The 144,179-nt window shown below is 46.5% G+C and overlaps 1 protein-coding gene and 1 non-coding gene across 2 annotated transcripts; both read left to right on the top strand.

Annotated features, from left to right (window-relative positions):
• Positions 1 to 44,877: 44,877 nt before the first annotated feature.
• On the top strand, positions 44,878 to 44,950 carry TRNAE-UUC. The gene has a single exon. It is a non-coding gene; the product is annotated as a tRNA-Glu (tRNA).
• A 47,672-nt stretch (positions 44,951 to 92,622) lies between these two features.
• RFX8 (regulatory factor X8) lies at positions 92,623 to 141,503 on the top strand. Its single transcript, XM_040267704.1, has 11 exons — positions 92,623 to 92,734; positions 113,904 to 114,014; positions 115,248 to 115,325; positions 119,263 to 119,376; positions 120,905 to 121,055; positions 123,248 to 123,306; positions 124,604 to 124,760; positions 126,102 to 126,196; positions 131,885 to 131,999; positions 136,006 to 136,322; positions 141,147 to 141,503. Exons 1-11 carry the CDS (start codon positions 92,663 to 92,665, stop codon positions 141,339 to 141,341), a joined length of 1,464 nt encoding a protein of 487 aa, XP_040123638.1. The 5' UTR covers positions 92,623 to 92,662; the 3' UTR covers positions 141,342 to 141,503.
• The last annotated feature ends 2,676 nt before the right edge of the window (positions 141,504 to 144,179 follow it).

The raw sequence follows: 144,179 nt of genomic DNA, 5'->3' as shown, positions 1-144,179 counted from the left end.
TGTTGCTGTTTAGTCTTTAAATCACGTTTGACTCTTCTGTGACCCCGTGGGCTGTAGCCTGCCAGGCTCCTTTGTCCATGAGCTGGTGGGCCTGAGTTAAGACCTGCATGCCTCTTTCTTTGGCGTGATTTTTTTTTTTTTAAGATTTCTTTCCTGTTGTTGTTGTTTTTTTTTTTAATGTGGATTATCAAGTCTTTAATGAATGTGTTACAATAGTTTTATCTCTTGTTTGTTTTGGCTTCAAGGCATGTGGGATCCCACCTCCTCAACCAGGGATCGAACTGGCACCCCCTGCATTGGAAGATTAAGTCTTAACCACTGGACCGACAGGGAAGTCCCTTTGTAGTGAGATGTTAACCCCTCAGAACATGTCCTTGACAAAGCCGTCACATTCACCATAAAAAGCCCATGGCCTCGGCCTCTGCCAGGCTCTCCTGTCAATCATGGGCTGCCTTTCAGAAGTAAGGACTTGATGAGGTAGCCACTGAATTGTTCATCAGAACTTCCTGATGAAGAAAGAAGAAAGAAGAAGAAGAAAGCTCAGATGCCCCAGGGCCTCAGCGAGACTTCCAGAGCCAGGACTAACCTGGAAACCTGATTATCAGCGTCAGGCCCAGAGGGGAGGAGATGTGGGAAGGAAGGGTGGGGAAAGTCAACACCTGGGCCTTCTGGAGGGCCTCACTTGCTGATAGGATCATCTACACCCTTTTTCTAGATTCCACAAGCACCAAAGGATTGATGGTTTCCAACTGCGGTGCTGGAGAAGACTCTTGAGAGTCCCTTGGACTGCAAGGAAATCAAACCAGTCAATCCTAAAGGACATCAGTCCTGAATATTCATTGGAAGGAATACTTTGGCCACCTGATGTGAAGAACTGACTCACTGGAAAACACCCTGATGCTGGGAAAGATTGAGGGCAGGAGGAGAAGGGGACGATAGAGGCAGAGATGGTTGGATGGCATCACGGACACAATGGACATGAGTTTGAGCACACTCCAAAGGATAGTGGAAGACAGGGGAGCCTGGCATGCTGTAGTCCAGGGGGTCACAAAAAGTCAGACATGACTTAGCAATTGAACAACAACAATACAATATTTGATTTTCTCTTTCTGACTTACTTCACTCTGTATGACGGTCTCTAGGCCCACCCATGTCTCGGCAAATGGCACAATTTCACTCCTTCATTTGAAATCAAGTTTTTTGTGTTTTTTTTTTTAAGGGAGAAAAACAGTGAAAGCATTGAAAAACTAAGTCACTTGTTCTGAAAACCCAGAAGGATGGTGGGGCTGCTTGAGGGGCCTGGTTCACCGGACACACCAACCACAGAGGCAGGAGGGCCGGGAGCTGGACAGCTTCCCTGACGACGCGGGTTCTGGAGCCGCGCTCATCTTTAATGCACGGCTGTGCTGTGTGCTCCTGACATCTCAAGCGGGGATGCGGGAGTCTGGGATGCTCTCCCAGCCACTCTTGGCTCCCTGTGAGCAATACCCTTCACATCTCATTAGACCTGCCTTCATCCATCTGGACCCTGTCAATCTTGATCCCGAGCAGGTGGGAAGGAGTAGGTGAGTGGAAGGAGCTGCGTGAGGCTCTGGAAAGAAGCAGGGCTGCCTGAGCCCCAAGACCAAAGTGGGTAAGGGTTTGGGCTTAAATGAAATGAAACTGGATCTGAGCTCCTCTACTAACTGTCATTTTTGGCAAGTTACTCAACCTCTCTGTATCCCAGTTTCCTCATTCATAAAATAGGGGCCACGAAAACTTACTGCACAATTGGCTTTTAGGGGACTTGCCTAGGGGTCCAGTGGTTAAGACTCCACGCTTTCACTATAGGGGCGCAGGTTCAATCCCTGGTTGGGGGAACTATTATCCCTCATGACCTCCAGCTTAAAAAAAAAAAAAAAGAGCAAACTCATTAAGATGTATGTGTTACATGTGTGCAATTTTGCATGTCAACTATATCTGAATAAAGCTTATAAAAGATTGGCTGTGAGGATGAAATGAGCATGAGGCATGCACGCCAGTACCTGGTACCCACTGAGGCGTCAGCAAGTGATAACTTAAAAAACATCCCAGGGCTTCCCTGGGGGCTCAGTGGTCAAGAATCCGCGTGCCAGTGCAGGAGACAAGGGCTCGATCCCTGATCCGGGAAGATCCCATATGCCATGCAGCCACTAAGCCCCTGTGCCACAACTACTGAGCCTGTGCTCTAGAGCCTGCTTCACAGGAGAGGCCACGATAACCAGAAGCCAGAGCACTGCAGCCAGAGTAGCCCGAAGCCACTGCAATTAGAGAAAAACCCTCGCAGCAAGGAAGATCCAGCACAGCCAAAAATAAATAAAGAAAATCATAAAAAAAAATCCGCAAACCCCAATGCCATCTGCTGTGGGCCCTCAGCTGCGCCTTCCCTGCTGCTTCAGTGTTTTCTTCTGTGGAAACAGCAAGTTTGGGCATCAGTGGGGCTTGAGGGTGGTCTGTAGCAGAAGGAAGAGACCCTCCTTCCACCACTGCCTCAGAGAGAGGAGTTTCACACTCTGATTCTGGCCGACAGACTTCCTGCTGAACTGAAACCTGCAAGACTTGCTCAGAAGAGCCGCATGGTTTTCTTAATTTTTATTTTGTAACAGGCAAAAAAATATTACAGCATGGCATGAAAACGATAACAAAGTTTCTATAAAAATCTAAGACACAAGTACTCCCTATATTACTTTGCTCCGACTGCCACAACAGAGTACCACAGACCACAGGGTTTAAACAATAGAAATGCCTTTTCTCATTGTTCTGGAGGTCAGAAGTGCGGCATCGTTAGTTGCACCTACCCACTTTAACCTGAAAGTCCCTGAATGCAGTCACATTCTGAGGTCCCAGGGGCTAGGACTTCAACATATGAATTGGGGAGGACAAGATTCAGCCCGTTACACTCACCAATGGTTAGTTCCGGATGCTCCCACCGTCCACAGCGCCATGTTTGGGAAATCCCCGACGCTTGATAGATTGCCCCGATTTCTTTAAGGAAGGAGATGAACAGGCAGGCTTTATCAACCATGCAGAACATCATGGCTTAATCAGAACAGATCAAAGCAAAGGAAGTTAATGAAACCCAGGCTGCAAAAGTTGCTCTAGGTGTGTTTGCTGAGAGATGGAGAGCAGACAATGATCCCAACAGTCAGGCTCACCTTGGCAGACACCTCAGTGGAAGCCTGGACCCCATGCTTTCCCAGTTTGGCATTCCTGCACCTCAGGGTAGGTGGGGGGAAGGGCGAGGACAAGGGTTTCTGGCAAGAATAGGTTTCACCCAGAGCACTTTCCTTCATAAATGTCCCTTTCCTGGTAGGTGAGCTCAGTTCTAGGCACATTTGTACTAGAAAAGCACTGAAGTGGAAGAGCAATGAAGGACTTCCCTGGTGGTCCAGTGGGTAAAACTCTGCTTCCAGTGCTGGGGACGCATGTTCAATCCCTAGTCAGGGAACGAAGTACCCACACGTTGTGTGGCATGGCCAAAAGAAAAAAAGAATGAGGAAAGAAAAGGTGTGGGTTGTTGCAACAACTGGCAGATTGGACAAATGGCCAGACTTTTAAAATATAAAGAAAATCAACCCTGAATATTCATTGGAAGGACTGATGCTGAAGTTTAAGTTCCAGTAGTTTGGTCCCCTGATGCGAAGAGCCAACTCATTAGAAAAGACCTTGTTGCTGGGAAAGATTGAGGGCAGGAGGAGAAGGGGACGACAGAGGATGAGATGGTCGGATGGCATCACCGACTTAAAGGACATGAGTTTGAGACAATCTAGGAGATAGTGATGGAGAGGGAAGCCAGTGGTGCTGCAATCCATGGGGTTGCAAAGAGTCAGACACAACTTAGCAACTGAACAACAACATTGAAAAGATATATAATGCCAGTGTACATTGCATCTTATATGGGAGCTTTATATTTTGAATTACCTAACTACCACTATTTTGTCAGTTAGAAATGGTCTGGTTTTTACATTAAAAAAACACAGCCCAGTGGAGCAGAAGAAGATAGGGCGCAGCTGGTCAGGTCTAAGCTGGCCCTTGCCTGTCTCTCTCCTTTCCCTGATTTAACTCCCTGCACATCTTGGTTTTGTTCCTTCAATGTCTGAGCTCATGAGGACTCTGCACATCCTGGACCCTCCGCTTGGAATCCTTCTTCCTCACGTCTCAGGGTGGCTTACTCATTTTCATCCATCACGTCTCGAATCAGAAGCATGCATCCCAGGAGAGGTTTCCCTCGCCCCAACTCCAGTATACACTATCCCAGTGATTCTCAAGTGTGGTTTCAGACCAGCGCTATCAGCCTCAGCTAAGAGCTTGTTAGACAAGCAAATCACCAAGCCTCACTGCCAACCTTGACCAGGAACTCTGAAAGGCTGGCCTAGCAATTTTCAATTTAGCAAGCTTCCCAAGGAGCTTCTCAGCTGGTTTCCCAAGTGATTCGGTGGTAAAGAACCTGCACACCAATGTAGGAGACACAGGTTTGATCCCTGGGTGGGGAAGGTCCCCTGAAGAAGGAAATAGCAATCCACTGCAGTATTCTTGCCTGGGAAATCCTATGGATGGAGGAGCCTGGTGGGCTACAGTCCATGGGGTCACAAGAATTGGACACAACTTAGTGACTAAAGACAAAGCCCCCTAGGGGAGCTCATGTCCATTCAGGGGGACAGCTCTGGCCCCCATTCCTTGATGTATTTCCTCTGTGGCTCCTATCACTCCAAAATTTCCCAATTCATTTGCTCATTTCTCATCCAATTCCCCTTACTAGAGTCAAAGAATCCTAATAAGGGTGGAAACCTCTTTTGCCTTGATCACTGCTATAAACCCTGATGAGCTGAGACCCCAGTGAGGTCTCAGTAAGTAACTGGTGCATCAGTGAATGAATGATTTGATGGAGAGATTACACGAGCGGAGACTTCAGAGTTGGACAGTGTGGGCTGAATCCCAACTCTGCTGCTGCCAACTATGTAGCCAAGGCGGTCATATTTCCTAAGACTATTTCCTCCTCTGTAAAATGGGGTCAAACTAGGATCTATCTTAAGACTGTTGGAAGATAAAATGAGGGAAAAATTGTAAAATCCATGGATAAAATCCCACATTAGGTGCTTCATAGGTGCTTAATTGATGCATATTATTATTGTTTTTTAATGATAATACTTTATTTTTATTTTTAAATTTTTGGCCGAATTGAATGGCATGCAGGATCTCAGTTTCCTGAGCAGGGCTTGAACCTGCTCCCCTGCAGTGGAATCACTGAGTCTTAACCACTGGACCGCCAGGGAAGTCCTTTGATATGTATGATTACGATTACAGTTGTCATTAGATTAGCTCATGAGGACTCTGTACATCCTGGACCCTCCGCTTAGGATTAGGACTAGATTAGCTAGTCCCCTCCTTCTTTATGGTGAACAGAACAAAGGAGGCCCCGGGGATGAGAGATCAGAGGGGAAATTTGAAGGAGAGGGAGAGGGTATAAGATGGGCAAAGAGAGTTATTAATATTGGCAAGCAGTAGGACAGGGTGGATTGTGTCCTCAGGACTCCCAGGACAACAGGTGGAAGAAGCAAAAGTTTTGGTAAATGCAGGCTGGTGAACATGGAGAGAACCAGCTTTTCACAAGCAAGCCTGTAGCCAGGGAACAGAGCCTGGATCCCGAGGCTGAGAGGGAGGCCCTGAGTTCTGACCAGTATGCTACCCCAGGAGCTTGCTTTGTCTTCCCCATGCGCTCCTCTTCTGAATGAAGCACAAAGCTGAGGCGTGTCTTCTGGGCTCATTTGTTGTTTGGAGCCCAAACACACTTATCTCCCCACTAATCCGCTTCATGTTCTCTCTCACTCAACAAGAGAGGCTTCACTCAGGGTTGCCTGTATCCAAAGGTGCCTTTAAAACTGTTATTCTCCATGGCAACTGGAAGAATAGAGTACAGAGCTTCACCCAGATCCCCAGGTTTCTCTCTCTTTCCAAATTTGTTTCAATTACTGAAGAAATGTGGCATGAACAACAACGTCGTGGTCTTCTTTCTAAATCTCAAAGCCTGACGGAATAGGTTTCTTAGCAAGTGCGGTGGTCATGTGTTCTGATTTCATAAAACTCTGCACACAAAAATATGGACATCCAAAGAGTGAATCTAATCACTGACAGTTTACACAATTAAAGATTTCTCTGTTTTTCCTTCCTAAACAAATCTGAAGCAGTGTCCGTTTAAATAGTTAGGTGTCCCTGGCCTGTGCTTTTAAAATGGATCTCACAAAATCTCAGCTTACTCAGAATTATTGGGAATGTGCTGCCTATAAAGCAAGGACGGGGCCCAGGGAGGTGCAATGGAAACAGCTTTGAATTCCCAGGGTCAGTGGTGGTGGTGGCGGGCGGGGTGGGGGTGGGGGTGGGTCTGCGTGTTTCCATGGCAACAGAAGAAGGGGCTCCCTTCTGCTCTGAGTTTGTCTCCAATCCTAGTGCTCTCTGGGGTTATGGGTTTTGGGGTAAGGAGGTCAGTCTAGACCAACGTCCCTGAATCCCACGAGGTTTGTTGTAGGGAGAGGTCTGCTAACATATGTAATAGAGTAAACTCTCCTGTTGATCATCTTTGACATTTTTCTGGGTGGCGGCTTCACTCTGTGGATTAATGGCCTGGTTAACATAAGGACAGAACCTGTTCCTGATCGGAGGCACCAGAGTGTCCCAGAGAAGATCCACACAGAGAGACGTGACTGTTAGAAGGCCAGCTTGTTACTGTAGCCGGTTCTTTCTGCGCCTGCCAGCCGAGGCTGTGATGGCCACCTTCTCCTGCTTTCTGCTTTTCAGCCTCCAAGCCTCTGCTCACATCCCACCCCAGTTCTGGGGACTCAGTACTGCTGAAGTCACCACAGGGCTCCTTCTGCCATAAGGCATGCTCGATTGAGTAACCTGTGACCTTTCTGGGACCCATGGCAATATTTCAAACCTGGAAAAAATGTATTGGCTCCTAAATATGAAAAAGAAAGTTGAAATGAAATAAATTTAATTAGGAGTCTGCGAAATGTAATGTGATCTCAATGAGTCAGCTGCTACTCAACTTAAACTTTGTGTGGTTACCTAAAAATAGAACCTCTTGAATCATGAGAAAACATTTATAGGGTATAAGAAAACTCCAAATTGGAATTATAAAAATTATACAGCAAAAATTTATATGTTCTGTGGAATGGGACTATGTTGTAATGTTTGCTCTCACGGGGGACAGAGTTGGACACAGGCCCTAACTCCACAACTCAGTAACTTGGCAGTTTTAATCAACCGATAAAACTTTTGCTTGTTGCTGTTTGGTTGCTAAGTCATGTACGACTCTTTGCAACCCCATGGACTGCAGCACGCCAGGCTTCCCTGTCCTTCACTATCTCCTCTGTTTGCTTAAATTCATGTCCATTGAGTTGGTGATGCCATCTAACCATCTCATCCTCTGCTGTCCCCTTCTCCTCTTGCCTTCAATCTTTCCCAGCATTAGGATCTTTCCCAGCTTCAGGGTCTTTTCCAATGAGTTGGCCCTGATTGCATCAGGTAGCCAAAGTATTGTAGCTGCAGCTTCAGCATCAGTCCTTCCAATGAATATTCAGGACTGATTAACTTTATGATTGACTGGTTTGATCTCCTTGCAATCCAAAGGACTCTCAAGAGTCTTCTCCAACATCACAGTTCAAAAGCATCAGTTCTTTGGCACTCAGCTTTCTTTATAGTCCAACTCTCACATCCATACATGACTACTGGAAAAATCATGGCTTTGACTAGATGGACATTTGTTGGCAAAGTAATGTCTCTGCTTTTTAACATGCTATCCAAGTTGGTCATAGCTTTTCTTCCAAGGAGGAAGTGTCTTTTAATTTCATGGTTGCAGTCACCATCCGCAGTGATTTTGGAGCCCAAGAGAAGAAAGTCTGTCACTGTTTCTGTCGTTTCCCCATCTATTTGCCATGAAGTGATGGGACCAGATGCCATGATCTTTGTTTTTTGAATGTTGAGTTTGAAGCCAACTTTTCCACTCTCCTTTTTCACTTTTATCAAGAGGCTCTTCAGTTCCTCTTTGCTTTCCGCCATAAGGGTGGTGTCATCTGCATATCTGAGGTTACTGAAACTTCTGTCAGCAATCTTGATTGCAGCTTGTGCTTCTCCCAGCCTGGCATTTCTCATGATTTACTCTGCATATAAGTTAAATAAGCAGGGTGACAATATACAGCCTTGACATACTCCTTTACCGATTTGGAACCAGTCTGTTGTTCCGTGTCCTGTTCCAGCTGTTGCTTCTTGACCTGCGTACAGGTTTCTCAGGAGGCAGGTAAGGTGGTCTGGTATTCCCATCTCTTTAAAAATTTAAGAATTGTATACCACATTGTCCAATTAAAAAATATGAAAAAAAAATCTAAATCTGATTAAACTGGAATCTGTCTTTCCTCCCTCCCAGGTCTCTTGTACTTATATGTATTCCAGTTTTTTTGGATTCACTTAAGGAGCAGAACCTTTTGAGAATTCCCAGAGTAGGTATTTTTATTTTTTTTAAGGCCCTGCCCTACAGCATGTGGGGTCTTAATTCCCCAATCAGGGATGGAGCCCATGCTCCCTACACTGGAAGCACAAAGTCTTTTTTTGTTTTTAAACTTTTTATTTTATGTACTGGGGTATAGCCCATTAATAAACAATGCTGTGATAGTTTCAGGTGAATATCGAAGGGACTCGGCCATACATATATATGTATCCATTCTCCCCCAAATGAATCCAGGCTGCCACATAATGCCGGGCAAAGTCCCATGGGGAGCATGAAGTCATAACCAGGGAAGTCCCCATTGGGGTAGATAGGCATTCGTACTGGAGTTGGATATGCTTGCTTCCCAAACCTCAATTGCATGGCCTGCAGCCTCCAATCTGGAGGATTTGAAGACTGAGATTTGAAGGCTAGATTTGAAGGAAGGATTTGAAGGCTAGAGACACTTGTGCACTGCAGCCTCCAGGCCTGTCCACCCACCTTTCCCACCTTGGCTACCCTCCATCATCCTCAGCCATGCATGTTTTTGCTCATCCCTGAAGGTTCAGAAACCTCCCCCCAGCTACTTAGACTACAAAAGCCTCCCTTTTTTCCAACTTTAATGACTGTCAATATTGACAACATTTCTTTAGGATTTACCTTCTTCTTTGGATCCAGTTCAGTGTTGCCAATGATCTCAGGTGTGACCAATCCTGGAGAAGACAGACAGACAAATGAGTCAACGTTTCTGCCTCCAGGGACTTCCAGGGACTTGTTAGGATAGGTGAAAGCCAGGAAACATCAAGGGCGAGCCTGGCCCTGAGGAGAAGGCCATGCAAGGCTCTGCAGAAGGCAGCCTTCAAGCTGGGTTTGGGGAGATGAATAGATTTGTCTCCATGGAGAAGCAGCCAGTAGGAAGCAATCCAAAGCCACAGCAAGATGAAAGGGTTTGAAGAGAAGGATGGCCATGGTTGTTGACAGCATGTCCACTGGAGCCAGACTCCCAGGATTGCAATCCTGGCTCCAGCACCTGCAAGCTGTGTGGCTATGAACAGGTTACTTAACCTCTCTGGGCCTGTTGCATCACTCAGACCATGAAGGGGCCACAGTACCTGCCTCTCAATGTGAGATGTGTCATGGGTTCAATCGTTCAGTCGTGTCTGAATCTTTGCGACCCCATGGACTATAAGCCGCCAGGCTCCTCGGTCCATGGGATTCCCCAGGTAAGAATACTGGAGTGGGTTGCCATTTCCTACTCTAGGGGATCTTTCCGACCCAGGGATCAAACCCGCATCTCTTCCATCTCCTTCACTGGCAAGCGGGTTCTTTACCACTAGCTGGGAAGCCCATGTTTTATCTTGGCTAAAACAAAAGAGAATTATCTTACAGCTTTTTTGTACTCTGTACAGCACCTGAAACCATTCCTGATGCCCAGTAAACACTTGTTGAATGAATGAGTGAATACTAGGCTAAAAGATGCCTGTTGCGTGCACATCGTATTATCAGCACACTGCATTTCACACCATGTGATATCACTCACAGGCAGAACCTAAGACACGGCGCAGATGAACCTGTCCACAGAGCAGGAACAGAATCACCGACACAGAGAGCAGATCTGTGGCTGCCAAGGGGGAGCGCGGGAGCGAGGCGGACGGACGGGGGTTTGGGGTCGGTGGACGCAAACTATTATTTAGACTGGATGACCAGCAAGGTCTTACTGTATAGTGCAGGGAACTATACTCAATCCCTGGGATAAACTATATTGGAGAATAATATTTTTTTAAAAAGAATGTATATATGTGTAAAACTGAGTCACTTTGCCGTACAGCAGAGATTGGCATAATCTTGTAAGTCAACAATACTTCAAAAATTAAAAAAAAAAAAAAAAAGATACTGCGCTGTACTGGAGTGTGCACTGGTGCTCTCCCTGATATGTAACACCCCCTACTTCTTTCAGACTCTCCCATCCATGAACCACACCCCCGGTTTTCCTCACTGTGGTCCTTGGTCCTTCAGCCTTCTATCTTCCCAGGGCATTTGACTAATTAAGTTCATGTCACCTTCTAACGCCTTGAGGCCCAAGACTTGGCTCAAGATGCCTCTGCAAGAATTAACAAACACCCTCGAGGGGAAAGGACACCAAATGCCAGGCTTACCTGTCCAGATCTGCTGAATCTAGCTGAGTAATTCTTACAGATCTTTACCTGCTCCCAATAGTTACTTCTATTTTTTTTGTTTTTCTAGTTTGTTTGCATTGCAGGATTTGTTTGTTTTTAAATTTTATCGGAGTATAGTTGATTTACATTGCCTGGAGAATCCCAGGGATGGGGGAGCCTGGTGGGCTTCTGTCTATGGGGTCGCACAGAGTCAGACACGACTGAAGGGACTTAGCAGCGGCAGCAGCTAATTTCTGCTGTATAGCAAACTGACTCAGTTACACATACATACATTCTTTTCCAGTGAGTTTTTTTTTAATTAAATTTTTTTTGATGTGGACCATTTTTAAAGTCTTTACTGAATTTGTTGCAATTCGCTTCTGTTTTGTGTTTTGGTTTTTAGACCTCACAGCATGTGAGCCCCGACCAGGAATCAAACCCACACTCTCCCTCGACCCTTGCCATATTGGAAGGTGAGGAACTAACCACTGGACTGCCAGGGAAGTTCCTCTAGTGGATTTTTGAATTCTGCCGTTTTTGTTCCTGCCTCTCAAGTTTCACACAGGAGCCACTGTGTCCTTCATCACAGCTTCCAAGCTTCCAAGACGATGTCTGTTCTTCTGTCTCAACACTAGCTTTTTGCCCCCTTGAGGAGGCATATCTTTCTCAATACCATTCTCTCTGCTTCGGAGTTGGTTTTTAAATAATTGTTTGGTTGTTTATTTGTTTTTGTATCTTCTGATATTATTGCCTCCTTTCTCCCTTTCGCAATATAAGATGACTGGAGGGACTTCCCTCGTGGTCCAGTGGCTAAGACTCCGAGCTCCCAGTGCAAGGGGCCCCAGGTTCCATCGCTTGTCAGACAACTAGATCCTACGTGTCACAACTAAGAGTTGTCATGCTGCAACTATAAAGACGCTCTGTGCTGCAACTATGACCCAGCGCAGACAAATAAATACTTTAAAATAAATAGAACGGCTTGATTATTATTAGTACGGCTCCAGCTCTCTTTAGCCTTTCTCCTCCAACCCCATCTCACCTTAGCTTCATCCTCTGAGGACAGACTGTCTTCAACCTCTCCTGTCCATCTATTACTAGCCGTCTCCCGGTGAAAAGTGAAAGTAAAAGTCTTAGTCACTTAGTCGTGCTCAACTCTTTGTGACCCTGTGGGCTGTAGCCCGCTGGATTCTTCTGTCCATAGGATTCTCCAGGCAAGAATACTGGAGTGGTTTGCCATCTCCAGGGACTCCACGCTAAATAAAACCTCACCCCAAATCTCCTCCCATCTCGGACTGTCGGCTCCTCTTTTACTTTCTTGACATGGATATTTTCTCCTGAGGATATCTGGTTTCCATTCCACCTTCACCCCATTCTATGGAAACTCCTTTGTAGACGGTCACCAATGACATCTAGGCTGGCAATGACTTTTGTCATTTTCTTTTGTGTTGATTTCTTTGGAGCACATGAAACTGTGGCCTACTTTTCCTTAAATTTCTTTTTCCCTTGACCTAAAGTGCAATTCTATTTCCCTTATCATTTTGCCTTCCTCACCATTATGTCTCTGCCGCCGGCTGCCTCTCTCACATTCCTTATGAGACAACTACAATTTAAGAGTTTGTGCAAGGCCTTTGGAGCGGATGAATGGTTCTGTTGTTGGAAAGTCAAGCGTCTCACAGGTGGGCCCCAGGCACATCCTAGAGCAGGAGAATGAAAAAAAGGAGAAAAAACCATTCTGCCTAACAGCTTAAAAGGCAATTTCAGTGATAGACTGGGGAAATTTTTATGGGTTATACTGCCTTTAGGAAAATGTTTCTCTTCCTTAATGTGTTTAGACTACAAGGTCTCTGGGAGTTATTGTTTGTCCTTGAAAAGAGGGTGTGAGATTGTGTTTTCATATTATCTGCAGAACAATTCAGAGGGCTCCGCACCTCCTCCTCATGATGTCTGAACAAGACTAAACTCGGAGGAGGAAAGCCCTCTGTGGACTGTTCTCTTGAAGCCACCTGCATTGTCATTCGCAACTGATACAGCTCACCTTCTGGGGAATGTCCCACCAGCTTCCTGTGCCCTGGACTGCGTGTCAGTGTGGAACAGGGTTAGGGAGTCCACTGGATCCAGAATAGAGATGCAGAGATTTGCACAGGAAAAACAGAGGGCTTTTCTTTTTCTTGATCACACCACGTGCCATGCAGGACCCCAGTTCCCCAAGCAAGGATTGAACCCATGCTCCTTGCATTGGAAGCTTGGAGTCCCAACCACTGGTGTGCGTGTGTCTTCAGTTGCTTAGTTTTGTCTGACTCTTTAGCGACCCCATGGACTGTAGCCCTCCAGGCTCCTCTGTCCGTGGGATTCTCCAGGCAAGAATACTGGAGTGGGTTGCCATTTCCTCCTCCAGGGGATCTTCCCGACCCAGGGGTCGAACCTGTATCTCTTGTGTCCCCGGCATTGGCTGGCAGGTTCTTTACCACTAGAGCCACCTGGGACAGCCCCTGGTCCTCCAGGGAAACCCCCAAATGGGCTTTTCTTTAAGGAGAGAGACAGAAGGGGTTGAAGTCATGAAGGCAAGACTAGGAAGCGAGTGGGCCCTGGGAAAGGGGTGACTTTTCTCCGGGATTCGGAGTTATAGTCATCTATTTAGCACCCAGACTTGAGTTTTCTTCTTTCCTACACTGCCACTTCCTGTAGTTATTCCCAAAGCTTTTTTTTTTTTTAAGATTTTTTGGATGGGGATCATTTTTAAAGACTTTATTGAACTGTTAAAAAATTGCCTCTGTTTCATTTTTTGGTTTTTTGGCCCCACGGCATGTAGGATCTTAGCTTCTCGACCAGCGATCGAAACTTCACCCCCTACATTGGAAGGCAAAGTCTTACTGGACCACCAGGGGAGTCCCTATTCCCAAACCTTTAATAAAGCTTTCAACATGCCTCTGAGCTTTGCTTGAGTGGTTTATGGATAAAGAAGGGGCGGCCCAGGGAGGAGACACTCTGACATCTCAGTACGGAGCCCATCCCACCCAGGTTCTTCTTTTAGGGAGAATAGGAGCCAGAGGTCCAAGTGAGGAGGGGCAGTGTGAGCAGCCCAAGGTGTGCCGAGAGGGGCTCAGGGGAGCACACAACGATGGAGGGTCAGCCACACCGCACGCAAGCTCTTCCCCAAATATATCAGAGGAACCTACATCTTCACGGCTGTGGGCGGCCAGGCTTCACAAAGATCTCCCTTGAATTCTCTTTTCTGTTCTCGCTCCCCACCCCTACTCCCCAGCACACCTGTCCTCTCTTCCCCACATTACCTACTTCCATGGGCTGATGTACACCTATGGATTCAACCTCTTCCTCCTTCTTTGAACTCCTAAGGTTTGATCACAAGCCTGGAAGTTCTCTCCTGGATTTTAGTCCCATATTTCCCACCAAAGGACTACTGTTCACCCCTCAAACTCCATGTGATCAAGGTTCAACTTCACCTCTTCACTTTTCCTCTACAGATGGCCCTGCCTTAAGATGGTCTGACTTACGAGTTTTTGACTTAACGATGGTGTGAAAGCTATATGCATTTGGTAGAAACTGTGCTTTGAATTTTGACTTCTTCCCAGGCCAGAGATAGGCAGAACAGAGCTTTCTCATGATGCTGGGCAGTGGGCTGCAGTTTCAAGTCAGACATGCAATCACGAGGGTACGTAATTGATTCACTTACATCCATGAAGCTACCAAACAATCATCCTATTTTTCATTTTTGATATAGTAGTTAACCAGTTATCAATGCATGAGCTATTCAACACTTCATCATAAAATAGGCTTTGTGTTAGAAGATTCTGCCTGTCTCTAGGCTAATATGTCTTCTGAGAATCTTTATGGTAGGCTGGGCTAAGCTATGATGTCCGGTAGGTTGGTGAATTAAATGAATTTCGACTTAATGATATTTTTAAGTTAAGATGAGTTTACTGGGATGCAATGAAATCATACTGAAGCCCATTCATACATCCTTTCTGTCCATAGCAGCATCTCTCTGTCTTCACTCTTTTTATCTTTGTTGGTTTGACAGCCATTTTCCATCACCCAGGCTTAGACTGGGGTCACCTTTGAGTTCACCTCTCTTGCCACCTTCGTCCCTTTTGAGGGGTCGTGTCCTGTCTGTCCTCCTCTATGGCCCTTCCTTCTGACCCCACTTTTCCATCCCCATCACCGCAATCTTAATCGGCCCCGCTTCATCACACTCTGACTCTTGGGTTACTTCCTGGTGCCCAGCCTCTTGTTTTTGCCTCTTCCAGGAATCTGCATATCACCCCTGGATTAATATTTTCCTAAACATTTCTTTATGCCACTCCTCTTTTAAAGCCATTAGTGGGGCTTCCCTGGTGGTCCAGAATCCATCTGCCAATGCAGGGCACGTGGCTTCAATCTCTAGTCCAGGAAGATCCCAGACGCCACATGGCAGCTAAGCCCATGTGCCACAATGACCGAAGCCTGCGCTCCCTGGAGCTCACAGTCTGCAACGAGGGAAGCCGCTGCAACAAGAAGCCCCCACACTGCCTGGAAGAGCAGCCCCGTTCGCTGCAACTCAAGAAAACATGCGTGCAGCAACCAAGACCCAGCACAGCCAAAAATCAGTAAGTGAATAAAAATTTAAAAACAACAAGTTTCATAGATTCAAATATCTGTAAAAGATAAAAATTAGAAAACTTAAGAGCCACTAAGAGTTCTCTGTTGCCTTCCAACTAAGAGCTAAACTCTTTAGCTGGACTTTAAAACACTCCACAGTCAGGCCCTGCCTGTCTTTCCAGTTCAGTGACTCATTGCTCCCCTAAATGGGCCTCACATTCAACAAAACTGATTGTGCTTTATGTTTTCTCTTCTTTTCCCATAGTTTTCTCATTGTCTGGTATGTTCTTTGTCTTCTTTCACCTCAGACACATCTTTCCAAATCTCTACTTCAAATACTACCCAAGAATTGGGTCAAAATTCCTGCTCTCAGCTTTAAACTGCCTTCACTGATTGCCTGTGGTCATATGTTGTAGGAATTTATGTACATGTCTTATTTCTCCAACTAAATTGAAAACTTTGCGATAGTATAGATGCATTCCATATATCTTATACCCTTCTGTTCAGTTCAGTTCAGTCGCTCAGTCGTGTCCGACCTTTGCCACCCCATGAATCGCAGCACACCAGGCCTCCCTGTCCATCACCAACTCCCGGAGTTCACTCAGACTCACGTCTATCGAGTCCGTGATGCCATCCAGCAATCTCATCTTCTGTCGTCCCCTTCTCCTCCTGCTCCCAATCCCTCCCAGCATCAGAGTCTTTTCCAATGAGTCAACTCTTTGCATGAGGTGGCCAAAGTACTGGAGCTTCAGCTTTAGCATCATTCCTTCCAAAGAAATCCCAGGGCTGATCTCCTTCAGAATGGACTGGTTGGATCTCTTTGCAGTCCAAGGGACTCTCAAGAGCCTTCTCCAACACCACAGTTCAAAAGCATCAATTCTTCGGTGCTCAGCCTTCTTCCCAGTCCAACTCTCACATCCATACATGATCACTGGAAAAACCATAGCCTTGACTAGACAGACCTTTGTTGGCAAAGTAATGTCTCTGCTTTTGAATATGCTATCTAGGTTGGTCATAACTTTTCTTCCAAGGAATAAGTGTCTTTTAATTTCATGGCTGCACTCACCATCTGTTAGACCTATAGAATGATAGACACAGGCTAGCCAACACATGTTGGAAGGAATAGCTGAATGAAAGAGTATTCAAGAACAGAACTTTCTTGGTGGTCCAGTGGTTGGGAATCCTCATTCCCAATGCAGGGGTCCCGAGTTCTATCTCTGGTCTGGGAACAAGATCCAACATGCTGTAACCAAGAGTTTGCATGCTGCACCTAAGACCTGCTGCTGCTAAGTTGCCTCAGTTGTGTCCGATTCTGTGCGACCCCATAGATGGCAGCCTACCAGGCTCCCCCATCCCTGGTATTCTCCAGGCAAGAACACTGGAGTGGGTTACCATTTCCTTCACCAATGCATGAAAATGAAAAGTGAAAGTGAAGTCGCTCAGTTGTGTCCGACTCTTGGCGACCCCATGGACTGCAGCCTACCAGGAGACCTAGGGCAACCAAATAAATAAATATAAATTTTTAAAAAAAGAATGTTCAAGAACAAAGTACATCATACAACTTGAGAGGAGGCAGTCCCATTTTCAATGAGACTTCTGAGCAAAAGGTCATTTTTAAAACCGATCCCAGCCAACTGTATAAATTTACCTCTGGCTTCCTATTGCCTTTTCATGCTTGGTCGCTGTCTTGCCTGGCCCTTTGCACCTCCAAGAACTGTAGCCTACCAGGCTCCTCTGACCTTGGGGATTCTCTAGGCAAGAACACTGCCTAGAGGGGCTGGCCATGCCCTCCTCCAGGGGATCTTCCCCATCCAGGGATCAAGTGATTCCTTGATCTTTTGTGTGGCTGCATTGGCAGGAGGGTTCGTTCTCACCAGTGCCACCTGGGAGGCCCTAGAATGTGCTGGCACGCGTGTGTGGTGAGTCGTGTCCAACTCTTTGTGACCCTTGGACTGTAGCTCACCAGGCTCCCCAGTCCATGGGATTTTCCAGGCAAGAACACTGGAGTGGGTTGCCGTTCCCTCCTCCAGGGCCTGTTGCCTTTGGTTTTGTTGAAATTAGACTTGAACATGAAATAGCCAAATGGCTTTTCCATGAACAAAATGTCTTTTTCTTGCTCTGGCTACATAGGACCATGAGACATGAACACAATACGAGTCTAAATTTCCAGTCAAAGTTTGGTCTTTTGCAAATATCATTAAACTTTTATTTCGAGACCCTCTGAAAGTCTGGTTTAATCTGCTAAGAACTACTAGAAACCATGATTCTAATGTGGTTAGATTTGTTCTTCCAGAGTAAGGTAAACAGTGTTTTCTAAAAACTGAAAGAAAATGACATCATCAAAGCAGGGGCAAGTTCTTAGCCTTTTAATTCTACAGAACTGACATTATTATGGTCTGCTCAAGTGGTTCTGTTGTGTGTAACCAACATACCCATGGGGGAGGAAAAAAAATGGCAAGTTTTGATCTATTATAATTATTGATTTTTTTTGCTCTGGTTGTTGGCAAGTAATTTTTAGTAGTCCCAGAAAGCAATGTTTTTCTTTGTAATGCTAACCTTGAGGGTGTTGTTATGTCAGTGAGTACTTGGCTAGTTGGTTTGCAATTTTGCCAAATTGCTTGGAATCTGAAAAGAAAAAAAAAATGTATGAAACAGATTTTTTAATTAATGACTTGATATTAAGTGGATCTGGCTACATTATCTCTGCTTTTTCATTTTAGTCAGAAGAGGGTAAGCACAGAAACATTTTGAGTCAAAGCTTAGTTGGAGCAAATTCTGAATAGGACAAGCGTCTGTAGTCTGTCACAAACGTGCTGTCTGTCTGTCTGTCACATATGTACACTCCTGTTGCACCCTTTATTTTTTGGAGACCAAATCTTGTGTTATTTCAGAGAAAAAAGATGTTCATCAGATGCGATCTGAACTGTCTGAGATTGAAAACAGTGTGTCAGCAGAGGCACGTTACTACACAGAAAGCAGACAAAAAGCGAGGACATCCTGTACGGCCCAGGGAGCTGAAGGGAACTAGACCCAACACATCGGAATAACTGATAGTGGGGCTTCCCAGGTGGCTCAGTGGTAAAGAGTCTGCTTGCCAGCGCAGAAGCCGCCGGAGACCCAGCTTCAATCCCTCAGTTGGGAAGATCCCTGGAGAAGGAAATGGCAGTCCACTCCAGCATTCTTGCCTGGAAAATCCCACGGACAGAGGAGCCTGGCGGGCTCCATGCGGGCAGAGGCTTTGACACAACTTAGCGACTGAACAACAATAATGGAAAAGACCCTGAAAAAGAATATATATATAAATATCTGTGTGCATATATATATATATATGGCTGAATCACTTTGCTGTACACCTGAAACATTGTACTTCAACTGTATTTCCATAAAAAATAAAAGAAGTAAGCATGGATCCTGTACACTTCCTCATGGGGATTTGCCCAGCATGTGAATGGCTGAGGCCGCTTTCACTCCGAGATCTGTAGCATCTTCTGTCACGGAGAGCACGGACATGCTAAGAAAAGCAGAAGGATGTGACTCTTTCAGGTAAAATCATCAATTCAATGAAGCAAAACTATGAACATCTGGGATGGCCATGCCTTACAGATTGCCGACTATGGGGGTGTGATTGATCAAGGACCCCCAGCTGCTCCACTCAAACCCATCATCTGTGTTTGCATCAGGACTGTGCGTCCCATGGGCTGCTCTCCATCAGTGTCCGAGCTGCACACAGTATGAAGACAGGTCTGGGCCTGGGAGCCACGGGACTCCTCTGGCTTCTTGGGAGCAGCCTCACAGCACAGCAATCCGGGAGACCCTCACCCAAATTTTCCTCCCACTCTACTTCACTCAGAGTCAAACTAGTATCAGTCTCCACCCTTCCTCAGCTTCTTTTCTGTGTTCTCTCACACAGGCATTCCCCATCCCCCAATATGTTCTTGCACATTTAATTCCATCTGTTTCTCTCCAATGACCTGGATTAATGTAGCATCTACTCTGTGCAAAGTATCCTTCTGTAACACATTTGATAAACCTCTGCCAATGGAAATACAAGAGTTGCCCACCCGTTTCCTTGCTCCTGGCTTGTGGAGAGCTGAGCTGTGGGTACACGGGCCGGGAAAGGGGTGCACTTTTTCTGATGTTCAGCATGAATTCCATGGATCCTTATCGGCATCATTCATTTATTAAATCTGTTGTCCCTTCAGTCACAAAATGGCATACACTTCTCTTAAGCATCTTGATGAAGTAAGAACATCTGTGAGCAATGCTCTGATTGGATGGTGAATGCAATTTAACCATGGGCTTTTCAAGAATAACTACCACATCCCAAAATGGGATGGATACAGTCAGGGTTCAGAACAGGCAGTATACGTTTCCAAACTTCACTCAAGAAGAATGGGCTTCCCAGGTGGTGCTAGGGGTAAAAAAACAGCCTGCCAATGTAGGAGACATAAACGACACAGGTTCGATCCCTGGGTCAGGAAGAACCCCTGGAGGAGGGCATGGGGACCCACTCAGATATTCTTGCCTGGAGAACCCCGTGGACAGAGGAGCCTGGCAGGTGAACACTGAAGCAACTTAGTATGCACGCACACTGGAAGAATATTTAATCTCATTAGGAAGCAACTGAGATTGGTTGTTGCTTCTGAACAAATATTCCTTCCTAGGCCCTCTTGGACTGGTCACTTATCTTCACAATGTTTTCATTTTTTCACCTACAAAGCAAGGAAATTTGCTCTGGGGGAAGTGAGATTCTGCCTTGTGTAAGTTGTAGAGAGCTGACTTACACAGTAGAAGACCTCGGTGGCCTCCAAGGGTAAGCAAAACCCTAGCTTCACCTTGGAGTCAGGTTCCAGGAAGATGCAAATCAGAGGTGCAACAGTATCTGGGCAAATTTCCTTACTTTGTAGGTGAAGAAATGAAAACATCATGAAGATAAGTGACCAGTCCAAGAGGGCCTAGGAAGGAGTATTTGATCAGAAGCAACAACCAATCTCAGTTGCTTCCAACAAACAAAGAAATTGAAATTTATTATCAGGTTTGGCCACCTGATACAAAGAGCTGACTCATTGGAAAAGACCCTGATGCTGGGAAAGATTGAAGGCAGGAGGAGGAGGGGGCGACAGAGGATGAGATGGTTGGATGGCATCACTGACTCGATGGACCTGAGTTTGAGCAAGCTCCAGGAGATAGTGAAGGACAGGGGAGTCTGGCATGGGGTCACAAAGAATGACACACAACTTAGCAACTGAACAACAATGAGGCTTTGAGGAGAGGGTGAGGTGGGAAGTGATTCCTTAATGGGTATGGGGTGTTTTAATGGGATAATTAAAAAACTTGACACCAACTGGAGCTGATGGTTGTGCAACTTTGGGAATATCCTAAATACCACTGAACTGTACGCTTTGACATGGTTAGTTGTATGTTATGTAAATTTTACCTCAATAAAAATACAAAAAGGTTAGTAGGAGAGTAGATGATTATGCTTGTTTTCAAAATACAAGCACATGATTGATATAGATGATCTGTAATTAAATAAAACGCTCAGTCAGTCATGAGTAGATTACTTCAGAGTTTGTCATTTAAGAAATACCAGCTTTCTTTCGTAGCTAAGCTGACTGATCCTTGGAGTGAAGACGGTCCTCGGTCATTCACATCCATCCTCATCGAGGGAGGCTGGTCTGTTGGGAGGACTGGCACTCGGGGCTCTCCGCCAGGCATGTTCCTGCCCCTCTGAGCACCGAAGGGCCTCTTGTTGGATTTTCTGTGGCACTGTTCCCCTAAGACCCCTTCTTCCTTTCAAAGCTGGGAGGCTTTGTTTTATAGATGCTCTGATGTTGTTCCTAAGATCAACAAGCTGAGTCTGCAACAGAAGTGCCAGCAAGAGCTGGATTCTCTGGGAAGAAGAAACATAGCTCCTCTGGACACCATCAAACTCAGCCAGCTGCTCCATTTCTTCCCAAGACGTTTTACCAGAGAACAGGCATGAGCTGGAGATGGCTTATCCAAGCAACACAAAATGTTCACATTCAAATCTGAAGCTGGCCTTTGCCCTCACAATGTAAAGCTTATGTGTCCACCAGCCTGCACTGAGTAATTATTCTCAAGAGCTGAGCTCTGCGGGTTAAAACAACTTCCTCGGTTGTTGAGACAGTTCCCCAGAGACGGTCATCTGGTGTGCATCCAGGATATCTGCCCAGAGTCCTATTTTCTTCTCAGGACCTTCTCCTCAATCAATCAGTCAACCAGCTATCATTCCTGCCTGCCCACGCACGCCCTCTCTCCCTTCCTTCCTGCCTTCTCTTCTTACTTATCATCTTTGTCTTCAGTAACTTTATAACAGAACAGGAAGTGCTACGCTCTTTACATTGATCACTGAATTATTGCATTTGGTAAAGAGTATTGCGTAGTTGTAACGTGCTTTATTTTGGTCTACTGTTCTAAGTATGTCATTCACAATTTTCTTTTATCAGGACATTCATTTGAGTAACTGGAGGGATATGAAAGGGCAGCTTTTCCCCCAACAACCACAAGGATATTAAAAGGAGTATTTGAGAAAATACTCAGCAGTGAACAAGTAAGTTTGGGAGACACTGAATTAAACCAAGTTAAACATGCTTCTTTACATAGGATTTCTTAGATAATCAGTAAGAGTTGTAAGTTTTAAAAATGGGGATTTGAAGCATTCCCCAAATATATTTGATTAAGGCCCTCTTTTGTGAGGCATTTCTAATAAGACTTCAAAAAACTATAGTTTGCAAAGATTTTTGTTACATCTTTTTAAAAGAATTTTGAAACTGTTCACTCCACTGCATATTTTAAGCTGATATTTTAAAACTTCATGTAAGTTTATTTGCACAGAAAAGGAAAACATCAAAAAAAGGGAAAGACAACTGATGGAATGGGAGAAAATATTTGCAAATAATGTGACTGACAAGGAATTAATTTCCAAAATAAACAAATAGCTTATACAGCTCAATAAGAAAAAATAAAAATGGGCAGAAGACCTATATAGACCTTTCTCCAAAGAGGACTTACAGATGACCAATAGGCACTTGAAAAGATGCTCAATATTGCTAATTATTAGCAAAATGCAAATCAAAACTACAATGAGGTATCACCTCACACCAATCAGAATTTCCATAAATAAAATGTCTACAAATAATAAATACTGGAGGTATGGAGAAAAAGGAATCTTCCTACACCATGAATATAAATTGACACGATCAGTATGGAAAACAGTATGGAGATTCCTTAAATGACCAAAAATAGTTACCATATGATCCCGCAATCTCACTCTTAGGCATATATCTGGAGAAAGCTGTTAATTCAAAAAATATAGGCATCCCAATATTCATAACAGCACTATTTACAACAGCCAAGACTTGGAAGCAACCTAAATGTCCATTGACAGATGAGTGGATAAAGAAGATGTGATACATATATACAATGGAATATTACTCAGTCATAAACAAGAATGAAGTAGTGGGCTTCCCTGGTGGCTCAGTGGTAAAGAATACACCTGTCAACGCAGGAAACATGGGTTCCGTCCCTGGTCCAAGAGGATCCCACATGCCATGGAGCAACTGAGCCCAGGCACCGAGAGCCAGGATCTGCAGCTCCTGCAGCCCATGTGCCCTAGAGCCGGTGCTCCACAAGCCGGTGCTTCTCACCACAGTGAGAAGTCTGCGAACTGCAAGAAGAGCAGCCCTTGCTCTCCACAGCGACAGGAAAGCCTGCACAGCAATGAAGACCCCGCACAGCCCAAACAATAAATAAATAAAAATTATTTTAAAAAAATAATGAAGTAATGTCATTGGCGGCAACCCGGATGGACCCAGAGATTATTATGCTAAGTGAAGTCAGACAGAGGCAAATATCATACAACATCAATTATATGTGCAACCTAAAAAATTACACACTTGGACTTATTCACAAAACAGAGACAGACTCACAGACTAGAAAGCAAGCTTATGGTTGCCAGAGGGAAAGGGTGGGATAAATTAGGAATTGAGGATTAACAGATACATACTACTGAAAACAGAATAGATAAAACAACAAGGACTTACTGTATAGCACAGGGAACTATATTCAATATCTTCTAACAACCTATAATGGAAAAGAGTCTGAAAAATACATATACACACATATGTGTGTACATAAAAATATATGTGTATATATGTGTGTAAAAATATACATGCATACATGCATGCATACATGTATGTATGGGGGCTTCCCTGGTGGCTCAGAGGTTAAAGTGTCTGCCTGCAATGCGGGAGACCTGGATTTGATCCCTGGGTCGGGAAGATCCCCTGGAGAAGGAAATGGCAATCCACTCCAGTATGCTTGCCTGGAGAATCCCATGGACGGTGGAGCCTGGTGGGCTACAGTCCACAGGGTCCCAAACAGTTGGACACCACTGAGCGACTTCACTTCACCTCATACATGCATGTATGTATACGTATACTATATATGCACGTATATATGTATAAAATATTATGTGTAAAATATATATGCATAAATATATATCCACAATGTTTCAGGTATACAGCAAAGTGAACCACTACTTGCTGTATATCTGAAACATTGGAAATCAACTACAATAAAAAAAGCTTTCCTTTTTTGCCAGAGTGCAGCTTGCAGGATCTTAGCTCCCAGACCAGGGTTTTAGAACCCACACCCCCTGCAGTGGAAGCACAGAGTCTTAACCACCGGACCACCAGGGAAGTCCCTGTATATAAATAATTTTATGTGGTCTAATTGCCAGGGGAGAGTATTGGGTTAGAAGTCACAAAACAAGTTTGTCACTATTATTATGCTTGCTGCAGCATTGCTGTCCAGAAAGATCAAACCGATGTCGAGTCTGACCAAACTTGATGTTTACATCCTTATTTATTTGTGAGCTATATACATACCTCATGCTACCATAAACTTGTATATTTACATTTCCAAAATTGCTTCTAGGCATTGATTCACTGTGTTCACTTGTGGGTAAACGGTCTGCTTTGATCCTGCATCAGATGGAACCTAGGTATTGATCTGCAGTATTTGCACTTGCTCTGGCCTTGGGGAGGAATTTTCTCAGGGATGTTTGCCCTCTGCTTCACACACAGATTGTTGGCTTGTCCTTGATGAGCCGGGGTGTGGGGTTCCACCATCAAAGGAGAGGCTGCCGGGGCACAGCCCAACTGTCCTTGAGCCTCTTTGAAGTTAGCACTGAACTGGTTCTTTCCGTACTATCTGTAAGCAAGGTTAACTCCTGCCCTTTGGGTTTTATCAGACCTCCTTCCGGGGATCTATTAGGCCATGTTCCAAGTGTGAGAGCTTCCTTTTTCTTTTTTTCGAGCAATTTTAAAATTTGATTTCAAAATGAGTCATAAAGCAGCAGAGACAACTCGCAACATCAACAGCTCATTTGGCCCAGAAACTGTTAACAAATCTTCAGTGTAGTGGTGGTTCAAGAAGTTTTATAAAGGAGACAAGAGCCCTGAAGATGTGGAGAGTAGTGGCCAGCCATCAGAAGTTGACAATGACCGCTGAATGTACGAATCAAAGCTGATGCTTTTACAACTGCATGAGAAATTGCTGAAGAACTCAGCATCAACCATTCTACGGTCATTCGGCATTTGAAGCAAATCAGAAAGGTGAAAAAGCTTGGTTAAGTGGGTGCCTCATGAGCTGGCTCAAAATCAAAATATCATCATTCTGAAGCATCCTCTTGTCTTATTCTATGCAACAACAACAAACCGTAACTCCATTGGGTTGTGACATGTGACCAAAAGTGGATTTTATACGACAACAGGTGACGACCACTTCAGTGGTTGGACAGAGAGCTTCCATTTTCATTAGAAAAAAAGAATCATGCACAAACACTCAACACCTGTGATTTCTAATCACCTGACTTCTGTTTTGGTGATGTTTTTCCTTTCATCCAATCAGCACACCTTGTCCAGAGGCAAAGCTAGAACATGCACAACCTCTAACCTCCATGCCAAAAACACCATCATCCCTTTAGCCTTATAAAGACCAAGTTCATGACTTTACTCATTTTATCTCATCTACTGCTGTCTTCCCAAGTGACTCAGTGGTAAAGAATCCACCTGCCATGCAGGAGTTGAGAGTTCAATCCCTGGGTCAGGAAGATCCCCTGGAGGAGGAAACAGTAACCCACACCAGTGTTCTTGCCTGGGAAATCCCAGGGACAGAGGAGCCTGGCGGGCAGCAGTCCATGGGGTCACAAAAATGTTGGATACAACTTAGGGACAACAACAAGCTTAGACGTGTTTTCTTTCCTCTCCAGCACAACTGCCAGAGGAAGGAGGGGTGAGGATGGGATGAGGCACGTGAGAAGGCAGATGGGCTCTGTGACACTGCAGAGCACAGGCTTTGGGGTCTCACTGCTTCCTCCTCCGCTCTGTCCTCTGGCTCCACCTCCAACTCCCCCCACCCGCTGTTGCTCCCATCCACCTGGCTGCGGGCTGAGCTTGTCCCCGTCTCCGTGAACTGGGAATAATATCACCACCACCGTTTACTGAGCTTCCAGGGACACCTCCATGGTATTTACTTGTCAATGAAAAGACGTTGCTGCCATATCAGTGAACAAAAGCTGTTACAGCCATCACATTACAGCCAGCCCAAGGGAATTGAGGATGGAATGGGATGTCCTGCCATCAAGCACGGCAGCTACCACCCCGCAGTGTGCCCTGAGGAGCGTCAGGATGAAAAAGCACAGGATGCTGGCCCCAGAGAGCTGAGGTGCACATTAAAGGGATGATTTCAGCAGCCCAGATGCTTGCGTCTTCCCACACATGCGTGTATGTGTTAGTCACTAGTCACTCACTCTTTGCGACCCCATGGACTGTAGCCCACCAGGTTCCTCTCTCCATAGAATTCTCCAGGCATTAATACTGGGGTGGGATGCCATTCCCTTCTCCAGTGGATCTTCCCAATCCAGGGATCGAACCCACATCTTCCACATTGCACGCAAATTCTTTACTGTCTGAGCCACATGGGAAGCCCTAAATTCCTTTACTGAGATGTCTAGTTTTCTTTAGGTAACAGTAATATCTGGGTGTTCTGAGTACCTGGTCTTTGGTGCAAAAACTCCTATATATCCTGGCTCCCCCCTCACATCCTCTGAGCAATCCCTTAGAGCTATCTGAGATGCTGTGTCTCAGGCTTAAGTCCTCATTTTTTTTTTTTTTCCCCGCCTAATGAAACACAATTCTCAACTTTGAGGTTGTGCTCTTTTTTTCAGTTGATGCTATCAGGTTAGAATGTAACCCTTTATAGCTTCTTCATGGAAGTCATCTCTGTCCCTTGATTCCTCTGCTTAAAAAATAAGAGAACACAATTGTGTTTTAAAAAAAAAAAAAAAAAAGGAATAAAGAAGAGAGAGAAAAGAGAGCCCCATACACACTCTCCTAAGAATCAAATAAAAGGCCAGGATGTTGAAAGTGAGGGTGTGTTGAGCATCAGGCCTGCTGCCTGATGGCCTTTGGGTGCAGGGCGCGTGGTAGCTTTTTCTCCCTGAACTCTGTATACAGTGAGTGGGTGAGATGGGCCTTTCCTCAGGGGGCCACCCCCTCACCATCTCTGGGGGCTTGGGAGAGCAGGCTGCTCCACTTTGCACTCCCTCTCTCTTCATATTTGTGGTTCCACCAGCTCTAAAGTCGCTGTTCTTTTAAAAGAGATTATTAGAGAGCTTCTCTGGTGGCTCAGTGATAAAGAATCTGCCTGCCAACGCAGGAGATGCAGGTTCGATCCCTGCGTTGGGAAAATCCCACCTGCCTGAGGAGCAACTAAGCCCACGAGCCACAACTACTGAGCCTGTGCTCTAGAGCCAGGGAGCCTCAACTACAGAGGCCTGAGCACCGTAGAGGCTGTCCTCCACAGCAAGAGAAACCACTGCAGTGAGAAGCGCCCCCAGCCACAGCTGGGGAGCAGCCTCCCCTTGCCACAAATAGAGGAAAGCCCTTGCAAAACAACGAAGGCCCAGCTCAGCCAAAACTAACTAAATAAAATTATTTTTAAAAAGAGATTGTTAGATGAAGTGGTTAATTTAGGAAAAAAAAAAAAAAAAGCTTTGCTTTAGTAGTCTGCATAGCTGCACTGTTCAAATAGGGAAGGCAATTCTATTGAAAAGATACCATGTCAGCGATGATTCTGCGTGTGTTTACAAACAAGTTACAGCCACGTTTTCAAGTCTTAATTGATCCTAGATTGAGAAGAGCTGCCAACTAACCTGGATATTTCCTGATGGCCAACGGAGGCAGGGATGTCTTACTTACATGACTGATGTTGACACTGGGACCAGATGTCAACAGCCTCTACCTCTCTCTCTTCCTTGCGAATATCCAAACTGCCCTGTGACTACAGCTTTCTTTTTATCTAACCACTTGCTGGTATTTTGCTGCTCTCACCAGCGCGTGAGGCATTTCACAAGATCTCCTCATAAAGTTTCACAGCTGAAGGCTGGAATTAGAGCACCTAGACAGCAAATGCAATTCAAACAAAATGAATTTGAAAATTTATTGCTTTGGCATTTCAAAAAGCATGTGTTTTTTGCCAGAGTAGTAAACATGGAAAAACTAAAAAAAAAAAATTTCCTTAATGGGGAGAAAAAGATTGGGAACATTTTACTGATTCAAGATACAAAGGGACATCATTTGAAGGGCAGAGTTTGAAAGCCATGAATCTAGAAAGAAAAAATCTTCCAGAATAAACATCACTTATGAAGTAGTCTTTCCAAAATAAATGAATTGGAAAGAAACCAAGCCCCTAGATCCGATTACCTATTTGCAGGAAATACAGAAAACAGATGAACACGTCAAATGGTTGCTTGGAGTCACCATCCACAAAAATCCAGATCCGGGGGAGCTCTGTGGAACAAATGACCTGGTGTTTTTCAACATCTTAGAAGGAAGAGAGAAAGAGGAGCATCTTGTAGGTCAATAGACTCAGACATATAGGTCATTGGTAATATGCAGACCTTAGCATGGAGACAACTGGAAATTTAAACAATGACTGGATACTTGATCATTTTAAGGAATTATTGGTGTTTTGTTTTTTTTGATAGGAAACTCACAGTTTACTGGAGAAAAAAGCACTCCCCACAACAATAACAAAGAAGTATGAGCATGGGGCTGCAAGACCACAGAGCAGCCTCACCCCATCAGAAAGGGCCAAGAGTGATCAGCCACTACCTCCTTGCTTTCACAACCTTTGTCTTATTCAAGGCTCACGTCTCATTTATGCTCTTTTTTTAAAAAAATACCTATTTTCATTTACATATCTATTGGACTGCTCTAGGTCTTAGTGGCAGCATGCAAACTCTTAGTTGCACCATGCGGGATCCAGTTCCCCAACCAGGGCTTGAATCCAAGTTCCCCACCCTGGGAGCAGGAGTCTTATCTGCTGGACCACCAGAGAATCCCTCCACAGGTGCTCTTGATTCAAACTCCCTCCATCTCTGCTAGAACCTTTGAGCAACCTTTGTTGTTCCCTTTCTTATTTGTATTTTCAAATGTTTCTTTCAAGTGCTTTTTTTTAAAAAAAAATTTTTTTTATAGTGATAAAATTTTAATTTTATAGTGCTTTAGAATTTTTTGAAGTTTCACACACATGATTTCATGTAATCCCATGTTAGTCCCTTCTACCTACCCTTATATTGCTCCTCTCCCTTCCCTCTCCTCACTAATAACTACTAGTTCATTCTCTGTATCTGAGGGGCTGCTTCTTTTTTTTGTTTCATTGACTGATTTGTTGTATTTTTAATTTTTATTTTATTTTTTTTTTTGCCCAGTGGCTTGTGGGATCTTAGTTCCCTAACCAGGGGTTGAACGCTGACCCTCGGCAGTGAAAGCACTGAATCCTAACCACTGGACTACCAGGGAACTCCTTTGTTATATTTTTTTAGATTGCACATATAAGTGATAACATTTGGTATTTGTTTGAAAACCAAATGTTCCAGAAAAACATCTATTTCTGCTTTATTGACTATGCCAAAGCCTTTGACTGTGTGGATCACAATAAACTGTGGGAAATTGTGAAAGAGATGGGAATACCAGACCACCTGACCTGCCTCTTGAGAAACCTATAGGCAGGTCAGGAAGCAACAGTTAGAACTGGACATGGAACAGCAGACTGGTTCCAAATAGGAAAAGGAGTCCGTCAAGGCTGTATATTGTCACCCTGCTTATTTAACTTCTATGCAGAGTACATCATGAGAAATGCTGGGCTGGAAGAAGCACAAGCTGGAATCAAGATTGCCAGGAGAAATATCAATAACCTCAGATATGCAGATGACACCACCCTTATGGCAAAAAGTGAAGAGGAACTAAAAAGCCTCTTGATGAAAGTGAAAGTGGAGAGTGAAAAAGTTGGCTTAAAGCTCAACATTCAGAAAACGAAGATCATGGCATCCGGTCCCATCACTTCATGGGAAATAGATGAGGAAACAGTGGAAACAGTGTCAGACTTTATTTTGGGGGGCTCCAAAATCACTGCATATGGTGATTGCAGCCATGAAATTAAAAGACGCTTACTCCTTGGAAGAAAAGTTATGACCAACGTAGAGAGCATATTCAAAAGCAGAGACATTACTTTGCCGACTAAGGTCCGTCTAGTCAAGGCTATGGTTTTTCCAGTGGTCATGTATGGATGTGAGAGTTGGACTGTGAAGAAGACTGAGCGCCAAAGAATTGATGCTTTTGAACTGTAGTGTTGGAGAAGACTCCTGAGAGTCCCTCGGACTGCAAGGAGATCCAACCAGTCCATTCTGAAGGAGATGAGCCCTGGGATTTCTTTGGAAGGAATGATGCTAAAGCTGAAGCTCCAGTACTTTGGCTACCTCATGCAAACAGTTGACTCATTGGAAAAGACTCTGATGCTGGGAGAGACTGGGGGCAGGAGGAGAAGGGGACGACAAAGGATGAGATGGCTGGATGGCATCACGGACTCGATGGCCATGAGTCTGAGTGAACTCCGGGAGATGGTGATGGACAGGGAAGCCTGGCGTGCTGCGATTCATGGGGTCGCAAAGAGTCGGACATAACTGAGCGACTGAACTGAACTGATTTGTTTGAATTGTTTCAGTTAGCATGATGCCCTCCAGGTCCATCCGTGTTGCTGAAAATGGCAAAATCTTCATGTGTTATGGCAGCATTGTTATGCCCAAGTCGCGAAATCTCCCAATGACCACCAGGGAGCCGATATCCGATGCAAAAGCAAGAGAGTTTTTATTACCAAGCTCGAGCTGGGGCTCCCACCATTACCGATGCAGTGGCTACAGGGAGGAGCCCCGGGTTTTGGATTGCATTGCTTATATAGGGAGTATACATGGAAAAAAGGATTTCTAGATTGGGGACGTCTGATTGGTCACTTTCTTTCGAAGGGTTGTGTGTTGGTTCTTGATTGGGCCCTATTGTCTAGGTAGGCCACAAGTTCCTGAGTGTTAAGTCAGGAGATTTTGGTCTGGGGTCCGATTGGCTCGTGGGCAGTGGGGTGATGTCAGGGAATTTCCAAAGGCTAAGAATTTTTGCCCTGAACTTTACAAAGTGGAGTTCTTTTACAAGATGGAGTAGTTTAGGCTTCCCAGCACAGTGTTCCGTTGCGTATACACACCTTCTCCATCCGTTCATCTGACGTTGCTATAACAATTTTGTGATTATCCATTTTGAAAGCAATTCCCTATCTTTTAGAAATACACATTGAAATATTTACAGAGGAGAGATCCTGGATTTGCTGTTGTTGTTGTTGTTTTTTTAATGTGGAAGGAGGAAGACAGGGATGAGGGCACAGACATATCGGATGGTCAGGAACTGACCATGTTGGGAGTAGGTCTTAGGTAGAGGGGGATTCTCCCTAAGAGGTAGATTGTTCTGTCTGCTTATATATGTGTTTGAACACTTTGCTGGTAAAGTGTGTTAAAAAAAAAAAAAAAGACAGTATTGGTTAAAGCAAAAATATAGAACCCAGTAATGATCCTTAAACTTGCTCATGTTAAAGGAAAACTCAGAAGTGATACAGGTATATGGTCAGAACAGCTATCATTAAAAAAATCTACAAACAATAAATGCTGGAGAGGTCATGGAGAAAAGAGAATCCTCCTACACTGTTGGTGGGAATTTAAGTTTATGAGCTGGCTAGTTAGATGTGGATTTAAGGCATTCAGTCTGGGACTTTTCTTAAAAAGCAGACACAGCTAATAGACGTAGCCAAGGCTCTTTCCCACTGCACACAGTGTGGACGGTGCCAAGGAGCACCAGATACTTGATCGGCAGAGCGATGCGGGACGTGGAGAAGAGCATCAGCCAAAACTCAGAGGTGGAACAGGACGTTCCAGAACAAAAGACATGCAGTTAGGACATGAAACTGAGTAGGTACTCACCAGGGAAAAGGATGGGAAAAGATTCCTGGGGTCAGAGATGCTCAAGAATGCAACTGAAATGAAGCGTTTTAGCTTCCTTTTGAATTGTCTTTGAGTATTTTGTCTTGAAATCCTGAAGCCCAAGAAAATAAACTCCTTAGGGGGCCATGGATTATTTAATTTAGTGCTCGGAGACCTACCGGCCCCTTAGCACCAAGTGGGTAATTAGATGAACGACCTGTTACTCAGAAGGCTTTAGAGTCCTTGAAATGTGCATGTCCCCAGGGAAAATTCTTTTGTTCAGACCATTGGGCCCGTTTGCTTCTGGCTGGCCAGCAGTTTCTGCCGAGACCGCGAGTAGACAGACATTGTATTATTCTAACGGCCTTTGCTTCTGTTTTGTCAGCTTTAAACACTTTCCTGCTATGCCCATTTTGATCCTCTTGTGAGCATTCTAAAATCGACACCTCTCTGGCCTCTTCCAGGGAGATGACTGATCCCCCTCCCCAGGCACTTTCTTATTTTAGAGGATGATCAGAGTTTGCAGGACCCCAAACTGACATCGCATTGTCTGGTTTTGGAGAAGGGTGATGATTCACAAAGGTTCAAAATGAGATATGTGTGACGCGGGAATTTAAATAGCAATACACCAGTTTCCAGCGCTGAGCAACCAATTTATGAACCTTTCTCACACACAGGAGAGAAAGCAGCTAGAGAAACTCATGTTTTTAACGAAAGAAAAACAAAACTCCATGAAATAGGAAAAAAACTAATTTAACCTAGAGATTCCATCTGTGGATTTATATTGAAGGGGCGGCTGACACGTATCTACACATGTGATATATTCCTAACATCTGATAGAGCGATGAACCAAGAAACAGTAACAGAGAGTTTAACACATGCAGAACATTGATGATTATCTGGTTTCACACACCTGTCCTTCATAGGCCCTCATTTTATAGAAAAGACACTGAGACCAGGATGAGTCAAGTGGGTGCCGTAGTTCAGAGTGAAATGGAACTGGGGGTGATAGATACGTTTATTATCTTGATGATGGTGGTGGTGTCAGAGTGCATACCTATGTCACAACCTGTGTGTGTGTGCGCCTTCAGTCGCTCAGTCATGTCCGACTCTTTGCAATCCCATGGGCTGTAGCCCATCAGGCTCCTCTGTCCATGGGATTCTCCAGGCAAGAATACCGGAGTGGGATGCCATTTCCTCCTCCAGGGGATCTTCCCAACCCAAGGATCGAACCTGTGTCTTTTGCGTCTCCTGCATTAGCAGGTAGATTCTTTACCAACACATCACCTGGGAAGCCCTATGCCACAACCTACCAAATGCATACTTTAAAAGCGTGCAGTTTCCTGTCTGACAAATATGCCTCGATAAACTTTCTTTTTAAACAAATGAAGGCAAAAATAAAAATATTTTTGGGGGGAAAACCACAACTGGATTGTAATCTTGAAAAATCCAGAATGTGAGGTACGTGCTTCAGTGAATTAATTATCAGGGAAAACAAAGAGAGGGCTTCCCTGGTGGTTCAGTGGTGGAGAATCCGACTGCCAAGGCAGGAGACACGAGTTCAACCCTTGGTCCAGGAAGATCCCACATGCCTAGGAGCAACTGTGCCTATGCATGACAACTGTTGAGCCTGGGAACTACAGCTGCTGAAGCCCGCACACCCAAGGGCCCACGCTCCGAAACAAGAGGAGACACCACAGTGAGAAGCCTGAGGACCACAACTGGAAAGTAACCCCGGTTGGCCCCAGCTCGAGAAAAGCCCTCACGCAGCATCAAAGACCCAGCTCAGCCAAAGATAAATAAACAAATGAAAATAAAAGCAAAGAGAGAAGGGGAACTCAGAAACCAAGAGAGATGTAAGGGACACAGCTATCAAACACAATCTGTAGGTTTATCTGGACCAAGGTTCAAACAACCCAGCTATACAATAACATTTATGAGAACGTCAGGAAAGTTTATACAATGACAAAATATCTGATGGCATTAAGGGGTTAATTTTTTTTTAAACTGATAATTGCTTTGTGGTTTTGCTTAGAAAAAAGGAAACAGTGTTCATGTTTTAGATGTATAGACAATTACTTGTAGATACACTATTAGGATGCTTGATATTAATATGTGCTTCAAAATAATCTAGTGGAAGTATGTGAAATACCAAGGAATGACTAAAATTTGGGGTGTGTAAATGATATTCCAGGTACCTTTTTGAGTCTTTGTATTTGTGAGATGCATGATGAACTATCTACAGATGGGGTGAAGTGATTTCTGGGATTTGCTTCAAAATAAACTGGGCAGTGGGGAGCTGGTGGGCATACAGATGGCAATCATCATTGACACTGTGAGATGGCATATGAAGATCTTATCAGAAGTTCCTTTCTACTTTGGTATGTATTTGACATTTTCCTGAGTATAAAGCTTAGAAATCAAATCACGAAATTATGGATTCAAGTCTGGATTATGAATTGGCGTTAAGCCATCACTTGGATGGTTAATAGGGACCTGGGCCTGCCTGCACACACAGATCATCAGCTGAAAGGGAAGACCCACACTTGCTTTTAGGATTGCATGAGACTTTGGAAAGTCAGATATACAGAGGACTGTCCAGAAAGCTCAAGAAAAGAAACCCAGTGTCTCTGAAGACAGACTAAAGCCCTGTAACTTCCACTACCATCAGAAGCCTTCACATACTGAAATTTAAACTGAGATAAACATGCTGGTATTGAAAAACGAAAAAGACACACACCACCACAATATGAAGCAAAAGGTATAAGAAGCTCATAAATACTTTTGTTTCTGCTTTTTATACCTCAGTCAAAGGTGATGAGTTTCTCAAAAAAAAAAAAAAAAAAACCTTGCAGTTTGGATTTTCCAGTTTTGCATCACATCCTGCTTCAGGCCACCCTAAAACAAAACAAGAAACGAACAAACAAAACCCGCCATCCTTCCAATGCATTCTTTGAGGTCTGCAGCTTGAAGGCCTTTGGTTTTCCCTTTGGCTCAGTTCTCATGTTTGCATCTTCTTTGTCAATATGTTTATCTTCCTCACTTTCAAACTGCATTTCCCGTCCAGAAACACTACCTCAAGCATTATATTTAGCACTTCGCACAGAATTCCTCCTGCTGCATCAGGAAACAGAGCCCTGTAAGTGGAGGGTGGGATCCCAGGGTCAGGTGTTTCCTGGATAACAGCTCCATCTGAGATCTGTCCAAACTTCCAACTCCCCTGCCGTCCACTGAACTCCCCTCCACGTTAGGGCATATGTGATGGTGAACATCCACCAGCAAGCGAGGAACTGGTTTCGTGGGAGAGTTTCCACCTCCTGGGGGCGGGGGAAGCAGACTTTGTTGACCTCCATCTGTATTCTTGTAGACGGTGAATCTAAGCAGAATGTTACCTTGGTATATGATCTTTTTCTGTTCAACTGGATCTTCTCTGCTGGCTCAATGGTAAAGAATCTGCCTGCCGGTGTAGGAGACACAGGAGCTGCAGGTTCGATCCCTGGGTCAGGAAGGTCCCCTGGAGAAGGAAATGGCAACCCACTCCAGTATTCTTGCCTGGAAAATTCCATGGACAGAGGAGCCTGGTGGGCTACAGCTCACGGAGTTGCAAAAGAGTCGGATGCGACTTAGCAACTAAACAACAACAACCGTTCACCACTGGTTCACTTTAGGCAACGTTACAGAAGGGAGGTACAGAAGAAGACCCTGATGCTGGGAAAAACTAAGGGCAGGAGGAGAAGGGGCAACAGTGATGAGATGGTTGGATGGCATCACCAACCCAACAGCCATGAGTCTGAGCAAATTCCAGGAGATGGCAAAGGATGGGGAAGCCTGGCGTGCTGCAGTCCACCAGGTTGCAGAGTCGGACACGACTCAGTGACTGAATGGCAACAACAGAAGGGATGGTCTCTTCCCCCCTGGAGAACAGACCCAGTTGAATGGTAGATGAGGCAGTCAAGTGATCAAAATATCAGGTTGGTCACTAATGAAAGCTAGGTTGGGGGATAAGGTGCAGGAGAGGAGCTCCCATTGACTTACTAACATGCTCTCCATCTCACTTTCACCCTTGTGCTCCCAGCCCTGCAGCCTGGTTACAAAGAGCCCACATGCTGGGTCTGCAAGCACATCCTCTCAGCCGAGACTGTGCCTTACATTGGCCTGTGGCAGAGAGGGAAGAAGAGAGACTGATGCCTCTGTGCTTAGCGTCTTGTAATAGATAAGATCCTACCAGTGGAGCACATGGGCCGATGACTGTCACCAAGGAATCGAGTAACCGTGGGGGCTTGAGTGAGGAACAGGCAAGAGGGGTACACTCAAGGGTCTGTCACCTCACAGGTACTGGGAGGAGTGATGTGAGTGCCCCTTTCTAGGCTTTCTCTTTCAGCTGTGCCACACAGCATGTGGGATCTTAGTTCCCTGACCAGGGATCAAACCCATTCCCCCTGCATTGGAAGCACAGAGTCTTAACCACTGGGCCACCAGAAAAGTTCCTGAACATCCCTTTCTAGCAGATGAGTGTGTACTGGAGGTGGGGGACATGGCAGGTGGCAGGTGGCAGTTCAGGTTAAAGGAACAAAGAAAAGAAAACCAGGCATCAAGCTTCCCCTCCTAGGGATCAGAAAGCTAAAGAACGGATAAGACCATGAAGTGGTTGGTGTCAAATGAGTTATTGATTAGTCCAATTAACTAAGTGATAGTCTTTCATCTTACAGCTTTGCTGCCTGTATGCCTAATCAGATCCTCAGTGGTGAAGCGGAAGGTTAGCGGGAATTGTTTTTCAAACATGGAGCCAGAAGATAAAAAGGAAATCCAGTTTCTTGCTCAGAACCTAGGAGCAAAACTGACAACTGACCCTATGATGGTCTTGGCAGTAAGCTGATACACATGAGAAATGACATGGTTTTGAGCAACCTCTTAATTCAACTCAAATGTTTGTGGTCTCACTCCAGCAGATGGAAAAGGAAGTGAAGTGCTTATGTACTGAAATCATTGTCATTATATCTAGAATTATTGCTATTGTCTAGTCACTTAGTCATGTCCGACTCTTTGCAACCCCATGGACTACAGCTTACCAGGCTCCTCTGTCCATGGGATTTCCCAGGCAAGAATACTAGAGTGGGTTGCCATTTCCTTCTCCAGGGGATCTTCCTGACCCAGGGATCAAATCCATATCTCATGCATTGCAGGCAGCTTCTTTACTACTGAGTTACCTAGGAAGCTTTATATGATAATGGGGAGGAGGCACCCACACTCCACCCATGAGTGCTGTAAGACTTGAAGGTCCACCCAGGAGCCTTGCACCAGTGAAAGATGGAGTAGAGTCTGTTTATAATCTGTGTGTCAGGCAGTCCATGACGATGCAGAATGTCAGCTGCAAACTATCCTTGCAGCTCATAGCTGTGGATCCAGCCTCACTGTCCTTTTGTCACTTTTGTCCCAGAAAATGGGACAAATTGTGAATGAGCCATATACATGCATGGACTCATTCTTATCAAGTCTATGGTATTATACAGAATCACTGCAGGGCTTTTTCTAGCCTGGCAAAGGGAGCAGAGCATAGAAAATGAGCTTCTTTATTTTAAAAGTTAAATATCTCCGCCCTTGCCCATCATGCATTTAAGTTGAGAAATATACAAAGAAAAGGAAAGGAAGGGATGAACTAAGGCGGCATTAGCAACACCAACCAACCACAAATAGCTGGACAACTTGGTCCAAATTCCTGCTCTTGATGGAATTTTACTTAACAGATTCCTGTGGTCTCTAGTTCCCAGGATCCTGACATTAGGGTAGGGCTTCCCATGATGTATTTATCTACCCGTTCTCAAGGCGGAGACACAGTGAGGAGAGGGCTGGGAAGGGAAAAGTTCCCTCTATCCAAGGCCACAGGGGGATGAGGCCCCATCTGGGGACGTGCTTGTTTTATCCAGAGTCCTATTTGTCTCTGGTTTCCAAGAGCTGGAGAAAGAGAGGTGGAAGGAAGGAGAGAGGAAGAAAGAGTTCCTCATGGCCGTGGAAGCAGAAGACGATGTCCATTCTCAACAGGCCCCGGGTTTGAGATGTTACCCCAGAAACAGGACAGGATGCCTCCCATCTTCACTTTGGTGGACACAGAGGGGAACGACTCTTCTCTGGGCAAAGGTCACTGCCCAATTTGGGTGCCAGCTGGTGCTTTGGTTTTCATTCCCCACGAGAATGAAACAGCTCAGCCATGGACACTGCATACTGACCTCACTAAAAGCACTCAAAGAAAGGACAGCAGTAAGGACTAGTGAGCCCTACAAGGAGGGCTTCAGGACAGAGGAAGTTCTTCAGCTGGACCCTTGGGGTATTTATGGAAGGATCACTTCTCTAAAGCTGTTTCCTCATCTTTAAAATGAAGAAAGTGGGGGACTTCCCTGGAGGCCCAGTGGTTAGGATTTCACCTTCCAATGCAGGAGGGTGTGGGTTTGGTCCTTGGGCAGGGAGCTCTAAGGGGGCTTCCGTGATGGCTCAGCAGGTAAAGAATCCGCCTGCAATGCAGGAGACATAAGTCCCATCCCTGGGCCAGGAACATCCCCTGGAGGAGGAGATGGCGTTCTTGCCTGGGAAATCCCATGCACAAAGGAGCCTGGTGGGCTGCAGTCCAAAGGGTCTCCAAGAGTCAGACACGACTGAGCAACTGAACAACAACAAGGTTACAACTCACGACTGTTCCCTGGCTTCGTCACTCTCGGGCCTCTAACTCTCAAGAGTTGTCACAAAGCCACAGAGGGCAGTGAAGAAGGACGCAGACCCCGGGCTCCACCAGGTGCTTTCAGAGCCCAGTTATTAGTTATTAGTTGGGGACTCCTGGTGGGTCCCCTTCTCAACTCTATAATGTGGCCTGTAATAGTTAATGAACTATACAACGAACAGTTAATGAAACAGTGCAAGGCCAGGGACTGAACCATTGAACAAGTGTGTATTTTTTTTTTTTTTTTTTTTTTGCTGCACTATGTCTTCATTGCTGCACATGGGCTTTTTCTAGTTGCAAGCTGGGGCTACTCTCTAGTTGCTGTGCAGGGGCTTCTCATTGCTGTGACTTCTCTTGTTGCAGAGTGCAGGCTCCAGACTGGCTGGCTTCAGTAATTGCAGCTTGCAGGCTTAGTTGCTCTGCAGCATGTGGTATCTTCCTGGACCAGGGATCAAACTGTCCCTGCATTGGCAGGTGGATTCTTAACCACTGGACCACTGAAGTTCTGAACAAGTATTCTTGTTCGTCATGTTTTAAGGACACAGCCATGCCAGCCATCAAGTGATCACCTTCTATCTCCCACTGAGGGATGCTGAAAATTTTGAAGTCATGAATGTTAAAATATATAAACATCTATCGGCACAAAGACAGAAATATAGATCAATGGAACAAAACAGAAAGCCCAGAGATAAATCCACACACATATGGACACCTTATCTTTGACAAAGGAGGCAAGAATATACAATGAAGTAAAGACAATCTCTTTAACAAGTGGTGCTGGGAAAACTGGTCAACCACTTGTAAAAGAATGAAACTAGATCACTTTCTAACACCGCACACAAAGATAAACTCAAAATGGATTAAAGATCTAAATGTAAGACCAGAAACTATAAAACTCCTAGAGGAGAACATAGGCAAAACACTCTCCGACATAAACCACAGCAGGATCCTCTATGATCCACCTCGCAGAATTCTGGAAATAAAAGCAAAAATAAACCAATGGGACCTAATTAAAATTAAAAGCTTCTGCACAACAAAGGAAAATATAAGCAAAGTGAAAAGACAGCCTTCCGAATGGGAGAAAATAATAGCAAATGAAGCAACTGACAAACAACTAATCTCAAAAATATACAAGCAACTCCTGCAGCTCAATTCCAGAAAAATAAACGACCCAATCAAAAAATGGGCCAAAGAACTAAATAGACATTTCTCCAAAGAAGACATACGGATGGCTAACAAACACATGAAAAGATGCTCAACATCACTCATTATTAGAGAAATGCAAATCAAGACCACAATGAGGTACCACTTCACACCAGTCAGAATGTCTGCGATCCAAAAATCTGCAAGCAATAAATGCTGGAGAGGGTGTGGAGAGAAGGGAACCCTCCTACACTGTTGGTGGGAATGCAAACTAGTACAGCCACTATGGAGAACAGTGTGGAGATTCCTTAAAAAATTGCAAATAGAACTACCTTATGACCCAGCAATCCCACAACTGGGCATACACACTGAGGAAACCAGAATTGAAAGAGACACATGTACCCCAATGTTCATCGCAGCACTGTTTATAATAGCCAGGACATGGAAACAACCTAGATGTCCATCAGCAGATGAATGGATAAGAAAGCTGTGGTACATATACACAATGGAGTATTACTCAGCCGTTAAAAAGAATACATTTGAATCAGTTCTGATGAGATGGATGAAACTGGAGCCAATTATACAGAGTGAAGTAAGCCAGAAAGAAAAACACCAATACAGTATACTAACACATATATATGGAATTTAGAAAGATGGCAATGATGACCCTGTATGCAGGACAGCAAAAAAGACACAGATGTGTATAACGGACTTTTGGACTCAGTGGGAGAGGGAGAGGGTGAGATGACTTGGGAGAACGGCATTGAAACATGTATAATATCATGTAAAAATCGAATTGCCAGTCTATGTCGGATGCAGGATATGGCATGCTTGGGGCTGGTACGCGGGGATGACCCAGAGAGATGTTGTGGGGAGGGGGGTGGGAGGGGGGTTCAGGTTTGGGAATGCATGTACACCCGTGGTGGATTCATGTCAATGTATGGCAAAACCAATACAGAATTGTAAAGTAAAATAAAAAATAAATAAATTTTTAAAAAAATTAAAATATATATATATATAAACATCTATCAACTAATACATCAGAGCTCCATCTACCTGTCTCTGCTGAGGATGGCTACACTGGGGAAAATGTCTCCTGGGGAAGATTTTTTTTTACCATTTCATCAACTAAACCCCCTTAGGTGGCACTAGTGGTAAAGAACCCTCCTGCCAATGCAAGAGACTGAGAGACGCAGGTTCAATCCCTGGGTCAGGAAGATCCCCTGGAGGATGGCATGGCAACCTGCTCCAGCATTCTTGCCTGGAGAATTCCACCGACAGAGGAGCCTGGTGGGCTAGAGCCCACATTAATGGGGCTGCAAAAGAGTTGGATGTGACTGAGCAACTAAACGCAAACACACACACAAACACACAATGTAAAAATGGTCAAAGATGTGAACTGAAATTTCACTAATGAAGTTAAACAAATGGCTAATAACAGCATCATTAGTTATTAGAGAAATGCAAGTTAAAACCACAATGAGATGGTACTACTCACTCACTAGGATGGTGTTAATAAAAAACCAAGTACGACAAAGATATTGAGAAACTGTATCTCTCATATGTTGCCAGTGAGAATTGAAAATGGTGCTGACACTTTGGAAAACAGTCTGGCATTTTCATAGAAAGTTAAATTTGCCACTTGATTCAAGAATTCCACTCCTAGGAATCTACCCAAGAGGGATGAAAACACATGCTCACACAAAGATGCCTATGCAGATGTTCAGAGCAGTATTATTCATAACAACGCCCAACTAGGAACAATTCAAATGCCCATTAACTGATGAATGGATAAACAAAACACAACAGAATATTAAACAATAAAAAGGAAAAAAACTACTAATACATCCTTTGACATACATGAACCTCAAAAACACAGTTAAAACAGAATGAAAGAAGCCAGACACAAAGGCTAATTATTATATGACTCCATTTGTATTATATGTCTAGAAAAGGCAAACTTATAGAGGCAGAAAGCAGATTAGCTGTTGCCGATTTTTTGGGCTCCAAAATCACTGCAGATGGTGATTGCAGCCATGAAATTAAAAGACGCTTGCTCCTTGGAAGGAAAGTTATGACCAACCTAGATAGCATATTCAAAAGCAGAGATATTACTTTGTCAACAAAGGTCCGTCTAGTCAAGGCTATGGTTTTTCCAGTGGTCATGTATGGATGTGAGAGTTGGACTGTGAAGAAAGCTGAGCGCCAAAGAATTGATGCTTTTGAACTGTGGTGTTGGAGGAGATTCTTGAGAGTCCCTTGGACTTCAAGGAGATCCAACCAGTCCATCCTAAAGCAGATTAGCCCTGGGTGTTCATTGGAAGGACTGATGCTGAAGCTGAAACTCCAGTACTTTGGCCACCTCATGCAAAGAGTTGACTCATTGGAAAAGACCCTGATGCTGGGAGGGATTGGGGGCAGGAGGAGAAGGGGACGACAGAGGATGAGATGGCTGGATGGCATCACCGACTCTATGGACATGAGTTTGAGTGAACTCCGGGAGTTGCTGATGGACAGGGAGGCCTGGTGTGCCGTGATTCATGGGGTCACAAAGAGTCGGACACAACTGAGCGACTGAACTGAACTGAACTGAATTAACCTAATCAACTCCAAACGGGTATGAGAGAACTTCTTGGGCTGATGGAAATGTTCTAAAATTGGATTGTGGTGATTGTCAGACAACTTCATAAATTTGTTAAAGATCATTGAATTGTACACTTATGATGAGTGAATGTAAAGGTATACAGGTCATGCCTCAACAAGATAGTTTAAAAATTTGAAAACGTGAAACAGAGAGATCTAAAAATCCAACTGTAATACAATTGACTCTATTTTTTTATGAAACATTTCTGCTGCTGAAGTGAATTTAGAATTTGGAATGAGTATGCAAATCTAATTGATAGATCTCCAAGAAGACCAGTTTTAGGTACACAATGATATGTAAAGATATAAATATTCAGTAAACTCTGTTGTCTCGATAGCAATTTACTATTTGCTAAGCTTTGTTCAGTGCAATCTGCAGCCCTTCTCAGGGGGTATTACTGCTCGATATAAGTAATAATTAATTAAGAGCTCAACTCTGAGCTAGAAGCTAGCAGAAAGGCAAAGAAAGCCAAACAGATGTCCCCAAAATGTCTTTGATTCTTCTAGCAAGTTTCCTAATTACCACTAATACCATCAGGTGCCGTGGGCTGGAAAATACTCACTTCCTGTCAAGAATAGCAATAAAATAGTTGCCCAGAAAAAGGAAAAACCCGTTAATTCTTATGTACCTGCAGTTGAAATGTTAAGTATAAAAATCAGCTCATGCAGTGAATCAACATTGATCATCATGACCACACAGGGAGGATGTCAGGGACTGCTGAAAGAAGAAAATGAGGAGGCTTCCCGGGAGGCCCAGCACTCAGGGCTCTGTGCTTCCACTGCAAGGGGCACAAGTTTGATCCCCAGGTGGGGAACTAAGATCCTACAAGCCTCACGGCTAAAAAGTAAATAAATAAATACAATTTTTTAAAAAATGAGGAAAATGACTAGGGGGACAGATTTGCACTATCAAATATCAAGGTAATTTTGGAACACTAGTAAATTGGCATTCCAATAGAATAGAGGAAACCAGATACCAAAACATAACCACATGATATTGTATCACAAGGTAACAGAAAAACGATATATTATACTACAACAATGAAATGAAGCTTACCAAAAACTCAGATAGAAAACAACTGAAAGCAAGTTCAGTAAATTTTTTCTATAAATGTCCAGATAGTAAATATTTGATGCTTTGTAGATCATATCAAACACTATAAAAAATGAAATGGCAGGCCACAAAACAGAAGTAAATATTTGTAACCTGTATAACCAATAAAGGATTAGAACACAGAATATGTTAAAAGTTCTGACAAATCAATAAGAAAAAGATAAATGCAACAAAAATGGACAAAGTGCAACAGTCTCTGCCCAGAAAAGGGAACAGCAAATAACCAGCGATCATAAGATGACCAACACCGTTAGTAACCGGGGAAACGGAAAATCAAGCCATAGCAAGGTATCATTTTGTCCCTAGTTGACTGGCAGATGTAGAAAAGACTGTGAAATAAGCAGAACACTTACACATGCTGGTAGAGGTACAAACTGGTTAAAGGAAAGTACAGTAAGACACCTTTTACATAAACTTAGCATACATTCCTAGGTTTCTTATAGTTTCTGGTACTTCCCAAGGCTCAGAAATTTGTCAGGGTCGCACAGCTAGTAAGAGGTTCTAAATCCTTTATTCCTTCCACGTGACCTCCGTAAACATAAACACACACACACCCTGGAATCTTTCTCCAGGACTCCCAGTCTCTTCCCCACCAAACTTCCCAAACTCTCTGTGTCTGGGTCTTCCACTGGCCGGATGCGCTGGTCACCTGACTTGTTGTTGTTTAGTTGCTCAGTGGTGTCCGACTCTTTGCAACCCCATGGACTGTAGCCCGCCAGGCTCCTCTGTCCATGGGATCCTCCAGGCAAGAATACAGGAGCAGGTGCCATTCCCTTCTCCAGGGGATCTTCCCAACTGAGGGATCAAACCCACATCTCCCGCATTGCAGGCGGATTCTTTATCATCTGAGCCACCAGGGAAGCCCCACTTGCTTGGTACCTCTCCAGATACAGACCGTCCCCTTTCTTTAATCACATGTCACCACCCAGTCTGAGCTCCAAACTTTGGGCTTCCAGTGTCAGCAGAGAGAAGGCACTCAGTATATATTTGTCAGCTGACCAGTCAGTATTTTCCCTGATGCCATTATGGAAGAGAGCGCTGGATTTGGCCACTTCCACCAGTTCTACATGAAATATCAAGTTCCTTGCCTTCCCACGTTCATGTTCAAGTGCTCTGATCCCTTCTGGTCAGCAGAAGGTCCTGAAGGTCAGCCTGGGTCTTGAAGCCTCAAAGCAGACAGCACACCAGGCAGCCCGGAGACAATTTTCTTGTGAACTTCAGTATAAACAGCCCAAGTGCCCAACACAAACCTTTTTTGTCACTCAGTAGGAAGAAGCCCCTCCCCATCCACAGAAGACCAGGTGGCTTCTTTTCAAATATGCTAGTTGCCCAGCTTCCACATTTTCAGCCCGATTTTTGCCTGACTTGAAAATAAAGCCTTGACACTAATGGCTTGAATGGGAACGCTGACAACACTGAGCATTGAGAACCAACCACTACTCCAGGAAAGGAAACACATAGAGGGCAGCAGGTAGAGCCCCAACCTGCGCACAGTAGGGCCGCCTCTTTCCAGCCTGGCCTTCGTGTGGCCACGCAGACCCAGGTTCTGACCTGACGTCCACACTGTGGGCTTGCGGAAATGAGATTGCATCTTCTTCCTGTTCTCTCTGGATAAACTGGAGCTAGTTTGGGAATTCCTTGGTGGCCTAGTGGTTAAGACTTGGCATTTTCACTGCCAAGGGCACAGGTTCAATCCCTGGTCAGGGAATTAAGATCCCATAAGCCACATAGAGTGACCAAAAAAAAAAAAAAGAAGTGGATTTAGTTTTGCCTCTTTCAGTTACGTTGGAGGGAGAGTCTGGACCCTGAGCTTGGGAGGAGCCACTTCTGAAGCCCCACATAAGGCACACACGTGTGGACCCAGGTCTGGGTCCTGCCTACTTAACGTGTGATTTCTCCCTTGCCAGCCGTCCACTCTGAAAGGAGTGCAGGCTGCATTTAAGACCACTTGTCCTGGGTGACGCGGAGAGCTGCCTCCATAATCTGAGATCTGGGCCCTGATTCAAACGTTAACAGCTCCGTCTGGATAGTAGCCTGAATGCGCTGCGTTGGTGGAGGCGGCTCCTCTGATTCTCACAGGAATGAGTGAGATACTTTTCCATGTTTTCCTCTCCTTGGATGGAAATTTACCGATGAGGTTGATGTGACTGTCCTTATTTTAGAAATGAGGATACTGAGCCTCAGAGAGGTTAAATCAGTGTCATGAATTGACCCCAACTACAGTGTTAATTCAAAAAACTAAGATCATGGTATCTGGCCTCATCACTTCCTGGCAAATAGATGGGGAAAAAATGGAAACAATGGAAGGTTTTATTTTCTTAGGCTGCAAAATCACTGCAGATGTTAACTTCAGCCATGAAATTCAAAGACGCTTGCTCCTTGCGAGAAAAGCTATGACACACCTAGATAAAATATTAAAAAGCAGAGGCATCACTTTGCCAACAAAGATCCATATAGTCAAAGCTATGATTTTTCCAGTAGTCATGTGAGATTTGGATCATGAAGATGGCTGAGCACCAAAGAATTCACGCTTTCAAACTATGGTGCTAGAGAAGACTCTTGAGAGTCCCTTGGACAGCAAGGAGATCAAACCAAAGTCATTTCTAAAGGAAATGAACCCTCAATGTTCTTTGGAAAGACTGATGCTAAAGCTGAAGCTCCAGTACTTTGGCCACCTTATGCAAAGAGCTGACTCACTGGAAAAGATCCTGATGCTGAGAAAGACTGAGGGCAAGAGGAGAAGGGGACCACAGAGGGCAAGCTGGTTGATGGCATCACTGACTCAATGGACATGAGTTTGAGCCAACTCCAGTAGATAGTGAAGGACAGGGAAGCCTGGCATGCTGCAGTCAGTGAGGTCACAGAGAGTCGGACACAACTGAGTGACTGAACAACAACGAAGTGTTAATAAGTGAGAGAGATAAGATTCAAAACCAACAGTGAGGGATTTCCCTGGTGGTCCAGCAGCTGAGACTCCATGTTCCCAGTGCGGGGGTCTGGGTTTGATCCCTGGTCGGGGAACTAGATCTCACATGCTGCAACTAAGCCCTTGGGCAGACAAATAAATATTTTTTTTTTAAGTGTGATGGGATGGGGTTCAGGACACACTCCCCCCAGTTATGGCACCTTGGCATCATGAATGCTTCCAGTTGCAGGCATTTGAGCAAACGGCAGGTGCAGGAAGGTCACTACTCTTTTCCCCGACTCTTCTCCCTTGAGACGGGCCATAAATCCCTCAAGAAGGGGGCCCCTCTGCAAACCCCAAGGAAGGGAGCAGCCTTATTTCCAAAGACAAAGGGACACCAAAAAGAACCCAAGAGGACAGGCCTGGCTGCGTTTCAACCAGTTTACAACACTTCCTTGCCCTGTTTGACCTCCCCTATTAGATGTTAAAGAATCTGCCTGCACTGTGGGAGACCTGGTTTTGATTCCTGGGTCAGGATGATCCCCTGGAGAAGCGAATGGCAACCCACTCCAGTATTCTTGCCTGGAGAATTCCATGGACAGAGGAGCCTGGCGTGTACAGTCCATGGGGTCACAAAGAGAGAAACAGGACTGAGCGACTAACACTTTCACTTTTCTTTCTACACGTCTGCCTGCTCCTCACCAACCCCAGCAGAGAAGCACCCAGGTCTGACTGTTTCTCCATGTCTTCTTCCCCTTGTGAGGGCTCCCATGCCATGCATAAATGTGAGAAATGGAACATTTCCTGCCATATCAGTAAACAAGGATGTCACAGTCATCAGCGATTACAGACCTCCAGTGTGAACCGGTGAGCCCTGAGGACACTCCAGAAGGAAAGAATACCTGCCATCTAGCAGCCACCAGACTGCAGCCCCTCCCTCTGGTGAGCCTCCGGGAAACTCAGGAGCTGAAAACAGGACCCTGGCCCCAGATCGCTGAGGTGTATATATCAAAGGAATGATTTCAGTGAGCCCAGACTCTTGCATCTTCCCATACATAGAAAAGTGCTAAATTCCTTATCCTGGTATATCTGGTTTTCTTTAGTTAACAATACTCATTTGAGGTTCAGACTACCAGCCCTTTATATACCAGCCCTGCAAAACTTCTATATAACCTGGCTCCCCTCACCTCTTTGGAGAAGTTCTCTCCAGGTCTACTTGAGATGCTGTCTGCTGGACAGCATCTGAATTGTCTCCTGAGAATTTCCACCAAATAAAACATAACTCTCAATTTTAAGGTTGTGACTATTCTTTTAAAAGATCTGTTTTATTATTTATTTTATTTCTTGACTGTGGTGAGTCTTCATTGCGGCACCTGGGCTTTCTCTAGTTGTGGTGAGTAGGGGCTAGTCTCTAGTTGCAGTGTGTGAATATTTTTTAAGTCAACAGATGTGTATGCTTTTCTCCTGTTAATCTGTCTTTGTCAGTTTGATTTTCAGACCAGCCAGGGACTCTAAGAGAGTTCAGAAATACTTTTTCCTTCTCTACAGGTGCCACACTGTCCCACCCTTGCTACTCAGAGTGGTGCTCATGGACCAGCAGCATCCTCATCAGGGAATGGCCACTCACTCCAGTGTTCTTGCCTGGAGAATCCGCACGGACAGAGGAGCCTGGTTAGCTACAGTCCATGCGGTCACAAAGAGTCGGGCATGACGGAGCAATTAACACTTACTTATTAAACTCTAATATCCATATTAGATATCATGCCATCCAGAGTTGGAGGAAACATGAAACAGAATTTTGCAAACAGAAACCACCCTGGCTGGCTCAAGGAATTCATGACTGAATTCCTTTCTTACAAAAGAAGGAATTCCTTTCTCACAAAAGCAAAAGTATTCCTTTCCCATCCACTGCTCTGTTGCTGAGCTCTGGGGAAAGATGGTGACCTGAACACCTGCCTCTGATTCTCAACTTTCTTGAAACCCTTCTGAACATGGGGAAAAGATCACAAGGTTTTGGATGCTGGAAAGCATGTCAAAGCCAAACCCAGCAGTACAGAAAGCCAAGATTCTCCACCATTGACATTACAACACCCCCAAAATGCCCAGGAAAAGACTGGTCAGGCACTTCCTGGGGGTGGGGAGGGCTACAGGGTGTTGGATAACAGGTTAGGTCTGCAGGTTAGGGTTCCAGGAGCCAAGGGAGAGGGGGTGCTTCCCTACTGCAGCCCCCAGTGGGCACAACTCATGTCATTTCCCCACCTCTCAGGGCAGGATCCCCTCTTAAGTTTGCTGATGCTCCTGTCTGCTGTGTCCATAGACTAGACCTCTGGTTTCCTTATGGAACTGGAGAGGCCATTGGAATGCTGGGGACCCACAGACCTCCAAAACATATGGCAAATCCATCTCTTTCTCTCCGTGCCCACAACTACTGCCCTAGTTTCGGCTGCCATCACCTCCTGCCTCCTGACTGCCCATTCTCCAGGGTCAGGCCCCTGTGTCACACCCTCCAGTCGTTTCCCACTGCTTCTTGGATAGAACAAAATCTTTCACTTGGCCTCCCGGCCCAGGCTGACCCACCCCTTCGTCCAGCCTCTGGTTTGTCTTCCAGCCACCTGGTTACTCCTTCCCCCTTCTGCCCCTGGGCTTCTGCTCACAGCACCCTTCCTTCCGTCCATCCTTGATATTACAGACTGAATGTTTGTATCCTTCCCAAAACCCACATGTTGAAGCCCCAGTCCCTAGGTGACTGTATTTGGAGACAAGGCCATTATGAAGGTTATTAAAGTTACATGAGGTCATAAGGATGGGACACTGATCCAGTAGAATTCACGTCCATATTAAGAGAAAACACCGCAGGCCACCAGGGTTCCCCCACCGCACCAGGTGAGGACACAGCTGGAAGACAGCCGGCCAGCTATGCCATGTACAGGCTAGGAAGGGAGCCTTACCAAACGCCAGATTGGCTGGAGCTCTCCTCTCAAGGAAGCTGAGAAACAAATGTCTGTTGTCTATTCTGTTATGGCGGGGCTTCCCAGATTGGTCAGGGGTGAGGAATCCGCCTGGCACGCAGGAGACGTGGGTTTGATTCCTGGGTCAGGAAGATGCCCTGGAGAAGGAAATGGCTCCCCACTCCGGTATTCTTGGCTGGGAAATCCTATGGACAGAGGAGCCTGGCAGGCTACAGTCCATGGGGTCACAGGAGTCGGACACGACTGAGTGACTGAGCACACACACACGCACGTACACGCACACGCGCACACACACACACATTCTGTTATGGCAGCTCTAGCTGACAAACATACTCAGCTAAGCTCTACGCTTCAGGTCTCTACTCAAAGCACTTCTGATTCCCCACTCCTGTGCCACACTCCCATTTGGGCAGGACCCCTGATTCGGAGTGTCGCAGCAGTGGTATTCTCCTTTGCAGGACTTTTCACAATAGCCTTAATTGATTGTGTAATTATCAGGGCTTCTCCACTAGCTCGTGCCTGCTCAAGGTGGAGACAGCAGCTGGGTCATGCAGTGATGTAAACCCAGCACCTGGCACACAGGGTCCAGAGCATAGTAGATGCTTTATAAATATTTTTAAGATGTCATCATGAAAGCTGTCCCTGAATTTGAAGAAATCTTCTGGAGCAGTTTTTAGTTTTGTTTCTAATTCTACAACCTTATAGGAGAAAGGGAACCAGTCTTAGAGTTTGTATCACCCTTCTTACTTTGTAATACAGAACTCAGTTCAAGTACATATATCAGCTTTATGAACTTTATCAGCTAAAATACATATATTTATGTTGTAGTTGTTGGTGCTGTTGTAAAGTTTTTTTTTTTTAATGTGGACTATTTTTAAAGTCTTTATTGAATTTGTTACAATATTGCTTGTTTTATGTTTTGGTTTAGGGGTCATGGGTCATGTGCAATCTTAGCTTCCCTACCAGGGATCAAAGCAGCACCCCGTGCACTGGAAGGCAAAGTCTTAACCACCAGACCACCAGGGAAGTCAGTGCTGCCTTATATTCTGCCAGTTTTACTGCATAGAAAGGATGCCAGGAAAATCTCCCAGTAGAACCGAGGCCTCCCAGGGAATGCTGTCTTATCACTTGGCTTTTTGCTTGTGGTTACCAGAATGTCCTTTCAAGTGGTTCAAGCCTGTGGGCCTGGAGTTGTATACAAAATGGTGCAGTGTGTAACTGTGACAGTCTGAATGTGGGTCAAATGCTAGATCCGCGAGCCCAGCCTGTGAGTGACCGTCAGCGCTGAGATCTGAGGAGAGGACAGCTCATCCGGGCAAGTGCGGGCTAGTCCTGGAGCACCCAGCCTCTCTCCGCAGAGCCGTGACTATACCCAGCTAACCCCACAGAAAAAGCAGCTCTCCCAGCCTTCCCCTGGCCTGAGCTATTCTGTGTACAGCCTAGTATCTATTAACATGAGTGGGATCATCTTTTGTCATAAACTAAATGTTTGACTCCCTCAAAATTCATATTCACAAGGCTAAAGCCCTTATTCCCAGTGCAATGGTCTTTGGAGGTGGGGCCTTGGGGGTGGTAATTAGGTTTAGCTGAGGTCATGAGGATGGGACCCCCTCGCCATGAAGGCATTAGTGGCCTTATAAGAAGAAGAGACCAGGGACATTACTGGTGGTCCAGTGGCTAAGACTCCACACTCCCAGTGCAGGGGGCCTGGGTTTAGTCCCTGGTCAGGGAACTCGATCCCACAAGACACAACTAAGACTTCTCACACCAGGTGAAGGCCCCGGGGCGTGCTCTAGATAAGACCCAGTGCAGCCGAATAAATAAATAAAAATACTAAAAGGAAGAATAAGAAGAGACCAGAGCCCCCTGTCTCTAGACACAAGGAGGATATAGGATGAAGACAGCTGTCTGCAAGGCAGGAAGAGGGCCCTAACGAGGAGCTGAACTCACAGCTCCTGGTTCTGGACTTTCCAGTCTCCAGAACTATGAGAAATCAACTTCTGTTGTTTTAGCTGCCCAGTCTGAAGTACTTTGTTATAGCAGCCCAAACATACTAAGGCCCCCCTCCAGCCACCCACCCCCGGCACCTTCACTGGATTCTCTCTGGTCTGGAGATGGCTTCCTTCCTCCCAGAGTCTCCATGTAAGGCAGTTACTGAGTTTACATTTTGTTTTTTCATTTATTTTTTATTCTTTAAAATTCCGGCAGCGCAGAGTCCTCATTGCAGCTCGCAGGCGTCTATAGTTGTGGCACACGGGCTCCAGAGCGCAGGCTCAGCCCTTAGTTGCCTTGCAGCGTGTGGGATCTTAGTTCCCCAACCAGGAATCACACCCAGTCCCCTGCATGAGAAGGTAGAGTCTTAGCCACTGGACCACCAGGGAAGTCCCTGAGTTTACTTTTGTTTGACTCCTACCTGGGGACACCGTCTGTGTAGAGACTCACTTTGAAGAAAGTACCTGCCCTTAATCTCACTCGATAAACTAGAAAATTAGTCTTTAGGGAAAATGTTACCTAATAACCTTCATAAGCACAGAGACAGACAGAGGTCACCCTTTGCACTGTTTTTAATGCCTGCGTGTCTTACTGATTTCTCACAGATGACTGCTGCTGCTGCTGCTGCTGCTAAGTCGCTTCAGTCGTGTCCGACTCTGTGCGACCCCATAGATGGCAGCCCACGAGGCTCCCCCATCCCTGGGATTCTCCAGGCAAGAACACTGGAGTGGGGTTGCCATTTCCTTCTCCAATGCATGAAAGTGAAAAATGAATGTGAAGTCGCTCAGTCGTGTCCGACTCTTAGCGACTCCATGGACTGCAGCCCAGCAGGCTCCTCCGTCCATGGGATTTTCCAGGCAAGAGTACTGGAGTGGGGTGCCACTGCCTTCTCTGCACAGGTGACTGAGTCATTCCCTAATATTGGTCCAAGTCTTCTGAACATTTTTATACTGGTCACTTTATTCTAAAGTTCAGATTGTTCCTAAGAGAAAAGTTTCCTGGTTCAAGCATTTGAGTTATTTCACGGCTCTTCTATGAAGCCACATGGCTTCAGAAAGCCACAGCTTTACGCAGGGTATCAGCCATGCACAGAAGCCTATCATACACAGACATCCTAGGTCCCACTATTTCTCTTTATTTTAGCCAGTTTATTAGGTACCTAATGGGCCCTTAGCTTTTTTTCTGTTTATTTTCTTTCTGGGAAGAGTCATGTTGAGACGGACAAAAGGCCAGCGCTCAGAAAATCAGTTATTGTTCCGCCAACAATCAGAAACCTATGCCTGAAGACCTGAAGATCTGATGCTGACACAGGCCTATCCCATTCTCACATCCACAAGGGGTTTATTTTTAATAGCAGTGATGCTTCAGGGGATATAAGGGACACACAGAGAAAGGGAAAGCAAACAAGTGAACAGATAAGCAAAGTGCTTCCTGTGACAGAAGGGCCTCCCCCAGTCACAGTGTTCGTCGAAGGCCATCTAGTGGATCCACGTGGGAAAAATGCTCAGTGCTCAGGGGAGACCAGGGCACCGGGTGCCCAGGGAGGGGAGCGGGCCCTTCAGGACTCAGAGTCCAATTTCTTCTCAGGAAGAAGAGCGGTCAGTCTCCTCAACTCCCATCGGCTCCTGTGTCCTGTCATTTCACATTTCTTGGGGAAGGTGATGGGCCTGACGTGCATGTGTGAAGACCAGAAGGGGATGAAAAATAGTAGTTATATCTACTAAACTGTGGGCTTCTCTGGTGGCTCAGATGGTAAAGAATCTGCCTGCAATGCAGGAGACCCGGGTTTGATCCCTGGGTCGGGAAGATCCCTGGAGAAGGAAATGGCAACTCACTCCAGTGTCCTTGCCTGGAGAATTCCATGGACAGAGGAGCCTGGCGGGCTACGGTCTATGGAGTCACAAAGAGTCAGACACATTGGAGCAACTAATACATTCACTTTTTCTACTAGACTGCACAAAGCTGGGGACTCGGTTAAAGGTATGGACCTCTAACACATACACAAAAGCAATCCACGATTCCCATAAACAGAGATGCCAGCATTGCAGGGTTTTATTCATTCACCAAATATTACTTGAGTTCCCAGTATGTGGGCATTACCGTGTGCATAGCATAGCTTTGACCTGATGTCTAAAGGAAGGAAAAGGCTTCACCCATGTAAAATTAGCTAAAGGGAAAGGGCCGTGAGATGTCACCCTGCAACAGAGAATCAGGGAAGAAGCTTCCATGGGGAGGTGGGATTATTTTCCTCTTTGGGTTTATTTTTGGTTATAGTTAAACAAAATAATACACACTTTTGAAACTTGAAAAAAGCAGAAGGGAACTCTCCCCTCATTTCGCATGTACTTCCAGTCTCAGCAGGAAACCACTATTGAGGGTTCACTTGTGTAATTCCTGGAGGTTTTAAACTGGGCCTTAAAGAATGAAAAGGATCGGTCAATGGGAGGAAATGGGAGAGGGGCAGGAGAGTGGGACACTTTGGAAGGGAAAGGGTTAATTCCAGGTAGCACCCAGCTGCGTTATCATTGTGATATATGAATTTTCTGATAGTCTCAGGCCCCGTGAGTTTCTAATAGTACTTATAATTAAAAAAAAAAAAAAAAGGAGAGAGAGAAGAAAAAAGAACTAGTTAATTCATTCCAGATACCTGGCTTTTTTCAAATTCCCCAGATATTTTTTTTCTCCTTTGGTTTGACCACAAAGTGAACCCAAGAGTATGAATCATCAGCCTTCATCTCATGAATGTTTTATTCCAAGAACTTTCAGAACTTTTTATATTGCATTCAAATCCTCAGGCAACTCAGTATTCTCCTGCTCTTGCTGGCCTTGGAGGGAAGGGCTGTGTTTATTTTTAAGTGTGGGGGCGCCGGCTCTGCAGTTAAGTTAGGCTTTAACTCCCCAGTCAGCTGAGTTGGAGTGGGAGCAGCTCAGTCTCTGCAGACCTCCTGTACTAGTCTTGGTGCCCTTCCTCCGGACAACTGCACCCACCTCTGCCAGAAGATTTAGCAATCCACAGCAAATTGCTGCGAAGTATTGGGCTACGTCTCTTGGACAGCCAGGAGGTCAAACCAGTGAATTCCAAAGGAAATCTGCCCTGAATATTTATTGGAAGGCCTGATGCTGAAGCTGAAGCTCCAATACTTTGGCCACCTGATGCGAAGAACCCACTCATTGGAAATAAGACCCTGATGCTGGGAAAGATTGAGGGTGGGAGGAGAAGGGGGCAACAGAGGATGAGATGGTTGGATGGCATCACTGACTCAATGGACTCAAGTTTGAGTAAATTCCGGGAGATGGTGAAAGAAAGGGAAGCCTGGCGTGCTGCAGTCCATGGGGTCGAAAACAGTCAGACATGACTGAGCAACTGAACAACAACAACAAATGCAGCCCATAATATCCAGGCAGCCAGTCTGCTCCCTGTGATGATGGGCTCAGTGCCTCGGACCTCCAACATTTGCAGAAGGAATATAGGAATAATGACCAAAGAAATTCTCTATCCAGGAAGCATCCAGTGCATCAGCCACCAGCCACAGCTGGGCACTCTCCCCAGGCAGGAAGTTGGACTCAGCCCCCCGGTGGGTGTCCCAGCTCACTCACCCTGGAGGAGACTTAGAACTTTCCAGGCTTCAGTGGCCCATGCAGGACACACCCTCCCTGAGCCTCTCCGGCCCACCACTTCTCCAGGCAGCCGTGACCACAGTCAGGGTGTCCCACAAAATCCTTGTTAGCCTGCTTCCTGCGGGGTGTCTGTGCTTCCCTCCCCGACTCCCTCCCAACCTTCAGAGGGACCCAGCCCGCTGTCCAGAGCATGGACAGCCGAGCACAGTGGACGGCCTAGCATCTGAGTCCGCTCAGACCCTGTACCACTGACCTCTTGGCCCACATTTCCTGTTTCTTTTCCTTAGCTCTTTAGGCCCTGGATTCCTACTCAGTGTCCTCAGGTTCTCTGTGTTACTAGCTGCTGCTGCTACCAGAACAATCCCTCTAAAACTGCTGGAGGCCCAACAGTGGGGGAGGGGGTATTGGAGGGGCGTGGAGGAAGGGGAGGGTGTGACAAATCAGGAGAGTAGCGTTGACATATATACACACCATGTGTACGATAGACAGCTAGTGAGAACCTGCTGTATAGCACAGGGAGCTCAGCCTGGCACTCTGATGACCTAGAGGGGTGGGATGGGGGAGGGGAGGGAGGGAGGCTCAAGTGGGGGGAATATATGTATACGTGTAGCTGATTCACACTGCTGTACACCAGAAATGAACACAACATTGTAAAGCAATTATATCCCCCCCCAAAAAACTGGGGGGACTTCCCTGGTGGTCCAGTGGTTAAGAATCCACCTTGCAATGCAGGGGATGGGGGTTTGATCCCCGGTCGAGGAACTGAGATCTCACATGCCACGGAGCAACTGGCCCACGTGCTACAACTATGGAGCCGGAGCAGCACAACTGGAGAGTCTGCATGATGCAACGAAGATTCCACATGCTGCAACGAAGACGGGACGCAGCCAAATAAACAAGTATTAAAAAAAAAAAAATGCTGGCAACCCACGATAGTAAGGGCTGATTTCTTGTTCATGTCACATGCCCACTCTGGCCTGGTGGAGGAACCCAGCTCACTAGAATTATTAAGGGACCTGGGTGGATGGAAGCTCCCAAAGCCTCCTGCTGTAGTTCATTGGCCAAACCAGCCACACGGCCGTGCCTCATCCCAGTGGGAGTGAAGGATGGTCCTGCCATGCTCCAGGAAGACAGCAGAACTGGATGGATTTTCTGCAGGGCTGTGGAGCCCGGCTCCCAGATATGTCTTCTCCCCACAGTGTGGTTGGACTTGTTTGTCAGCCAGGCTGACCTTGGCCGTCCCACCCGGCTCTCAGCATTGCTTGCTCCCTGCTCCAATCCACCCACAGTTGCAGGGGAATAAATCTCTCTGGCTGAGGAATCCTGACCACTACTTCCTGCCAGAGGAAGGAACTGATCATCGTTCATGGGAGATCAGAGTGGTGTTATTAAACAGGATTCCCAGAGCACTTCCAAACACCTTCTCAGCCAGCAGTTTTCAAGTAGCCAGCCAAGGAAGTTCCACCAACGTTCCTTAAGCCCATTTTCTGTGCCAAGTACTCTGGGAGATGCTGGGGTTACACCTACCGGCCACACGCCATCCCTGCTGTGAAAGGACTAGCGTGCCAACAAGCAGATTCAAAAATACCCCAAGCAAGTCTTACCTCATTTACTACACCAGAACCTCAGCAGGTAGGGATGGGCCAAGGGAGGCATCTGAAGGGAGTGAGCCAGAAATCTGGCGTCAGTGGGATCAGCTGTGCCCAGCAACAAAGCCTCCAGTGGGGTGCAGAGGGCTCAGCCACGCGGCTGTCTATGGCAGAGAAGTCATGTCAGGAAACCTCGTTATTGCCCACACTCAGGCAGATCAAACAGAACATAAAATCGTTGCTTCCAGCAAACCAAGGCTTTGTATTTTAATGATGCGTCTAGTGGCCTCTGCAGGGACTTGACTCTCAGCTACGCCACTCACAGGCCTGCCACTCTCTGCGTTGCTTTGTCATCTGTAAAGGGAAGTTTTTGTGAGGATTAAGTGAGGTACTCTATATTAGCAGTCTGCAACCTTTTTGGCACCAGGGACCATGGAAGACAACTTTTCCACAGACTGGGGAGGGGGAGCAAGGGATGATTTCGGGATGACTCACGCATGTTACACTTATTGTGTACTTTATTTCTATTATTATTGCATTGTGATATATAATGAAATAATTATATAATGCACCATAATTTTTTTATAAAGGAGGAAAAGGTTTACCTGAAAATTAGTCCCTTGTGATAATGAACAAGATTACAGTTGCATAGCAACTGAATAAAAGAATCAGATCATCAGGCATTAGATACTCATATGAAGCACACGACCTAGACCCCGCCATAGATCCCTACTATGCAGTTCCCAGTAGGGTTCAAGCTCCTAAGAGAATCTAATGCTGCCCCTGATCTGACAGGGGGTGGAGCTCAGGCAGTAATGCAAGCGATGGGAAGCGGCTGTAAAGGAGATGAAGTTTCATTCACTTCCCTCCTGCTCTGCAGCCATGGGCTATTAGGAGCCCATGGACCAGGACCAGTCCACGGCCTGGGGGGTGCAGAGCCTTGCTATATACAAAGTACTTACTGCAGTGCCAGGAAACGGTGGCTTCTGCTAATGTCCCTGGAAGCAGGTCCAAGCACCTGCAGTGGGCACCCAACCCATGTGACATCCAGAGAGAGGGATTTTTATCCCCCTCCCTCTTTTATAATAAAAATCTTTCAGTAGTAATTAAGAAATTGAATAAATAATAATAATAGCCAGAAAAACACAGTAAAGTGTCCCTTTAATTGAACTTTATAGGTAATAATGACAGCAAAACATAAAATATAAAAGAAACACCCTGTTCAACAAAGGAAATAAATTTCCAGTACAGCAAAGGAGAGGAGCAACAGAATAGCACTTTCTAGTTACGTGGGCCTCCCTAATGGCTCAGCAGGTTGAGAACACACCTGCAATGCAGGAGATAGGACACCAGGGTTTGATCTCTGGGTGAGGAAGAGAGAAGGAAATGGCAACCCACTCCAGTGTTCTTGCCTGAAAGGATCCCATGGACAGAGGAGCCTGGCAGGCTGAATTTTTTTATAAAGGAGAAAAAGTTATACCTAAACATTAGTCTCCCACGGTAACGAATAATACTACAGTTTCATAGCAATGGAATAAAAAGGAAGGCAAGGGACTTCCCTGGTGGCTCAGTGGTAAAGAACTCACCTGCCAGTGCAAGAGACAGAGATTCAAACCCTGGTGTGGGAGAATCCCACATGCCACGGAGCAGCTGGGTTTGTGGGCCACAGCTCCTGGGCCTGTGCCCTAGAGCCCAGGAGCTGCACCACTGACCCCACAGGCTGCAACTACTGAAGCCTGCTCGGCCGCGAGCCCGTGCTCTGCAACAAGAGACCCCGCCACAGTGAGAAGCCTGTACACCGCAGCTAGAGGGTGGTCCCCACTCAGCGCACCAGAGGAAGAAGTCCACGTGCAGCAGTGAAGACCCAGGGCAGCCAAAAATAAACAAATATTTTTTTAAAAAGGAAGACAAATATAAAAAATACACTTGAATTTTAAATACCTTTTCAAACATTACTCACATTTAAGCATGTTTTTCAGGTATGGAAAATTTGCACATAACAAAAATATTATACCTAGCAGGTTGCCTGGCTTCATGGTTTCAAATTTTAAAAATAGAAACTCCAGGTGATCATCTAGAATGCCAGAGTAGAAGGAAATCATATTCCATTTTTTCATCTCTACAACCTTTCTGCTCTCATTTATCTCAAATCTACTGTTGAAACGGCAGGAGTATGCCATTCCATAGAAGCTTAGATATGAACTTGGAGTGAACTCGCTCAAAAGGAACGCAAGACCAGTTTGCTCTCAAAGGGATGGGTGTAGCCGAACCCAGGCTAATCCGTGGCCAAGGGCATAACTGGAATTCTCTGACTCACTTTCCTGTAGCGGATGAGCTTTACTCAGCATTGGGGTAGGCAGACTTCTAAGATGGCCTCAAGATTCCCAGCCCCCGTGTCAGGGCACCATCTCCCACTATTCAATCAAACATTCATCTAAGCACCTCTCAAGGGACTTTGCAGGTGGAATGAAGGTCTCCAACCAGCTAGCCTTTTAGGAAGATTATACAGGTGGGATTGGCGTGACCGCAGGAGCCCTTTCAACCTGGGAGTAGAGTCAGAGGGGCTTCCCAGGTAGCGTAGTGATAAAGAACTCCAGAATTCAGGTTGACATATGAGAAGCAGGTTCAACCTCCGGGTTGGGAAGATCTCCTGGAGGAGGGCATGGCAACCCACTCCAGTGTTCTTGCCTGGAGAATCCCACGGACAGAGGAGCCTGGTGGGCTACAGTCCATGGGGTTGCTAAGAGTCGGACACGACTGAAGCAACTTAGCACACACATGTGCATGTAGAATCAGAGACCCAGGAAATCAGAGATTTGAAGCAAGAGACACATTGGATGCTCTGGGGCTGGTTTGAAGACGGAGGTGGCAGATGACATGAGTGACCTTAGGGACCCGACCATCAGACAGGATGTGGGAACCTCAGTCCTGCCACCACAAGGAACTGCACTCTGCCACCAGAATGGGCTTGGAGTGGGTCATTTATCCCCTGGAGCTCCAGGTGGGGACTCAGTCTGGCCGACACCCTGAGCAGAGAGCTGGCTAAGGATCACTGTGCTGAATCCTGATGATCACGGCTGAGCTAATGAGCAGGTGCTGGGGTTGGTTTGTTTAATCAGTTTTCATTTTACGGAAACAAAATTGACAAGCAAAATTGTCTCTATTTAAGATGCACAGCTTGATGCTTTGACATATGTATGCATTTTGATGTGACCATCACAATCAAGCTAATTAACCTGTCCATCACCTCACAGGTTACTTTCTGTGTGTGCTGAGAACACTTGAGATTTACCTTCTCGGCAAATTTCACATACATGATACAGTATTGCTCATTACAGTCACCAAGCTGTACATGAGATCCCAGAACACATTCATTCTGCGTATTGGAAACTTTGCACTCTTTGACCGACATCTTCCGCTTCTCCTGCCCCCATCCCCTGACAACCACGGTTCTTCTACTCTGTGCTGTCTTTTTAAAAATTGGAATATAATTGCTTTATAATGTTTGTTAGTTTCTGCTGTACAACAAAGTGAATTAGCTATATGTATACGTATTATTGGGCTTCCCAAGTGGCTCAGTGGGTAAAGAACCCACCTGCCAATGCAGGAAGCATAAGAGGCACAGGTTCCATCCCTGGGTCGGGAAGATCCCCTGGAGGAGGGCATAGCAACGTACTCCAGTATTCTTTCCTGGAGGACCACATGGACAGAGGAGCCTGGCAGGTTTTAGTCCGTGGCGTTGCAAGAGTCGGACATGACTGAAGTGGCTTAGCATGCACATATCCCCTCCCTCGCGAACCTCCCTCCCGCTTCCCATCCCTCTCCTCTAGGGCACTGAGCTGAGCTCCTGTGTTTTACAGCAGCTTCTCACTAGCTAGCTCTTTTACACATGGTCGTGTATATAAGTCAGGGCTACTCTCCCCTCCCCTTCCCTGGCTGTGTCCATGCGTCTGTTCTCTGCATCTGCAAATCTAATCTTGCCCTGGAAATAGGTTCACCCCCAATGTTCATTGCAGCATTGTTCACAATGGCCAGAATATGGAAGCAACCTAAATGTCCAAGATCAGATGAATGGATAAAGCTGTGGTACATATATATAGTGGAATATTATTCAGCCACTAAGAAAGAACAAAATATGGTCATTGTAGAGATGTGGATGGGCCTAGAGTCCTTCATACAGAGTGACGTAAGTCAGGAAGAGAAAAACAAATATTGTATATTAATGCAAATATATGGAATCTAGAAAAATGGCACCCTGTGCTTCTGAGATTGACTTTTTCTTAGTCTACATATAAGTGAGCTCATGCAATATTTGTCTTCCTGTGTCTGGCTTCTCCCACTTGGCATAAGGCCCTTCTGGTTCATCCACATTGTCACAAATGGCAGGGTTGCTTTCTTTTTTATGAATAATATTTATATATATTTATATATATAATATATATAGTAGTATGTTCTCCATCCATCAGGGACTTAGATGGTTTCCATGTCTTAACAAAGAAGGCTGAGCACCAAAGAACTGATGCTTTCAAACTGTGGTGCTGGAGAAGACTTTTGAGAGCCCCTTTGACAGCAAGGAAATCAAGCCAGGCAATCCTAAAGAAATCAACCCTGAATATTCACTGGAAGGACTGATGCTGAAGCTCCAATACTTCAGCCCCCTGATGCAAAGAGCCGACTCATTGGAAAAGACCATGATGCTGGGAAAGACTGAGGGCAGGAGAAGGGGGCAACAGACGATGAGATGGTTGGATGGCATCATCGACTCAATGGACATGAGTTTGTGCAAATTCCGGGAAATAGTGAAGGACAGAGAATCCTAGCGTGCTGCAGTCTGTGGGGTCGAAAAGAGTCGGACACGACTAGTAACTGAACAGCGAATGTCTTGACTATTGTGAACGGTGTGGCAATGAAAAGGTGAGAGCAGATGTGCCTTCTAGATACTGATCCCATGTTTTTGGATGCTTATTCAGAAGTGAGAGCTGTTCTAAGTCACTGTGTTTGTGACCCTGTGTTATGCAGAAATAGAAACACTAATAAGGGATAAGTAACACAAATATGCTAAAGTTTACATAAACATCATTAAAAATCAGCCATAATTGCACCAATTGTTTAGGACATAAGCCAAAAAAGATTCTTGAAGGGAGGAGTATTCTATCACTGATTTTGTTTGAATTGCTTGAGCATGGCAATAATAAAAAGCTGATGGACTTTTAGTTGGCCTTATTATTTTAAAATTATTTGCAGATGGTACATGTCCTTACTGCCTGCAGCTGGCTGCTCCCTTTGTTCTGCTGTTGGTGAGCTGCTGAGAACCTGGGACCTAAAGGAAGGAAGAACTTTCTGGATCAGACAGTTCCCAGTAGAGCAGAAACACAACCACGACCCCCTTCCCCTTATCCCAGGTGGCGCTAGTGGTAAAGAGTTCACCTGCCAAAGAAGAAGATCTAAGAGCCGAGGGTTTGATCCCTGGGTCGGGAAGATTCTCTGGAGAAGGGAATGGCAACCCACTCCAGTATTCTTGCCTGGATAATTCCATGGACAGAGAAGTCTGGAGGACCCCCAAAGGTGAGAGGAGTGAAGAAAAGAAAGCTCAACTACCATACACTTTTGCCAAGAGCAGGTACTAATTACTTAAGATTCAAAAAAAAAAAAAAAGCAAACAAACAAATCCTACTGACCCATCAGGAACATCCCAAGAAAGTAAATACAGAACACCCTCTATTTGAAGTCTGTGCATATCTCAGAAACATCTAACTGTTCCAGGGGGCCTTTGGGGGATGATATTCTGGAATAAATAGCGCACGCACGCTCGTGTGTGTGTGTGTGTGTGTGTGTGTGTGTGTGTGCACGCGCGTGCGTGCTCAGTCATGTCTGACTCTTTGCGACCTCATGGACTTTAGTCCACCAGACCCCTCTGTCCATGAAATTTTCCAGGCAAGAATCCTGGAGTGGGTTGCCATTTCCTCCTCAAAGGATCCAACGCAGGTCTCTTGTCTCCTGCATCGACAGTCGGATTCTTTACCACTAGCGCCACCTGGGAAGACCCTGGAATAAACGGTGACTAGGATCAAGTCCCTGCCTATAGGAACCTCAGGAGCTGGGCAGTACATCTCTCCTGACCGCCTGTCTACCCAGCTTTCCCATCCTGTCCACCTGGCCAGGAGCCTGGTTGTTCTGTTGTGATGATTGAATTAGGCTTCCTTCAGAGGTAGAGGACAGCTTAGCCTTCCTGCTCTGATACCTGTTTCCAGACTTACCTCGAGTAACATTATTTTGATACATATTGCACAAAAATGTTTAAAGTGTACTTTATAAACCAGTGTGAAAGCAGATACACACTACATAAAACAGATAAACAAGGTCCTACAGTATTGGATCTTGTTTTTTAATTTTTAATGAAATAATCTGAAAGCTATTTCTGCAAATAGACTAAAAGAATTCTTTCTTTAAAAAAAAAAAGCAATATGTCTTCTCATTTTGCCATTCACAAGATGCCTGAGAATGATGTGCAGAAATACTTTTCCGAAAGGTTACAAAATAACTTGCATCTCACTCCATGGCTCTTTGATTTGGTAATAAAAGCAATCACAGTAGCTTATTCACTTACAGAGACTAATTCAAGCCCGGGGATACAGTCTAGAATTTGGTAGGCAGTTACTAACAGCTGCAGAAAAACACCGTGAATCCTGGGGCGGAGAAGAATCGTCATAAAAATTATAGCAATAGGATCTGCAAGGATTAAGGAGCAGCAACAATAAAACAGCACCCAGATGAGTTTCACTGTACAAAACATATCATACAGATGACTGGCCTCCCTAGATGCAGCCTCAACTCAGGAAAACACTGAGAGAAACTAGGATGTGCCAAGAGGAGTTGTCCTTGTTTAGCTGTTCAGTCATGTCCAACACTTCGCAACCGCATGGACTTTAGCCCTCCAGGCTCCTCTGTCCCTGGGATTTCCCAGGCAAGGATACTGAAGTGGGTTGCCATTTCATTCCCCAGGGAGTCTTCCTGACCCAGGGATTGAAGCCAGGCCTCCAGCATTGGCAGGTGGAGTCTTTACCACTGAGCCACCAGGGCTGCCCAAGTGTAGGTGGGCCATATAGACAAAGCAGCTATGATTAGCTCCGTCACTGAAACAGTGCCTCCCTTCCAGAAGCACGGTGGAGGAAATGACTAATTCTCACCAAGGTTTGGAAGGTTTCTGAGAAGAAATGCTCTCTGTCCACCATTTGGACAAAAGGTAGAGAAAGAAGAAAGGAGGAAACCAAAATATCTCTGGGCTTCATAGCCCAGATGTCAAGACAGTTGAGCCTAAGTAACCAAGCCGCAGGCGCAGGCTTGGAAGGGTGTCTGCCCATCTGCCGTTGAACATGCCTGCAGGATTTTCACGTGGTTCTTGGGGAATTAGAACGACAATATATTTTCTATTTTTTTTTTAAGACTACAAACACACTCCATTTCATACAAAGAAGGCGGGCTGCCAATCTTCTGGAGCTGAGATTCTTAAATTATTCTTGGCTATAGACTTGAATGTGTGTGAACTCAGAGCCCTTCTTTGTTTTCTTATCTCATTCCGGGGGAACCCAGATAATTTCTGGTTGCAGCTGCATATCTGGGGTTGTAAGTGATCTCCTGGAAAATCGCCGTTAAGTTGCTGAAATTATCCTTTAAACTTTTAATTTCATTCCATGACATAACACACTTGAGCTTTGTTCTTATGGCTCCATCTCGATTCCTGGCATTTCCCCAGCCGTGCTGTATCATCAAAGAACTTCATGCATTTTTAAACAAAATGATCCTACTTTCCCAGAGCCTTTCATTTCTTTTTTCAGGGACTTTGACTTTTTAAAGATCAATTACACTTGCAAAAAAAAAAAAAAAAATTCCAGAATATTGCTAACTGTGGCTTCCATTATCCACTGCCTCATATGTGAACTTTTAACTTCTCCTTTAAATACATTCTTGAAAAATTATTCAATCTTTTGTTCTTCTAATAACATCATCTCTTTCTCAGCATGCCACTGTTTATGACTATGCAATTAATTTTTCCTTCCAGACCTAAATTTGTTGACTCTTAATAATTACCCAACTTCCAGAGTATCCAGAATATATCAATAGATAAGGATGTTACATCAATCTCTACTTTCTAAGAAATTCTAAGCTGAAAAAATATATATATATTATTTTATCTTGATACTAGGATCACAAATTACATTTTTAAAGATTAACTACATAAAATATAAGACTTTTAAAGATTAACTACATAAAATATAAGATTTGTTCACAGCAAAAGTTCACCCAAACAATAAATTAATTATATACTTAACAAAGCAAAGGAAAAACACAGGAAAATGTTTGCAGAATATCCATGTGAAATGAATAGCATCCAAATTACATCTTACTAGAGAAAGGACCCCTCCTATACTGTCGGTCGGAATGTAAATCGGTGCAGTCACTATGGAGGACAGTATGGAGGTTCCTTAAAAAACTAAAAATAGAGTTACCACATGATCATACAATTCCACTCCTGGGCATATATCCAGAGAAAACCATGATCCAAAAGGATATATCATCCCAATGTTCACTGCAGCTCTGTTTACAGTAGCCATTACATAGAAGCAACCTAAGCGTCTCTCAACAGAGAAATAGATAAAGAAGGTGTGGTACATAGATACAATGGAATATTATTCAGCCGTTAAAGAGATAATGCCATTTGCAGCAACATGGGTGGACCTAGAGACTGTCATACTGAGTGCAGCAATTCAGACAGAGAAGGAGAAATACCATATGACGTTCTTCAGTCTTCAGTCTAAAAAGAAATGATACAAACAAACTTACGTACAAAACAGAAAGAAACACACAGGCTTGGAGAACAAACTTATGGTTGCCGGGGAGAAGGCTGGGGGGAACTCTGCTCACTGTTATGTGGAGGCCTGGATGGAAAGGGAGTTTGAGGGAGAATGGATTCATGTATGTGCATGACTGAGTCCCTTTTCTGTCCATCTGAAACTATCACAACATTCTTAATTGGCTATAACCCAATACAAAATAAAAAACATACAGATCCTTATGAAGAGCCGTTACAAATCAATAAGAAAAGAACAAACACCCTAGTAGAAAAGCAGGTAAAGAACATGATTATTATGTTCATAGAAGAGATTCAAAAGGCATGAACTGAGAAAGGAAAACAACGTTAGTAATAATCAAAGAAAGAAAACTTAAAATCAAAATGAGAAAAAAGGTACTGATTAGATCAACAACTTTTTAGGGGGGCCGGGTAGAATTAGCTTACAAGATAAATCAGGATGTGAAAACACGGGCAAGCTTGTGAAAGGACTGTGTGTTTCATAAAAAGTAAGAACAACTTTACCAAGGAGCAATTTGATGGTCTCTATTAAAAATTTAAACATGCTTTGTTTGGGTTTGATCTCTGGGTGGGGAAGATCCCCTAGAGGAGGAAGTGAAAACCCACTCCAGTATTTTTGCCTGGAGAATCCCATGGACAGAGAAGCCTGGCGGGCTACAGTCCATGAGGTCACAAACAGTTGGACATGACTGAATGACTACACAACAACAAAGATGCTTCTTAGCCCAGAGATTTCACGTCTAAGGAACTATATGAAGAAAAGAATCATCCACTTGCAGAGAGAACTCTGTAGAATAGTATTCATCGCTCTGTTGTTTAAAATGAAGGGAGAGGATGAGATTTCCTATTTGTCTAAATGACAAAAAATACTGCCTATTAAATATCAACAACAAAGCTAGTATTATTGAAGAGGAAATAAAGTGCATGATCTAAACTTTTCCAAAAATGAGTAGAATTCTTTCTTATTTATACTGTAGCGTTAGTCACTCAGTCGTGTCAAACTCTTTGCGACTCCATGGACTGTAGCCTGCCAGGCCCCTCTGTTCATGGGATTCTCCAGCAAGAATACTGGAGTGTGTAGCGCATTTATAGAGAAGCAATAATTCCTCATTCACTTGACATAATTTGGGAAACCTGAGAGGTGACTGAGTGCTGAGAGTGTCTGTCAAACATTAAAACAAGGCAAAGATCAACTTAAACCAGTGTGATGTTAATAGCTAAGACAGTTCAGTTGGATCTATTGCCACGTATGACATCTGCTGGATCATCGAAAAAGCAAGAGAGTCCCAGAAAAACATCTATTTCTGCTTTATTGACTATGCCAAAGCCTTTGACTGTGTGGATCACAATAATTGTGGAAAATTCTGAAAGAGATGAGAATACCAAACCACCTGACCTGCCTCTTGAGAAATCTGTATGCAGGTCAGGAAGCAACAGTTAGAACTGGCCATGGAACAACAGACTGGTTCCAAATAGGAAAAGGAGAACGTCAAGGCTGTATATTGTCACCCTGCTTATTTAACTTATGTGCAGAGTACATCATGAGAAACGCTGGGCTGGAGGAAGCACAAGCTGGAATCAAGATTGCCGGGAGAAATATCAATAACCTCAGATATGCAAACAAGCTGGAATCAAGATTGCCGGGAGAAATATCAATAACCTCAGATATGCAGATGACACCACCCTTATGGCAGAAAGTGAAGAGGAACTAAAGAGCCTCTTGATGAAAGTGAAAGACGAGAGTGAAAAAGTTGGCTTAAAGCTCAACATTCAGAAAACGAAGATCATGGCAGCTGGTCCCATCACTTCATGGCAAATAGATGGGGAAACAGTGGAAACAGTGGCTGATTTTATTTTGAGGGGACTCCAGAATCACTGCAGATGGTGACTGCAGCCATGAAATTAAAAGACGCTTGCTCCTTGGAAGGAAAGTTATGACCAACCTAGACAGCATATTCAAAAGCAGAGACACTACTTTGCCAACAAAGATCTGTCTAGTCAAGGCTATGGTTTTTCCAGTGGTCATGTATGGATGTGAGAGTTGAACTATAAAGAAAGCTGAGTGCCGAAAAATTTATGCTTTTGAACTGTAGTGTTGGAGAAGACTCTTGAGAGTCCCTTGGACTGCAAGGAGACCCAACCAGTCCATCCTAAAGGAGATGTTCATTGGAAGCACTGATGTTGAAGCTGAAACTCTAATACTTTGGCCACCTGATTCGAAGAGCTGACTCATTTGAAAAAGCCCTGATGCTGGGAAAGACTGAAGGTGGGAGAAGGGGACAACAGAGGATGAGATGGTTGGATGGCATCACCGACTCAATGGACATGAGTTTGGGTAAACTCTGGGAATTGGTGATGGACAGGTAGGCCTGGTGTGCTGCGGTCCACGGGGTCACAAACAGTCAGACATGACTGAGTGACTGCACCGAACTGATATTAATTATTTATATGAAAATAGCCCTTACAACATAAATTTAAACATCTATGGGGGGAAAATTAATATTAGTTTCTTAAATCCATTTTTCCCACAGTACAATGACTTGATTTAAACCAGGGGCTAAAATAAGGAATTCCCTGGTGGTCCAGTGATTAGGACTTGGCACTTTCATCACTGAGGGTATGGATTTGATCCCTGGTTGGGAATTCTTCAAGCTTTGTGACATGGTCAAAAAAGAAAAAAAAAGAAAAGTAAGCCAGTGACTAAATTAATGGATGAATACTTATACATTTATTATGAGTTTTGTTGTGACTTTTTAATCTATATATAAATTGAAAGAGGCAATACAAGAGTTTTATTCTTATTAAATGAATTTTGCAAATAACCTAATCTTGGAGAAATTCCATTGAGTATAATTCCAGACTGACAGTTCTCTAATACACATTGTAGATTACTTATTTTCCTAACCTCTTGCATTGTCTCTTGTCTGTTTTTACATTTTTGGCGTATTTGTTACACAGGTGAAAAAAAACAAAACAAAACTATGCCAAATTGGGATTGCGATAAAAGACTGCATTTCCTTTCAGTATTATTTTGGGACATTGTTGAACAGTCCTGCTCAAAGATTATTTGATTCTCTAGGGAACATAGCTTTGTTTGTTATTAATTTCTACTAACTATGGCCCAGATTCTTAATTGTAGCTTTTTGTCCAGTAGAGTTCCAAAGATTTGTCTGGTGAAGAAAGTTCCACCAAAGATTACAGTTTTCTTGCCCTGTCAGGACTTAATTAGCTTTGTTTCTAAAAGTCTTAGGCTGATTGTTGTACCCTCACCAAATTCATAGGCTGAAGTCCTGACCCCCAGTGCCTCAGAATGTACTTGGAGATAGAGTTTTAAAGAGGTAATTAAGTTAAAATGGGGTCACTGGGGTGGGCCCTAATCCAATAGAACTGGTGTCCTCAGGGGAAGAGGAGACCAGGAGGCAGCATATACAGAAGACAGACCGCATGAGGACACAGAGAAGCCGGCCATCTTCAGCCCACCCAAGAGGGCCACAGAAAGCTTGCCCCGACACACCTCGGCCTCTGACCTCTAGCCCCTAAGATCACGAGCTGCCACATTTCTGTCATGTAGGCCTGAAGCCTGTGCTATTTTGTATGGTAGCCTTAATAAACCAATACACTTACAAAGTTATTTCAGCACAACTTTCCTGACTGAATAAACAAATTCTTCCAAGAAGGAGCTTTAAAGTTTTGCTGAATCTCCAACTAATGTGTTAAAGAAACACTCTATATTTGAATGAAAGTCAAATAAACTTTTAACGTTTCGGAGATCGTATTTTGACAGAAAGTGATAAAATCTACTCTCTGTTCTCGTATTGGACATTTACTCCATCCAAGTCTTCGTTTCCAAATGCCCTATTGTTAATTCTTTTGATATCTGATAACACATCCAGCAGTCAGTCATCAGCCAATATTTTTATCAGCTTTTTTTTTTTTTTTTTAGCATCCTCTAGAGACTTCAGTTAGAATGCCCCATGCCAGCCCTTTTCCAGGTCACCCAGATTTTTTTCCTGCCTTCTTTGTGTTATCTTAGGTCAAAGGTTGCTGACAGATTTTTGGCCACTGAAAGGTCCAAGCCTTAAATTCCAGAGGGCAGGAAGGTGAGGGAAACTGAGGCTTTTCAGGCTTAAGAAAACTGTTAGGGGGACTTCTCTGGTGGTCCAGAGGTTAAGAATCTGCCTGTCAATATAGAGAACGCGGGTTCCACCCCTGGTCCAAGACCTGAGATCTCACATGCCGTCGAGCAGCCAAGCCCGAGTGCCACAACTGCTGAGCCTGTGCTCGAGAGCCGGGAAGCCACAGCCACGGAAGCCCGTCTGCTCCAGAGCGCGTGCTCCCCAACAAGAGAAGCCAGTGCCTTGTAAGGAAGAGGAGCCCCTGCTCACCGCGATGAAAGAAAGCCCTTGTGCAGCCAAAAGTAAACAAATAAATAGATAGACACTTAAAAAAAAAAGCTGTTAGGGAGCAGTCATCTAGCCCATCATGGGGACCGTTCTGTGGGGAGCCGGACACTAGGGATTCTGCGTCAGCCCCATTTCAGTGATGTTAGCAGACATAAAGCCTCATAGAGCTTTGTTGCAATGCATCTGGGACCTTATCTTTAATCTCACCCATCAGAACCTGACGCTTTATTCACAGCAAGGCACTCTCTGCTTATATTACGAAAATAGCTATTCCACATCTCTAGAGTGGACTCAGTTGGGACCATTTGCTGAAGACAGGGAACAGGCCTGATTCCTTACAATGCAATGGGAGGTAGTTGTTTTTAACTAAAGAAAAACACTAGTATTAGTTGCTCAATAGGGTCCAACTCTTTGTGACGCCATGGACTGTAGCCCACCAGGCTCCTCCGTCCATGGGATTTCCCAGGCAAGAATGGCCACCAGAGTGGGTATCCATTCCGTTCTCAAGGGGATCTTCCTGACCCAGGGATTGAACCCAGGTATGCTACATTACAAGCAGATTCTTTTCTATCTGAGCTGCCAGGGAAGAACCCCCACCGAGAAAAACAAAAAACAAAAAAAACCCACTAAGTCATTTTCAATTAGAAAAACATGTATTAGCTGACTCAAGGCACTTGGAGGCCACAAGGAAGCCCTTAGCCCAGGGGAGAAAATGTATCACAGTGTCTGGAATAATTAGTTATTAATAGCTATGTAATTGAATAATTCATTGCAAATTAAATAAGTGATTCACATAAAAATAAATAAGTAAAATTCCATTTCAATTATAATTACAAGTTTAACAGAATTAGCTAGCACTAATTCAGAGGACTGCTGGATTGGGGCAGGCACACAGGGACAGAGATGTCAGTCTGGAGGCACCCAGACCCTGTAAGAGAAATCGGAGACGGCACCACTCTTCTTTTCTTTTATCCCCAAGAGGAAACAGCAGCAAATATGTTAAGTGTCGGTGCTGTGCTGTTCTGTCCACTGCCGAGGAGTGGGGCAAGGGATCTTCGGGAGTAGGCGTTACCCACATCAGACACGTGATGGTCATTGTCTCAAGTCATTTAGCCTTCTCAACTAGCCCTGAGGAGGAGCTACTCTCCGCCTCTTTACAAGTGAGTGAATAAAGTTCGTGAAGTTAGGAACCTCACTCACAATCACATAGTGGCCAAGCTGGGCGCTAAACTCTGAACTCTGGTCTCATTGATTCCCCAAAGCCATCCCTTAGGCACCGATAATTCCAAAGTGAGTCATCAAGTGAATTAGGCATGATCTGGAATCAATGAGCATTTTTTTAAATTTAATTAAATGAATTGATATATTTATTTTAAAAATTCTTATTGGAGTATAGCTGCTTTACAACGTTTTGTTACTTTCTACTATACCGCAAAGTATGACCCCATGGACTGTAGCCCGCCAGGCTCCCCTGTAAATGGGATTTTCCAGTCAAGAATACTGGAGTGGGTAGCCATTCCCTTCTCCAGGGGAGCTTCAAAACCAAGGGTTGAACTTGCATCTCCTGCATTGGCAGGCAGATTCTTTACCACTGAACCACCAGGGAAGCCCAGGGGAATACAAACCACATTTTGAGTCCTTTTGGTGACTCAGAAAATCTCTAATGCTGAAGATATTTTGAGGTCACACTCTATTACTAGAGCATCCACACATCTGACAGAAATGAAAACCTTTTGTAAAGGAAGACAACATAACTCTAAACTTCAAATTACTTCTACATATTATTTCTCCAGCAATATCAAGCACATAATAAGGAACAATCAGGTACGACATCACACCCATTTGGATGACTGTTAAAAACAAAACAAGAACAGAAAATAACAAGTACTGATGAGGACGGGAGATACTGGAACCCTGGTGGACTGTTGGTGTGAATGCAAAATGGTGCAGCCACTGTGGAGAATACTATCCTGGTTCCTCAAAAAATTAAACATAGAATTACCATGTGATCTAGCAATTCCACTCCTGGGTATATACCTCAAAGTTGAAAGCAGCACCTCAAAGAGACATTTCTATACCCATTTTCATAGCAGCAGTATTCACAATAGCCAAAGTGTAGAAATAACCCAAGTGTTCATCAGTGGATAAGCAAACTGTGGTCTCTACACCCAGTGGAATATTATTCAGCCTTCAAAAGAAAGGAGGACTTCCCTGACGGTCCAGTGGTTAAAGATCTACCTACCAATGCAGGGGTCACAGATTCAATCTCTGGTCCAGGAAGATTCCACAGGTAGCAGGGGTGGAGGGTGGGCAACTAACCCCATACACCACAACCTCTGAGTCTAGCTCCAGAGCCTGGGGGCCTCAGCTACTGAAGCCCGCATGGCTACAACCCATGCTTGGCAACAAGACAGCCCAGCATAGTGAGAAGCCTGTGCACTGCAACTAAAGAGCAGTCCCTGCTCCCCGCAACTAGAGAAAGCCTGTGTGCAGCAGCGAAGACCCAGTGCAGCCAATAAATAAATAAAATTTTAAAAATGAAAAAGTGTTTAAGAAAGGAAGGAAATTATAACATTTGTTATGACATGGATGAAACTTGAAGCCATTATGCTAAGTGAAATAAGCCAGTAGCAAAAACACAAATACTGAATGGCTCTAGTTACACGAGGTACCTAGAGCAGTCACATTCATTGAGACATAGAAAGAAGAATGGTGGTTTCAAAGAGATAGCACGCGTGCATGCTAAGTTGCTTCATGTTGCTTCATGTCATGTCCAACTCTTTGCGATCCCTGAACTATATACTTCCAGGCGCCTCTGTCCTTGGGATTCTCCAGGCAAGAATACTGGAGTGGGTTGCATGCCTTCCTCCAGGGAATTTTCCCGACTCAGGGACAGAATCCACATCTCTTATGTCTCCTGCACTGGCAGGCAGATTCTTTACAACCAGAGCTACCTGGGAAGCCCTCAAGAGCTAGAAGGGAGGAGAATGAAAGAGTTGTCATTTAAGGAGTATACAGATTCAGCTTTGCAAGATGAAAAGAGTTCTGGAAATGGGTGGTGGTGAAGGTTGCACAACAACATGAATGTACTTACTAGCTCTGAACTGTACACCTAAGAATGGTTAAGATGGTAAATTTTATGTTAGGAGTGCTGTGCTGTGCTCAGTCGCTCAGTCATGTCCGACTCTGCAACCCCCGGCTCCTCTGTCCATGGGGATTCTCCAGGCAAGAATACTGGAGTGGGTTGCCATGCCCTCCTCCAGGGGATCTTCCCAACCCAGGGATCAAACCCAGGTCTCTTGCATTGCAAGCGGATTCTTTACCCTCTGAACCACCAGGTATTTACCATAATAAAAAACATTGAGAAAAATATTTGAAACAAACCAAAAATTACCAGGCAACCAAAAGACAGATAATACTAATGTGAATTTTTAGGAACAACAAACAGTAGAAATGGGAACTCCAGACAGGGGAACTGCCAGATTATAAAGAAACCCATAATCACTATGCTCAAAGAAGTAAAAGCTTGAAATTTTTGGCAGGGAATCGGAAGGTATAAACAAAATCAAGTGTTTGCTAGGAATTCAGGGGGAAAGAGTGGAGGAACAAAAAGCACTGGGGATTTTTAGGACAATGAAATTGTTCTATATGATATCCTGGGGATAGGTACATGATGTCATGCGTGCACATGTGTACCTAAACACATTGCATAGGATGAAATGTGCACGTCCCAAACTGGAAGCCACCCAAATATCCATGAAGAGTAGAGAGGATAGATAAATCACAGTATAGTTAGACAAGCATGCGGACTGCTCTACTGCAAAGAACATGAACTAACTGCAACTAGATGAGGCCACAGGCATGAATTTTAAAACCATAAGTTAAAAATGTCTTGCTGCAAAAAAATTAAGTGATTTCATATGAAATACCCAAAACAGGTAAAATTATCTGTGCTGTTTAAGGATGCATACCTGAGTGTTCGGGCTGTTTAGAAAAGCAAAGATGAGATTATCGTAAAAGTCAATATAGTGATTCTGTTTGTGAGAGAAATTATGATTAAGAAGGGCTGAGAAAGGCAATATTTCATTTCTTAACTTGGTTGATGGTTACAGGAATGATTATATATTAGTATATATGACTGTAGAGTCAACAAACTATGACCTGTGTGCTAAATCCTGTTTGCCACCTATTCTTATAAATAGTTTTACTGGAACACAGCCTTACTCATTTGCTTACATATGTAAGCAAGAACACAGAGTCTCTATTTCAGCATTTACACAACCATGTGGGGCTCCATGGCCCCTATTTTCTCTAACACATTTGAAGATTCATGGTGTGTTTTTAAACATGTGTATTGTCCAAAGATGCTCAGTTCAGTTCAGTCACTCAGTCGTGTCCGACTCTTTGCAACCCCATGAACTGCAGCACGCCAGGCCTCCCTGTCCATCACCAACTCCCGGAGTTTACCCAAACTCATGTGCATCGAGTCGGTGATGCCATCCAGCCATCTCGTCTTCTGTCACCCCCTTCTCCTCCTGCCCCCAGTCCCTCCCAGAATCAGCCAAAGATGCTACAGTTCATTAATTCGTATTGGTAGTCCATCCCATCCTTAAAGCTAAGTGACTCCACACTCCAGTGGGGGTCTGATAGCCCCTCCTCCCTTGACCTGCCTGCGGATTTGCAAAGTGACTTGACTGTCAACTGTGTTGTGAACGTTCCTCTCATTCTCAGCAAAGCTGCTTAATCCAGGAAGAAGAGTCACCTTTCTTGGGTTTGAGGAACTCTCTTCTTTGTGTAAGACAAATAGTTTTTCAGCTACACGAGAGCTGAGTTTGGGCGCCATTGTTTAAGCTTTCCTGTGCTGCCTTTCGTGATAAATTGAGACTTTTGTTTTGTTTTGTTTTTCTTCCTTGCAGAGGAAATCAAGTACAGGAGAAGTCTTTATGGTGGGCTATATCTGATTCAGCAAAGGCAACAAACTCAGGAAGTTCAAATGTTGTCTCCCTGGATGGACCCAAACACAAAAATACCACCTCCATCTAATAAAGTAGAAAACACTATGCTGGAGCAAAAGATGCAAGAAATGGTCTTTTTAAGAAACACAAAACTCAAGTATTTTTTATCACATCTTCTTAGAGGCCCATTCTCATTAGTCATTCAACAAACATTACAGTATCTAACCAGTACTATGCTAGGAACTCCCCACATTAAGGAGCTTACTTTATAGACAAGGGATAGGACTTTCCTGGTGGTCCAGTGGTTAAGAATCTGCCTGCCAATGCAGGGGACATGGGTTTGATCCCTGGTCCAGGAAGATTCCACATGCCATGGGGCAACTAAGCCTGGACACCACTACTGAAGCCTGTGCACTCTAGCGCCCATGCTCTGCAACAAAAGAAGCCACTGCCGCGAGAAGCCTGCACACAGCAACTGAAGAACAGCCCCCACTTGATGCAACTAAAGAAAGCACATGCACCGCAATGAAGACCAAGCATAGCTAAAACTTAATTTAATTTTTAAAAAAGTATAAGAGGAGGGAGAGCCCAGTGTGAGCAATGCTGGAGTGGGGTTGAGCCCAGGTGGGTATGGAGGACACTGGGAACCCCCACTTAAACTGAAGAAGAGGGGGAGGGCTGGGAAGACTTCCAGGACAAGGGGAAATTGAGCTGAAGTAGCCTGGACACCAGTTAGCCAGAAGATGAGAAGACCCAAAATTCCAGGCAGTCAGAACAGCTTGTGCGAAGGCCCTGAGCTGTGCAAACATGCAGCTCCCCACGAAACTGCAAAGTTCTGTGCTTTAGGGACGTGAGTGAGGTAGGGCTAGAGTAGCACTTGTTCAAATCAGAATAATTTCTATACAAATATTTGAAACTATAGACTTCCATCTGTAGGGAAGAAAAGAAGTCCTCAGGCGTGTGGTCATGGACTTGTCATGCTTTTTGGTAAACAGGACCCAGAGTGTGACAGAAATGTGCACAATCAGGGCACATTTAGTTGCAATAAAAATTGCAACTGTATGATCCTGAGCTAAATACTCCACTTCTCTAAGGCCTCAGTTGATCTACCTACAGAGCAAAAAACATGCCTATTCCACAAATGGATGCACATGAAAGTGTTCTGGGAGCAAATGTGATGTGACGGTAACCACGAATACACCAAGTCTCACTGGGTTTGCCATCAGTGTTATTATGATCACAATTTTTGTAATTATATTATTACCATAGTTTTCACCATCTTGACAAAGTTAATCACTTCCCAGAAAGATGAGCGATGAAAAGAAAGGAGAATAGAGAGGATAAAGTAGAGGGGGAAGGGAGGAGAGGCCCAGGGACTCCAAACCCCAGAGTCCCTGGGGGCAATGGCAGAGGGAAGCCTGCACGCAGGGCCAGGCGGAAGGCCACGGCCGTAGCTGTGGCGTTTGGCTGGGCTGCATGAGAGGCAGGAAGGAGAAGTGGCTCGTTGTGTGGCAGGCAGAGAAATAATAAAAAAGTGAGCCTGTGAACCAACAGTTTGCGACTCTCAGCATATTTCTTGAGCAGCTATGATCACACTCTGTTTTTTGTTTTTAAACGAATAAAAGCAAGGAAATCCTAAAGTGATGTGCCTGTTCAGGTTCCACGAAGCCTTCCAGTGCATAGCCAACACGCGAGCTCAAGTGCCGACTAGAGGAAAATCCCAGAAAGTCTATTCATATCCTAGCAGAATGCAGAATGTATAAAACACGACTCCATATGTGTTTTTAGTTCCATATGTTACCTCTCCTTGGACACAGCCGAAGGCTGGCATAGATCCTATGACAGAAGAAACAGCTGGCATGCAATCATGGGGGGCTGGGGGGAGTCAGGCCTTCACCCCCATACCAGGGAGAGCAAACGTCCCTAGCGTCTCCTGTTCACACTGCTCCTGTGGGCGGGGTAGGCACAATGAGCTCAGCAGGTGCCTCCCCCATCTCTGGGTGTGGGGTGGGCCGTGGGGAAGAGGTTATCGAAGCAGAGAGGTGCTCAAAGGAAGCCAAAGACTAGGACCATTTGTTTAAAGCAGCCTGGCTTCTGGGACAGCTTGAGATACCTGACTAATTCCACACTGCAGCTCATTGCAGCTCATTTGCCAGACTTAGTGCCATGGAAGCCCAGGACCCGTCAAGAGGCTCATTTGTGGTAATCAATGTCATGAAGAAACAAACAAGCCAAAAATGGGGGAGGGGTGGAATTCTGCAGACAATGAAACTAGAAACAAGAAATCAAACGGAGTGAAACAAACTTATTTCCCACAGGACCTCTCAACAATACAGTAATACCAGGTGGCACTAGTGGTAAGGAACCCACCTGCTAATGCAGGAGACATAAGAGATGCAGCTTCGATCCCTGGGTCGGGAAGATCCCCTGGAGGAGGGCATGGCAACCCACTCCAGCGTTCTTGCCTGGAGAATCCCCATGGACAGAGGAGCCTGGTGGGCTACAGTCCATAGGGCCGCAAAGAGTCGGATACAATTTAGCACTCACACCCATGAATCATCAAGATAGGATTTGGGAGTTTCAGAAAGAGAACTTTTTTTTTTTTTTTTTTTTGGCAGAACACTAAACCAGAGTCCTCATAATGCCATAGTGATAAAACACTAGTGCTAATTATACTGTTAATAACATACCACATTTGAGTATCTGACATGTTGAAGAAAGTTTTTAAGGCAGACCTGAAAATACTTTGTGTGTATACGAATGTATTTTATGGATCATCCCCTAGAATACAGCATGTGTGTGTGTGTGTGTGTGTGTGTGTGTGTATAGTCATGTACAGATGTGAGAGTTGGACAATAAAGAAGGCTGAGCATGGAAGAATTGATGCTTTCATATTGTGGTGCTGGAGAAGACTCTTGAGAGTCTCTTGGACTGCAAGGAGATCAAACCAGTCAATCCTAAAGGAAATCAACCCTGAATATTCATTGGAAAGACTGAAGCTGAAGTTCCAAAACTTTGGCCACCTGATCAAAGAGCCAACTCACTGGAAAAGTCCCTAATGTTGGGAAAGACTGAAGGCAGGAGAAGAGAGGGTGAAACAGGGTAAGATGGTTGGATGACATCACCAACTCCATGGACATGAGTTTGAGCAAACTCCGGGAGAAAGTGAAGGACAGGGAAGCCTGGTGTGCTGCAGTCCATGGGGTCGCAAAGAGTCAGACACAATTTAGCAACTGAACAACATCAACAGTATATATATGAAATAACTGAAATCATGTTAGCAATTTCTTTCCAAAGGCAGCTAGACATAGGTAACAGTCACAAGTTTACTGAGCACTTACTGTGTGCCAGGCACCGTGCTGAAATCTTCGTCCACCTGCTCTTAACCTCACAGCTACACTCACTGGTGGTGAGTGCCCTATTTCAGAAACAAGGAAAGTGTCTCTTAGACCTCCCCCAAGAGTGGTCAAGCCCATGGCCCTCTGCAGCCGTGTGACTTTGGACATGGTTCTACAAGCCTTGTTTTCCTCCCTGTAAAATGAGGCGAATAGTACTATCAATTCAAGTGGACTTACAGCCTTGTGAATAGGACCCGAAGGAGAGCCATGTTCTCTTGCACGTGTGGGGTACCGGGCTGGGGGAATCTAAATTTTAGGCTAATCTTCTGGAGTTACCCCATGTAATGATTCATTCAGCCCTCTGAGCCCACTCCCGGTCTCCTTAGGTAAACAGGATCTCTCTGTCAGTTTCTCTTCCCTCCTCTGCCTTTCCCCAGGATGGCCCGAGGCCACATGGGGTCTGTGTGGGAAGACCACATTACTCATGGTTCAGGCCAGGCCACTCTGGAGCATGACAAAGACCGCTAGAAACAGTGGCACAAGGGCCTCAGGCATAAACTGCACTGTCCCCGGCAAACCCACCCACATGGGTCCCCTGGCACATCTTGCCCTCTTCTCTGGCTGCTGGGACTCAGAGGCTACGGCCTTGTCCTCTGGTGACAGGAAGGCCAGTGTCTGAGGCTGGGCATGGCTGAACCTCGGTCACCCTCCCAGGAGACTTGCTCCCTCTCCCTCCGGAGGGCTCAAGGAGGACCAAGGAGGTCTGGATGTGCTTACCCCAAGGTGGCTCCATGCCAAGAGACCCACCCTGTGACCCTGAGTTACATGACCTTTCTGATGAGATCCCTATCAACCACCGCCTGATGTGTTCTATTATACAGAATATTTGGGGGTAGCCCTGTTTTCATTCCTAGGCCTTACTTAGTGACAGTGATGGCTGTGGGTACCACCAGGTCAGGTACCATTGCAATGTGTTCTTACTGAGACCTCTGCAGCCTCGAACATGCATGTCTTATGCACGTGTTTCATAATTATTCACTGAGCGATGGCTCAAACCTATCCATCCCTATGCTGAGCCATGATCACCAAGAATACCTCAAAGTGGTCCCCTCCAGGTTGGTGTGGGAGCAACCTGCTTCTCCCAGAACCCTCCCTGAGAAGATACAAGTTTTAAAACGACATCCACTCATCATAAGATCTTCTTTAACTAGCTTAAGTGCAAAGGCAGTTTGCTGGAAAACACAGAGGAATCCTGCAGAACTCAGCTCTAGGAGGGACAGCTGAGCCACCTAGGGAATGGAAAGTCCTCAGGCATCAGCCCTCTCCAGCTCTCGCCACCTGTATCCACGGCCCCTCACTGCAGAGAGCTTCCCTCAGCTCATCTACCTCCTGGGAAAGGTCCTAAGAAGTTTGGCCAAGCTAAGCGATCCAGGTGGGAGATGGATCTCCCTTGACTGCTCAAGTGCACATAAACATGGATAGGAGGGATTATGTAAGCGTCTAGGCTTCTGACACAGTGATGACACGTGAAAATGATATTTGAGAATGACGATCTTGACAAATTGTTTACATCTTGGATTGGCTCTTTGGGGCCTTTTTTTTTGGCGGCACTGTGCCACTTTTGTGATCTTAGCTTCCCGAAAGGATAAGCACAGAGTCCTAACCACTGGACTGCCAGGAAAGTACCCTCTTTGGGGTCTTAATGTGAGCAATTTTTAACCCAAGTGGAGACATGCTTCTTTTCATCAAACAGACTTTAACAATCTTTAGGCACCTATTGGGATGAGTACTTTTGTCTAGAAACAAAGCATCCAGGCAGATGCTCTTTATAAGACATGCCTCTGTTTTTAGATTTATTTTGTAATTATAAATTAATTATTTATTTGGAGTATAATCACTCTACAATGTTGTGTTAGTTTCTGCTGTGTGTATCAGCTATATGTATACCAAGACACAGCTGTGAAAGTGAGAGTGTTAGTTGCTCAGTCATGTATGACTCTTTGCAACCCCATGGACTGTAGCCCACCATGCTCCTCTGTCCGTGTGATTCTCCAGGCAAGAACAATAGAGTGGGTTGCCATTCCCTTCTCCAGGGGATCTTCCTGACCCAGGGATAGAACCCAGGTTTCCTGCATTGGCAGGTGGATTCTTTACCATCTGAGTCACCAGGGAAGCCCCTATATACAGCTATACGTACACATATACCCCTCCCTCTTGAACCTCCCTCCTGAACCTCCCTCCCTCCTACAGCCTCCCATTCCACCTCTCTAGCTCATCACAGAGCACTGAACTGAGCGCCCTCTGAGAAAGCAGGCTTCTTGCCTCTCCCAGCTGGGGAATTCTGTTCGCTGATTAGCAGGAGGGGGGTCACACATCCACTTGAAAAGTGTCTACTGTCCTTTAGTTGCTTTCAGAGAGATGTGGCAAACAGTGACTTTGGGGATGCTTTAGTGAAAGTTATTTCATGGTGAGCATCATGAGATAATTCCATGCAGACAGCAGGGAACAAACAGCTGTCAGAGTATGTTTTTACCAAAGAATAACATGAACTATGAAGCAAGACAAAGGTTTGTCATACCAGAGAGTCAGCTCATGCTACCATTTTAAAACTGCTTAGAAAATAATTCCTCTACACTCATGAAAACTTAAACAAAAAAGTATTTATGGAAGTCTAAAGTAATTGCTGGGGGTTCCCCAATGGCTCAAACAGTAAAGAGTCCACCTGAAACGCAGGAGACCTGGGTCCGATCCCGAAGTTGGGAAGATTCCCTGGAGAAGGAAATGGCAACCCACTCCAATATTCTTGCCTGGGAAATCCCTTGGACAGAGAAGTCTGGCTGGTTACAGTCCACAGGGTCACAAATGACTGTGCACACAAGCACAGTAATTGCTTAATATGCTTTTGTCCATTCTCTTGGGAAATTATTAAATGAGTCAAGGTATAATTTATGATTTTGCACATGATCATGATTTGAACAAGTGCCTTTTGAGGTTATGTGACACCTAGAAAATGACTTCTTTAATTCCTATGTCCCTTTGCACACAAGGAAACCACTTTTCCTTTTGTATCTGCTTTGTGTTCTATCAGGCTTCCAGAAAAATCCCACTTTGAATGTAACAAAAGAGTTCAAATGTGCTACTCTACAAATTACAGTTTACAAGCAGTCAGTGAGGAACGAAGTCCATTCCTTCTCTTTGCACACATTCTGAGAGTTCCCGGCAGATAATACCATTGATCATGCTGCAGGTGGCCCACCTTTCAAGTGAACGGAGAGGATGGGAGACCGTGGTCAGTGGAAAACAAGCTGTGCAGAAATGGTATGCCCCTGCACGGCTCCGGACCGTGGGCTTCAGAGCAGGAACTGGCAGAGACACGCTTGGTGTGACTTGGAGCTGCCCATCACCCACATGCCTGGGACTGTCATGCCCCCATCAGTTTCTACTAGAGCTTGATCCAGACGACACTCAGAAGGTGGATCCAGACCAAGGAAAATGTCAGCATATGGTAGTGATCTGGGATCTCTCCAGTGAGATTGTCTTGATTCAGCAGTTTGAAAGTCACCATGGCTTATGGGTTTACAGCCCAGTGATCTTAAAAGGTCCCTTTAGGGGCTTCCCTGGTGGCCTGGTGGTAAAGAATTCGCCTGCCAATGCAGGAGACACAGATTCCATCCCTGATCTGGGAAGATTCCACATGGCTTGGAGAGTTCTAGAAAAACACCTATTTCTGCTTTGTTGACTATGCCAAAGCCTTTGACTGTGTGGATCACAATAAACTGTGGAAAATTCTGAAAGAGATGGGAATACCAGACCACCTGACCTGCCTCTTGAGAAATCTGTATGCAGGTCAGGAAGCAACAGTTAGAACTGGACATGGAACAACAGACTGGTTCCAAATAGGACAAGGAGTACGTCAAGCCTGTATATTGTCACCCTGCTTATTTAACTTACATGCAGAATACATCATGAGAAATGCTGGGCTGGAGGAAGCACAAGCTGGAATCAAGATTGACGGGAGAAATATCAATAACCTCAGATATGCAGATGACACCACCCTTATGGCAGAAAGTGAAGAGGAACTAAAAAGCCTCTTGATGAAAGTGAAAGAGGAGAGTAAAAAAAAAAAAAAAAAAAAGCTGGCTTAAAGCTCAACATTCAGAAAACTAAGACCATGGCATCCAGTCCCATCACTTCATGGGAAATAGATGGGGAAACAGTGGAAACAGTGGCTGATTTTGTCTTTCTGGGCTCCAAAATCACTGCTGATGGTGATTGCAGCCATGAAATTAAAAGACAGTTACTCCTTGGAAGGAAAGTTATGACCAACCTAGACAGCATATTAAAAAGCAGAGACATTACTTTATCAACAAAGGTCCGTCTAGTCAAGGCTATGGTTTTTCCAGTGGTCATGTGTGGATGTGAAAGTTGGACTATAAAGAAAGCTGAGCACCGAAGAATGCTCAGCTGTGAACTGTGGTGTTGGAGAAGACTCCTGAGAGTCCCTTGGACTGCAAGGAGATCCAAACAGTCCATCCTAAAGGAGATCAGTCTTGGGTGTTCATTGGAAGGACTGATGTTGTAGCTGAAACTCCAATACTTTGGGCACCTGACGTGAAGCGCTGACTCATTGGAAAAGACCCTGATGCTGGGAAAGATTGAGGGCAGGAGGAGAGGGGGACGACAGAGGATGAGATGGTTGGATGGCATCACCGACCCAATGGACATGGGTTTGGGTGAACTCCAGGAGTTGGTGATGGACAGGGAGGCCTGGCGTGCTGTGGTTCATGGGGTCGCAAAGAGTTGGACACGACTGAGCGACTGAACTGAACTGAACTGGAGCAACTGAGCCCATGCCCCACAACTACTGATCCTGTGCTCTAGAGTCTGGGAGCCGCAACTCCTGAGCCCTGCAACCACTGAAGCCCTCACGCCCCAGAGCCTGTGCTCCGCAACAAGAGAAGAAACCACAGCCAGAAGCCCGGACACAGCAACGAGAGAGTAGCCTTGCTCACTGCAACCAGAGAAAACCCACACAGCAATGAAGACCCAGCGCAGCCAAAAACAAAGAAATAAATTAAATTATTAAGAAAGGTCCCTTCCAGGCAAAAATGGAACATACAGTTGTCTGTTTTCTATAATGCTCTGTCTGTGCAGATGCCAAATACATTCTACTTTCTTGACCAAGTGCATCCGACTCATTAGCTGTATTCAACACTACATCTATTGCCCAGAGACACCTGGTATATCTACAGAAAGTGAATAATTGTGAGGATTGAATGAAATTAAGCACCCTGGATTAGAGATGGTTTTGTGCAAGGAAAAGGCACAGCTGTTGCCCTTTGAAAAGGTGAAATGTGACTAATTGGATCATCTGGAAACCAATTAGACTGAAGTAGGCAAAAGATATAGCTGTTTGGCTAAAAGAGATATGGCAGAGGGGAGAGAGAGCTTTGTGTCCACACAATGTTACATCAGGAGTTGGAATTCTGTGGATATAAACTTTAAGATTTCCCTTCCCTTGTGATGACAAGGGGACATTTTGAGGGCAGATGCTGAGCCTGAGTTAGAGAGAGGTCGGACTTTTCAGGTGCAAGAGAGCCTCTAACTAGGTCTGACTGCCTCATGAAAATTTTTGTTATGTCTGTTGCAAGGCCACATTCTTTGAAAAGAAAATGGATTTTATACCTAATTCTATTTAGCGGTCTATGTGGCTATATGCTGAACTCAAATGAAAGCTATAATTATGCTGCTAGCAGAAGGATCATGTACAGAGGTAAGTGTCCTTTCCACATCCGGCACATAAGGAAGGCAGAAACTGAAAAAAAAAAACCTGACTGTTACAGTGCTAACATATATCTATTCAAATGCTTCATCTGTAAGGGACTGGTTGAACTAGGGGCACCAGCAGTGGTGGGTGGAATTAACCAGCCCTTTGGGTGGAGGGTGTGAAATTGACCCAAAGGCCTCATTAGTAATGTCCTCTCACCACCAGACCTCAGTAGCTCTGGAACAAAACGAGGTAATGTGTGCACTTTGCAGCATCTCGTGTTTGATGCGGTAAACAGCAGAGGCCAACAGTCAACCGAAGAATCCTGGTACCTACTGTATTTCCAGGGTTTCTCGGTGCCTGGTGCTTGCCGGAGCTCAGTAAATATGTGTTACATAATCAGCAATGACGCAATAGGACCACAAGTTGGCCTTGAATAACAGTGAGCTCATCTCTTGGTTATTTCCAATCTCTGTGGAAACGGGTGGGCTTCTTGGGGAGCTTCTTGGGTGGCAGGGGGCTACTGCAGGATGGAAGCTGCCATGCTCTCAGCTCCCAAAAAGGATGCCCACCACTGGGGACCCAGGACCTGAGCATGCAGGCCAAAGCAAAGCCCATGAAGGGGCCTCGCAGGGCCCCCACCAAGTGGGTGCTACTTCTTCTCAAGACAACCAGAGAAGAAGGGCTGCCCTCAAGTTACCTTGGAGAAGCTGCCATGTCCTTTTTCCAGTGGCTTCCTCTCTCCGCCTGTGGGTCCTCCTTCACCTCTGCCTTTCTGCTTTCTCCATCAGCGGTGCTTCCTGGCACTGCCTGAAACCTGTGCCAACCTGCTCCTTGCCCATGCCACTGGCCTCCCATGCTTGCTCCATGAAGGAGTCTCTACAGACACTGTTCGCCTCAGTTCCTGTCTTGAGAGGGGCTGATGTGGGGTCAGGCTTTCCAGGAGGCAGAGTGGTGAAGAACCTTCCTGTCAATGCAGGAGACCTGGGTTCAGTTCCTGGGTCGGGAAGATCCCCTGGAGGAGGGCATGGCAACCCACCCCAGTACTCTTGCCTGGAGAATCCCATGGACAGAGGAGCCTGGCGGGCTACAGTCCATGGGGTCGCAAAGAGTTGGACACGACTGAAGGGACTCAGCATGCACGCATGACGTGGGGTGAGCTGTTCCCTGACGGATGCTTTAAAGCAGCCAGTCCATAAAAAAGGACATTTAGCTGAAAAGAGAAATAGGGCAGACAGCGGCCCCATCACTTAATTACAAGCTCTTCCCACATATCCGCCCATCCTACTATTACCTTCTCCCCAAAAACCTCCCCAAGTTTCAGGACCAGGGTGATCCCTGGCACAGCTCAGCAAAGGAGAGTCAAGTACTACCTGAGGCGGCTCCATTGACCTGGTCAAACCTCAAGGCTCAGACTCTGCAGTGAAGATGCTATGATGTCTCCACTGGGACTGCCTTGGAGTCTTCCCCTGACACCCAGAGGATGGGGACCCCCTGACAACTACATCACAGTGCTGTCACATGGAAGGCAGTTGGCACTGTCTGTGCACTGAATCTCTGCCCTGCTTCCAGAAATGGTTGTCAAATGTACATGTGGTGTTATTGGGGGTGCCTGGTTTCTTGTTTTGATCTTTCTTGTTTTTTGACGTTTTTAGAAATTTTGGTAGAATACACATCAGTTCAGTTCAGTTGCTCAGTCGTGTCTGACTCTTTGCGACCCCTTGTACTGCAGCGTGCTGGGCCTCCCTGTCCATCACCAACTCCCAGATTTCACTCAAACTCATGTCCATCGAGTCGGTGATGCCATCCAACCATCTCATCCTCTTCGTGCCCTTCTCCTCCTGCCTTCAATCTTTCCCAACATCAGGGTCTTTTCCAACGACTCAGTTCTTCGCATGAGGTGGCCAAAGTATTGGAGTTTCAGCTTCAACATCAGCCCTTCCAAAGAACACCCAGGACTGATCTCCTTTAGGATGGACTGGTTGGATCTCCTTGCAGTCCAAGGGACTCTCAAGGGTCTTCTCCAACACCACAGTTTAAAAGCATCAATTCTTTGGCGTTCAGCTTTCTTTATAGTCTAGGTCTCATATCCATACAAGACTACTGGAAAATACACATAAAACATAAAATTTACCATTTTAAAGTGTACAATTCTGTGGCATTAAGTACTTTTACATTGTGATGCAACTATTTCCACTATTAATCTCCAGAACTTTTTCATCATCCAAAACTGAGATTTTGTATCCACTGCTCAACTCTCCATCTCTCCTCCCCCAGCCCCTATATATATATATATACACACACTTTATATATAATTCTTTGGTGATGGACAGGGAACCCTGGCATGCTGCAGTCCATGGGATGGTACAACTGAGTGACTGAACTGATACAATTGTTTATATTTAATATATACTCTTTATCTTTACTCTTTTTAAAAAAAATAATAGCAATATCAATGAGTATGGCATGGTAAATCAGCACAGGTTTTGATTTGCATTTCCCTTTTGATGAAAGTGAAAGAGGAGAGTGAAAAAGTTGGCTTAAAGCTCAACATTCAGAAAACTAAGATCATGGCATCTAGTCCCATCACTTCATGGCAAATACATGGGGAAACAGTGGAAACAGGGTCAGACTTTATTTTTTTGGGCTCCAAAATCACTGCAGATGGTGACTGCAGCCATGAAATTAAAAGATGCTTACTCCTTGGAAGGAAAATTATGACCAACCTAGATAGCAAGTTAAAAAGCAGAGACATTACTTTGCCAGCAAAGGTCCGTCTAGTCAAGGCTATGGTGTTTCCAGTGGTCATGTATGGATGTGAGAGTTGGACTGTGAAGAAAGCTGAGCGCCGAAGAATTGATGCTTTTGAACTGTGGTGTTGGAGAAGGCTCTTGAGAGTCCCTTGGACTGCAAGGGGATCCAACCAGTCCATCCTAAAGGAGATCAGTCCTGGGTGTTCATTGGAAGGACTGATGCTGAAGCTGAAACTCCAATACTTTGGCCACCTCATGCAAAGAGTTGACTCACTGGAAAATACCCTGATGCTGGGAGGGATTGGGGGCAGGAGGAGAAGGGGGCGACAGAGGATGAGATGGCTGGATGGCATCACCGACTCGATGGACATGAGTTTGGGTGAACCCCAGGAGTTGGTGATGGACAGGAAGGCCTGCTGTGCTGCAATTCATGGAGTTGCAATGAGTCGGACACGACTGAGTGACTGAACTGAACTGAATGACTAATGATGCTGAGCATCTTGTGCTTATTGGCCATCTGGATATCTTCTTTGGGAGAACAAAATCCTTTGCTCATTTTTTAACTGGGCAATTCTATTGTTCTTATAGCTTCCCTGGTGTCTCAGAAGGTAAAGAATCTGCCTGCAATCAAGAGACTTGGGTTTGATTCCTGGGTCGGGAATATTCCCTGCAGAAGAGAATGGCAACTCACTGCAGTATTCTTGCTGGAGAATCCCATGGACAGAGGCACCTGGTGGGCTACAGTCCAGGGGGTTGCAAAGAATCAGACATGACTGTTCTTATCATTCAGCTGTCCCATGTGTTTTTAATCTAGATGAAGAAGTCCTTCCTAGGGATTTTGGAGCTGTCAGTGGCCCAAGTAATAGTGGCCTGACTGAGTCTGTGTCCCTGCCATACCCTATATTTATAGGCTGCTTAATACTTAAACACACATGCCAGGCCCCTGAGAAGTGGGGTTAGGAGACAGCAAGCAGCTGGTCTCCCCGAAAGGTAGTAATTAAATAGTTCTTGAGGGAAGGACCGCTAAGGGCGGGCTGAAGGTCCAGGGACTCGTCTAGGGCAGGGGGCCTCACTAGGCTCCTGCTGGAGGCGCCCCCACCTCTCCTCCCTCCAATTCCCAGCACCAGAAGTTCTCACCCCAGGCCGCAGGTTAGCATCACTAACCTCTGAGGAGCTTATAAAAGCGAGTTTGAGCAGGCCTTCCCCTCAAACCCCAGACCCTCTGGGGGTGTCTCTTGGGAGGCTACATCTTTGAAACGTGCACAAGTAACTCCAAAGCGCAGTCAAGGTTGAGGACCACGGTTGAGGGGTTCATCAGATGCCCTGACCTGACTTGAACTCGGTGCGTGCACTGGGTTTTGCGTGTTGCAACCTTGTCTGACTGGTTGGCAGGGCGAAGAGCGACACGTGTATTTCTGTTCTACGGTCTATAGATCCTGGGAGAGGCGAGGACACCGCCCCCCAAACCTTCCCAGCAGGCGCGGGGCGTGGTCCAACGCCACCACGGGCCCGGGGGACCCCCAGACCGCCCCCCAGGCCTCCAGCCCAGCCCCCTAGGCGTCCCCCCACTGCCTCCAGCAACTCCCCACCCCGCGCTCTCCAGCCCTCATCCAACCACGCGCCCCCCTCCAACCACGCGCCCCCCATGCGCGCTCCGCCCCCGAGGTCCCCCACCCCTGCCCAGACCTCCACGCGCTCCATGCGGATCCCCGAGATCCCCAGCCCCTCGCTGCCCCAGCGCCCTCGCGCGCCTCCTCCCGACCCCCGCGCGCCCGGCTCTAAAGTAAACAGCAGGGAGCGGCGGCGGCCCGACGGTGCCGCTGCGGACTCGCCTCCTCGGAGCAGCCGGCGGGTCTAGCCATGGCCGAGGGCGTGCTGCCCTCCCGGTTGGGCGGCGCGGGCAGCCGGGGCCTGCACAGCGGCATCATCCAGTGGTGAGCGGCCCCGGGGCGGGGGGCTCCCGGCGGATGGGAGGGGATGGGGGCGGCGAGGAAGGGGGGCACAGCTCCCTCCGCGGCTGCCCCTGGGACCTCCGGCCAAATGCCAGGGGCCACTGTCTGCGCCCGGGGCAGATAAAAGGCTCGAAAGGACAGCCGTTCACACGCAGGAAGGACCAGCGCTTTCTAATGTTGGTGGGATGGGTCTAGACACACACACACACACACACACACACACACACACACACACACACACAATCGGCCATTCGGGGTTCCCACCTGGGGGCTACCTTGTTGGTCTGCCAGACACACACACACCATGAGCCACGGGAGTTTCCCACCTGGGGGCTCCCCGTTGGTCACACTTCCCTGCAGGAAATAATCCAGCCCGCCCTCGAGGGTCTTGGTGGTGGGTCTGGGCTTCCATCTACATGGAGAGCACCCAGCTAGGCCAGGAGAGGAAGTGTGTTCTCTGAGTGTGCCATTCTGCCTTCGAAGTTCTCTAATTTAAGGCAAAGCCGTTTTTTTAGCTCTAACAATGCATTCCACATTTGCTTGTGAAGTTCACTTCTGGCTATTTAAATAGAGGAAGAAGAAACTGGAAGAAAAACACCACCAGCCCTTGGGACTGATGAACTCAAGGGTTTGTAGCTCTTCCTAAGTAGCAAAATAATTGAAACCAGCCCTAAAACCTTCACTTTAGAAGGTGAACAACGAGTAGACAGCTGATTACTTCTCTTTTTAAGTTTTAAGGCGTATTTCTCAAGAAAGACTTTCTGAAAAGTTTCAGTGGGTGAGATAGAAAAATGAACAGTGTGTTTGTGATTGGAACCCAAAAAAGTCTTAATTGGTCACCCCTTTCCTCCAAAAGGAGATTCTCGCCGTCTTTTCTCTGGCATAAGAAAGAAAATCAAGAGAATATTTTTTGATGTTTTAAAATAATTTTAAAACATTAAAAACAATAACCACAGTGCACACAGTATTTTCCAAGTGTTACAAGCAGGCCTCTGCTTCTTTCACACTTACTCAGGCCCCTCATCGTATCAGCAACCTTCTTACAAAAAAGGGCTCTGAGGAGGCCGTTGTCAATTTTCAGGTCACCCTTTTGTCAGTTAGACTTTCTAGGACTGGAAAAAGTCTAGAGACTCGAAAGAATGATTCGAGATTCAAAAAAATACCTGGAGCTTCTCCTCGGGTCATTTGTAAACTGGTGGGATGCAGGCTGCCCACGAAGCTGGTGCCCTAAAAGCAGGATGGTGTTCAAGGCCTGTGTCGCCAGTTCTGCCCCCGCAGGCCTGGGATCCCTGGGTGGGGTTGCGCTCTTCAAGCTTGGGAGGGCAGGAGGTGAGGATGGGCAGAGTTTCCCCAGGAGGACTGCTCTTTAGGCATCCAGTCTATGAGGTGCTAGAGAAGACTCTTGAGAGTCCCTTGGACTGGAAGGAGATCAAACCAGTCAGTCCTAAAGAAAATCAACCCTGAATATTCATTGGAAGGACTGAAGCTCCCATACTTTGGCCACCTAATGCAAAGAGCAGACTCATTGCAAAAGACCCTGATGCTGGGAAAGATTGAGGGCAGGAAGAGAAGGGGATGACAGAGGATGAGATGGTCGGATGGCAAGAAGTTAGAACCCTTGTGCACTGTTGGTGGAATGTAAATTGGTGAAACCACTATGGAAAATTATAGCGATTCCTCAAAACATTGAAAGGAGAACCACTGTGTTATCCAGCAATTCCCCTTGAAAGCAAGGGTTGGAACAGATATTTGTACCTCCATGTTTATAGCAGCGTTATGCACAATAGTCAGAGATGGAAATAACCCAAAGTGTCCATCAGTGGATGGATGGATAAACAAAATGTGGTCTATACATAATGCACTATTTTTCAGATGTAGAAAGGAAGGAAATTCTGACGCAGACAGCAACATGGATGAACCTTGAAGACATTATGCTAAATGAAATAAGCTAGTCCCAAAAGGATAAACACTGTATGATTTCAGTATATGAGGCACTGAGAGGAGTCAGATTCGTTGAGACAGAAAGAAGAATGATCGGCAGGGGCTGGGGGGCTTCCCAGGAAGTGCTAGCAGTAAAGAACCTGCCTGCCAATGCAAGAACCTTGAAGAGATGAGAGTTCGATCCCTGGATCAAGAAGGTCCCCTGAAGGAGGGCACGGCAACCCACTCCAGCTTGCCTGGAGAATCCCATAGACAGTGTAGCCTGGTGGGCTGCAGTCCATAGGGGTCACAAAGAGTCAGGCATGATTGAAGTGACTTAGAACGCACACACACAGGCAAGGGCAGGGAATGGAGAGTGTTTCTGGCTGGTACAGAGTTTTAGTTTTGTGAGAGAGCCAGAGTTCTCTGGATGGATGGTGATATACAACAAGGCACCAACAATTTCACAGTAATGAGAAGACACTTAATGGCACTGAACTCTGCATTTTAAAATACACTTTATGGTATATATATTTTATCAGAATTTTTAAAAATGAACAGTTAAAAAAAACAAAAAGAACCCCTCAGTTTGTAACAGAGCCAGCCTGGTGTCCTGGAGGATGTTAGAAGATGGCCTTTGCAGATGTAACCAGTTAAGAGGAGCTCTCACTGGACGTGGGGGCACTGGAGTGGCGCATCCATCCACAAGCCGAGGAAGGCCAAGGGTTCCTGGCATCTGCAGCAGCGAGGAGGGAAGGATGGAGCACATGCTCCCCCAAGCCTCAGGAGGAACCGACTCGGCTGACACCTGGTTTCTGGACTGTCAGCTTCCCCAGCTGTGAAAGCATACATTTCTGTTGCTTAAAGCCACCTGGCCTATGGTAGTTTGTTACCTGAGGAAATCAAGACAGGGTCAAAGCTTCCCCCCATTCCCATATGTTGACTTTTCCTCCTTCCAGGAAGCAGATGGGATTAACAACTGTGGCCTCTAGCTTGCAAGGAAAGTCAGTTTAGGCCTCAGTGTACCTCATCCCAGAAAATAAGCCATAGGTGATCAGTAAGAAAGGCGATGCATTGTTGGCAAAGTGTTAGTCACTCAGCCGTGCCCGACTCTTTGTGACCCCACCGACTGCCACCCACCAGGCTCCTCTGTCCATGGGATTTTCCAGGCAAGGATACTGGAGTGGGTTGCCATTTCCTTCTCCAGGGGATCTTCCCGACCCAGGGATCGAACCCAGGTCTCCTGCAGTGCAGGCAGATTCTTTACCAACTAAGCTATCAAGGAAGCCCACATTGTTGGTAAATTCCCTGCTAAAAAATGCTTCTGTGTTTAAAAACTGCTGGCTTCGCCAAGGAGGGAAAGTAGGCGGGATGAATTGGGAGATTGGAATTGACCCATATATACTACTGATACTATGTATAAAATCAATACCTAATGAAAACCTACTGCATAGCAGAGGGAACTCTATTCAGTGGTGTGTGGTGACCTAAATGGGAAAGAAATCCAAGAAAGAGGGGATAGATGTATATGTATAGCTAGTTCTTTAGCATCTGAGCCATCTAATTTTGATCCCTAGGTCAGGAGATCCCTGGAGAAGGAAATGGCTACCCACTCCAGTATTCTTGCCTGGAAAACCTCAGGGACAGAAGAGCCTCATGGGCCACTGTCCGTGGGTTGCAACTAACTCTTCATGGCTAGTTCACTTTGCTGTACAGCAGAAGCTTATGTAACTGTAAATCAACTACACTCCAATACAAATTAATTTTAAAAAATGAATCAAAATATAGTGGCTGCCCTAAGTCACTTGGGTTCAAAAGTTATGTAAACAACTGTTTCAGAGAAAGAGGGGGAGGGGAGGGCTGTGCATACATGTCCCAGGTCACAGGCATATGGGCACCGGGAAGCCACGTGGGTTCCAGCTGTCACCCCCAGGGGTGTTGACTCTATGGGGGCAGGGGGAGTGGCCTTGTTTTGTGTTCTGGTGAGTAAATAATCCTCTGTGTCATAGTTACAGAGATCTTGGCTGCCACCTTTGTAAAGTTACATGAAGCAGTGTCTGCTGAACCCAATAATTTGGGCTTCTTCTTAATATGCCTGCACACCAAAAAGATATAAAAGCACCGATACTGCACCATGTTGGAAGCCTAAAGTCACAATCAACATATTGATACTTAACTCTGGGCTAAGCACAAAAGGGTACATTGCAGATACTGACAGATGAGCCATGGCATTCATTCAATAAACTAAGCATGTTTCTGACCCTTATGAAAGCATACCCTTCTAGAATCACGGATGCCAGCCTCCTCTTCCTGGTCTTCCTCCCCGCCCCACCCCCAGGTTGGCTGACAATTTCTGCATCTGCGAAGGATACAGTGTGCCTCGCTGCCTCATGTATGAGATTTACGTGGAGACCTGTGGGCAGAATGCTCAGAACCAAGTCAACCCAGCCACGTTTGGGAAGGTATGTTGTGAAGATAAAAATACAGTGTCCACTGAGTAAAAAAGTATGCAAGTTATTAATAATCAATGAGGAAATGCTGAAGAGTATGACACGACTGAGCAACTTCCCTTTCACTTTTCACTTTTCACTTTCATGCATTGGAGAAGGAAATGGCAACCCACTCCAGTGTTCTTGCCTGGAGAATCCCAGGGACAGGGGAATCTGGTGGGCTTCCGTCTATGGGGTCGCACAGAGTCGGACACGACTGAAGCGACTTAGCAGCAGCAGCAGCAAGTGGCTATAACCGGCTTCACCCTGGAAACCAGCCAGATGATTAGCCTACTTCCTCACACCTTCCCAAAGCCATCCCATCCTTTGTCCACACTTCATAGTGAGAGGCCAGGAAAGGGAAGGGTGGGGTTACAATCACCAGAGAGAATGCAGCTCTGGCAGCCCCATAGACCCTCAGCGCTCAGCCAGGCTTGCCGGGTCATTGTTCCCTGCATAGACATGCCACATCTCAGGACCCCAGAAGCGCCAAGAGCTGCCTTGTGAGGTCAAACAGCTGATCCTTCCCACAATTTGCTCATATCTAGAGAATTCTTGTGCTCTCAAAGGTTTCTTCTGGAGGTTAAGAGCTCTGTCAGGGGCTTCGTTTATACCATGCAATACGCAGGACAAGGATGGCCCATCTGAGACGCTCTACATCCAACAAATATTCATTGAGCAACTGCTACTTCAGCACTGTTTTAGATGCCGAGAGTACAACAATTAACAGAGAACAGAGAGAAATTCCTGCCTTCACTGCACTTATTTTTTTATTTAAATTTACTCTATTTATGTGTTTATTTTGTCTGCACGTGGGCTTTCTGTAATTGCCGCAAGCCAGGGTTTCTCTCTGCTTGTGATGCTCGGGTTTCTCAATGCAGGAGCTTCTCTTGTTGCAGAGCACAGTCTCTAGAGTGCAGGCTCACTAGTTGTGGCACGTGGGTGTAGTTGGTCTGTGGCATGTGGAATCTTCCTGGATGGCCCAAGGGTCAAACCCATATTCCCTACCTTGGCAGGCAGATTCTTAACTACCAGTTCCTGTGTTTATTATTAATATATTATAGTTGATGGAGACAAAGAATATAAAATATATAGTCTATTCGATTGTGTAAATGGAGAAGGCACTGGCACCCCACTCCAGTACTCTTGCCTGGAGAATTCCATGGACAGAGGAGCCTGGTAGGCTGCAGTCCATGGGGTCACAAAGAGTCGGACATGACTGAGCGACTTCACTTTCACTTTTCACTTTCATGCACTGGAGAAGGAAATGGCAACCCACTCCAGTGTTCTTGCCTGGAGAATCCCAGGGATGGAGGAACCTGGTAGGTTGTCTGTGGGGTCGCACAGAGTTGGATGCGACTGAAGTGACTTAGCAACAGCAGCAGCAGATTGTGTAAATGCTAAGTAGGGTAGAAAGAGTAAAGGATCCGTGTGTGTGTGTGTCTGTGTGTCTGTGTGCATATGTATATGGATGTGTGTGTTAGGGGAAGGCCTGTAATTTGAGGGGAGACAAGAAGTTGCTTTTGAGTCCAAACTTCCAGAAGATGAAACACTGAGTATGGGGCTATATGAGCAAAGAGCAGAGCAGGCAGAGCCCGTGTCAAAGACGCAAGGCGGGAGGGGGCTGGCACAGCAAGGAGGCTGCAGTGGTTGGAGGGCAGAGACCAGGGAGAGAGGATCAGAGGCTCAGCTCTGGCAGGTGGGAGAAGCCCAGGTGTGTAGGGGTCAAATCCTGGGTGTATGTGGAAGACAGCCAATAGGATTTGCTGATGGAAAGAATTCATAGAGTCACAGAGCTTAATTGTTATTAAAGTAGCAATAATAGCTTTCACATTGCTTCATATTTACTTTCAATCTGGTTTTTAAGAATAGACAGAATCCACTCAAAACAAGATAATTTTGATTATTATCATTTTTTAAATTTTATTTTGGCTGCACTGGGTCCTAATGGTGGCGGGGGGGCTTCTCTAATTGCAGCACTCAGGATTCATTGCCCTATGGCGTGTGGGATCTTAGTTCCTGAGCAGGGATCGAACCTTCATCCCCTGCATTGGAAGGTGGATTCTTAACCACTGGACCACCAAAGGTCTTGAAAGGAGAATTTTTTTTAAGAGGGATATCTCATTTAATCTAATTGCAAGAAGTTTGACCAGACCTCACAGAATCTAATCTAGTACTGCCCAATAGAAATGTAATAGGAGCCAGATATATAATTTTTAAATATTCTAGCTCTTCCTTTGAAAAGCTTTTAAGGTGAAATTGATTTTATAAATTTTAAATTTCACCCCAAATAGTCAAAATACTATTCAAGATGGAATCAGTATTTAGAACTCACTGAGTTGTTTTGTTCATTCTTTTTGCTAGATCTCAAAAATCAGATGCATTATGTTACACATAGTTGTTCAGTCACCTAGTCGTGTCCGACTGTTTGCGACCCCATGGACTGCAGCACACCAGGCCTCCCTGTGCCTCACCATCTCCTGTAATTTGCCCATGTTCATGTCCATTGCGTTAGTCCAGCCATCTCATCTTCTGACAGCCTTTTCTCCTTCTGCCCTCAATCTCCCCCAGCATCAGGGACTTTTCCAGTGAGTCGTCTGTTCGCATCAGATGACCAAAATACTGGAGCTTCAGCTTCAGTATCAGTCCTTCCAGTGAGTATGCAGAGTCGATCTCCCTGAAGATTGACTGGTTTGATCTCCTTGCTCTCCAGGGTACTTCCAGGAGTCTTCTCTAGCACCACAGTTCAAAGGCATTAATTCTTTGGTGTTCTGCCTTCGTTACAGTCCAGCTCTCACAACCATACATGACCACTGGGAAGACCATAGCCTTGACTGTATGGACCCTTTACATGTACAGCCCATCAATCAGACCAGCCCATTTCAAGTGCTCAGTGGCCACTTGTGGCTGCTGGGTCCCCTCTCAGACAGCCTAGACTAGATTCTAAGTCACCAGGCGTCTCCTCTCTCCCTCTGGTGTGTCTGTAAACCACTGTGATGATGCTCCTCCTGCCAGGCCTGCTCCAGGCCCCATCCCAGAAGCCAGCTTCCTCCCCCGGTGTCACAATTTCCCATGATGGCTGCTTTGTATGGTGCTTGCTTCCCAAGATGCTTTACTTGACCTTCTGCCCCAGGCCCTGACTCTGTAACGATCTGCAGGCAAGAGAGGCCTGCACGAAGAATGGGTGGGTGGGAGGAAACAGTTGGCATCTTTAATGCTTGGTCTTGTGACAGCCATCAGCTGAGGCAGGTAGCATTAGAAGTCAAGGAACAAACCACGAGTGACTGAGGTCAACGTTCCCACAGCCTGCTACAACGCTGGGGGCAGTTGACTTCATTATGGACTTCATTTAACTGACTTCATTCAGACCTCTTTCCACCTGTTATTCCCTCAAAAGTATCCTGTATTCCCAAAAGACCTTGGAGGTCACTGGTCCAACTCCATATCCAATGACAAGCCCTTCAAAGTCACCTCCAGCTGGGAGCTTTGTATGAGAACAGAATGCCCTCTGGGGACAGAGAGAGGCCTGGGACTCAGAGCTGTGAGGGGGCAGCATGTTTCTATGTGTCTGTTACAAGGAAGTGACTCCTCCCCTGGGCAAACAGTCCTCCCCCAGGATCCGTGCTTGGCAAGCAGAGCACAGGCGGATGGAAAGCCACCTGGCTCCTTGCAGGCCTCGGGGCAGCTCAGGGCAGCTCACAGCCTGCAGGATCAGACCCCCATTGGAGCCCCCTAGCTGGTGCTGAAATGACCTGGGGATAAGGAGCCTGCTCACGGGCCACAGAGGTGTCAGTCCAGCCTCCCTCTGGTTTCTAGTCTGTCTTCCCTTCCTGTCTGCTGCCTTTCTCAGTGTTGCTCAGTGGACAGAGTGGAACTGGTTCCTGACATGCCCTCACTTTTCATCCACTCATGGCCTGATTCTCTTGGGTTCTTTTGTTCTTTTAAACAATATGATAAGCATCTGTGAAGCCACCACCCTATAGGAACCACGTGGCCAGAAACCCCTCTCCCTGCCTTCCCCAGCTCCTGGGAACCATCAACCCCTTCATCATTATCTTGCCTTAAAATTTTTTCTTTTTTAATTTTTTGGGCTGCATTGTGCATTATGTGGGAGTTTAGTTCCGCAACCAGGGATGGAACCCGAGCCCCTGTGTTGGCAGCATGGAGTCTTAACCACTGGACCACCAGGGAAGTCCCTTTCTTGCCTTTTTAAAAAGAATCTTAGTACATTTATATCATTTCTTTTTTTCTTAAACTTTTGATCCCCTTAACCCATTTTGCCCATGCCCCACCCCTCCTGTGACCTCTGGCAGCAACCAATCTGTTCTCTGTGATCAGTGAGTTTTTTATTTGTTTGTTTGTTTTTAGTTTTGCTTTTGTTTTGTCACTTTTTTTTAGATTCCACATATAAGCAAGATTATACCATCTTTGGCTTCCTCTGTCTGAGTTATTTTATAGATTGTATTTCTTTCAAAAAGCCCAGTTTTAATTTTTGTGGCTTGACTTTTTTTAGAAGGAAATCATGTTATGTGTCATCTTTGGGGACTTGTTCCACTTACTCTTATATCAAGACTCCTCTACCTTCATTTGACTGCTGTGTAATAGTTCAGTTGACTCATTTGCTCTCCTATTGATGAGCATTTGGGTTGTTTCCCAATTTTGCTGTTATGAATATTCACATGTGTCTCCTACTGTGCACGTGGAGCTGTTCTCTTGGGTATGTATCTGGGGGTCAATTTGCAAGCTGATGGGTTATTTGACATCATTTTCTGAAATGATGGCTCCCACTGGGCTCCCATTGGGCACCCATGGGCAATTCTGTGAATTCCAGTGATATTTCCAAAGCACTGATATTTACTTCTCCACTGAATATTCTTGGCTCCCAACTTTTAACTTCCCTGCCCATTTGTTTCATTATGACTTCAATGTATTGGTGTTTCTCTTCAAAGATAGGTTCCCCAAGGGTACAACTCAGTGTCTCAGGAGGGCTCAGGACGGAGCTTTTATTTTTATTTTGTTTTACTTGTTTGGGTACTAACCCTTTTATCCTTCCCTGCCATTATATTGGTTTCATTTAAAGCTTGTGGTCAGCAAAAGTTTTTTTTTTTAATTACTATTTTTAATCTCCATTTTTTTTACACATGAATTAGAAGTAAGGTGGCTCAGTGATGAAGAATCCACTTGCCAATGCAGGAGACACAAGAGATGCGGCTTCAATTCCTGGGTTGGGAAGATCCCCTGGAGTAGGAAATGGCAACCCACTCCTGTATTCTTGTCTGGGAAATCCCGTGGACAGAGGAGCCTGGTGGGCTATAGTCCTGGGGGTTGCAAAAGAGTCAGACAACACTGAGAGACTGGGCACAGGCCTCCCAAAACTGCTTTGTAAACTGTAAAACACTCCAGATAAATAGAATATTTTGTCCTTGTTATCAGATTGTTGTCAAGCAGATGGGTGTTGGCACCCAAGAGTGGCTGTTTCCTTATTCCAAGTTGTAGCTTCTTAGTTCTGACCTGCTGAATCTTCTAGACTCAGAGTCATCCAGCTGTGTCAGCTGCTGAAGCTCACACGTAGCCCTCCCTCAATAAATCAAAAGTGATGTGGGCACGAATGAGGTGTTAGGCTCTGGAGCTCCCTGAATGTCTCTGGGTGAGGTCTTCCAACCCACCAGGAACTCCCCAGGTGTCTTATCACTCAGCCCACATTTTGCCCTTTCATCACTCAACATATTGGGACACTTCCTCTAAGGCTTTTGAGTCTGGGCATCCTGGCACTACAGCACTTTCCTTATCTGGCAGCCTTATCAGATGGGAGTGGGGTGACTTGAGCTTGACGCATTTGGGCTCTGGATCATCCCTGCCTCCTTTTTTAAGAAACCTGAGGCTCTTGTTCAAAACCTCTCTTCGATTTCCTTCTCAGTCGTTTCTCATCCAGGGTGGTCCCACTGCAGTGTTCCAAAGAAAGTGTTAAAAAGAGCCTCCGGTATGATTGCGGGCATTTGTCCAGTGTTTTTGATCTTCCGACTTCCTTTCAAATCCATCCCCCAAGACACTGGGGTCCTGGCTTTCAGTTCCTGTTGGGAATTTGCCCAGAGAATGAGCCAGTTCAGTGGTGCTGGTCTTGGAAAGGGACTCTGAGTTGCTGAATCTGTGACTCAAAGAAGGGAGAGGAAGGGGAAAAGGATGTGATCCCAAAGCTTGTTTACAAGAGAAACAACAAAATACCCACTTCTCACTTCCTGCCTCTTCCCCTGGGAATGGAGTTGATTCCAGGTTCCACACAAGTTCCTGTGCAGATGTTGGGGTGTTTCTTGCTCTGCTCCACAGTCCCAGGTACATGACGGGTCATCTCACTCCCAGTGCAAGTAACAGGCTGACGAGGAGGAGGGCACTTCCCAAACGCTGACTTCATTTTTTTTTTAAGTAACATTTCCTGATGCTTTTCTGATTGTGAAATAATACATTCCCTTAATAGAAAATATGGAGATCGAGAAACGTGTACAAAAGAAGAAGGCAAATGTTGGCCATGGCCTCATTGTCCAGAAATGCAGCCTGACCTCCCTAGAAATCCTTGGGTGATACAAAGCCCCATTGTCATTCTGGTTTACCAAAGGGTACCTGTCTAACAAGGTCCAGCCCCATGTGACATCCACACTCTGAGTTAAAGTGGAATGGTTTCCCCAGTCCTTCAGCAAGGTTTCTCATGAGCAGACTACTAGGAATGGGGACCTCCTTTTCCTCCCTCCCCTCTCCCACCACCTCTCTGGGTTTTGGGAGAAGTAAAAGTGGACGGAAAATTTCTACCACACATCTTCACATTTGGGGGCTAGGCAGACCCTTGTCTCCTGGTCCCCCCAGTGGCTTCTGCAGGGCAACCCTTGAGAATGTTCTAGAATGCATCCCTGGCTTTAGTGAATGACTCATTCCAAAGCCTGACTGCCCATCCTGGGGCCTTGCTAGGCAGAATCTGGGCCCTCTCACCTGTCAGCTCTGTTTTTTTAATGATTTTTTTTTTTTTAATATGGACCATTTTTTAAAATTTTTCTTAAAAGTTTTTTATTGAACATGTTACAATAATGCTTCTGTTTCATGTTTTGGTTTTTTGGCAATGAAGTATGTGGGATCTTAGCTTCCTGACCAGGAATCAAACCTACATCCACTGCATTGGGGAAGTCCCCTACCTGTCAGCTCTTTATCACTTGTGGCCAGTATCCGGCTGTGGAAACTTCTCAGCTATTCTTGTCTTGAACAGGCTGTGGGTGTGTTGGAGCCAGGGCAGCGACTGCACTCCTCAGCCTGCCCCCAAGGCCACTGGCCAGCTGTCTCTCATTGGCTTGGGGTCCTGTGCCCAAGCCAGACGTTGAACGCAGGGGCCTCAACGTCAGTCCTTGATGCTAATTCTTGAATCTTCTTCCCCAGGGTCTGAGGTGATTGGGCCACCCCATCCTACCCACTCTTCACAGGTCAAGGGGTGATCTGAGGGAGCTCTGAGGGAGAGGCTCTGAGGGAGCTGTGAGCAAGATAAGGTCTGCAAGAGCGCTGAGGGAGCAAGGCTCTGAGGGAGGGAGGGCTGGCTGAGGGAGCCAGGCTTTCAGGGAGCTCTGAGTGAGAGGGTCTGAGGGTCTGAAGGGGCTCTGATCCAGAGACTCTGAGGGAGTGCTGAGAAAGGGAGGCTTTGAGGGAGCTCTGATCCAGAGAGGCTCTGAGGGAGCCATGAGTAAGACACTGTCTGAGGGGCCAGTGTGGGGGAGAGGCTCTGAGGGAGCAAATCTGGGGGAGCACTGAGGGAGGGAGAGTCTGGGGGAGCACGGCTCTGGGGGAGTCCTGAGGGAGCACAGCTCTGGGGGAGCTGGAGTGAGGGATGGGCTGCTGGTCTGAGGGAGCTCTGATCCAGAGAGGCTCTGAGGGAGCACTGAGCAAGAGAGGGTCTGATGGTCTGAGGGAGCTGTGAAAGAGAGAGACACTGTGGGAACTCTTAAGGTGGGACTTTTTTGAGGCAGCTCTGATTGAGGGAAGCTCTGAGGGAGCCGTGATGAAGAGGCGCCGGGGGAGCTCTGAGTGAGGAAGGGTCCTCGGGAGCTCTGAGTGGAAAAGGGTGTGAGGGTGAGGGAGCTCTGGAGGTTAGTTGGTCTGAGTTAGTTCTGAGGAAGAGAGGGTCCGAGGGAGCTCTGAGTGAGGGTGGGTCTGAGGCAGCTGTGAGGGAGGGAAGCCCTGAGGCTCTGAGGGAGGGAGCTTCTGAGGGAGCCTCTGAGGGAGCTCTCTCCTGTCAACGGTTTCGTGTCCGTTTAGGTTCTCCTTCCTTGATTTGGCCTCATGACTTTGATGTTAATTGTGCCAGACTTAGAGCAATTATACTCCAATTAAAATATATGTAAAGTAAATATGGAAAAAAAAAACAAAAAACATTCCAGACCTGCCCTCCTCTCCCTTTCTGTGCCTCCACACCCGGGGCGGGGGGAAGTGGGGGAGCCTTCCTGTAGGAAGAGGTAGGGTCTGAGGCAGGCAGGAGAAATGTTTCATGACATCCAATCCTCCCACTTGGAAACTGAGAATAAAAGAGAGAGGAAGGCAGACCCAGAGATGTAGAGAATATGGAAGAAATCATTACATGGCCGCCTGGAACATCCTGCCCTCCTGCTCTGTAGTTTTGTATTTTACCAGAATACAGTATTTCCCTTTCCAACAGTCATGCACTTGGATACTATGTTTGTCACAGAACTTTAGACAGAACAGACTTTTGGTTTTTAAAAAATGTAATTGGTCATAGATATCATATCAGTGCTAACAGAATGTACATCAGAAAGATAGTGGGTAGGGAGGGAGATGGGAGGCAGGCTCAAGAGGGAGGAGACATGTGTATACCTATGGCTGATCCATGTTGATGTTTGACAGAAACCAACACAGATACTGTAAAACAATCATCCTTCAATTAAAAATAAATAAATTTTTAAAAAAAATATAGTGGGGATGGGGACTTCCTGGGTGGTCTAGTGGTTAAGACTCTGCCTTCCCAATGCAGGTTTGATCCCTGGTTGGAAAACTAAGATTCCACAGCCACTTGGCATGGCCAAAAATAAATAAATAAATGATGGGGAGATGAAACATTGAGTCAGAAGTAGCTCTCATTTAATATTTTGTAACATTTACTAGCAAAATCTTTCAAATGAAAAGTAAATGAATAAATTTTAAAATGAAAATGCCAATCACGTTGGAAAAAGGAAAGTAGCATGATGGACTGTTTTGCAGTGTTAGTAATGCCCTGTTTTTAGAGGATTTTTAATGACAAGGGGAAATGTTTACAGTACAAGGTAGGGGGAAGAAAGTGGGAAGCAGGGCTGCTGACACAGGAATTGTGACGATGCCAGTATTTCCAGTGTAGACTTGCAGAATCCACTCGCACAGCGAGGCTTTGGGAAAAAGTCAGGAATGAACTGCATTGGAGTTTACATGGTGGTTTCCTTGGAGTGCTGTGTTTCCTTCTTTATACTTGTCTGATTATTCCAAATTTCATTTATTTCTATTTTCTTTATGATTAGAAAAGAGGGAATACAGTTTAAACATGGCAAGAGATGAAGCTGAAAGTTCTATTTCTAAATTTTAAAATTGCGACTTTAACTTATTCTTTTTTTTTTTTTAATTTTTTTTTTAACTTTTTTTTTTTTTTTTTAACTTATTCTTTTAGCTCGTGCATTTGGTTTTTCCTGATCTTGGCACCCGGAGGCTGGGAACGAGAGGCAGTGCCAGGTAGGTTGATCATTTTGGTTTTATTCTAAATGTTAAAAACATACATTTTGAAAAATCACAAAATGGATGACCAAAAAGTGCAAGACTAAACAAACTATAAATATCAACTCTTCCCAAAGAATTTCCATAATTAAATGAAATTCCCAGTGCCTGGTACAATTCAGGTGATGCCAGAAACGAATTTGAGTCTCTGTTTTCTCAAGAGATTGTGTTAAAGTACAAAAGTCACAGTGTATTTTTCTGTTTCAACACTTTCAGTGTTTAGACATGTAAATGTCTAATAGTTAAGTAATGATAGCCCTAGAACAATAAAACCATTTTAATTACTCTTTGAACTAAAATTGCTAAGTGTTCCATCTAATTCACATATTTGAATTATATTCAAGAAACCAAGGTACCCAGGTGATATTTTTAACACAAAAGGAAATTCCAGCATTATCGGGTGCATCCTGTTATAATTATCACTCAGTTATCATTGTTACTTGTTGTTTGTTTTAAATCAAGAAAAGTCAGGAGAAATCAGTGAGAGCCAGAAATCACTAAGAAGGAACAGAAGCCAAGTTAGGGAAGGACTTGCCACCCATGAAGGAGTTAAAGGCATGGGAAGTGTTTGCCAAGTTAAGCACTGGGCAATAGTTAATTTGAAAAAAAAAAATTGTTGGGCTGCTATGAGCCCATACAAGCTGCTGCCTTTCCTGGGCTTAGCAGAGGAGGAACCAAACTTCCTTCTGGGGGTTTGAGAACCTGAGTCCATTCAGCAGAGGGAACACTGGCCTTGGTCTGCATTTCTTGGAGAAGGTCAATGGCAGAGACGACAGGAGGCTTTCCCTGTGGCATCTCTCAGATTCAAGTGTCATAAGTCGGGAAAGCAGAGGAGGACATACGCAAACTTGTTTCAGAGCCGATGCGTGTGAGATAGTATGAAATGGTCCACCTACCAGAGCCTGCTCAGGCTGAATGACTGACTAGCTTTTCCTGCTAAATGGGGTCAATGATGAAACCCAGAGAACAGCTCTAAGTCTTCCTTGGCTAGTCTGTCCTGTCACTTCTCTAAAGCCCACTTAGTGGTTTTACACCATCTTTAAGACCGTGTTTATTTTTCAGGTATCATTACGACGGAATCTGTATCAAGAGAAGTTCTTTCTTCTATGCCCAGTATTGCTACCTTCTGGGTGAAAAAAGGTGCCCCAGGTTAGTACCTGCCACTTAGGTATTTTGGTCTTGGTCACAGCCTGATTCCTATTAGGACCATTGGTACTTGCTTTGACTTGCATTGGCCTTTGTGCCATTCATCCTTCTTAAGGATGGAAGCATGCACGTCACATCAGCACGCCTCTGACATGGACAACGTCAATCTCTGGCAACATCATCTGCCAGAGAAATGTGTACCGCGTTCATTTCCTCAGTTATGGATCATTTTCCTCATCATCTCAATGGCCAGGGCCATTTTGCACCATCTTTGTTCTTCTCCTCTGTCAAATTTGACAGAATTGGCCACGTCCTTCTTGAAATTTTCTATAGCCTTCAGGACTCTGCATCATCCAGTCCCTTCCCTAGAATGAGCCCTTCTTGGTCTCCTGACCTCTCCCCTCCCCACCAGGGCAGGCATCTCCCAGAGACCCAAGGCTTCATCATTAATGACGCTTTTCCTACACTTTGACCCCAGGACACCGAATTCTTTTCTTTCACCTGTCGCTCCCTCCATGGACGAGTCCTCCTTCTGAATCACTTCCCTGCTCCTCACCTCACCCCACCCCCCGACCTGGGGATGTTCTGGTTGGCCGTCTCCTGGATGTTTCCATGCAGAGGACCCACTGGTCCCTCCCACTGAAGACGTAGAACTTTAACTTCATTCTCTCCCTCCCGTCACCTCTGCCTCTTGACGCCCTCATTTCCATCTGTGATCCCAAGAGATAGAACCTATGCAGAGGGTCACCCCACAGCCCTCCCTGACTCCCCGGGTCACAAGTCCTGTTAATTCTCCCCTCCTGGATCTCCTGATGGCTCTTCCTGGTTACAGGTGTTTCCTGTATGTCCTCGTCATCTCACATCGAGATTATTTTCATGGGTCCTGTGTAAGTTCCCTCCCTTCACCTCACCACTGTCTGAACATGGCCACGAGACTAACCTGCCCCTAGTTCTTCAGTTTTTCTCTTTCTTGCTCGGAAATCTCAAGAGCTTGCTCTTACCTCCTGTGTAGAGCCTACAGCCCCCTCTTCCCAGACTGGTGACCGTCCCCAGCTCCTTCTGTAGGCACTTCTCATTCATGTTGCCAATTTCTCCCGAATGCACAGCCTTGGTTTCAGCCATGTTCGCTTTGCTCTGAGGACATCAATCAAATGCGTGTCTGTCTTGGCTCCCCATCATCCCATCCTTGCAAGACGTCATTCCTTCTCTCTCAATCCAGCTATCAATCCAACCGCTTGGATGAATCCCCAGGGAATTACAGAGTGGTGGTTGGGGGGTGAAACATCTCAAAGGGTTCCATACTGTGTGATTTCGTTTATAAAACATTTTGACAAAGTTTTTTTTTCCTTTCTAGTTGAAGGGTAGTTGATTCACAATGTTGTGTTAGTTTTCAAGTGTACAGCAAAATAATTCACACACACACACACACACACACATATATGCTCTTTCATATTCTTTTCCATTATGGCTTATCACAGAATATTGAATACAGCTCCCTGTGCTCTACAGCAGGACCTTGTTTATCCATCCTATGCATAATACTTTACATCCACTAATCCCACCCCCCCCAAATCCATCCCTCCCCCATCCTTCTTGTCTTTGACTACGTCAAGTCTGTTCTCTATGTCTGTGACCCTGTTTGTGTCTTGTAGATTAGTTTGTTTGTGTCAAATTTCAGGTTCCACAAATAAGTGATATCATGTGGTATTTGTGAAATGGCAAGATTTCTGGAATGGAGGACAGCTTCCTCCTTGCCGGGAGTTAGGGACGTTGGGCTGCGGGAGCAAGAAATGGTGCAGCCACAGTCGCCACGCACTGTGTCTCAGCCGCGGTGCCGGAGGCAAGAGTTTCCATAGGCGAGTTACATGCCCACATGCAAAAATGAGTTTAAGTAAGACGGGAAATCTGAGTGAGATCGGTGAATTTGTATCAGTGTCAAAACCCAGATTGTGATATTGTACTAGAGCTTGGCAGGATGTCACCATTGGAGGAGATTAGGCAGAGGTAAAATGGAGCTCTCTGAATGATTATTTTATTTTTTATTGGAGTATAATTGCTTTATAATGTTGTGTTGGTTTCTGCTGTAGAATGAAATGAGTCAGCCATAGGTATTCATATATCCCCTCCCTCTTGGACCTCCCTCCTTTCCCCTCACCCCAACTCCACCCCTCTAGGTCATCACAGAGTGGAGTCAGAAAAAGAAAAACAAATACCGTATATTAACACATATATGTGGAATCTAGAAAAATGGTGGTGATGAACCTATTTGCAGGGCAGGAGTAGAGGCACAGACATAGAGAACAGACATGTGGACACAGCAGGGGAAGGGGAGGGCGGGGTGAACTGAGAGAGGAGGACTGACATACAGATACTGTATGTGTGTAAAACAGACTGCTGGCGCGGGGGCAGGGGGGGAGCTGCTGTTAGCACAGGGAGCTCAGCTCGGGACCCTGAGTAATTTCTTACTCCTGCTACCTACATTACGAATAATGAATCAAGCCTGACCCTTCAGTCCAGGAAAACACGTGATGGCAGGTCCTAGAAAGTGACCAGTCTTCCCCTGCCAACGTCTTCTGCTGGCATCCATTCCGCCTTCAGCAGTTAGAGTCTGGATTGTCCCTGAGTCTCAGAGCCCTCCTCACTCTGGCCTGTGTGTGTGTGTGTGTTGGGGGACGGGGGGCTGGACAGGTAGCACAGGTGTTCACCTGTGCCCTAACCAAGCACTCCCCCTCTGTCCTCACACATCTGGAAGTAGGCAGGTCGCTGTGTCTGCCCAGGGCACACCCTCAGGTCCCGCTGTTAGGAGCTCACTAGCATTCAGAACCCGGAGGGGACCCCCCAGCCAACCACAGACCAGCATCTTCCTTGTTCCCCAGAGTGACAGCCCCAGTGAGCCAGGCGCTTCTCTGAGGGTGCAGGCAACTGAGGTCTGATTAGCACTTTTCTGCTAATATTTGCCTCGGGAAGGAAAAGGCATCTGGATTTTTCAAGGGCATCTTGTGTTTGTTTGTTTGTTTTTGTCTGGACCTCATGTTAAGGAAAGAAATGGAAACCGCGGATGAGAGCATCAGCATAGAGATTTGGCTGGGAGCCAGGCTGGTGGCTTTAAGGGACTCTAGGGGTTTTTCACTTTCTCATCACTGCCACCACCAGGCACTGCAGAAAAAGCAGGTAATCTAATTACAATCAGTTTAGTCTTGAGATAAGCCCCTGTCTCCTCCCTGTCTCCCCCTATCGTCCCTCGGAGCCCCTTCAGAGGAGAAACTCTACTGTCAGCTCTCTGCCACCACCCACCACACCCTCTCCCTGACGCCAGTGGCTTAGCGGGAGGACAGGATCCCTAGCCAGGGACATCTTTCACTGGACTCCTCACAGGAGGCCCAGGAGCAAGCAGGCCGGGAGCCCTGGTGTCTGCAGCGTTTGTTTTCCCTGGAGGTGAGGGAGGGGCGGGCAGGGGTGGACGACCATGTTGTGGTGGGTCTCACTGAAAACTGCTGAGGCAGCATTTCCAAGAAGAGACCAAGATTTGATTTGCAAAACCAACGAGCAGCTTGAGGCTTTTTTTTTTTTTTTTTTTAGGAAAATGACTATAAATATGCAGCGTGTGCCAGATGCAAAGGAGCCCTTTCCTAACTCCAGGGCACTTCCTGCCCTGCTCCCCTCTCCAGGGTAACATCTTTATACAGGGAACAGACCTCCCCAGATCCCAGTCTTGTTTAGCTGGCAGCTGGACTGAGCTCTGGACCAAGGTCTAAGCGCTGACCTAGAAATTCTTGGAGGATGGAGGCCAAAGTATAAAATGCTCTGTTATCGTCAGGGGAAGGGGAGGGAAATGGAGAGAGAGGGTGTGTGGTTGTCACATCTAGAGAAACAGCTCTGCTTAACATGTTTATTCTCTACCTCGTAAGCAACATTCCTGGCTGACATATCACAAGGAAAACTTTGTCATTTTCCAAATAGATGAGTCCCTGGTCTATCTAATGTGACTTCTGAGATTAGTGGGACAGAGGCCCAGGTTTCTCTCAGGACATATGAAAACTAGCCCTTGCCCTCATCTGTCCCCGAGTCCACATGCATGCACACACACAAACACACACACTCTCACACGCACACACACACTCTCACACACACACACATACACACACACTGACTCATTCACTCAGCTTTTCCAACTTAGCATATTAAAAGCCTGTAAAAAGCTTCTAAAATTGGGCCTTCCCGAGTCACGCCTGCCTTTGTTCTCTGTGCCTTTGTTCCTCTGCCAGCTCATGAGCTCAGGGGGCTGCCTGGCAGCCTGCAGAATCCAGGACCTTGGGTCCATGGCTGGCTGGTCGTGCCCAAGGGAGCAGAAAGTCTCCGGTTTATCTTTCACATTCATCACCCTGGGAGGGCGAGTTCAAGGGAGCCGTCAGCCAAGCGGTCGTGGGCACCGCAGACCCAGAACATCTCAGTGACTCTGTGGAGTCTTTCCCGCGGAGTCCTCGTGGCCCCAGCGCCTGCAGTAGGTAAACCCTCCTGGGGCCAGCCCTCCCCCCACAGCAGGGCTCTGCTGAGTCCCTGGCTGCCTCCTTCTCAGGTATAATCAGGGGTCCAAGTTGCAACCCGCACTTGGGCCGTGTCCACCCTGTGCTTTGCAAGGCTGGTTGGAACTTGTTAAGGTGTTTTTTTTTTTTTTTAAATAGGCATTACCTGGTTGTTGTCTAGCAGCTCATAAAACATAGGTGTGGAAGATCCCGCCCTGGACTGCACCCTTGCTGGGGGGGGAGATTTGAAAAGCAGATGAAGCTCCCAAACCATCTCACCTGTTCAAAGCACCCCTCACATCCTCCTCTCCAGCCCAGACTCCCAGACAAGGTGGCATGCCATCTGCCGAGGAGGCCTGGCTTCCGGTTGCTGTTTTCCCTTGTGAACGATAGACTTTCAGCAGTTTCAAAGGTGTCCCGTTAGATCATCATTTTGTAATTAAGTTGCCCATAAAAATCTAATGGGAACAGAGTTAAGCAATGTAAAAGCAACAGCCCCCAGCACAGAAAATAAGGAATCCACGCCCCTCAGCCACACTCAGCCAATCCGGTTTAAAAAGAAGGCTGTTCTTCCTAAATGGGAAAAGAATGAAAAAGAATAGATATATGTATGTGTATAACCGAATCCCTTGGCTACACACCTGAAACTAATACAACTTTGTCAATCAACTGTGTGCCAATATAGAATAAAATAACCAGGAGGACCCACTGAATAGCACAGGGAACTCCGCTCAATATTCTGTAATAAGCTAAATGGGGAAATAATTGGAAAAACAGTAGACACATGTATATGTGTCTGTGTGTGTGTATATATATATATATATATATATAAAACTGAATCACTTCGCTGTATATCTGAAGCTAACACAACACTGTTAATCAACTATACTCCAGTATAAAATAAAAATGTTTTAGGTTGTTCTTTTCCACTTTGTTTCGAAACCCTCGCATCTTCCTTCGCCCTCCTCATGTACATTTTTATTATCACACATACTTGTGTCTTACAGCAGTGGTCCCCAACCTTTTGGGCACCAGAGACCAGTTTCATGGAAGATAGTTTTTCCATGGACTGAGGTGGGAGATGGTTTCGGGATAGTTCAAGTGCGCTACATTTCCTATGCACTTTATTTCTATTATTATTGCATCAGTTACACCCCAGGTCATCCAGCATTAGCTCCGGAAGGTTGGGGGACCCCTGTCTTAAAAGATGGAAGAGTGGAAGAGGAGGTAATAGTGATGAAGATGTGAAGTCAGAGCTGGGTTTCTGGCTCTGTGCATTGTTTCTTGTTTCCTGTACGTAATTGGGGACAATAATGAATTATTATCCGCTACCTAATGGATCGTTGTGAGGAGTAAGGGGGAGTGAATAAGGCACCACTTAGTGATGTGTAAATGTTCAGTATATTTTAGTCGTTAGTGTCATTGTGTGTGTGCCTAGTGTGATCAAAAGTATATTAAATAAAGCTTTTTGCAATCATAAGACCTACCCTGATATGAATACATACATTGACTATTTAACTTGAGCTGTAAAAGTATCAAGTTGATAAAAAATAAAGTGGGGAAAAATATATATCAAGTTGAGAGGCTTCCTTGGTAGTCCAGTGGTTAAGACTCTGAGCTCCTAATGCAGGGGGCACGAGTTCAGTTCCTGGTTGGGGAACTAAGACCCCACATGCCGCATGGCATGGCCTAAAATTTAAAAAACAAGCTAAGGGTGTCTTACCCAGGTTCATTCCCTGGGTCAGTACGATCCCCTGGAGGAGGAAAATGGCAACCCACTCCAGGATTCTTGCCTGGAAAATCCCATGGACCGAGGAGCCTAGTGGTCGCAGGGTCAGACACAACTGAGCATCTAACACACACTGCTAACCAAAAACAGAGTCGTTGATTCTTGTTCTTTGAGTAAAAATGGAAATGAAGTCCTTCAACGATGAGAAGATGAAACACCTTCCCTCCGCAGTCTGAGGCTGAACAAGTCCGGGACATGAATTCGGTTTTATTACATTTTTATCTTCTTACCTTTGTAATTGCTTCACGTTGTTGTTTCACTGCTGTTAGGATGATTTGCAAGGGCAAATGATGATGCCAAAATGATGCAAATGAAAGTCTGGATTAACGACAAATGATGTCAGAACCTGAGAATGTGGATGCAAATTGTAGTTAAGCTAGAAGAAAGTTATATGCCAGAAAGCGTATTAAGCTAACACAACACTTGAGATTTTCCGGGGAAAGGAAAAAAAAAAAAGGCTGAGTCGTGTGGCATATAATCATGTCCAGCCCTCTTACGCTGGACCCTTTTTAGCCAAATTGATCGTAAAAGCTAATTAAAGTCAAATGTGTTTTTTGTGTGTCTACACTGAAGCAGACAGTCTGCAGGACCCAGGAGGGACCCTGACCTTCCTCTGACCTCCTTTCTGAGGCTGGGAGAATCCTCTAACCTTCACGCACACCCTGGAGACTGAGCGAAGGTTACAGGCTCTGGGGATTGGAAAAGTTCTTTTAGTGGTGGGAGATTGTTATTGTTTAGACGCTAGTTGGTATCCAGCTCTTTGCAATTCCATGGACCATAGCCTGCCATGCTCCTCTATCTGTGGAATTCTCCAGGCAAGAATACTGGAGTGGGTTGCCATTTCCTCCTCCAGGGGCTCTTCCCAACTAAGGGATGGAACCTACCCCTTCCTTCCCGTTCATCGGGTGGAAAATTGAGGCTCTCAGAGCTCAAGTGGCACAAGTAAGAGCAGCCAAGGATGCCTGCTCTGCTGTGGAGTTAGCTGCCACCTCCTTCCCAGGCTGGCGCTCCCCTGTCCCCCAGCAGTTAAATCTTAACCGCCTGGGCCCTGCCTGTGGGGACAGCCCACAAGGAAGCCGAGTGACCTCTCCGGGCCTCTCACCTCCAGGTAACTCCTGTGCCCTGGCTTTGTTTCTGTTGTGGTGATTTGACACCTTTTTTGTTGTTGTTCAGTCACTAAGTCGTATCCGACTCTGCAACCCCATGGACTGTAGCTCACCAGGCTTCCCTGTCCTTCAGTATCTCCCGGAGCTTGCTCAAATTCATGTCCATTGAGTCGGTGATGCTGTCTAACCATCTCATCCTCTGTCGCCCACTTCTGCTGCTGGGGAGTCGGCTCTTTGCATCAGGTGGCCAAAGTATTGAAGCTTCAGCTTCAGTATCAGTCCTTCTAGTGAATATTCAGGGTTGATTTCCTTTAGGATTGACTGGTTCGATCTCCTTGCTGTCCAAGAGACTCTCAAGAGTCTTCTCTAGCACCACAGTTCGAAAGCATCAGTTCTTCAGTGCTCAGCCTTCTTTTATGATCCAGCTTTCACATCTGTACATGACTGTTTGAGAATGGACTGACCCAAACCTAAGGTCAAGGGAGAGCTCCTGGGACTTTAGAGAGGCTCGGAGGGGATGAAGTACCTTCCTGCGTGAGATGAAAGCCATTTTCCTCCACTTCCTTCTGACTACCACCATCCCAGGCCATCCCTGCCTTGAAGACCATGCACTTGCCTCCAGAAGCAGAAGCAGTGTTGGTCTGCTACCTCACACCACATGCACAGAACTGAATCTATTCTCCATGATGTATAGAATCTTTTCTCCAAGATGACATGTGAACCCACGTGGTGTGGTGACATGGACCTTACATATTATTCCTTCTCAGTTTCCCTGTTCTGTGAAAGTGCCCTGCCCCATCCATTGACTCAGAGGATATTATCATTTCTGAGTTGATCATTTTCAAAGCTCCAAATCAGAAAATAGAAGACTTCATCTGCATAATGATTTTTCTTGTCTCACCAGAGCAAGTTCTAACCATGAGGATATCATATTCTTGCTTCTGAAGGAAATAAACTTTTAAAAATAAATTTGTGGTTGTCACAGTTATACAAATGAATTTTAAAAAAACCTTAAGCAGGTGATAATCAGCAATTGTGGAGAGAAACTTGGAGGAGGGTTTTGAAATCAAAGTTGTGTGTGTGTATGTGTGTGTGTGTGTGTGTGTGCTGTGTGCTCAGTCGGTTCCGATTCTTTGCAACCCTATGGACGGTATTCCCCCCACACAAATAACCTCACTGCAAAAGAACCTTTATGCCTGAGCTCAGAAATAAGGGTCTAACTAAAATTATTTCTCTCTTATCTGTTATGTCACAGTGGAGACATTGTTGCCTTTGAAAAGTCTACTAATCATAACCGCATTCTCCAAGAAGAAGGAGCAGTGAGTGTTGAATAAAACAGATTTGCTATGATAGACCCTGAAATATTCAGTAATTGTTGAATTAGATGCAATTATTTTCCTGTGTATAACGTTATTATGGGCAGCCCTTAGCCACTCACCCCCCTGATCCTCAAGGTGATGCTGGCTGATAATGAGGGAGCATCAGGTGAGGAGGAAGCTGGTGGCTGCTCTCAGTGAGCGCAGTGCCCGTGGGACACAGTCGGGGTGGTGCTCCTAGCCCTCGGGGTAGGGCGGGCAGTTCAGAAGACCTCTCTGTCCTCCCGTGGCTTGTAGACAAGGGCCTACTGCAAACCCACATGGACGATCTGCTAAGCAAATTGAGTAGCTCAGAAGTGAATAGCCCAGTGAGTAGTTTAGAAAGGCTCAGAGTGCAGAACGAGAAAGCCAAGGAGGATATACTGACCCTGGAGCTGTGCTGCCACAGAGCAGGCCATTAGGTTGGAGAGGATGAAGGGGACTCCCCTGATCCAGGTGCAGTCCAGCAGGGCAGGCTGTGGGGCTCAACTTCCAACTTCCCAGGAATGCTCTCACCTACTCTATTAGAATGGAAATTATTCAAAAGATGTCAGGGAAATCCTGAAGAAATCATTTCAGTACAGTCTTTCATGCAAATCAGGAACAGCCATGCCTCCCCTTGCTCCAGGGTAGGAGCAGGGCCGGGAGATGAACAGCAGTGTGGCTGACACAAGGCAGGAATGTTGAGTTCACTTTCTGCCACGTTGCCTTTTCCCATTCTTAATGAAAATGTTTTGCACTCTGTAATCTGTTCTTCGAAAGGAAAGTCAGTGCCCCTTACTTTCCTTGTTCATTCGGTCCTGAGATTTTATGTATGACTGACCATTTCTGTAATCCAGGGACGGTGACCCAGACAGGAGATGGTTGTAGTTCAAGGGCGGGCGACCATGTAGACAAGCATTGTAAAATGCGTTTATGGCATCGGATTTTTCATAGGTAGTCTTTTTATTGTTTGTTACTATACAGCATTTGTGGGCTTCCCAGGTGGCACTAGTGAAGAACCCACCTGTCAGCGCAAGAGACAGACGTGGGTTTGATCCCTGGGTTGGGAAGGTCCCCTGGAGGAGGGCATGGCAGCCCACTCCAGTGTTCTTGCCTGGAGAATCCCATGGACAGAGGAGCTTGGTGGGCTACAGTCCATGGGGTCTCAAGAAGTTGGACACGACTGAAGCGATTTAACATGCACACACACATAGAGCATTTGTAATGCAAGGCCATTTTGAAATACTAAATATGTGAAATATTAAATCCTAATTGCTCCTTGATGACTAGAGAGTATAGTCTTATAGAGGAAGGTTGATATCATTTGCAATGAAACAAGAGGGAATGGTTGCTGGGATCAAGAAAGTCCCCAGGGGTGTGGATGATAGATTAACCTATAGTAGCAGTGAATAATTATTATCTGACTTGAAGAATTAATCTGTGTGAAAATGGTTTTAGGGTGACAATCATTCACCGATCAAGACAGAACCTGTTGGATCCCCTTTGTCTGAATTCAGGAGATGTCCATTCTGGGAGCAGGAACTGGCAAAGAAATACTCCTACCACATGGTAGGCTTGGGACTTCCCTGGTGGTCTAGCGGTTGAGAGTCTGTGCTTCCACTGCAGGGGACATGAATTTGATCCCTGGTTGGGAAGTTGCACATACTACACAGTGTGGGGAAAAAAAAAATTTTTTTTTAACGTTAAGTTTGCACACATGAGGGAGACTAATGCTCCATGCCTTGCTGTCTGGGGCAGTAAGTGGCTTCTTAGTCTGCCAGTGACCACAGTTGTACAAAATGGACTAAGATTTGCCTTCTGCCAGGCCTGTGAGGACTATCATTCCCTCCTGGGCTGGGTGATGGTCAGGAAATTCAGGGCTTCTCCTCATGCCCTATAAAAAGACTCCAGCTGCGATCATGTCACATTCTAGAATGAGGGTCTCCATCACAGAGCAAGAAACAGGTCTGTGCATTTTCTAGCAACTGGGTCTGGGGGCATGTGGAAGGGGGAGATGGGGCTTTAGAGGGAAAGGTGGCAAAGATCGGTGGTCTTTAGAGTGGGTGGTACAGACCCGGAAATAAATGCTATGGCATCAAAAATGAAGCGACTTCAATTTTAGTTGAAGAAGTAAAGTCGCTCAGTCGTGTCCAACTCTTTGCGACCCCATGGACTATAGCCTACCATGCTCCTCTGTCCATGGGATTTTCCAAGCAATAGTACTGGAGTGGATTGCACTTCCTTCTCCAGGGGATCTTCCCGACCCAGGGATCGAACCCAGGTCTCCCACATTGTAGACAGACGCTTTACCGTCTGACCCACCATGGTGGTCACAAGTTATGCATTACTCCACATGAATTGAAAATGTCGCTCAGTCATGTCTGACTCTTGTGACCTCATGGACTGTACCCCCCCAGGCTCCTCTGTCCATAGGATTCTCCAGGCAAGAATACTGGAGTGGGGTACCACTTCACATAACTATCAGTAAAAACACGGCCCCAGGAAAGAGTTTGGCTGATGTCACAGCCAGATAATATTATTATAGGGCCTGCAATGCAGGAGACCTGGGTTCAATCCCTGGGTCAGGAAGATCCCCTGGAGAAGAACACGGCAACCCACTCCAGTATTCTTGCCTGGAGAATTCCATGGACAGAGGAGCCTGGTGGCCTGCAGGCCACGGGGTTGCAAAAAGTCAGAGACAGCTGAGCGGCTGACACACACTAGGGCCTCGGCAAGGTCTGTGAGAAGCAGGTAATTCTAGAAGTGGGCTGAAAGCTGAAACGACTCTCTGTATTCTCCTAGGTGACCTTTCTTGCTGATGAATACTGCAACTGCTGTCAAGACATTTTGCAGCATGTGAGGAACCAAGAACTCGAGAGGGTAGGGTTTTATCTACAAAACGCAAGCATTTATGCTTTGTTCTTAACCTTTTGGCTTGAAAAGACCCCTCAAGGGATGTGGAGTAGGAATTCATCGCACTAAAGTGCTTAGAATGCAGCTGTTTTATAGTCAGTGAGCTCTTGAAGATGATATTTTTATTCAGTTTAATCATCTGGAAATTTTCCAAGGTGCTCATATGGATAATTTTACACTTTAAATATAAACTCAGCTATTTTTAGATCCTCATTCCAGCTGATCTGAAATAAAGTACTGATGGCTCAGTGATAAAGAATCTGCCTGGCAGTGCAGGAGAGGCAGGAAACATGGGCTCTATTCCTGGGTCAGGAAGATCCCCTAGAACAGGAAATGGCAACCCACTCCTGTATTTTTGACTGGGAAATCCCATGGACAGAGGAGCCTGGTGGGCTGCAGCTCATGGGTTCCTAAAGAGTTGGACACAATTTAGCAACTAAAGAATAACAACTTTATTTACCTTGGGATTCTCAGGGATGGTTTTCAGAGCTGTTATTGATACATGCTAATGCACGGAGAAGGCAATGGCACCCCACTCCAGTACTCTTGCCTGGAAAATCCCATGGATGGAGGAGCCTGGTGGGCTACAGTCCGTGGGGTCATGAAGAGTCGGACACGACTGAGCGACTTCACTTTCACTTTTCACTTTGATGCATTGGAGAAGGAAATGGCAAGCCACTCCAGTGTTCTTGCCTGGAGAATCCCAGCCTGGTGGGCTGCCGTCTACGGGATCGCAGAGAGTCAGACCCGACTGAAGCGACTTGCCAGCAGAAGCAGCAGTGTACCAGACGGTTTGAAGCAGGGTGCTCTGACATGGGAATCATCAAGAGTGGGTTGTGTTCTAGAATTGTCCATGAAAGGCATGAAGAAATCTTTTAGCCATTCAGTCTTTTACCATATAAAACGAAAATCCAGAGAAGCCAGTGCACATTTAAATGAAAGGTCTTCTGAGGCTTCAGTGTTCTAAGCACTTCCGCTTTGGGAGATAATATTTACTCAGCATGAAGGCATTTCATGCTTTGTAGAAAACATTGGCCTGAGGGAGGGACCAGGCTGTCTTCAGAGTGACCCCTGGCCTATTAACACCATGTTATAAACAACCCCCAAGTTGAATATCCAATCCACTCCTTCTTGTCTATGATGCTTCATCAAGTACAAATTGAATACTTACCCTGTGACCAGCACCATATCCGAAACAAAGAGGGTACTCCCTTGGAGTCTTGAAAAGCTGATAGTCTGGTACTGAAAGGAACAGTGTAAGCCAATGAGTGTGATATGGAAAGTTCTAGAACACGGTGTGATCAGACTGTTCTCGGCTCCCAAGGGAAGAAAAACAGAGATGCCTGGAGAAGTTTCCCTGGAAGAGGCCACGTTGCAGACGAGTCTCATGGAAAAGCAGAAGTCCAACAGACGCTACGTGGGGGAGAAGAGGGATTCTGGGAGGAAGGCATGGTGCAGGCAGAGGCAGAGGGTGGTCACAGGCGTCACAGGACAGGAAGGTGGCTATGACCAGATTTATTCTCTCACCGGCCCCATGGGAAACTCTGACTTAATGAGAAGACGGTGGGTTGGTAGTGACATCAGATGCCATATTATGGGAGCAGAGGGTGGGGAGGAGGCTTTGCCACAGTCAAGGTGCAAGGAAGGGAGGCTGGGTTGGGAACAGTGACAATGAAATCAGAGAGAAAGAGGGACAAATCAGAGAAATATTTCTGTAGCAGGCGACTCGGAATGGATGACTCAGAACGTGGGAGGCGGGACGAGAGGTGGGCTGAGACAGTGCTGTCTCATCCAGACCCATGAGCCCCAGAAGCCTTCAGCCTGGGAGTCGAAGGATTACTCCACCCTGCTCAGCCCATTCTTGTCTTTCTCATTAAATACCTGAGTCTCTTTGGAGATGTCTTCTTTTGAACAGAAATTTGAAGAGATTTTCAAATCAGGTACTCCGGGGTCAGCACTCACAGCCTACACAGAAGAAACAGTGTAAGAGTCTGGGGTTCTGGGAGTACCTGCAGTCAGTACTGTGTTGCCTCAGGATATCTGAGCTGCAGAAATCTCAGAAGGCCAGAGTCTTCATGAGCTGGCAACTCAGATGGGCCACCAGATCCACATGGGAGGAAATAAAGAAAGGGCCCTGCCATTTTGTTCCTCAACAGGAGTCTTTAAAGAAGGCTCCTTAGGCTCGAGGAAGAATGGACACATGTATACGTGGCTGAGTCCCTTTGCTGTCTACCTGAAACTATCACAGCACTATTAACTGGCTAGACACCAATACAAAATAAAAAGTTAAAAAGATGCAGCTGGATTTCAGGAGGTGCACTCAGAATAAAGTGGCAAATACACTATTTATGGAATTACAGGCTCTTTTACCAAGGTTTATAGCATTAACCCAGATCATGATAAAATGCTATTTCACTTCAAAATGAATAAATATTTTGCTAATAATAAAAAGAAGTACCCTTTGTAGAATCACACTGGCTCCCTTTAGCCGGCACTGTCCTTAGTCAAAGCTATGGTTTTTCCAGTAGTCTTGTATGGATGTGAGAGTTGGACAATAAAGAAAGCTGAGTGCCAAAAAATTGATGCTTTTGAACTGTGGTGTTGAAAAAGATTCTTGAGAGTCCCTTGGACAACAAGGAGATCCAACCAGTCCATCCTGACGGAAATCAGTCCTGAGTATTCATTGGAAGGATTGACGCTGAAGCTGAAACTCCAATACTTTGGCCACCTGATGTGAAGAGCTAACTCATTGGAAAAGACCCTGATGCTGGGAAAGATTGAAGGCAGGAGAAGGGGACAACAGAGGATGAGATGGTTGGATGGCATCACCGACTCGATGGAGATGAGTTTGAGTAAGCTCCAGGAGTTGGTGATGGACAGGGAAGCCTGGCGTGCTGCAGTCTGCAAAGAGTTGGACACGACTGAGTGACTGAACAGAACTGAACTGTCGTAGGTGAATTCCAACGTGATGTCAAGGAGGAGGCAATATATCTTTGGTTATATATGGTTACCTGTCTTCCTGAGCTGAAAATAATTGAAGGGGTCAGTCAGCCACTGAAAATGTATTCTGAACTCTGGTTTGTGCCCCCAGGGCCCGATCTTCGTCCTGCTGTAATCAGTAGAGCCCCCTTGTTATCATAATCAGCCTTCCTTCTAGAAAACTGCCTCAGGACCAGTCTTCCACCCACCCAGCAGGTGCCCTCTGATGGATGTAAAATCACTCTAAAATACAGCTTGGGAGACCTTCCTTAGTGCTCCAGTGGCAAAGACTGTGTGCTGCCAAGGCTGGAGGCCTGGGTTCCATCCCCAGTCAGGAAGCTAGATCCCACAAGGCACACTAAGAGTGTGCATGAAAGTGGAAGTGTTAGTCGCTCAGTCGTGTCTGACTCTGCAACCCCGTGGACTGTAGCCTGCCCGGCTCCTCTGTCTGTGGGACTCTCCAGGCAAGAACACTGGAGTGGGTTCTCATTCCCTTCTCCAGAGGGCCTTCCTGACCCAGGGATCGAACTTGGGTCTCCTGCATTGCAGGCGGACTCTCTAACATCTGAGCCACCAAGAAGCCCTAAGCGTTCGCATGCTGCAACTAAAAGATCCTGTGTGCCACAACTGAGACCTGGAGCAGGTCTTAATTATATTATAGATAAATTTATTATTTATTAATAAATATCACTTATAAAGCACTTATTTATTAATAAATAATGAGATTTACTTACTTAGATAAACATTTTTAGAAGTAAAATACAATACATTAAATACAGCTTGGAAAAGCCGACAGGCAAAGCTTTCCATGGATTGAAATGAAATTCATCCAGTTACCGTTCAGGGTTGATGAACTGCCTGTGGAGGACTGGTCTCACCAGGCACAAAAGCAGGGCTCAGAGCTATGTTCTGTCCCTCACGTCAGGTGGAGGACTTGCTGATGTCCTTCTGGAAGTCTCTGCAGCAAGACACAGTGATGCTCCTGTCGCTGCCTGACGTGTGCCAGCTCCTTAAGTGCTACGACGTGCAGCTGTACAAGGTAGGCTCTTCCTTCCAGCTGCTGGCTTGTGTCCTGTCCAGAAGTTGGTACCCAGTGCTGGGGGCTTCCCAGGTGGCGCTGCTGGTGGTAACAAACCCGCCTGCCAATGCGGGAGACACAGGGGAGGTGGGGTTGATCCCTGGGCTCAGAAGATCTCCTGGAGAAGGAAATAGCAGCCCACTCCAATACTCTTGCCTGAAAAATTCCATGGACAGAGAAGCCTGGCGGGCTACAGTCCGTGGACTGAAGCGACTTAGCGTGCACACACTGGGGTTAGAGCCACAGCCCTCACCCTCTGGGGTGTCCATGGATCTCAGACCTTCTGAGTAATCAGTGGTGGGGCCAATGGACCAGGAGCCTTAGACCCTTCCCTCAGACTCAGTTTTCCTTTCTGAATTCACTGAGAATCTGAGTGACCTCGTGTAGAGAAAAAGCCAGTGAGTGTGATACAGTATGGAAAGTTCTAGAACATAGTGTGATTGGACTGTTCTGGGTGCTCAAAGGAAGAACAGAGATGCCTGGAGGGGGCTTCCCAGAGAAGGCCATGTTGCCAGCAAGTCTTGCAGGAAAGGAGAAATTCTACAGACTGGACATGGAGGAGAAAACACGTGGAGGAACACGTGGGGCAGGCAGAGGCAGAGGGTGGTCACAGGCGTCACGGGGCGGGAAGGCTGCTATGACCGGACTTATTGCTTCACTCGCCCTGTGGGACACGGACTTCCTGAGGAGACGGTGGGTTGGCAGTGACATTGGATGCCGTATTATTGGAGCAGAGGGTGGAGAGGAGGCTTTGCCACAGTCAAGGTGACAAGGGAGGAAGGTTGGATTGAGAGATCCGATGACATCGGCGAGAAAGATGGACAAATTAGAAAGAGGGACGGACACAGCGTGACTGGTGGGTCCAGTGACTCAATTCAGTGAACCCCGAATTGAGTCAGAGTCCTTACTCTGATATTTTAACAAAAGAGGACTTTTAAATATAGGTAATTGGAGTCGTTGCTTTGGATTGTACACAACTTCTGGGGTTTGTAGGGTTTTTTTTTGAACTCTTTGTCTAGAATGATTAATTGTAGTTTGGGGGTCAATTACATATAATTTCTGAAGTGAAATGTGCTTTCCTTAAGCTTGTCATGAACTTTTACCTTTTATTTTATATTTGTTTTTAGAGGAAAAAAAAATCTAGGGCTTCTAAAATTTTTAACACAAAAGTTGAAAACTTGAGGCTGGGTTCAGCCCTTAAATATTTTGGTTTGACCTCAAAACCAAAACCAGTCTCAGCCAACATTCATGTTGTATACATTTGTGAATCTGTCCTCAATATTTTGAAATCTTTGAAAGAGTTCTGATTCCAGCCTCTCCAGCCTGCTGTCCTGCCCAGTGGGCAGCAGCCAAGGCTACGTGGTGGCTGTGTCCTTAGCTGGGTGGGGGCCCCCTCTCTCGGGCTGTGGCTCACGTGACCCCTGGCCTCTTGTAACCGGAGGCTGCCTGCACTGGCTGGCGGCCATGTGTCTTATCACTTTTGTTGTAGGGAATTGAGAACGTTCTCCTGCATGACTTTTTGGAAGATGTTTCTATTCAGTATTTGAAATCTGTCCGGTTGTTTAGTAAGAAATTCAAGCTGTGGCTCCTCTCTGCTCTGGAGGGCTTTCCAGCGCTCTTACAGATCTCCAAACTCAAAGGTGGGTTTCCATGGCGAACGTGGATCCTGTGAATGCAAGTGCAGCATCTAACTTTCCACGTGGGGTAGGTCGTCTCCCCTTTACTGCAGCCTGAGGCATATAGGATCTTAGTTCCCCAGCCGGGAATCAAACCCGCACCCCCTGCAATGGAAGCATGAAGTCTTAACCACTGGACTGCCAGGGAAGTCCACCTCTCCCCTCTGGTGTCACTTTGCCCTCGTGCACTGAACTGCAGTCCACAAGTCCTGGCCGCTTCGGCTTTCTCAGCTTTTCCTTTAATGCCCATAAGGGAGGCATGTGTTGATCTATCCAAACCCTATTGCTGATTCCCCAAGCAGGGCCAAGGGGGTGGGGAGGTAGAAAAGGGCAAGGGGGAGGCCAACCAGCTCCGCCATCCTTGGCTCACTGCCCGCCCAAGCAGGGCCAACGAGGGTCCTGGCATCTTTGTGCTCTGCTCAGGCCCCACGAGGCTCCAAGAGTTTCGCTCCCTCCTTAGAAATTCCTCCCAAGGCCCAACTTGCCCACACTCCAGGCCTCCAGACGTTCACGCCCACGTGGAGTGTGAACCCAGGAGGCTGTTGGTCTGCTCAAGCCTGTAGCAGCCGCTCCAGGCCTTCCTGAAGCTGACTGTTGGTGTCCCTCCAACACCATGGCCCTCATAAACTCCAGCACACGCCCTCTGGATGGACAGTGTCTTTTATGGTCCTGGAAATACCCTTGTTTCCCCCTCCTGTCTTTGTGAGGTTCTCCATCATTGCCTCTAGCTCTCCCCGCCCAGCCCCACCCTTCCTGGGCAGCTCAGGCCTCTCCCAGCACCCAGCCCTCCCCACCTATTCCCTTCCGTGCTGCAAGTCCGCCTCCCTGGCACCCTGTGTGTGCCATCTCCCCCGAGGGCCCACAAAATGGGCCATGCCTTACCTTCACCCCCTGGCACCCCCAGCACCCCTGGCTGCATTGATCCCTGTTTGACCCATTTGGAAACTCACAGGCCCAGGGTGAGTGATCAGGAATGTGGCAGGAAGGGTCCCCCAGAGAGAACAGTGAGGTCTGGTGCGTGCTGGGAAAGGGGGCCCAGGACAGGGGTCCAGTTTTCCGGTGGTCTCTTCCCCACTTGCCCTTATCCTGCCCTCCAGCTCTCATCCCTTCCCCACCAGGCTCTTCAGTAGCTTCCACTCTGATGGTCCTGCCTCCAGCCTCACTCTCCTTGGTCACACAGCCCTCCCCTCCCATCACCCCCAGGACCTCTGGCTGTGTTGATCCCTGTTTGACCCCCTTGGAAACTCACAGGCCCAGGTTGTGTGATCACCATGTCCCCGTTGTGTGGGTGGGCCACGCTCCTTCACTGCTTGACCTCTGACCCATCCCCACTCACCTGCCCCCAGGGACCTCCAGCACCCACTGGTGCTCCCCAGAGACTCCTGACTCATTGTGCCCAAGAAGCCCTCGTTCCTGCTGCTGTTTGTACCCCATCGGCCTACCCCAACCCCTTGCCTGGCCAACTCCTGCTTACATGTTAGGACCAGACTGAAGACCCACTTCCAGGTGGAGCTGCTCCCGACACTCTCTACCCCAAGAAGCCTTCGCTCCTTTCTCCCCATGGCTCATGTTGCCGCGAGCTCTTGCCCTGCTGGTGGGAGACTGCCTTGGTGACCCGTCCTTAGCCAGAGCCCTGGACAGTGGAGGCCCCTCTCCTTCCTCCAGCTGTGAAGGCACTGGAGGGAGTATCCCCGGGAATGAAGGCATGAATAGAATGAGTGAATGCGTCCATCCAGGAGGGCGTCCCCCTCTCTCATTTTCGCATTTCTGGTCATTTCCCAAGGAGAGCATGCAAAGATGTGGGAGCTAGAGGAACTCAGAGTTCCTGGGCAAAATGGTCACCTGCACAGAGCCCACGAGGCAGGTGCTGCTGACACCATTTTTCTAGCATTGTGGGGGGCAGGGAGGGAGTTAATCACCTTGCCCCCGGAGGATCTAGAGCCATGTGGGAAAGGGCAAGGGACGCAAGGGTACTGGGGGCCTGGCTGTGTGGGGCAGGCAGGCGGCTATGCCATTCTGGGCAGACAGGTGTGCCAGCTGTGGGCACCACCTGTATGCGCCTCCTCTCCCTGCCTGCTCCCTTTCCCTGCCCCTAGTCAGTCATGTGAACTTGAAGTTATAGGATCAGTAATGGCCGTGTGTATTGTTCTTGACAGAGGTTACTGTGTTTGTCAAAAGGCTAAGAAGAAAGACATACCTTTCCAACATGGCGAAGGTAGGTTTCCTGAGTGTCCCCCGGGCCCTGTCCTGGCCCCCCACCCACCCAGGTGTGTGTTGGGGCCACCAGGTTCTGGGCTCTACCTTCTCTTTCTTGTGTGACCACGCAGCTTCAATGTTAGAGGCAGGGGGAGAGGGGCCAGAGAAAAGGTTCTGGAATCTGTTCTGATATCCCATGGCAGCAGATGGGGACAGAGCCTGGGACCAGTCCTCTGCCCTAAAGCAGCCCCGGGCAGGGAGGCGTCCAGCCAGGCCCGCCTTTGACAGTCTCCATCCTCCCGGGGCAGAACTTCTCCCCCAGACCCAGCTCCTCCAGCTGGTTCCCCCTTCCGTGCTCGAGGGCTGATGGCCACGACTTTGCACCACAGCCTCCGTTCCAACCCGTCTGCAGCAGCCACCTCAGGCTCCAGAGCCAGCCCTGCTCGGAGCCAGCCCTTCAGTGTTGCCTGGGGGGGTTTACTTAGCATCCAAGGGTCCGTTTCCTCTCCATAAAACTGAAGTGACTGTAGCGTCTGCTGCTGGGGCAGGGGTACGGGTGACCCACCTCCCGTCCTACAGACCCTGAGTGTGGGAGGGACTGGATTGTCCCCTTGCGTGTGCATGTGTGTGCTCATTCGTGTCTGACTCTTTGTGACTGCATGGACTGTACCCCGCCAGGATCCTCTGTCCATGGGATCCTCCAGGCAAGAATACTGGAGTGGGTTTCCATTCGCTTCTCCAGGGGATCTTCCTGACACAAGGATTGAACCCATATCTCCTGCGTCTCCTACATCGGCAGTCTGATTCTTTACTGCTGAGCCACCAGGGAAGCATCCCCTTGGACACTGGAGGCCAAATTCCATGCCCAGGGCTCCCAGGGGAAGAAAAGACATGGCTTCTGAGTCCCCTTGGCTACCCTGTAGAGTCCGCCACCTTTTGCTTTTGAGAAACACACTTGCCTTGTAGACCCCAAATCACCCACTGGTTCTCTCTCTGGAGCATTCAGGCTCCTTGCTGGGGGCACAGAGGATAAGGGGCTGGGAGAGGAGGCGCCACAGGCCCTGAGACCCCGTACCCACCTGCCCCCAAGCAGAAGCGTTCTAAATGCTGCATTTCAGAAAGGCAGTTGTAGAATGTGGGAAATTCAGACATTTTCATTGTCAGCTGGGATTCCATTTTAGTGGGCAATACCCCCAATCCAGTTTTTTTTTTTTCTCTTTGATAAATACAAAATCATGGTAATTTGGAGAGGGGGGCATCAAGCCACAGTAAGATGATGAGATTTCAGTAAGTGGTGTGTGTGCCTTTGTCTTCAGACCATGAGGATGGTGCTGAGAAACACCAGAAGGGTCAGCATCCTGAAGTCGGATCTATGCACCATCTTCCATCAGGGCGTTTTGGATATTTCCCAGAAAGTCCTGTCCAGGGACCTGAGCAGCACCGATGTCCTGGGAGAGAACACAGAGATGAAATGTAATCCTCCTTCAGCCGCTGCTTTGTGCAGTGTTTGGTATATGATCGGGGCCGGCGTGGCCATCCCCAATATATGAATCTGCTGAAGTAACTAGGGGCTTCCCTGGTGGCTCAGTGGTAAAGAATCCGTCTGCCAATGCAGGAGACACGGGTTCAATTCCTGGGTCAGGAATATCTTCTGGAGAAGGAAATGGCAACCCACTCCAGTATTCTTGGCTGGGAAATCCCATGGACAGAGGAGCCTGGCAGGCTTACAGTTCATGGGGTTGCAGAGTCGGACGCACCTAGCAGCTAAACAACAGTTCTTGATAAGTAGCCCCTGCCCCACCACTCGTCTGTCCCTTGAAGATCTCCCTGCTCCCTACTAACTGGCTGTCCCAAATCCCAGATCCTCCCCCAGGAGACTCCCCTCCAACCAAACCAGCATCTGAAAAGCAAACACTGAACCCAGTAGACCTCAGGGCTACGGAAACCCCCCTCCCAGGCCACTGACTCCGCTAGAAATCCCAGGTGACTCCCCAAACCTTGCTCTCACCCTCAGCCCAAGCTCAGAGAGACCCAGGAGGCGTAAAGCCTCCCCCTACCAAGTGCGTGCCAGCCTTCCAGGGGCTCCCTGGCTCCTGATGGCCTCCTTGTGTGTCTCTCCAAGGGGGCACAGATCTGGCAGGGAGGCAGCATGACACCTGAGAGGTGAATGCTCGAGGCGTGCCTGGAAATACTTCCAGATGGAGCCTGGTGGGGCCTCTGCCAGGGCCGAGGCAGTCCACTGGGTTTCCAGATCTTCCTGGCGTGTGGTGGCACTCAGCCGGGGGGACCAAAGGCTGACCTTCCGCCCTCTCTCCCCCACTGCTGCCTGCACAGGTGGGGGCCCCGGTCCCCCCGTCACTTCCCAGCCTCCACCCCTCAGGTCTGTGCTGACAGAGTCCACAGCCCCCGGCAAGGCACCTAACATCCCTCAGCGGCTTTGATGTCCTTCATCCCCTTTATAAAAACAGCGGGGATGGGTGAGGTCATGTCTGTATCATGCAGTGAGCTCACTTGGAGCCAAGTTCTGCATAATTACAAGGTGTAGTTACGATTTCAAAATCTTTCTTCCCATTTTAACAAGGAGCAGAGGGGGTCGCTGGAAGGCAAGAGCACAGAGCTCTGAACCAGTCGACCTGGGGTGACACATCCCACCCAAGAAGGCATCCTTTGTGTTCACAAGGAGTGCGAGGCCCCAGGGGATGCCTTTGAACTGCTGTGAGGATGTGGTCCCCTAGGTTACCTGGTATACAAATACCTACTGGGAAATTCTGCCGCATGGCTCACCATCTTTTGGTTTGTTTTGTCTGTTGATAGGTTTGAGCAGTTTAATTTCTTTGCTGGGGACGTCAACAGATCTCAGTGTATTCATGAATTGTCTGTCTTCAAATCTCCAAGAATTTGTCTTCCAGGTACAAAAACATATTTTTTTTAAAAAAAAAAAAAAAGAGAAGAAGTAAGTGTTGGTCATTCTAGCTATATTACAGCACTGAGTGCTCAGGACCTGGTGCAAAGGGAAAGGGTTTTCTCTGGGGCTCTGGACAAAAGTGTGTCATGGTGGGGATGGCACTTCAGGATGGGGAAGTAATATCTCAGAGGCTTGTACATCATACAAGTGTGTGTGTGTGTGTGTGTATTTGCTTGCAAGTGGCACATGTGTGCATGGGTGAGCATGTGTGTGGGTGGGTGTAGGCAGGTAAGTGTGAGTGTGTTTGCCCTTGTGAGTATGTGAACACCAAGCAGGAGTGTTTAGCAGGGAGATAGGTTTGTCCATTGAGGGAGAATTGTAAAGTAAAAATTAAAAATAAATAAATAAATTTTTAAAAAAAGAAAAAAAAAATAAAGTCACAACCTAAAAGTTGAGAGTTATGTTTAATTCAGTGGAAATTTTTAGGACTTCAAGCCTGGGAGACAGCATCTCAAATGACCCTGAGAGAACTGCTGCAAGGAGGCAGAGGGAAGAGTCAGGTTATATAGAAATTTGCAACAAAGGGCAGGTAATCTGAACATCAAAAGCATCTTGTGAGTTAAAGAAAACCAGATATTCCAAGTTAAGCAATTTAGTGTTTTTCTGTGTATGGAAGATGCAAGAAGATGCAAGAGTCTGGGCTCTCTGAAATCATTCCTTTCATATGCATCTCAGCTATCTGGGGCCAGAATCCTGTATTTTTCACACCCAGAGCTCCTCAGGACTCACCGTAGGGAATGGCTGCAGCCTTGTGGATGCCAGATTGCAGCTATTCTTTTCCTTCCTTGGTGCCCATCAGTCAGTTCAGTCGCTCAGTCGTGTCCGACTCTTTGCGACCCCATGAATTGCAGCACGCCAGGCCTCCCTGTCCATCACCATCTCCCAGAGTTCACTCAAACTCACATCCATCAAGTCGGTGACACCATGCAGCCATCTCATCCTCTGTCGTCCCCTTTTCCTCCTGCCCCCAATCCCTCCCAGCATCAGAGTCTTTTCCAATGAGTTAACTCTTCACATGAGGTGGCCAAAGTACTGGAATTTCAGCTTTAGCATCATTCCTTCCAAAGAACACTCAGGGTTAATCTCCTTTAGAATGGACTGGTTGGATCTCCTTGCAGTACAAGGGACTCTCAAGAGTCTTCTCCAACACCACAGTTCAAAAGCATCAATTCTTCGGCGCTCAGCTTTCTTCACAGTCCAACTCTTGCATCCATACATGACCACTGGACCTTGACTAGACGGACGTTTGTTGACAAAGTAATGTCTCTGCTTTTCAATATGCTATCTAGGTTGGTCATAGCTTTTCTTCCAAGGAGTAAGTGTCTTTTAATTTCATGGCTGCAGTCACCATCTGCAGTGGTTTTGGAGCCCCCCAAAAATAAAGTCTGATACTGTTTCCACTGTTTCCTCATCTATTTCCCATGAAGTGATGGGACCGGATGCCATGATCTTCGTTTTCTGAATGTTGAGCTTTAAGCCAACTTTTTCACTCTCCTCTTTCACTTTCATCAAGAGGCTTTTTAGTTCCTCTTCACTTTCTGCCATAAGGGTGGTGTCATCTGCATATCTGAGGTTATTGATATTTCTCCCAGCAATCTTGATTCCAGCTTGTGCTTCTTCCAGCCCAGCGTTTCTCATGATGTACTCTGCATATAACTTAAATAAACAGGGTGACAATATACAACCTTGACATACTCCTTTTCCTATTTGGAACCAGTCTGCTGTTCCATGTCCATTTCTAACTGTTGCTTCCTGACCTGCATATAGGTTTCTCAAGAGGCAGGTCAGGTGCCCTAGGGCTCAGGAATTCACATTTGGAGGGCTGGAATCACTGATGACCGTGACATCCTTGTTTACTGATATGGCAGGAAATACTCCATTTCTCAGGGAGAACGGTGCTCATATGGGGGTTTTGCATACAGTCCCAGTAAAGTGTCAGGCTTGGGTTCATGAAAGCCAGCATGAATTGGTTTTGGATGTGGGTGGGTTTGGTCCTTCTGACAGACATGTCCCTTGGGTTCAGTACACCCTTTGGCTTGATTGTCATCATCACCGGTATCAGAAAGTCACATTACTGAATCGGGTTCAGCCACTCACTGCTCAAAAATCAATACTGGAGTGAAGCAAATGTTGGTAGAGAAGAAAATTGGTTTGGATCAGAATGCTTGCAATCTGGATTGAGATGATGAAACTCAGTGTCCCCAAAACCACCTCTAGAGATTCTGCTTGGCCCTGAACATCTTTAAAGGGAAATGGGGAGGTGATCTCAGTTAAGCACTGAGAAGAGGGGGGAAGGGTCCTCACCGACCTCCACTGCATGCAGGCTTGTGTCCAGGCTCGTCCGCTCCTTGCGGTCTCTCTCTCCTTTTATTTTTTTCTCATGTGTGCATGTGTGCTTCAGTTGTGTCCGGCTCTTTGCAACCCCATAGACGGTAGGCCGCCAGCCTCCTCTGTCCGTGGGATTCTCCAGGCAAGAATACTGGAGTGGGTTACCATTTCCTTCTCTTTAGATGCTTTCTTGTTCACACGGTTTGTTCAGGAGATTACTGAAGGGGAAGCTGGGAAAGAGATCTGGTCATCTCTGTTGATTTTACTCTTCATTTCTACTTCTTTAATCTTCAGAAAGAAGCAGTAGGTCAGGCAAAGCATTGCATGATCAAAAGGTCTGAAAGGTGTGCTTGGGCAGGAAATGAGCAGGGCAGAGCGGGGGAGGTGGTGGGGAGTGGTGCCTGGTTCGAGGTTAACGACAGGATGGAAGGAGCCTCCTCCAGAGAGCACCTCCTGCCAAAGGCTGCTTCCAGTCACCCTGTCGGAGCTGACAATGCTATTGGGGGAACCCCAGCACCAGGCCCCAGTGGACCCCAAACGCCTCTGCCCATGAGGACACCACCCTCTGAAAGCTAAGGCATCTGGGAATGGGCTTGACTGGGAGGTGAAGGGCAGGTAAGAGTAAATTAAGCTGAGAAAGGGAGACAGCATTCCTGAGAGAGGTTGGCAGGAGTGGAGTGGGCATAGGGAAAGCGGGGGACCAGTCTAGGGAAGAGGGGAGACATCTCTGCAGCAGAGAGCCCTGGAGGGCCTGGAACCAGAAGGTGACTCGAGTTTTCTCCAGAAGTCTCCAACGACAGGTCTTCCCAATCCCTTCCTCCCGCAGAAAGCCCAGGGAGGAGCTTGACAGCTGGGTTCTAAGCCTTGGCAGGTGTCTATTCTCAATCTTTGCTTCTTAGAAATAATCTTTTCAGATTCTGTGTGGGTTTTTTAATCATTTTATTCATCTGTTGCTTTTTGGCTGGGTCTTGCTCCGTGGGCTTCTCTCTAGTGGCAGTGAGCGGGGGTGACTCTCCAGTTGCGGTGGCTCTTCCTGTGGCAGAGCACTGGCTCTGGGGTGCACAGGGTTCAGCACTTGCAGCACGTGGGCTCAGTAGTCGTGGCTCCCAGATTCTAGGACTCTGGTTCAGTAGTCGTGGCACATGGGCTTAGCTGCTCCACAGCATGAGGGTCTTCCCGGATCAGGGATCGAACCAGCATCTAGGCTGGCAGGTGGGTTCTTTGCCACGGATCCGTCAGGGAAGCCCTGCCGCGTGGTTTTGATTTCTCCTCCTTGGTCCTTGGCAAAGTTCACTTGTACCAGAGGTCTCGTGCACAGTTGCATAGCTGTGGAGACTGCAATTTGTTCAATAGAGTGAAGCTCTCTGTCCTCTGGTCCTTGTTTCGGGCACTCACGCAGCCTCAGCTGTACCCCAGCCGAGCCCACTGAGAGCACGGGTACCAGTCCTGCCCCGCAGCAGCACAGGCCCATCCTGTGTCCAAGCCCATGTAACATGGTGTGTCCACCCTCACCCCCACAGCCCTCATGAATGAGACATCTCAGGAAAGCGGTGGTTTTGTGTCTGCCTGCATTTGATGGGGTTGTTTTTCTAAAACAGCTTGACTGATTAAAAAAAAAGACTACTGTCAATAAAATACTCAGACTGTTAAAATGTGAAGCCGCAGGCATGTCCAAGATGACTAATCATCTCAAGTTGTTAGCATCTGGAACACAGGGAGACGTTCAGCTGGGTTGTGTTTCATTTGGTTCCCCCAATTCTCGTGCAGTTTGGGCGCAAGAGTAATTTCTAAACATGGGAACCCAAGGTGTCATGCTACTGGCAAGAGGAGGAAAGCTCGGGGGTTGGGCTGAGATTGCCCACTGCGCCTTCTCTGGGTGGTTTAGGGACATCTTTGTGTGTGCTGAACCCCAGCAGGGGTCCTCCCAAGAGCCCCCCTATCCAGGAGGTCCAGAGGCATGGGGAGAAGATGCCCCTGCTAAGGGGAGTCTGTTTCCAAACCCAGGTTCATGTTCAGGAGGCACTGTGAAGCCGAACAGACTGGAAGGTCAGAGGTTGGAGCAGAGAAAGGTTTATTGCAGGGCCATGCAAGGAGAATGAGTGGCTTATGCTCAAAACTCCCCAGAGGCTTTCAGCAAAGCATTTTCAAGGGCCAGGTGAGGGGGTGGGGCTCAGGGTGTGTGATTAGCTTGTGCACAATTCTCTGATTGGTTGATGCTGAGATACCAGGACAGTTAACGTTACTGATCCTTAGACACTTGAAGGCCTGCGGGCTGTGTGCTCTGATCAGTAAGTAGTTAGTTTCTTCCACTTGTTGGTGATGTTTAGCACTGGAAAAACTCAGGAAAAATACAGAAGATGCCATCATCTGGGTACTTCAGCGAGGAGCCCCAGCAGAGGATATGGGGGTGGGGGGTGTCTGTCCCAGGGAGGACCCCCCCATGGCATCTTGCTTGGTTACAGGTCCACAGCCACCCAGAGCCCCGAGTGGTCCTTTGGGAGTTCTCGATGGGGGCTGAAGATAAGCAGAGATGGAAAGGCACCTCTTTATTCCTGGCCAGTCACCGCAACTCTTCCTTGGAGACTGTGGTTGAGACTGTGGGGGGGTCCCCACATGGGGGAGGTTCAGGGGCTTCACCCCATCCTGTGCTGGGGAGCTCCTGCGGCTCTGTCAGTTTGTAATTCTCCAGAAGTGCAACCCAAGGCTGCCATGTGTCTGGTGGGGGAGTTCCTTGATCGGCACATATAGCACCCCCAGTACCCAGTTAAATGCCACTCAGGCCATCGGATGACCACACAGGTGGGCCTTCCGGGCCTCGATAATTCACCCAGTGCAGCAGCCAGCTTGGTGCTTTCCAAAATCGGCCCCCTTCTTCCCATCTCTGTGGGATTCTGGGCCCCTTTATCACAGCATCAGATTTGCCAAGCATAGATTAGCCCCCGATGTCCCCAGTGGCAACTGCCAAGGGGGCCTCAGCGGGACTGCCCTGCAGGGGTCACCCTGAAGGGGTCCTCACAAGTGACCTCTTTTTAAAAAATTGTGGGGATTGAAAAAAGAAGTAGGCCCCTCTCCCACCTCCTGCCTTCTCTCTCCCCACTTCAAAAGGTCTTGCCAGGAATCACCCCCAACAAGGGATGGCGAGAGACCAGGCCTGGGCCTCCTCTCCCCCTGCCCTTCCCGCCTGCTGTCCCGCTTTGGCCACCTCAGTGTCTACACCCACCATGGGCGACTTTGACAACATGCTCGCCTCAATTTTTATCATAAACCCCAGCATTTTTTTTTCTCTCTCTCTAAAATGTAACAGCCAAGCAGAAGCAAAGAGGAGTTCATCCAATTGGCCGCCAGCTTCCAGCTGAGGTGGAATTTCCTCCTCACAGCAGTGAGCAAAGCCATGACCCTCTGTCATAGAGACAGCTTCGGTAAGTCCGAGGACACACAGTGGTGTGTAGGCTGCCTGCCACAGGTGTGGTTACAGCTCAGTGCTCACCATATGGCTACGTGAAACCCACTCACCGTCTTCTCGCCTTTTTATGTAAAATACAACACGGACACAGAGAATCACACAAAACCATGCTAATCTTTTTATAACAACACGATGATTCATCAAATGGTTGGACCCTGCCTCCCTCTTCTGTCCATGAAAATAATCAGTAAACAATCAGAAATAAGAACAAAGTTTTACTTGAGCCAGACCAAGGACCAGCCCTCCCAGGTAGCCCTGGTGGTAAACAATCCTGTCAATGCAGGAGTTGTGGATTCGGTCCCTGGGTCAGGAAGATCTCCTGGAGAAGAGCTTGGCAACCCACTCCAGTATTCTTGCCTGGAGAAGTCCATGGACAGAGAAGCCTGGAGGGCTACAGTCCATGGGGTCGCAAAGACTCAGACACGACTGAAGCAGCTTAACACACACGCTCTGGGTCTAGCCCACAAGCCCGCTCCCCACATGACCCTGAGAAGCTGTTCTGGATGCTCTGGAGAGCAGCGCAGTTTCATATCTTGTCAGAACAAAGAACATTAGACAAGTCATTTCCTCAAGGTTTAAAAAGAGAGGGAGACCAGTACGCACACAGCAAGTCAGCATGGCCTTGGCACCTGGAAGGGGAGTCTTATCATTGAAGGAGGGCCAGTGTTGGTGTCCCCAGAAGGCAGGCATTTAATCTTTGTTTTCAACATGGATGTTCTTCACTTCTGGTCAATATGTCCTTTTCTCTAACAGTCAAAGCAGAGGACCTGTGTAGGGTTGATAGGCCACAAACTTGATACTTTTCGCTAGCATCAGAGTCAAGTTCACTCATGTATAAAGCCAGATGCCGCCTCTAGAGTTTAATATGTGGAAGTTTCTTTTATCATCCTCCTCCTGTCATTGTCAGATACACAAGAAATCTCCTCTGACTTTTTAATTATCTGCTCTGGGACATTCTGAGAAAAGAACCAGGCACCCACTTTTACTCCCAACTGAGATGGAGGAAAAAAATGGGTTCTTTGGGGCACCTGGATTTAACTTCCAGGAATAACAATTGATAAAGTTCCCCCGTGGGCTTCCTTGGTGACTCAGACAGTAAGGAATCCGCCTGCCCATGCAGGAGACCTGGGTTCAATCCCTGGATTGGGAAGATCCCCTGGAGAAGGGAATGGCTACCCACTCCAGTATTCTTGCCTGGAGAATCCCATAGACAGAGGAGCCTGGTGTTAGAAAGAGTTGGACACTACTGAATGACTGACGCCACTGTGTGCAGATGGTGGGAAGAATAAAGCAGAGTCTGTCTTGCAAACTTTCTTGTCAAATAGATGGTCTTCCTGTGCTGGGGGAGGTCTCACCTGTCACAGCTGTGGTGCTGACGCATAGGACAGGAGAGTCGTGGGGAGGGACAGTCATCCCTGAGGCCCACAGCCCCGTGGAGGGGATCACTCATTTCAGCAGATATCTGTGCATCCTGCAAAGTCCCAGGCTCCTTCCTGGACACTGGACACGCAGCCATGGACAGACAGACAGAGCCTCCACCACACGAGCTCACACACCAGTCAGGGTGAGCAACTCCTGCCCCAGGGCTGCCGGAGGCCCTTGCAGTGGGTACGGGGATCAGGAAGAGCAGACAAAGAGCAGAGAAGCCCTATTCTAGACCATTCTGCAAACTCTGGGTCTCTTTGGGGGGTAAGCAGCCACACAGGTGACACCCATTCATCACGAGGCTCTGCCCATGAAGGTCAGGTTGACAGGCTTAATGTTGATGCTCTTCCAGGGCAAAGTTCAGGTACAACCACAAAAGGAAAACCAGCCCTTTCAGTAGTTTGTACTGCCGACGGAAAAAAATGCACAATCTGAAAGTTAAGAGTTATGTTTTATTTAGTGGACAAAACTGAGGGCTTAAGCCTAGGACACAGCATCTCAGGTAGCTCTGAGGGACTGAAGAGGTGAGGGGCGGAGCCAGGATGTATATGAGTTTTTTGCAGCAAAGACCAAAGTAGTGGGAACCTCAAAAGATTGCTTTTAATTAAAGAAAACCTGACATCTCAAGTTAAGGAATGTGTGTGTGTGTGTGTGTGTGTGTGTGAGTCGCTCAGTCATGCCCAACTCTTTGCGACCCTGTGGACTGTAGCCTGCCAGGCTCCTCTGTCCATGGGATTTTCCAGGCAAGAATACAGGAGTGGGTTGCCATGCCCTCCTCCAGGGGATCTTCCCGACCCAGGAGTGGAACCTGGGTCTCTGGCATTGCAGGCAGGTTCTTTACCATCTGAGCCTCCAGGGAAGCCCTGAGGAATTTAGTGCTCTTCTGTCTACGGGGCAGATGCAAGAGTCTGGGCTCCCTGAAATCATTCCTTCAATATGCTTCTCAGCTCTCAGGGTGTGTTTTCTCACCCTGAGTCTCCTCGGGGGATGCTGCTGGGGTGGCTGCTGCAGCTGATGACTAGATGAGGGGTGGACACCCTGCCTCCATCCCGCGTTCCCCCAAGGCTCACTGTCGGGGGCTGTAATGTGATGGCTTGGTGGCCGCAGCATCCTTTGATAAGTCATAGAGTGGGTGCCATTCTCGGCTTACAGTGGTTTCCCCCTCCACCTTCTTGGACCTTCATATGATGTCAGAGTACTCACACCACCCGTTCTTCCTCTGCACATGGACCTTGGTTTCACAAAGTCAAACAAGCAGAGAGTTGTTTCAGGGTCAGACTTATTCCAGACCAGGCCATGTCATGTCACAGAACCAGGCTCTCTCACCCAAGACCTAGCAGAGAAGAGTGGACCTTGTGCAGAGCTTTGAATTGCGCAGAAAGGGTCAACATACCCTTCTGGGATTGGTGCTGTCGTTCATGGTCTGCGTTATTTTACAGCTCTTGCAAATTGTATCAAACAGGTAATATGATTCTCCTGCCCAGAAGTGCAAACTATAGTGTGTCAGGTGGGCGCAGCTGAGGACAGCCCTGTGGCATCTATTTGTAAATTAATGTCAGCGGCATTCTTTACTGTCTGTGTATGTTTAGTCCTTTGAATTCTCTCTTTTTTAAATTTATTTTTTATTGGAGTATAATTGCTTTACAATTATACTGTTGGTTTCTGCCTTTCAACAACATGAATCGGCTGTATGTATACATATATCCCCTCCTCTTGGGCCTCCCTCCCACTGCCCCATCCCTCCCCAGTAAGTCATCACAGAGCACCGAGCTGAGCTCCCAGTGCTATAATCAGTTGCAGCAGCTTGCTGTTTCTCTGATTAATTGAGTCCCATAAAATCTTTGAAATGCATTCATTTTACATCTGTGTGAGAATCACGGTTTTATCTTCATTAAAAAATTACCTTTTGATGTGTGGCAGAAACCAACACAATTCGGTAAAGCAATTATCCCTCAATTAAAAAATAAGTAAATTTGAAATTTAAAAAGATTTTTAAAGATTAATTTTAAAAATTATCTTTTAAGAACTGTTGTAAGCCAGATATCCCCCCCACCCCGTTTCTCAACTGAACTGTTAATTATCCTTTTGTTTTCTGGAGCCCGAGGCCTTGGGATTCAGAGCACTCAGCTGGCGCCTGCCGGCCAGCTCCCTAAAAACAGCCCCTGCACCCCTCACCCGTTTCCCCCCGGAGATGCAGCCAGGTTGTGGGTGGTCGAGGGGCTCGCTCTCCACCTCCGGGAAGGGCACCCGTTTCCCTGCAGGTGGCCCTTCTCCCAGCTCACAGCAGCTGTGCTGATGTTCCCTGTCATGACTCAGCTCACTGAGCACCTCGTGCTGAAGCCGCCTTCTGGGGTCCTCTGGGTATGGGATGCTGCGAGGGTGATGGACGCTGCAGGGACTCAGGCTTTGCCAGGGGGAGTGAGGCTCTAGTGCACGGGAGCTGAGAGCCCTGGAAAAGCTGTTCGTTCCACCGGGATCTGTTTACCTGTCCATCTGTCTGTCTGCTTATTCACTGGGGGGTTGTTATTTCAATGTAGGCTCCTGGCACCTGTTTCACTTGCTGCTTTTGGAATATGTGATTCACATACTTCAGTCGTGCATTGAGGAGGAAGAGGAGGAGGACGACGTGGGGAGTCTCAAGGAGATACTGCCAGATGAGCAGTCTCCTGTCCAGCCAGACCATGAGCCCCACCACCCTCCAGACTGCCCCCCAGCTCAGGAGCGTGAAAGCCTGAGTGCGGATCCCCCACGAGTGATGCTCAGATGCAAGGGCCAGAGCCCCGGTGCCACGGCGGGGAGCAGTGTGGTGGTCAGGGTGCCTGGCTTCCTGGTAGACACTGTCACGGGCAACAAGGTACGCACACTGTGGCCCGGCCTTCCGTCCACCGGTGTTCTCAGGGGAGTGAGAACCCAGAGGGCTAGGAAACCCATGTGCTGTGCGTAGTCACTCAGTTGTGTCTGACTCTGCAATCCCATGGACTGTAGCCCATCAGGCTCCTCTGTCCATGAGATTCTTCAGGCAAGAATCCTGGAGTGGGTTGTCATTCCCTCCTCCAGGGGATCTTCCCAACCCAGGGATTGAACCCAGGTCTCCCGCATTGCACGCAGATTCTTTACCAGCTGAGCCACCAGGGAAGCCCTAAGAAGCCCATAGAGGGGGTTATACCTTGTCCAAACAAGGACACAGGACTCTAGAGTCATCTCTGCTTTAAGCGATTTTGCCAGTGTGTCTGTTGACCACTGCTCAGCTCCAAAACGTGCCTGGTCTGATAAGAGCTGTGGAATATGGGGACAGCTGAGCCTGCCTGGCATGAACAGACTCACTGAGCAGCAGATCACTACAACTAAGAGGAGTGACACGCACTGAAAATGCCTCTGGCGGTGTTTAAAGAAAGGAAACACTGAATAGTCAGAGTACAAAGGATTTTTGAAAGGATGGAATTGGGGTCCATCTTGAAAGATATAAAAATAAGGATTGCAGGAATTCTCTGGTAGTCCAGTGGGTAGGACTGTGCACTTTCAGTCCCAGGGCCTGAGGTTTGATCTCTGGTTGGGAAATTAGGATTCTGAAAGCCTTGCAGCATGGCCAAAAAATTAAAATAATGAAAAGTAAGGCAATTTCTCTGGTGGTCCAGTGGCTAAGACTCCACACTCCCAGTGCAGGAGGCTGGGGTTCAATCCCTGGTCAGGGAACTAGATCCTGCATGCTGCAACTAAGACCTGGGGCAGCCAAGTAAATAAAAAATAAATACATATTTTAAAAAATGAAAGTAAGAATGCCTACTTATCGAATGTACTGTGCACACTTGATATATATTGTCTCAAAGCCATACAGCCCTGCACAGTATCTGTTCTTATCATTTTCATGCCATGGATGAGGAGACAGAAGCTCAGAAAAGCTAAGTAGAGGCCCAGAGTCACACAGCAAGTAAACGGAGGCTGACACCCTGGCCTGCCTGATCTCTTCATTCTTCTCCTACAGTGCTAGATGGGAGGAGGATGGTCCAGGCCCCCAGAAAACTAGGACACAGGATGCAGAGATCTGAGATGGGGTAGCAAATGCCAGAGAGGGGAGGCAGATTGAGCAGGAAGTTCAGCTAGATGTGAGGCAAGGGAGTGGGCTGGTTGGGGAAATAAACCTTGACAACTGTCAGTAGTAATTTCTAAAACTCCTGCACACGTGTTTGGAAGCTTGGCCTCTTTACGTGGCATTCTTTGCACATCCACAAGTTCCCCAGACCCCTGAAGGCAGGAGTGTGACCTCAGCCTGGATGAAACATGGTCAAAGCCATGTGGCTGAGTCACAGCTGGAACGGTCTGTACCCTGCAGGCATGTTAAGTCGCTTCAGTCGTGTCCAGCTCTTTGTGACCCCATAGACTGTAGCCCGCCAGGCTCCTCTGTCTGTGGGATCCTCCAGGCAAGAATACTGGAGTCGGTTGCCATTTCCTTCTCCAGGGGATCTTCCAAACCCAGGGATCAAACTCATGTCTCCTGCATTGGTAGGAGGTGCCACCTGGGACGCCCGTCCATGCCCTGCAGCCCTTCCCCATGCCAAGCGCACAGAACCTTGGCAGACTGTTACTGAGCTGGACTGGACGAGACACCCACTGGCCTGGACAAATGAAACAGGAGCCAAAGAGCCACTTCTCACAGTCACCAGCCCTCTGTCTCCATCAGGCGTGCATTTGCTGACCTCGAAATAGTAAATTCAACACCCAGTGCTTCCATGCTCTCAGTGCTAGAGACTCTAATGTGAGTCTGTAAATAAGAAACTCATCTCCCTGGGAGTGTGTATATGACGTCAACAAGACAGAGACCGGGAAACGGGAAAACACTGGCCCCCAATCAGGACTGGTGAGCGGGGAGGGGTGCTGGGCCACTGAGAGAAGGAGCAGATGGAGGCGGTTCAGGCTGCATTCACTGAGCTGCTGATTCAGGGCCGTGGGCAGAGAGAAGGCCCAGCTCAGTCTGGAGAAGGGACAGGTTGGCCAGACTGTGCCCTAGAGAACCCTCTCCTGGCCGCTGACCCTCTGGAGAACACACCCTGTCCTGGGTGACAGGACCCGTCGGGAGGGCTTACCCTAATCACCTGGGAACCCCAACAGGACGCGTGTCTGAGCTGGACGTTCAAGTCTGATGATTTGGCAAAATATCTGTAGCCCACTGTGAGCAAACCCACGTCTTCCACTTAAGCGGGTTTCCTAGGTGGCTCAGTGGTAAACTCCCCCTGCCAGCGCAAGAGACATGGATTCAATCCCTGAGTTGCGAAGATGCCCTGGAGAAGGAAATGGCAACCCACTCCAGTATCCTTGTCTGGGAAATCGCATGGACAGAGGAGCTGAGAACATTCAGCAAGATGCTTTATTTGCCTGCTCAGCTTCCTCTTCTACAAAATGGAAATAAAGACATCTAATTCCATAGGCTATAATGAGGTATAAATAAGTTAATTATTCATGAAATTCTTAGAAGCATAAAAAGTACCCATAACCCTAGTCATTGTTATTATTTCTCCAAGAAAACCTCCTAATCTGAACACCCTTCCAGAACATTCTCTACCCAGTCCCCTAGCCACTCTGAAGTTTATTGCAATGGGTGCATTCCACCTATATTTAATTGGTGGCAACAGTAGAGAGGACATTAAATAATTGAATGACATAATAAAGCAATACAAGCAGATACATGTCAGATAATCCAAGGTAATATGCATTAGAGATTAATTAAACCTGCTTGTGCTCATGCAAGCCTGCCAGTTTAGCCATAATGACTTAAACACTCAAACACTGAAAAGTTAGGCTCGTCTGATTTCCATTGCACTCACTAGTCAGCGTGTGCACTTGTCTTCAGCAAAAAGGCACACACTCAGGGTCCCATGTGCTTTCCTCTGCCACGAGTTAACACCTGTTCAGCTGCACCTCTGGGGCTGACGCCCCCGAACAATTCAGCTCAGTCCCTGCACCTACAGCAGCAGCTCAAGTCAGCAGTCCCCACCGCCACTTCCATCTGTCGCTCTTGTCCATTCTACCAATGCTCAAAATAGTAAGATGCCAAGGCATGTCTTAAGAATAAAGGAAAAATTATACTGCTATTAAATAAAGGCCATTCTCCCTAACCTGGCAACCAGTTCCAGTATTCTTGCCTGGGAAACCCACGGACAGAGGAGTCTGGTGGGCTACAGTCCGTGGAATTGCAAAGTCAGACACAACTGAGTTTTCAGTTTAGGTCATATACTGAAGCATGAAAGCATGGCAAAAATATTTAAAAACAAGTGACTTCAGCCAAAAGGTAAAGATGAAGACAGGTGGTATTTGTTTTTTTGTTTTGAGAGACAGAAGAAAAACATCTTTTCATTGGTTGGTGATGGTTATCATTGAATTTATGGAGAATGGGTGAGATATGTACTTTCATTAACCTTGCATTCAAAATCATCTTTTGCACATCTTTGTCAAAATATGCTAGCTTATGGGGATGGAGGGGGCACTGTTGAAGAAATCAGACCAAAAAAATACATCTCTGTCAGTTTGAAACTAATCATATCTGAGGATTTGCCCATCTTTTGAATACCCTTGGAGCTGAGGGTGGCATATTATCCTTGTTTCTCTGATAGGAAGGTTTGCTCAGGCAACTTGATGACTGTCTGAGAGCCAACATCAGAGTCTGTGAATGTCTCATGTCAATTACTACCCTATAGAGTGTTAATGTACAGAGAAGGCAATGGCACCCCACTCCAGTACTCTTGCCTGGAAAATCCCATGGGCGGAGGAGCCTGGTGGGCTGCAGTCCATGGGGTCGCTAAGAGTCAGACATGACTGAGCGGCTTCACTTTCACTTTTCACTTTCATGCATTGGAGAAGGAAATGGCAACCCCCTCCAGTGTTCTTGCCTGGAGAATCCCAGGGACGGGAGAGCCTGGTGGGCTGCCGTCTATGGGGTCGCAGAGTCGGACACGACTGAAGCGGCTTAGCAGCAGCAGCAGCAGAGTGTTAATGTGACCCGTGAGAGTCTTCACAGACTTCCTCCTCTATATACTGGTCTATTTGACCAGTGGTGGAGGGAGGGTCTGTGTGGGAACTCGAGCCAACTGTGTCGGCTCATAGGGTCAGTATCCATCTGGGAAGCAGCCAAGGTGACGAGCAGTATAGCTGCGAGGAGACCCGTGGGCACTTCACAGGCTCCCTCCTGACTTTCACAACTGATCCAGGCTCTCTGAGTCTGTTTTAATTTTTAATTTTTTGGCCGAGCTTCGTGGCATGAAGGATCCTAGTTCCCCAACCAGGGATCGCACTGGCACCTCCTGCATTGGACGCACAGGATCTTAACCCCTGGACTGCCAGGGAAGCCCCTGCCCTGTGCCTTTCTGGCAGTGTTGCTTCCCTCTTTGGCCTCACAAACACCTGCAGTGCCCCCATCCTTCTCCTCAAGGGAGCCACCTGCTCCCACTCTTGCGCCAACCCCCAACACCCTCTCTTGTGCCATCCTGGGTTTCAGATTCCTGCCACAAAGTCTTCAGCAGCCCCTGAGTGCACCCCTGGGAAGTCGGGGTCCCCTGCACTAGGTCCAGGGTGAGATGAGTGTGTGGTAGGAGAATTCAAATGGTGGGTCCTGAAATGGAAAAGTGTAACTTTCTCTTTTCATTTTTTCTTCTAAACACTGCCTCCCCGCCCCACCCACCCCACACAGCTCATCCAAGTATTGTTGGAGGATAAAGCCACAGAAAGTACCATCAAACTCAGCCTTCCTCTGGGACAGGAGACCCTCATAACCCTGACAGATGGACAAAAATTTGTGATCCACGTATCGGATGTATCCCAAAGCTCTGAGGATATTTATCTTCGGGAAAGTAATGCTGACCCGGGAGCTTATTTATTGGACTAGTGCCTGAGAAAACATACATGTTTTTCATTCTTAAGGATAGAGTAAATGATAACACTTTTGTATTGGTGAGAAAGAAGATTTTGTGTAAATAATAAAGGTAGCACTGTTTTCTGTTTATATGTATTTCAAGGAATTGGTTTTGATGAATCATATAAACTGATTTGGAGAATAATTTTTGCCTCTGTTGCCTTTATTCAGGGCTTTTGCGGTATTTCTGTGGGGACTTGAGAGAAATTTGAGAAATCCTGTTGGTAATAAAAACATGGATCATTCTCCAATGAAAGATAAAGTTTGTAGACTAGCAACCAGTACAAGCAGTCAAAGGCCTCTCATAATATTTTTCGTCCTCTCAGGAGTACCCTAATCAACATAGAGTTTGTAGAAAGATCCCTTCAGGCCTTGAGGAAGAGGGGAAAAACTCAATTATTTGATAGTGCTGTTAGAGTTACTCACTGCTCCAACACAGCAGGGGTCCCCAACCCCCGGGATCTGATGCCTGATGATCTGAGGTGGAGCTGATGCAATATCAATGGAAATAAAGTGCACGAGGGCTGCAATGCACTTGAATCATCCCCCAGGCCCCCAGTGCATGAAAAAATTGTCTTCCAAGAAACTGGTCCCTGGTGCCAAAAAGTTGGGGGACCCCTGCTAAGGATCCCACCTTGGCTTCATTCACATGGCTCTCTTCTTAAAGTGATACAGAACTATGAACCCAACGGTGTCTGCCACAAATGTGGGTGTCCTGCTGATGCTCTGTTCCTCTCTAGCATAATCCCAAAAAACCCTGAAACTGAGCGTAGATCCCTGTTAAACCAGACCATTTTTATGTAACTGATTATGATACTTGAAAGGAATTTAACAATTCATGCTTAACACAATGTCTGGTAGCAGTGGAAATAAGGGAATGTTTTATTGATCTCCTATTACATAAATGAATTAAATTTCCCGAAATGCTTGGGAATTTTAAAGAAATATCAGAACTCTAGACCACTAGATTCATTATTCATCATTATGGTTTAAAAAGTAATCATGCACAGCCCTGGGATTTCTTTGGAAGGAATGATTGCAAACTGAAACTAAAAAAAAAAAAAAAAGTAATCATGTTTTAGAGCGTTTACTACTACATTGAATATGTGATCTCATTTCTTAAGCCATCTGGGAGCAGTTATTTGTCAAAAAAAAACCACACTCAGAGGCCTGCATCCCTCGGCTTACTGTTACAGTGACTTTGCGTATCCTTTGTTCACATCTAAGCGGACAGGTGATGGGCTGAGTCAGGGAACAAAGGCAACAACAAGCTTTATGGGTCCGGGAACAGTGAATTGTGTTTGCATACTTTGGGGTAAACTGATTAGCTGAGAGCTGGCAGAGGGCATTCATCCTTGAAAAGACCATCCAGGCAATCAAAGAAAATCTCACTTATCTGTTTATCTGCAGGGTTTGAAGTTAGGATGGGGGTGGGGGAGGGTGGGCAGTAACAGAGAGGAGAGGAAGGGGCTTCCGGGGCCCTCATCTGCTCCAGCTCTTGGTCTGGGGGTGGCCCTGCCTTGTAAAAATGTGTTTCAAGGCTTCACATTTGCCTTGATTGCTTTTCTGTATATGTTCTATATGAAAACGTACTTTTTAAAACAGAAGTCTGTGCATGTAAGGAGGGGGTGGCGGAGAGAAGGACAGGGAGCTTGGGGGTTAGCGAACTATTATTATAAACTACCGCAGCGAGGGCTGACTGCTCAGTCGTGTCTCTTTGTGACCCCATGGACGGTAGCCCGCCAGGCTCCTCTGTCCACGGGATCCTCCAGGCAAGAATACTGGAGTGGGCTGCCATTTCTTCTCCAGGGGATCTTCCCAACCCAAGCATCAAACACAGGTCTCTTAAGTCTCCTGAATTGCAGGTGGATTTTTTTTACTGCTGAGCCACCAGGGAACCCTATAAACTACTACAAACTACATATATATTTATATAATACTACTGTTATATATAGGATCAATAAACAGCAAGGCCCTACTGTGTAGCATAGGGAACTATATTCAATATCCTGTGATAAACCATCATGGAAAAGAATATTTTAAAAAAAGAAGGTCTATATATGTGTGGCTGAGTCACTTTGCTGTACAGCAGAGATTGGCACGACATCACAAATCTACTTCAGTAAAAAGTTTAAATTAAAAAAAAAAGAAATCAGTGCACACATTGTGGAGATTGTTCTGGGGGTTCCCAGTAGGAGAGAATGAGGCTAAGATGCACACAGGAGGGTTTGGAAAGCAATGAGAGCCCTGTATTTCTCATTCCCCATCATCGGCAGGCGCTTGGATGGTTCTGCGAACCTCGGCTGGGCTCACTCAGCCAGCTGCTGTCCCTGACAGGCTCGTGGGGGCCGGCAGGTCTAGGGTGGTCTCCCCTGGGATCCCTAGGCTCCTCTCCCACATCCCTCCAGCAGCCCAGCCCAGGCATGTTCTCACAGCAGAGCTGGGGGCCAAGGAAGCAGAAATAGAAACAGGTCTTCATGCTCCTGTTTGCATCAGTGCCTGCCCCATTATCCAAAGCAAAGTGGAGACGGTTCTAGAAAAGGGTGTGCACACAGAGGCGATGTCGAATGGGTGGATTTTTCCAATCTGCCATATCAAGGTCAATGATACCTGCTACCCAAATCATTATCCCAGATGCTTGATTAGGGAGACAGTTTTGCAGGAGAATGACCTGCTCGAGGTCATTTGGACACCAGTGAGAACCTAATCATCAGAACAGGGTCCACAGTCATCCCATGGCATCATCCACTGTGACGTTTTGACAGCACTGCCTCCATGCAACATAACCTGATAAGAAACATAGACATTAGC

Source organism: Oryx dammah, unplaced genomic scaffold (assembly GCF_014754425.2).
Source record: "Oryx dammah isolate SB20612 unplaced genomic scaffold, SCBI_Odam_1.1 HiC_scaffold_25, whole genome shotgun sequence".
NCBI classification, from domain to species: Eukaryota; Metazoa; Chordata; class Mammalia; order Artiodactyla; family Bovidae; genus Oryx; species Oryx dammah.
This window is presented reverse-complemented; position numbering and strand designations above follow the sequence as displayed.

Coding starts and splice junctions, on each gene's coding strand:
- RFX8 (XM_040267704.1), top strand. CDS start 92,663: ATGTATGAGATTTACGTGGAGACCTGTGGGCAGAATGCTCAGAACCAA. Junction 92,735..113,903: donor ACCCAGCCACGTTTGGGAAG/GTATGTTGTGAA, acceptor AAATGGTTTTAG/GGTGACAATCATTCACCGAT. Junction 126,197..131,884: donor TCCAAGAATTTGTCTTCCAG/GTACAAAAACAT, acceptor AAAATGTAACAG/CCAAGCAGAAGCAAAGAGGA.